The sequence below is a fragment of the Ovis canadensis genome, chromosome 7 (assembly GCF_042477335.2).
Source record: "Ovis canadensis isolate MfBH-ARS-UI-01 breed Bighorn chromosome 7, ARS-UI_OviCan_v2, whole genome shotgun sequence".
Taxonomy (NCBI): Eukaryota; Metazoa; Chordata; class Mammalia; order Artiodactyla; family Bovidae; genus Ovis; species Ovis canadensis.
The window spans coordinates 91,413,783-91,557,391 of NC_091251.1; the positions used below are offsets into that span (position 1 = coordinate 91,413,783).

General features: G+C 47.5%; 1 protein-coding gene and 1 long non-coding RNA gene across 4 annotated transcripts; both read left to right on the top strand.

The window, feature by feature from the left end:
• Window positions 1-10,993: 10,993 nt before the first annotated feature.
• GALNT16 (polypeptide N-acetylgalactosaminyltransferase 16) lies at window positions 10,994-120,328 on the top strand. 3 transcript variants are annotated; one of them, XM_069595132.1, is made up of 16 exons: window positions 10,994-11,178; window positions 11,860-12,150; window positions 85,786-85,943; window positions 88,484-88,582; window positions 89,545-89,612; window positions 90,353-90,418; window positions 91,770-91,891; window positions 94,668-94,755; window positions 96,225-96,309; window positions 96,602-96,705; window positions 103,521-103,647; window positions 104,848-104,940; window positions 106,242-106,325; window positions 114,270-114,411; window positions 115,189-115,311; window positions 118,198-120,328. In XM_069595132.1, the coding sequence occupies exons 2-16, from the start codon at window positions 11,974-11,976 to the stop codon at window positions 118,333-118,335; spliced, it is 1,674 nt and encodes a 557-aa protein (XP_069451233.1). In that variant the 5' UTR covers window positions 10,994-11,178; window positions 11,860-11,973; the 3' UTR covers window positions 118,336-120,328. The 3 variants fall into 3 exon arrangements, with proteins under 3 accessions (XP_069451233.1, XP_069451232.1, XP_069451234.1); XM_069595131.1 differs by having other exon boundaries at window positions 11,133-11,507; XM_069595133.1 differs by lacking the exon at window positions 10,994-11,178 and having other exon boundaries at window positions 11,571-12,150.
• Window positions 120,329-123,184: 2,856 nt separating this feature from the next.
• LOC138443179 (uncharacterized) lies at window positions 123,185-143,415 on the top strand. Its single transcript, XR_011258006.1, has 4 exons — window positions 123,185-124,130; window positions 124,294-124,432; window positions 128,860-128,927; window positions 143,213-143,415. It is a non-coding gene; the product is annotated as an uncharacterized lncRNA (long non-coding RNA).
• Window positions 143,416-143,609: the final 194 nt, after the last annotated feature.

The window sequence follows — 143,609 nt, forward strand, 5'->3', positions numbered from 1 at the left end:
AGCCTCAGTAGAATTAACCTATTTGTCTTACACTATGTAAAGTTCCTACTCTGGATCTGTCATCTGGCTCCAAAGTCCGTGTTTCTCATAGGGTTGGCCATGAATTGTTAAGTGTCTAGGCTGGGTTTTTTTACATTAGGCTTTCTACTTCTTTTAATATATATTTAAAATTTTCTGTAATAAATTTTTTTTAATGTCTTATTTCTTCAGCAGCAGCTCCTGCAACACACGTATCTACTTAGGTTTGGGGTTGGTTTTAAAGTCATGTTTCACTGCAACTTAAAAGGACACTGTAGATGGATCTCTAGGCAGTCCCCCTCACCCCATCCCCTCCCCTGCAACCACCATGACCACCCAAATCGACATTTAAAATTCCAGAGTTACAAACATGAACCAGGATGATTATTCACCTTCAAAAGCCATCCTTCTTTTTAAACATAGGGCTGACCTCAAATTTATTTTGAAAAGCCAACTCCTGTGGCAAGCAAAATTTGGTGTGATCTGCACACTAAGTTTCTCAAGAATGTAAATCTCATGCAGAGCAGAGGACTTATATTCAGCCTTGAAAAGTATTTTACACAATATAATGGGCTCAAGAGCCAGGGAAGGAAGAACCTCTCAGATCCACCCTCTCAGCAGGAGAGAAAACAAAGTCTGCATGGATGGCTTTCCTTGGCCACCACTCCTAGCCACTTCTAATTTTGTACCCCTCTGTGCCAGGTGGATGAGGAGTCAGGTCATCTCCAGGTCAGAGCTTTCCAAAAGATGCACAGATTTTTCCCATTCAAGTCCCATATGGTTTCCCTAGGGCCATTTTATCCTTGATGTCCTTTCACATTCTCTACTTTGTCTTGCTGTAATCCAATCCACCCCAGGCCCCTCCAGACATCATTAAGTATATTCCCAAGGGTCAGGGAGCTCTCTTGGAGCATCCCTTTAGAGCAGCTGTCACACTTGAGCAGCATCTGCTTTCCAACAAGCTTGAAGACAGAATGAAGGACGTGGTCGAGTCTTTGCTCGTGGGAAGCGGATGACACCGGTAACCTTCGGGACTGCCATCAGGATGCTGTGCGTTGAGTGGCCCCGCAACTCGCATGTGCAAGGGAAGGCGGGTGATTCCCAGAAAGGGCAAGCGGATCTTCAGCCCTGTGGCCCGTGCAGGGTCCTAAGGCTGGAACGGTTCCCTGAGCCTCTGGCTCCAGCCCTTTCTGGGCAGGGAAACAGACTGAGGCAAAATGCCTGGTGTGTTTTTAAATAGATTCAGCTCGCTGCAGCCAACAAGCCCGACAGCTCTGGGAGATGAGTGACCCTTCCTGAGAGATTTCTGTTGCGCCATTCCTCGGCCTCCATCTCCACCCCTCCTGCTTCTCCCTCTGACTTCACTCCCCTTCTCTCTGGACGGCTTCTCTTCAGGCTCTTCTGGTTTTTGTATTTATTACACTTTTGTTGGTTTTCGCTCTCTGCCTTTTCTTTCCCCGATGCTGCTCTTCCTCACGCCCTGTATCTCATCTCTCCCAGGAGTGCGTCTCCATCTGTGGCTCCTTGTTTGTCTCTGCGTTTCAATCTTCCTCCCTCCCTCACCCGGGCTTTACTGACCCTGGAAAGAATGGAGGCTTGGAGGAACCTACCTTGAGCAATCCCACGTGGTGGGGCAGGTAGCAGCCTTTGTCTCAGGAAACGGGCCTTAGCCATGGCAGCTGTTGCTGGGCAGAGCGGCAGTGCAGGAGGCAAGCCGGAGGAGGAGGAGGAGGAGGAGGAGATGGACAGGAGGGATGGAGGGCCCAGCACCCACTGAAGGGGACAGTCAGGAGAGGAGGTGAAGAGGAAGGCCGGGTGGATGCCATGAGAAGGAGCTGGGGTGTGGGGCTGGGAAACCAGGCACGTGGGACCGCAGCCCGGCTCTGCCCAGCAGAGGCGGGCAGCGTGGGGAGAAGACGGCGCCTTGGAGACCCTTTCTCGCCACTCAGCTCTGCCCCTTTTATGTTTCTGTCTTCATGTTATATTAGCAGCAGAAAACACCACACCACAAAAGGCCGTCTGTCTTTGAAGGGAATGGCCAGATCTGGTGGATTGAAGGCTGGATGCACTTCCCTCTCTGCTGAATTCGTAGGTCCCTCTGCCTCTGTCTGGCTGCTGGAGTCATCAGGGCTGGCCCTTGAATGGGGGTCCTGTACCAGCTCTGACAGCCCAGCCAGAGAGCCACCAGCAAGGGCAGCCGGAAGCACTGTGCGTCTGCAGGCCCCCTCCAGGCGCCGGGGGAGCTGGGCTCTTGGCCAGCAAGGGCTTGGGCTGAGGGGCAGCTTCCAGAGGCTGACGCCAGCCCCACCAGGGGCTCCTCCTCCCCGGCTAGGAGCTGAGCTGCAGAGGGGCCTGCGGTAGAAGAAACAGAAAGGAAAACACTCTTGCTTTAAAAAAGTTTTACACTGAAGAGGTGATGAGTGCATGTGGCAACCCAAAGGTATAAAATAATGAATATACAGTGAAATCTCCCGCTCCTGTTCACCTCAAGGTCCACTCCTCAGAGGTATCCCTGGATGTTACAATCTCTTGCACATTCTTCCAATATTTCCTTTTTAGGTCTCTGTATCCTAGAAATTTTCAGATTCTTCAGGCAATGGACCATCTGCAATTGTTTGGATACATATGTATATATGTAATATGTGCCAGGGGACCCAGTGATAATGAAGAAAATTGCATCTCAGTTCATTGCCAATAATTCTTGCTGGAGCACAGAATGGTTTTAAAAAATTAAAATAAGTAAACAGAATAATAAGATGCTAGCACTAGAAAGGACCTGCTGAGTCTTATTGTACCAAACCCCTCATTTTAAACATGAGAAAGACGTTCGGATAAGTTCGGACTTTTTCAGGATCACCAAGCTGGCTTATGGTACAACTAGGACTGAAACCCCAGCTCCTCACCTCCTAATCATTCCAAGTGTCCAAGAACATACTAGATGCTCTGTCTGTAGGTAAGGGCCTTTGGAAAGATAAGTGATGAAATGGAAAGAAAGGCAAATGCTTGGACGTGGGTTTAGAAATTTCCTTTGGACACAAATGTAGTGAAAGAAATCAGTAATTCCAGGAAAGATCTGAAGTTGAAGACCTGAAAAATAGCACGTGTGTGCACACACACACACGCAGAGGCACTGGCAGCAGACAGAAGATGAACACTTATAAAATGTCTATTGTCTGTCTCTCCTGCCAAGCCCAGCAGAGACTGTGAGAAGCGGCATGACCCTCTGCTCTGCTGAAGAATCTACACCCCTTGGATCCACTGTCGCTGGGCTGGAGGCAGAGGCAGGCATTTTTGGTTGGGCAGGAGGCAAAAATCACTTCAGACTGGAGTAAGAGGACAGTCTGTGCAGGAACCTGGGGTCAGGGATGCCAAGTGAGAGAGGAAGCTGGGCCTGGCCAGGCCATCCTGGAGCCCTGCCTCCACTGGCTCCATGAGTACTGGCAGCCCCAAAGGTTTTTACCACCTAGCAGGCCTAAGATTTATGTACTGACAAAATAGCATCATAAGTTAAAAAAATTCTCTCTGCTTTGACATCAGCTCCAGACACTGTGAACAATTTCAGTGTCCAAGCCAGATTGATGGGCCCTTTGATGGCTTCAGAGGGTGGCTTCAGTGAGCGGGGACATGTATGACTGTAAACATTGGCTGTAAAAACCCTCAATTGCTTTGAAATGGTAAATCTGCAGGCAGCGTGGATCTGATGTCATATGCCTCCTGCATTAACAGCTTTTTCTTCCTGTTCAATTATTTTGGCTGGTGAGGGAGTGGAAATTACACTTCAAAATATATCGATGGGTATTTTCAGCCTGCTGAAAGCTTCAAAATATATACCAATCCTGGGAACATTCCCTTAATTTCCACTTCCTAGTTCTCAAGGAAAATGGAGGTTTCGATTATAGGCACCATTAGATGGAAGGAAATGCAGGACTAAGGCCTCTTTTCAATTCAGATGCTCTCTGGTCTTATCACTGACCTGTTTTTGAGCCAAATTTTGTTCCAGACCTAGGTGGAAAGGTCTGTCCTAACATGTACCAAATGATGAGGTCCTCGACAAAAAGATGAGTATTTTTAAGAACCTGGGTCCAGAGCCTTGAAACAGGGCATCTGACAGGGGAGAAAGCTAATTCTGTCTCTCTGTCTTCACACGAGGGATCCAGAGGTCCTGATTTCTGGTGCACGCGCCATCACCCCCGTTCCCAGGTGCTGGGTACAGGTGGCCTCCCAGCTGTTTCTACCCCAGTTGTGTTATGGTTTTCTCTGCCTAACTGACCTCTTCCACCCTTCTCCTGAGCACCAGACCTGGATTTAAAACTCCCTTCCCTGGGTGGATCACAGAGAACTCAAGTTCAGTAGAACACGTCTCCGAAATCTGCTCCTCCTCCTGTGCTCTCTATTTCAGTTAGTGGTTACCTTAAACCAAAGCACTTGTCTCCTACCAAGAAATGGACATGTTATCCTCAAATAGTTTCTCTCACCTCCACCTCTAACTGGTCACCAAATCCTTTGAGTCTACCTTCCTTCTCTTCTGCTGCAGTGTTTCTGCCCTAATCCAGGCTCACAGCGTTGCTTGCTTGGACTATCACAGTGTCATTGTGATCCCCTGCCACTGGTCTTCAGCCTCGTCACTAAAACTAATAACTGATCATGTCATTCCCTATGAAAAAATCTTGGGTGGTTCTTCATGGCTCTCCAGAATAAGTCCAAACTACTTACAAAAGCACACAAGACGCCTGTTAACTGGCCCATCTCTAACCTGGTTACCATCACCACCCTCTCCCCCATACACACTAAACGACCGACCACTATCTTCACCACCTGCTTACCCTTTAAAAGACTCAGCTTACAGATGACTTCTTCCATATGACAAAGGCCCCTTTGTGCTTGTATAGAGTCTATTATACCATGTGGTGACCATTTGTGCCTATTGCCATATTATCGGTGACTGGGCTCCTCAGGAGCTGGAATCAGCTTTTGTTCATGCTTGTATTCCTGGAACCTAGAAGTGCTTGGCATGGTAGGTGTTCAAGAAGGAAAGGGAAGGGGCATCCCTGGTGATGCAGTGGCTAAAAAGACTCCATACTCCCAATGCAGGAGGCCTGGGTTCGATTCCCGGTCGGGAAACTAGATCCCACATGTTGCAACTAAGAATACGTATGCCACAACTAAAGACCTGGCACAGCCAAACAAATAAATACCATTTTAAAATTGAAAAAAAAAAAAAAAGAAAGAAAGACTGGAAATACCACCCTAGTGGGCAAACAGGCATTGGCTTACTATTATCTTCAACACCACAGTTCAAAAGCATCAATTCTTCAGTGCTCAGCTTTCTTCACAGTCCAACTCTCACATCCATACATGACCGCTGGAAAAATCATAGCCTTGACTAGACGGGCCTTTAGAGTGGTCTAGGTGACATTTTAATAGGACAGAATGAGGAGTAGCAGCAGATTGCCACCCTAGATATAAATTCATTCACTTACTCATGGCACAGATACTTAGTGAGAGCTGCCACGGTGCCCAACGCTGTGCTAGACACTGGAGATACACAAAAGAAGACTGCCAGGCCCTGCTCAGAGGAACGCTCATTCAAAGGCAAGAGACAGGCATGTAACAGGCAGTGGCCTGACATTTGGGGTCATCTGGTCCTCTCCGAGGACCTGTGCCGCTCAGATCCTCAGAGGCTGAGGCGGAGGGGACAGGGCAAAGGAGACGGGCAGTGAGATGGGGAGGTCACGGAGGGCTTGCAAAGGGCTTTGCCTCCGGGACCAATCCTGCTGACTAGCTAGCTTTATTTATGCACTTCTCCTTTGAAGGAATTCCTTGCTGTTAAGAAAAAGCATTTGACACATTTCTAATTAGCCCTCAGACTCTGCAGTTCTGTTATTGCCAAATGCAGCAGCTGGGTCACCTCATGATCAGTAATAATGTTTGTAGTTCCTGTAGTTCTTCACCAAATCAAGGTCATTCCTCCCCTGACTTCTGGTGGGACCATAGTGGATTTTCTCACCCCATTGTCTGGGGCAGCGGGGCTTAGTGCCTGGCCCTGTGGTTGGGGGGCAGACAGCTGCTGCTGCGGAAGCCCTGAGGGGAAGCCTGGGTTACTCACTACACCAGCCCACACTGACCCAGGTGGCTCATACCCTTTCTCTGGGCTCTCTAGTCCTGCACGGTCTCTCAGGCCCTCGATTTAACAGAGAAGCACCGAGTACCCCCCTACCCATCTTCTTCCCCCCTTTCTTCCACCAACAAATGCTCAACAAGCAGGCACTGCACACCGGCGACCGGGGAGACAGGTAAACAAAACATACAAGAACTCCTGCCCTCAGGGAGCTTACACTCCAGTGGCAGAAACTGATATAAAAAGCCATGTTCTCAGTCAAATAGAATGTGCCGTGTGCTCAGTCATGTCCAACTCTTTGCGACCCCATGGACTGAAGCCCACCAGGCTCCCCTGTCCATGGAATTCTCCAGGCAAGAATACTGGAGTGGGTTGCCATTTCCTTCTCCAGTCAAATAGAATGATCACCGATACAGAACTCTTCGAGAACCCCCTTGGTGGTCCAGTGGTTGAGGGTCCATCTGTCAAAGCAGGGGACACGGGTTTGATCCCTGGTCCGGGAAGATTCTACATTCCGCAGAGCATCTAGGCCCATGAGCTGCAACTACTGAAGCCGCCGCACCTAGAGCCCATGCTCCGCAACGAGAAGGGCCACCGCAACGAGAAGCGCACGCACCGAAACTAGAGCGTGGCCTCCGCTCCCTGCAACTAGAGAAAGCCCTGTGAAGCAGGGAAGACCCCGTGCAGCCCAAACTAAAAAAATAAAAATAATTGAGAAAAGCACTTCTAGTTCCTTCAAAGAGCCAGGTCCCCTCCTTGATCTATAATGGCTTGTAGAAGCCTAACTTGTAAATAACCTTTCCTCAGACAAGCTGGTATGTTAAGTGGGGACAGCAGGCAGTGGGTAGCATCTGTGCCGCCTGATGGCTGAGTGACCTACCGGCCTCAGTTTCTCCACCTGTGAGATGGAGAGTGTCGCGCCTTCCTCACAGGGTCATCGAGAGCATTCTGAGATCGTGTTATCAGCACAGTGCCTGTTTCACGGTAACATGCCTTCTGTTCACCATCCCTGCCTCCTCTTTACTGCTTAGAGCAGACATGGGAGTCTAGTCAGTTCCCCGATTCACCCACCTCCTGGGCCCCTGCTGCAGCTGCAGGCAGGGCAAGAGGCTTCTGAAGTGACCCAGTGTTTCTAGGGTAATGGCTGTGCTGGCAAGAATGGATGCCAATGGCTGTGCTGGCAAGAATGGACGCCTGCAGAGGCTGGGGACCCATGCTGCCTCTCTCCTCCCCTCCGCCCAGCCCGCTGAGCAGAGGGCCTTGGAAGAGGCAGCCACGTACCTATGGGGCAGGACAGTCATCCTTGTTGGGCCTTGAAGAGGCCTGCCTGGGATCTGTTCTTTGCAGCCCTAGTGAGCAGTCCCCTGCATGTGCCTGGCAGGCCCTTCCGGAGTCTCCTCACCCTGGCAGTCAGCAGCAGGGCCTGTGAGGATGGGCCTTCGGAGGACCAGTGGTTCCCAAGCACTGGGTGTTACCTGCTTCATCTCATCCGACCTTTTCCAACAATGCTACAAGTTAAGGGCTGTCACTGCCCCATTTTCCAGTTGAGGAAACCATGGCTAAGAGAAGGAGTAAGAATTTGCCCAAACCACTCTCACATGTGACGGGACCAGTGCTTGAATTCACGTTGTCGAACTCGAGCTAGGGCCTCACACTGACCTATATCCTTTCTGCCCTCTGTTACCGTCCCCACCTCTTCGCCACCCCCGCCACCTCAAATCCATGCATCAAATTCTCAGGGGCAGACAGTTCCCTGGGACCTCTTGGAATGCCAGGAGCATGCAGCACTTCGCCCAGCTTACATGAGTACTGGTTTCAGCACTTTTAAAGAGGAGGGGACTGTGTCCAAGAGGGATGTCACAAGAGAAACAATGCCCAAGGAACTGCAAGTCCAAAATGGCACAGCTGGAGTCCAGAATGGATGACCTGGAGGTCATCTCTCTACATCCCTTCTTTTCCAGAAAAGAAAATGGAGGCCCAGAGCGGGAAGTGAAGTCGCTGCACATAGAACTTCTGACCACTCTGCAGACTCCCCAGTGGCCTCAGAAGCTGGGCACTGGTGCCCAGACACTGGTATGAAAAATGGGACTGAACCCAGCCCCTCCACCCACCTGTTGTGTGACTCTCTGCAATTGAGAGCTTCCCTGAGCCACCTGCAAGTTTCAGGGCCTTTAGAGATAATGCGTGTGAGATCCCGGCCTGACAGCTGGCACCTGCTAGGAACTCAGCGAACTGTAGCTATTATTATAACCGTTGTTGGTTTCAAAGTTCACTGCTGCCGCTGCTGCTGCTACTGCTAGGCACCACGAAGTCTCTTAGGTGTTGCTTTGCTTCTACAGTTCTGCCGGAGTCATTCCTAGCTAGGCCCAGAGAGGAAACAATGCTCCCGGTCTGAACACTGAAATCCATCTCAGGGAGGGCTGAGCCTCAGTTCTGTGTCTATTTGGGATTGAATGACCATGCGCTGTAGCCACGGTGGCAGCTGCGCGTTCCCAACTCTTCCAGTGTGCCTGTGACTAACAACTCATCACTCAACCTCTGTCTATATCAAATTTCTGGGGGTCAAATGAGCGTGAAATCACTTGCCCCCTTAGCCCCAACCCCCCACCCCCAAGGGAAGTTTCCTGTGCTTATTTTTAAAGAGGGGCTGCCTGTGAAGTCTAACACCCCCCAGAGAGGCTACACTCCTGTGGTTTTTTTCTTTTTTGGTGAGGAGTGAGTGGGGACCAACCTAGACAGCATATTAAAAGCAGAGACATTACTTTGCCAACAAAGGTCTGTCTAGTCAAGGCTATGGTTTTCCTAGTAGTCATGTATGGATGTGAGAGTTGGACTACAAAGAAAGCTGAGTGCCGAAGAATTGATGTTTTTGAACTGTGGTGTTGGAGAAGACTCTTGAGAATCCCTTGGACTGCAAGGAGATCCAACCAGTCCATCCTAAAGGAGATCAGTCCTGAATATTCATTGGAAGGACTGATGCTGAAGCTGAAACTCCAATACTTTGGCTACCTGATGCGAAGAGCTGACTCATTTGAAAAGATCCTGATGCTGGGAAAGATTGAAGGGGGGAGGAGGAGACAACAGAGGATGAGATGGTTGGATGGCATCACTGACTCAATGGGCATGGGTTTGAGTAAGCTCCGGGAGTTGGTGATGGACAGGGAGGCCTGGCGTGCTGCAGTCCATGGTGTCACAAAGAGTCAAACATGACTGAGCAACTGAACTGAACTGACCTGAGTGGGGAAGTTTGTCTTTGGGACAGAGTTACCAGGCAGTGACAATTTGGGGCAGATGTATGGCATCCTCCCCACTGAGCCCTGGGGAATAAGGGGTGAGACTCACAGAAATCCTGACAAATTCCAGATCCTCCTTCCCTCCCTCCCCTCATGGAGCCCTCCTTCTGGAGCCATCAGAAACCCACCAGCCTGATTTTGGTTTGGCCTGATCCAGCTTCATCCCCCATGCTGAAGGGATGTCTTTGGATTCCACATCCTCTTACCCGGTTCTTCATGACCAAAGGCAACTAGACATGCAAAGACCAGGCTGATGGAGGGAGCAGCCTACAGCAACAGAGGGCCATTCTCCGAGTCTTCCCATCTGGCTGACCTGAGAGCCTGTATGGAGGTGGGGACACCAGGATGGCAGTTCCCTTACATTTTCTCCTTGTCTGGAGATGCCTGTGGGGCCTGATTCCTAAGGAGCAAGGTCTCCCTGGCTTCCCAGACAGAACATGACCCCTGGATCTGCCCCATGATTCATGCAGAAACCAGAGAGTGGCTGGACAGTGGTTTTCTTGGTCTGTGGAAATGAATCCTGGTCCCTGCTGCAGTCTAATTAAACTCTCCAGGCAAGGCAGACGGGGGACAGCAAGGCTGGCAGGAATCCCCGCACCTTCTCCTATTGCTCCTGTTACCATCTCCTCTTGCCTCAGATTCCCTGCTACTCTTACAGAGCTCTTGGTGAGATCCTTTTTTGTCCATGACCCTTCTTAGGGTCACATTCTTGCAAGGGTCATGTTTGGATTTGTCCTCGTGGTGAGACTTCAGAGTGAGGAAAGGATATTGCAGTTATAACGATGACTTTTCTGCAGCCAGAAAACCCACTCAGGTTTTCTTCCTTCAATTTACTTCACTCCAATGGAAATGTATGGAGCGTCTACTACATGCACATTTCAGTCCTGCTGCTGGAGAAACAGGGACGGAGGGGTGCTGATGGAGGTGGCAGGATAAAGCATGAGCTGTGACCTCACCATCTGCCAGCTTCATTTAGAGGCCAGGACCCGAGGTGGTCTTTCAGACCAGCCAGTGTCCAGGAGCACCAGGAGGACACAAACTCCTTGACAACCCTGCCTCTCACATGCAAGGGCCTCCTGGGTCCAGACTGCCTCAGCCTGGCCAACCTCAACTCCCACCAAGAACTTTCCAGATCCTGGTACCCAGCACCACCAGGTACCTCTCTTCTTTGAAAGCATCAAGTACTTTCATCCTCTGGACGTTTTCTCAGGCTGTTCATGGCGCTCACACCCTGCCCTGTCCTCCCCTTTCCTACCTCTTAAGACTTTATTCGAAGAATTTATCCACTTTCTTTGAGAAGCCTTTCCTTAAGACTGCCTTGCGGTACAGTATTTCTTCCTCTGTGACCTCTGCTTGGTTAGTTAAGTTAATATCTATTTAGTATCTAATATCTATTCCCTGAGTGTCTGTTTCATGCCTGATCCTGCGCTGGTCTCCTAGAACTAACTTAGCCCACCTTGCTGTCTGCTCGGAAGTGAGAGTAGTTCACACAGAGCCGGGGCAGAATCTCACTGGTTTCTGTGTCCGTGTTTTGAACTTTGCTTTAAGTGTCAGACGGAGAGGTAGTTTCTAGAATGGGCTCTGCCACTAATTAGTCGTGTGGCCTCGGGCGAATCTTCCAGCCTCTCTGGCCTCCTCCCTTCTTCCTGATGAAACGGTGACGACGATACCCCCGAGTTGTCCAGCGGACAACGAGGCGGGGTGGAGGGAAGCATCGTGAACGCTGGGAGCCCCAGGCCAACGGAAGAGGTGAGGTGGTTGTACCCACAATCTCCTTTCACTGGCTGCGAAGCCGCGTCTCTTCCCTTTCGCTCTCTTCGAATGTCAAGTGCACCGGCTTCCAATCCCTCCTCGGGGCGGGCCCTCTGGCGGCTCGGCATCCTAGGCTGCGGAGGATCCCGATGCAAACTCCAGACTCTCCTCGCACCCAGCTGCCCCTTCCCAAGGACTCGCCGAACACATCTTAAACCCTGTTCAGAGCGCAGCCCCAGAACTGCAGCTCCGCTGCGCGGGCCCCGGCCGGGGTCGCGCATCTCCAGCCGGTGACTCAGGGCCGCTCGGTCCGGGAGTGGGTGGAGGTAGGCGGGACAGACCCGGGCCGCGCGGGGGCAGGCGCCGGGAGCTCGGTCGCGGAGCAGTTGGAATCGAGACTGGCTCTGGCCCGTCGCCATTCCGCCACGGGCGTCTGCCTCGCCGGGCCTTCTTCTCGCGCCGCTTCGCATCCGCTGCGCTCCTTTCCCGGGGCGCAGCGGCCCGGCAACCCGCCGGGGCTGGAGCGCGGGGCCGGCTCTGCGAGCGAATGAATGGGCGCCCGGGGGAGGCGCGCGCCTGGGGCTGAAGGGCATTAGGACCGTGAGGATCGCTCCGCGCTCCTGTCTCTCCCTATCACCCCCCCCCACCCCCCACCTCTCTCCTTTTTCTGCTCTGCAGGACCGAGCAGCCCCGCGCGAGCGAAAACAAACAGCTGGGGCTGAGAGTGGCCCCCGCCCCGGCCCCGAGAGCACGCCGGCCCGGGCCCCTACTCCGGGCGTCCGCCCGCCCACCATGAGGAAGATCCGAGCCAATGCCATCGCCATTCTGACCGTAGCCTGGATCCTGGGCACTTTCTACTACTTATGGCAGGACAACCGAGCCCACGCAGCATCCTCCGGCGGCCGGGGCGCAAAGAGGGCGGGCGGGAGGCCAGAGCAGCTCCGAGAGGACCGCACCATCCCGCTCATTGTGAGTACGCGCTGCGCGCGGGGTGGGCGGCCGGGGAGCCGCGGCGCGCGTCCTAGCCCCGCGCGGCTGCAGAGGGCGCGGGGCCGGGCCGGGGGCTGCGTGCCCGCTGCGCTCCGCCGGCTTTGTATACGTTGGAGCATTCCTGTCCGTTGTTATGGCAACCTCTGTCGGGCTAGCGGGGCCAGGGCGCAGGGATGGAGGGAGGGTGACAGCGGGTGGGGGCTGGGAGAAAGTACTGCAAGTTTGGTGGGCCCGGCGTGCGCACACGACTGGGAACGTGGCGGCGCTCTCGGCACTGCGCCGCGGGGCCCGGGGCGCAGGGGCCGGGAGTTGGGGGTTAGGGGTTACCCCCGCCTCATGCGTCCGCGAAGGCAGCTGGACCTTGCGCACCGCGAGCGGGCAGTGAGAACCGCACGCTGCTAAGCGCGTGGGTGGCCGTGCTCTCCCCCTCTCCAGCCTCTTGGGGGCAAAAGACGTGGGGTGAGGACACTGGGTAAGGCACGGTCACTAGGGGCTGTGCTGGACTTCGAGCCCCCTTCTCAGACCCGGTCAACTTGAACCTGCTTGTGATGAGGACTCCCTACGACTACCCCCAGGGTTCTCTGGATCCAGGAAAGGTCTCGTCCTGAAGGCGTCCCTCGCCCCAACACCAGTCCACCACCACGGGTGAACTAGCAGTGTCTGGCCCCGCGACGTCAGTGCGAACGGCGGGGCATGGCTGGGGCTCGATGGAGGTGCAAGAGTGCCCTCCCGACGCTCTGGGGGCCTGGACTGGGGCGTGCCTGTCACCGCCTCCTCCAGGGCCCCGGGTGACAGCTGTGTGTGGCAGGGGCACCTGTTGAGACGGGAGGTTCCGGGGGACCCGCGGCAGGCGCGCTCGGGCGGGCCGCGTCCTTCGAATGGGGGCGGATGGTGGGCGAGACCCTTGGGCGACCCTCGGGTCTGGGCTAAGGGGCGGGGCCGCCTGGGGGAGCGGAGCGTGGGGCTGAGCGTGGCCATTCCGAAAGGCCTGGCCTTGAGGAGCCCCCCAGGGAGGCGCAGGGTCAGGAGGGCGAAGGCTTGTGTGGAGGAGAATCTGAGGTCTTCGTGCCAAGGCAGCCGAATCCCAGGAAAACGGAGTGTTGTCTGTAGGGAGGTTGTCGTTGTGTGGAAGGCTCTCGTGTTCCCATCCTGTCCCAGATTCCGTGTCTTGTTACCTACCAGGAAAGAAGTAGCTATCCCCTGCAAAAGAGCATTTCCAGGCTGTGCCTGAGGAGACTTTGGGGCCCCTGGGCTTTCCCCCAGCCCCACTCCCCCATGCCCATCTACCCCTCTGGTGGAGCTCTCTGGGACTGCGCCCTGATTAGGTGAAACGCTCTGCTCTGGGCTGACGGTGCCTACCACTAGCACAACGTTTTCAAAGCACTTGTGGACGTTTGGACAGACAGGCTGATGAGGCAAAAAGCCTCCGGGGTCAAGATCCTGGAGAGTTGGGATCTGGGTGGACAGATAGATCAGAGTCAGAACTGGGCAAACCAGGAGCGGCCCCTGACCGACCCCGGGGAGCTTCCACAGCAAGGACTCATCCAAGCTGCTGCGTTCCTGCTCTCCAAGAGGGCCAGCTCTGGCCCAGAGTAGGCGGGCCTGGAGTGGCAGGGGAGACTCAGACTGCCCAAATGCTCTGTCCTTTTCTGTGGTGACGTGATGGGAGGAGGGTCTGAGCTCGAGGAAGAGGGGGAGGGGATGAGGGGGAATGGAAGGGAAGGGCACAGAGAAGCTAACTGCTGCTCAGAGCTCCAGGCTGGTCTCATCACAGGTGCCTGCGCTTCAAAATCCGGGCCAGGCCACTCAGACTGAGAGCCCCGGAGGGTGCCGGGGGCTTGGGGGCCGCTGCTGAATGTGGGTGGCACTCATTTTGAGGGGGTAGCAATTGGAGGTCATGGGAGCTGCAGTGAACGTCCTCTCCTTGTTCCCTTGTGGTCGGACTTGCGGCAGATTAGAAGAGGACTGTGAACTGGAAGCTGGGTTTCAAGTATAAAGAAGAATCGGGGAGCCAGGAACGGAGGTGCAGGAAGAGAGGGAGAGTGGAAGTTCCCGGCAGTGAGCAGCAGAGCCTTCTCCGGCCACTCCAGGCATAGCCCGCTCCCTCGCTGTTCTTAGGCTTTAAGCCCAGGATGTCTGTTCCCTGGGCGTTGATCCCCAGTCACACCCTGCCTTTGACACAGCCTTGCATTCCCATATTCTGGGGTATTTCACTTCATTGGGATTCTCAGCTATCGGCCTGTCTCTTCATTGAGTGGCAGCTATCACTCAGGGACTGTGCAGGAAGCTTCATGCAACCCCACCTTGATGAGCACAGCAAGACTTAAGAAGTACTGTTAAATGAGTGAAGAACGATTTCTGCTCATCTCTGGGAGCCATCAATGATCCAAGTGTCATATCCCACTAATACTTTATTCCAGCTCCAGCCTGACTCTTAACTAGAGAGCTAGAGGAATGTATGTTCAGCTTCTCCAGGAGATAAACCCTTTGTTCAGCTTAAAAGGGGCAGGTGCAGCTGAAGATTTGCTTTCTGTCTGAAATCCATGGTTAACCTCTCACTGGTCTTCTTGCCATTTCAAAACATGTCCCTGTCTAGTTGGGCCAGAATGTGCCGCACGTGGATTTTCAGATTCTTAGGGAATGATGCAGCCAGCTCTGCTGACAGAGGCTAAGGAAATTCAGACAGGCGTCATCATCCCTCCCCTGAGGGATCAGAGAGCTGAGCTGAGAAAGGGAGGGTCTGCATAACAGCCTGGGCCAGGAGGCAGCTCTGGCTTCACAGTGTCTGGGTGATCCGAAGCCAGCCAAGTTGTTTCTGGACCTTGCAGACACTTGTTTGGCATTGTGGGGTGTCGGCATGGCAACCGGATGGCCCAGATTTCTCGGGGAGGTCCTGATTTTTAATATTCTGTCCTGCTGTCAGCCCATGTGTCATAAATTTTGATGTGCAAAACTGGTTATGGAATCTGTCAAACTAAAGAAGGAGAGATACTGACTTCATCAGTAAATGGCTGTTTGCGAGGTGGCAGGGTCTGTGATTTTCTCCATGCTGTGCTTTATGGGCAAGGCAGTGGATTTGAGGATATCTACTTGAATCTACACTGATGCTCGCTAGCTCTGGACAGCAGCCAAAGCAGGAGGTAGAGCAGACACAGCTGGCCTTCAGTCTTCGGGCCTCACAGCCGGGAAGAACATTTGTGATTGGTTTGGTTTTCCATATGTGAAGTCTCTATTAGGCATGGAGAGGGGGGCAGGATACTAAGGTGTTACACGGAATTTCACTTTACAGACATATTTTTAAAAGACTGTCCATTGTGGGTATTTTTAGGATAGGTGTACTCCTTTACAAGGTCTCCTATTTGAAACCATGGAAGTTTTAGGCAAGAGTGTTCCCAAGCTGGAGTTTTTTATCCTATCGGTGGGGTACTGCTCAGTGAGCATGGACAAAAACTTGTATCTCTGGACCTTAGTTATTTTGTGTGTTAAATTTGAGTGAGGGAATTCCCAGTGGTTTAAGATTTTGTGCTTTCCATACCAAGGGCATGGGTTTGATCCCTGGTCCAGGAACTAAGATCTCACAAGCCCTGCTATGTTTGGGATTTATTTAAATAAATAAATTTGGGTGAAATGATTTATAAGGTGTGTGGACCCTTGGGTACGTTGATGATAGTTTCATTTCTAGAAGCAGATAAATGGCTTTAAGGGAGTTCTTTTGAACAAAGTTGTAAGATTTATGGCTAATTGAGGGGCTACCCCTGTCTGGAGTAGTTCCCCTGGTAACCTTAGAGCCTGCACAGGGATCCCTGCTTACCTAGCAGAAGGGAATATAGATGATGACTTTTCCAGCACTGTTCCCTGAGAGTAGAGGCTTCAGTTCAGTCTGAATAGGTTTATATTTTATTTATAATGTGTGCATTTCAGAACTGTGGGAATTATGATTTGCCTAAATGACCGAAAATGATGTTATATTTAATTTGTGTAGGTACCACACAAGATAGAGGGTGGGGAGGGAGAATCCCCAATTCCTTTTGCCAAAATGTTTGAATTGAAAGGACGCAATTTCTTCTTATTGGACTCCCGGCCTGGATCCTGTTGAGACCTGTCTGTAGGACCTGGGGACCACACTGAGGCCACAGGACTGGTAAGGGCCCTCACAGCCCAAGAGTCCCTTTCCTGGGAGACCCGCGTGCCGAAGACACAGGATCCGTTTTAGGGTTCTGGTCGTCCTCCCGCTGCTGTCGTAGCAGCAGTTCCTGCACCAGCTGCTCTGAGGGTGTTGGGCCTGGCTTTCCTCTTTGGTGACTGTGTTTGTCATCTCTGTGGGCACAGGAAGCCCTGGGGTCTGGAAGTGCCATTGAAGTGGGCGTGCAAGGGCACTGATGGGCCTGGCTGGGCCCCAGGACTGTCTTGCTGTAATGGAAGAAACCCCCCTGGGCTCAGAGGGGAGCCTGGAGCTGAGCAGTTCATTACAGTTACAAGATTGCAGATTTATCCCTGTGCCTTCTTGAAGAGACCTGAAGCACCTCCCCCCAACCACGTGAACAGTGAGGCTAAACAGACAGGAGACTGAAGGGTTTCAGAAAGGAGCAGGGGGCAGAGTTGTGAGACTCAGGTCAGTGATGAGTCCATGAGGGCGGAAGTTCGGTTCACTGAGCCAGACAGCGTGCTTGGTGCCACCCCAGGCGGTGTGCAGCTTGCTTTGGAACCGGCCTCAGCTTCTCTTCCCTGAACTCTGTAATCTTTGACCTATGCCCGTTAGCCTCCGTAATCACTGCTGCCTCTGTGTTATGTTTCTGGTGGCGGCATTTGTGGGACACGTCAGTGCTGTGTTAGGTGTTTTACAGGCCTGAACCTCCTAGAATCCCTTCAGTAACCTAATGAGGTCAGCGCCATTATCATGCCCAGTTAACATGAGTAAACTGAAGCTCAGACAGAGCCGGTGACTTGCCTGTGATCTAGCACCGAGTTAAGTGCTGGATTTGAAGGTGTGTCTGCCTCTGAAGCCCATGCTCTTGTCTTTTCTCTGAAGCATCCTCAGGGTAAGATCCAAGTCTGATACATTAGCATGTCTTTCCTGGAGAGCACCTAGGTCAGCACCTTGTTTTTTTTTTTTTTTTTAATATTTAACATTTGCCTGGAACCAAACTTTAATAACCCATAAGCTCTGACCTAACTGAATATTCCTTCATATGAATTTTTATTTATTTATTTATTTTTTAATTTTTATTTTTACTTTATTTTACTTTACAATACTGTATTGGTTTTGCCATACATTGACATGAATCTGCTACGGGTGTACATGCGTTCCCAAACATGAACCCCCCTCCCACCTCCCTCCCCATAACATCTCTCTGGGTCATCACCGTGCACCAGCCCCAAGCATGCTGTATCCTGCATCAGACATAGACTGGCAATTCGATTCTTACATGATAGTATGCATGTTACAATGCCATTCTCCCAAATCATCCCACCCTCTCCCTCTCCCTCTGAGTCCAAAAGTCCGTTATACACATCTGTGTCTTTTTTGCTGTCTTGCATACAGGGTCGTCATTGCCATCTTTCTAAATTCCATATATATGTGTTAGTATACTGTATTGGTGTTTTTCTTTCTGGCTTACTTCACTCTGTATAATTGGCTCCAGTTTCATCCATCTCATCAGAACTGATTCAAATGTATTCTTTTTAACGGCTGAGTAATACTCCATTGTGTATATGTACCACAGCTTTCTTATCCATTCATCTGCTGATGGACATCTAGGTTGTTTCCATGTCCTGGCTATTATAAACAGCAGCACCTTGTTTTGAATTCACTCCATAAACATTTGTTGGGGGAAAAATGCAAAAGCCATATAGAACAAAATGTTGGCAGGAGGAAAAGTAGGATTATGGATAATCTTCCTGTCCAACTTTTGGCTTTCTCCAGCATTTTCTGTAATAAACATCTATTAACATTATAATGATAAAGCCAATCAAGATAATTATTTTAAAAATATTCAACGACTGAATAAAGTCACTCTTGACTCCTTGATTAAAGTGTAAACTTCTTAACCACGTCTCATGCTTCTGAGTCCCACATCAATGCTTAGCACTGAGCCAACAGAAAAGACTAGAGACTTATTTGAATTATTCTGTAGGCCTCCAAGGAATAGAACTGGGGTTAGTGGGTTCCCTGGTGGCTCAGACAGTAAAGAATCTGCCTGCAGTGCAGGCCTGGGTTCAACCCCTGGGTCAGGAAAATCCTCTGGAGAAGGAAATGGCAACCCACTCCAGTATTCTTACCTGGAGAATTCCATGGACAGAGGAGCCTGGTGGGCTACAGTCCATGGGGTTGCAAAGAGCTGGACATGACTGAGCAGCTAACACGCTAGTGGGTGAAAGTTGCAGAAAGAGAGAGATTTCTTTTTACCAGAAGGAACACTTTCTTGTTGAGCTGACCATCCCTGGAACAGTCTGAAGGCTGGCCAGGGTTTCTCTTCACACTCCCTGTTGTCAGGTCAGTGCTCGCTTCCAGCAGCAGTTGGAGGAGGAGAAAAAGGCTCGTGGTCCTGACTGTCTCCAAAGGTGTCAGGCAGCTCTGTAACTGAGTTGGAAATAGGGCCCAATTATTATACCACCAGAGACCTGGCACCCAGGGAATCAGGGCTGGCCAAACCCCCCAAGGCCAGGGAAGAGAGTGACGAAAAGAAAGCCATAACTGCCACTGTGCTGTCCCCTCCCTGTCCCTTTGGAGCTGCCAAGAAGGGAAGGAAAGGAGGCTGAGGCTGGTCAGAGGCAAGGCCACAGAGTCGGAAGTGCTGGTCTTCAGGATCTTTCCTGCTCCCCAGAACAAGGTCCACAGAGGTTTTCCACCCACCTGAGGCCTCTTGAATCTGATCTTCGCATATGCCGCTTCTGTTTCCCTCATCCCGCCTGGGGAGAGTTTCCAGATGGCCTCGGCTGTCCCCTGGGGGCCCTGACCATTGCTTTCCAGGGTGGTGCCGGCTGGCAGTGCCCTGAGCTGTGTTTATGGAGGAGGCCTGGCCCCCCTCACCATGAATTTCAGGCACACCCTTTGTCAGTATCTGGTTAGAGACAGGAAGGCCATCGGAGGACTTCTGTGAACATTTCAGAACAGGCGGGAGTGGCAGACCGGGGACATTTGGGGACAGTTAGGGGATCATTATACTCTGCAGGCAAGATAAGGCTCAGGCCTCGTCTGGGGAGATACGGAGGCAAGTCTGCCTCAGGTATAGCCTTTCCGCTTTTCTGGACCCATTAGGAAGAGCTCCAGGTTAGCTTAAAGGCACCAGTGCCACTTTCCTGCCAGTCCAGAAAGTGAGGTATAGCTCCATGCAGATCAGGGACAGCATCGTCTCAGAGCTCGGAGAGGAGGTGACATCTCTTAACATGCTCAGAATTGTGAGCCCTGCTGTTGTGGGATTTCCCCCGGGCCGTAGCTGGGTCAGGTCCAGGCAGAACAGGATGGCCCAGGATGGAAGCAGATGTTGGCTGCCAGGGATGAGAGGGTGAGGGGATGGAGAGAAGATGCAGAATAAAGGACAGATGACCTTCTCTCCTAGGCTCAGCTCTGCTCCCAGGGGGCTGTGTGTCCTTAGGTGAGTCACTTCCAATCTCTGGGCCCTTAGTTTCCTCATCTGTCAGATGAGACTTGAACTACGGGATCTCTGAGGTCGCTCTCAACTCAAACCATCTTTGACACTGTTGGTCGTTCCTGCTAGAGTGAGATGGCCCCAAGCCAGGACTCATGATCTGATGGTGCTGGCATTAAAAAGAATAAGGCCAGAGGGTGAGGCATACAAAAACCAGGCCACTTGTGTTCAGAAGAGTGTGAAACCAGTTCTCACAAGGAATAAACTGGACCAAACCCATTGTGTTCTCTTCTCTCAAAACACTGATGGGACGGCGCAGCTCGCCTTCTGCGAAGGAGAAGCCTATGTTATTCATGTGTGAGTCTGGGAGGCACACAGACACGTCTGCAGGAGTGTCTCTGGCTGGACTTCAGACTCTCAACAATGCGTAATGAGGCTGCAAAGACCCCCGAGCAAAGAATTCATAGCTTCAAGCTCTTGGACTTTATTCAGAAGACAGGCTTGGAATTTGGCCACAGCCTTAGAAACCCAGATTGTTTGTAAAAATCAGTTTAAGGAGTTCAGAAGGTTGTCTGTCTCTTGGTAACCTTCAGCTTTTCATAGGTTACATATAGAGCAGATTAGAGCAAGCAAGCTAGGGCCTTGTTAGGAGCTGCTGATACACTGAGAAGTGACAGCTGACAGCAAAGGACCAACCAGCTGTGTGAAGATGAAGCCATCCCCTTGCCCCTTCTGACCAGGTGCACACTGGTCAGAAACGCTGCAGGCATCATTTATTCCTTCACTGGACAATTATTTACTGGGCATGTACTGTGTGCCAGGACGGTTACAGGCTCTGGGAAAAGCAAAACAGGCAAGGTCCCTGCTCTAAAGGAGCTTACACCCTAGTGGAGGAGACAGACCACAAACAGATAAATATACTATGTGTTAAAGAAAGAACAGAAAGTGAAGTCATTCAGTCATGTCCGACTCTTTGCGACCCCATGAACAGTAGCCTGCACCGGCCTCCTCCGTCCATGGGGGATTTTCTAGGCAAGAGTACTGGAGTGGGTTGGGTTGCCATTTCCTTCTCCAGGGAATCTTCCCGACCCAGGTCTCCCGCATTGTAGACAGACGCTTTACTATCTGAGCCACCAGGGAAGTCCTTACTATGTGTTAGGTGATGGGAGATACTGTAACAAAATAAAGCGGCAAAGGGGACAGAAAGATGAGAGAAGGGTGGCCAGGAAAGGCCTGCTGGATAAGATGGTGTTTGAGCTATAGCTACAGCATGAATGGAAAGAGTAAGCCAGGCAGACATCTCAGGAGTGAGTGTTCCAGACAGCCAAAGCCCAGGGCAGTATGTCTGCAGGTAAGCGAGGGGGAAAGTGGCCCGAGGTGAAAGTCCAGCTCATTAGGCCCTCTAGACCATGGCAAAGATGGGCTCGGAAACATGTCTCTGAGTCATCAGGAAGTGATCAATTACATTCAGTGTACCGGCTTGGGATGTCAGGGAGCTTATGTCATTCAGTTCAGAAAAATTTCCAGCAGTGTGGTCAAATATATTAGTAAGTGTCAGTTCTTAAAGAGGTAAACCTAGGTTTTTTGAAAGATGTGCTGTGGCTGGAACACTTCGTTTCTCTACAAAGTGAGATCAGTGAGGTACTTATGTGTCCTGAGTGTGTGTGTGTGTGTGTGTGTGGGTGTGTGGGTGTGTGGGTGTATGTGTGCGTGGTGAGGCTGGTTGAGGGGAACAGAGGGTGCTAGTGCCTGAAGAGATTTAAAAAACAAAAGATAATGGGGCCCTTGTTGAAATATTGGCGTGGGGGAGGACAGGGTAGGGCTCTGGGGGAGAGTTTTGTGTGGGAAGGAGAATTCTGCTGTGAGGTGGTACCTGATCAGACACCACTTTGTTTTTTCGTCTGGTTCATCGTGTTCTCTTCAGGTGCATTGGGACTCTGGAGAGGATGTTTTCTGGCAATGCGGAAACTTGGAATTCTTGCATTTTCCTGCCCACTTCTGTACAAACAGATCCTGGAGGCTGAAGCATCCAGAGCTTTCCCTCAGACATGGAGGGTAGAGACCTGAGCCCTGGCAGAATCAACAAGCCTGCACAGCTGTTTTTTTTTTTTTTTTCCCAGGCAGGAGGTGGATGAAGGTGTTGCTTTCTGGAAGTGGGCTCTGCCTGGGCCTGGGGCTGCGTGCCCTGATTTCAGTGCCTCCCCAGTGCCCAGATATGATGTAGCTTCGTGTGCCCGGCAACCTGCAGGTGTTCTGTTTCTGTGGTCCAGGTCACCCACAGTCCGAGACCCCTGTCAGTCATGTCCATTTAGACACTGCTTTTCCGACTTCAGATTTCCATCCCTTTATCTTCTCACAGTGGCTCTGGCTTTTAGCTTCTTTAAACGAACTGTTGGGGAGAGCTTCTGACATTTCAAGGTCTTTCATTTCAAGGGAGTCTGGCCTTGATGCCACTGCCAGAGGGAACGCGTGTTGCCTTCCAAAGTTGCCAAGTCACTTCCAGGCCCTTAGCTTCTGGCACCTCACAAGTCTGTGACCAGATTCTTGGCTTGGAAGCCATCTTTTCCCCTTCCTGTGAAATCCTTTACTGGGTGCTTGGGGGAAGCTGGGAGGAGTATGGGAGGCTAGAGGCATCATGCCAGGGTTTGGGGTAGAGCCCAGCCTGAGACTCAGGGAGAAAGAACCTGTGATCGATTAGTGATGTCTGCTCTGGTGTTGGTGCCTTGAAGGGATAAAGTGATAGGACTGAACGACAGCCAAACAACCCGTGAGTCCAGAGGAAGGAAAGGAACCAAGGGACAGAGCACACATACTGCAGGGCCCAGGGAAGGCGATGGGCCTTTTGGATCATAAGCCAAGAGTGGTTCCAGGTAGAGAGCAGAGCTGCCTACAGTAAACCTTTAGTACAGGCTTGGTGCCACTTTATAGGAGCAGGCAAATGACAAGGGCCTTCTTCTAAAACACTGAGCAGAAATGAACTTGCCCCTGGATGTACCCCCACATTGCCCGCTCCTGGTTTTTTGCAAAGCAGAGAACACTTCATCACCTAGACAGCCCTTCCAGTCAAGCAGCGTCCCTGATCCACACCTGGGCCAGGGTTCAGAGCCAGGTTGGGGCCTGGGAGATCTGAAAGCCTGTATGGGGACAAAGCTGCTTGGCAAGCCAAGCAGAGAGAGTAATAAAGGGCCTGATCAGAAAATGAAACCTGTTGTGAGGCCCAGCCTGAGCAAGAGTGTTCAGAAGAGCCAGGCCAAGTTCCCTGAGTGTAGTCACAGGGGTGCTGATGGGAGATGACAGCGGCCCACAGGTAGGGAGAGCCCTGCAGGGTGCAGACCTGGGCTAACCATTAGAGTAGCCATGTGGCTACTGCATGCTCGAAATGTGGAAAAATTAGATTTTAAATGTTCTTTAATTTTAATTGATCTAAATATAAAAGCAGACACTCATGTCAGCTATTGGAAAATGTCTAAGAATGTTTAGAAGCATTTCAGTATAGGGAATCCACATTTTCGGCTGTAAATTGTATGAAATCTCAATATAGATAAAGTATTTCTGGTGAAAGTTTAGTATCTAAATTGAAACGTACTGTAAGTGTAACATACACACTGGATTTCAGAGACTTAGTACCAAAAAAGAAAAAAAAAAGAAAATACCTCACTCATATTTTTTGTATTATGTGTTGAAATGCTAATATTTGGATATAATGGGCTAAATAAAATATATTATTCAGATTAATTGTACCTGTTTCTTTTTACTTTATGGGCTTGTATTCTGTTTCTTTGGACCACGCTTCTCGTTACATGTGTTCATGACTCCTTACTGAAGTGCTAGGAGATTGTCAGCAGAAGGTTATGTGCCTAGTTTACCTTGACTTCAGGATGTGTCCCTTCTGGTCCAGCTGTTGCTGAGTCTTTAGTTCCTAATTCACCATCATCTGTGGGCACGGACACCTCCCAGCCTGGACCCTCGTCTTTATACCATCATTAAAACCAAGGTCAATGTTTCTTGCCGTGTCTTCTCTTTTTAAAAATCCCTTCTGAGCTCTCGCTGTGATGAAAATGGGTTTCGGAGGCGGGGTAAGAGCAGTGGAGGCAGGGAGCCTTTCACTCCTTCGGAAACCAGAGGGATTAGTTCCAGTCTGTTGCTTTTGGTGTTTCGTCTTTGTCCTGTTAGAGCCAGAATGACAAATAGGTCTCAGCTCTACTTGGCAACTCAGAACCTGTGGAAGTGGCATCCTGGAGCACTGTGGGGAGAAGGATTCTGAAGCTGCATCCAGACTGAGTAGGAAAGAGGCAGTTGATTAGCCATGTCTGTAAAGGGCAAGGAAGGGGACTGTAGAAATGTGCATTGTGTTAACTGATCCTACATCCACAAAGCTGGCTTCTTTGAACAGTTTTGCTCCACTTGAAAGATACGTGTTAAAAATATTGGCCACTTTGAAGAAGCAAGAATGAGGCTTGCATACTTGTGCAGAGGAGAAACTGGTCATCGCCAGGGGTTCAAACCCTAACTAAGAAGATGTGACAAGAACTTTAAAACACTGCGCAACGTTTTAGTAACATTTTTCACTTATTCAGTGGAGGTGAGTCAGACCATAGTAGTGGCAGCATTGGAGATGTTTAAAACCATCTTGGAGAAGGGTAAAACCTGGGGAGTCTGGGCGAAGAGAAGAGGGTTGCCTCTTTTCCTTTTCTCTTCTTCCTCTTCCCTGCTTTAAAGCAGGCTCTGTGAATCTTAGAACACTCCCAGCTGCTTGGTACCACAGTTCTGGTTACGGCTTTGTTTGGGATGCAGCGTGAGGCACAGCCACAGGAGCCACTGTCAAGCTGCATGTTCCAAGCCCTGCTGTTCCCTAGCAAGTTATTTAAGCTAAGTTCTGTGCCTTCATTTTCTTATCTGTAAAATGGGGATACTCGTAGTCTCCATTTCAGATGGTTGCTCTGAAATGTGCTATAAGTATAAAATATGCACTCAATTGCAGAGACGTAAAGTGTTTGGATTAGTGTCAAGCACATAGTAAGCACTGAGGTTAACAATGCAAGTTATTATAAGTTCATTTCTGTATTATTTACTTAAGGCTGCATGCATCACAAATCACCATAAAATGTAATGACTTAAGACAGCAACAGTCATTTATGTCTCTCACTGTCTCTGTGGGTCAGGTATTTGGAAGTGGCTTGGCCTGGGTGGTTCTAGCTTGGGGTTTTCCAGTGAGGTTACTACTGGCTGTTAGCAGGAGGCCTCAGTTTTTCCCCACGTGGGCCTCTCTATAGGGCTGCTTGAGAGTCTGCACGGGGTGGTGTCTGGCTTTCCCCAGAGCAAGCAAACCCGGAGCCCAAGGTGCATACTGCAAAGCCTTCTTGGCCTAACCCAGGGATTCACATAAGCAGCAGAGTGATGAGGTCTGACTTACATTTTGAGAGACCTCTGTGACTGCTGGTCTGAGAAGAGACACAAAAAGGGCGGAGACAGAAACCTTTTTTCTTCTGCCTGCAACGTGCCAGGAGCCTGCCAATTGTGCTTCATATATTTCCCCTCTTAGCAGGCTGATGAGCTGAATATTACTGTCCTCATTCTACAGACAAGGAACCTGACTTGGAGAGGGTGGGTTACCGGCCGACAGAGCCAGGATGTGGCCAGGTTAGCCTGGCAACACAAACCTGAGGAAACACTGACTTCTCAGAATGCCCACTGGCTGACGGCATGGCATTCAAGGGGAAAGCAGAATTTGTGAAGGATCTTAATTCCCTCATTTCTTGAAATCAGGATGGGGAACCTAAGAAGGCCAAGAGATACTCACAGATCAGACAGAGGAGTGGGGTGGGGCCTGGTGATCTTGGCATCTGTTGGAGCTGGAGAAAAGACGAGGGGCTGGGCGAGTTTGAAGGGTTTTATGGACTAGAAAGATGAGGGCTGGGGAGACTCCCTGTGACTGCCTTAGTCTCTCCAAATTAGCAGAACCTTTGAAGTCAGGGAAAGCCTTGGTATTACCTGTGCCCCAGAAAGTACCATGCCAAGGCATCAGACCCACCCAGCTTGGATGGACTGCTTATGGTAGTGAAATAAATGAACTTGATCACTACATATCAGCATGAAAGAGGCTTAAAAACATGATGTTAGAAGGGAAAAGAGAACCAGATTGCAGATGGCATAGTATGATACATTTATGCAAATTTGAGTAATATAAAACGATTCCGTCTATTGTTCCTGAAAGTGTGTGTGTATGTATGCCTGTATATCTCAAAGTATAACAATGGACCAAAGAAGATACGCAGCACATTCCCGGAGGAGACGGGGGAGGGGACCAACAGAGAGTTCTGACTATCTTTGTAGTGTTATTTCAGGTTTTAAAAATATTAATAGAAGAGAGAAGCTTAGATGATCTTATTTGCAAAGCAGAAATGGAGACAGAGATAGAGAACAAATAAATGGGCACCAAGGGGGAAAGAGTGGGTGGTGGGATGAGTTGGGAGATTGTTATTGACATATATACACTATTGATACCATGTATGAGACAGATAACTAGTGAGAACCTACTGTAGAGCATAGGAACTCTATTGAGTGCTCTGTGGTGACTGAAATGGGAAGGAAATCCAAAAAAGCTGGGATATATGTAAACATATAGCTGATTCATTTTGCTGTACAGCAGAAACCAACACAACATTGTAAAGCAACTATACTCCAATAAAAATTAACTTGAGAGAGAGAGAAGCTTAAAGCCAATCTGATAATATGTTGAGTTGTTAATTTGGGGGGCGGTGTAGGTGATTCTTAATCTTTGTATGTTTTGGAATTAAAAAAAACCCTCTTAATTCTAAAAACATTTTAAAAGGAAAAGGAAAAACTGGCACCTTAGGATTGCTGGGTCTCAACTGCATGAAGATGGATAAGGAGGGTGGTGGACGGCAAGACTTCCTCCTTGCCCCACACCACCAAAGCCTGTCACCCGCACAGCACTGTTTTCACTTGCCTTAGGGCGCAGCAAAGTGATTCTCCATTCTCTGTGATGGATGCTGTACCTGAAGACCAACCCCAAGACAGGCATGGGGATCTGGAAGGTGGGGGCTGGGGTCGGGGGTGCTGAATGGGAGACGGCGGTGGTAGAGAAAGCACTTTCTTCAGCAAGATCTAAGTTTTGGGGTGCAAGGGACTGGAGGGAAAGAAGGGTCAGCAAAGGATCAGATGCTAGAAACTGGGAGTCCCATCTGTGAAAGGACAGGAATAGTAACAAGGCATGTGTTGGACTTCCCTGGTGGCCTACGTAGCAGATAAGAATCCACCTGCCAATGCAGGAGGCGTGGGTTTGATCTCTGGTCTAGGAAGATTAGAGAAAGCCAGTGCAAAGCAACAAAGACCCAAAGCAGCCAAAATAAATATTAAATAAATAAATAATAAATAAATAAAAATGGATGTGCCTACCCCTCTCTCAGGGTGAGGGGATGACAAATTCTTTTGAGAGAAAAGTATGAGACCAAAGACCTTCCGATTATTTTTTATTGTTCTTTTTTCTCCCTTTGGACATGGTACATGTTTAATATACAAGAGATGGGAAATCAGAAAGGACATGGAAATCACCCCCAAACCCATCGTTCAGGCTTGCCACTATCAACATTTTGGTGAATAATCAATTCAGATCTTTTTTGGTGGCTTTTTCTTAGTGAAATCAAACATTTTTATCCTGTTTTGTACCTGGTTCTTTTCATATAACACTTTATCTTTCTCTGTCACCTTTCTATGTCATTGTCTTCTTCCAAATATTTTTAATGGCTGCCTAGAAATTCCAGAGGGTGAATGGTCCATAGATTATATAATCACAGTTCATAGATGATAGATACGTAGATTAGATTGAACAATATGAAATTGTTTTTCTTAGGTCCAAAATAACCAAATGTTGGCAGTCTCAAATGGTTCAACCAAATGTTCTCCTGTGTTTTATTTTCGTAAACAGCATGACAATGAATAATATCCTTGTAGGTAACTCTTTACACATAGCCTTGATGAATTCCTTAGATAAATACCTAGAAATGGAGTTGTTGAATAAAATATAGGAAAATAAAGACATAATCAGATAGGGCTGGGATTAGGGGTCGGAGAGTATTGTAAGTGCAAAGCTGCATCCCGTCTTTAAAATTTTGATATTTGAATTAAGAAAATGTTTCAGTAAAATATTATCTATGTTGATACCTAAGGTTTTTTTTTTTTTGGTGCCCTTTTACATTTTTGCACCTAGGCTGAGTGCCTCACTTCCCTCCCCTTAATCCCAGCCCTGGATAACAGTAGTGTTTGCCTTTTTGAGTTGTTATGAGTAACTGCATATAAACCTCTCAAACAACATTCACGGCAAGTGAGCTCAGTAGATGTTATGTCCAATTCCATTCAGAAAGCTAGAATCTAGGGTGCAGGAGTGAGTGAGCCCCACCTCCTGCCCTCCGGTTGCTTGGGCTTGGAAGGACAATGGTGAGGGTGGGGAAGGTTGTGGGTGCCATCACAAGGCATGCACTAAGCAGAGCAAAGTGTCTGCAGCCCTTGCTGAGGGTACGATGATGTGGCTAAGGCTTCATTCTTTCCACAAGACAATTTCAATGAAAAAAAATTTTTGTTACAAATATATACATTCTTTAAAAAATTTTTTTCCATTATGGTTTATCACAAGATATTGGGTAAAGATCTCCATGCTGTACAGTAGGACCTTGGACAGACAAGGTTTATCCATTCTGTGTATATTTATCCATTCCCTATGTAGTAGTTTGTGCCTGCTAATCCCAAACTCCCAGTCCATCTCTCCTCTACCCCCCTCCACCCTTGACAACCACAAGTCTGTGAGTCTCTTTCTGTTTAGTACATGGACTCACTTGTGTCACATTTTAGATTTCACGTCTAGGTGATATCATATGGTGTTCATCTTTTTCTTTCTGACTTACTTCACTTAGGGTGATAATAGGTCTATCCGTGTTGCTGCAAATACCATGATTTCATCCTTTTTATGGCTGGGTAGTACTCCATTGTATGTATACAGCCATCTTTACCCATTCATCTGTCCATGGACATTCAGGTTGTTTCCATGTCTTGGCTATTGTGAACAGTGCTGCTATGAACACAGGGGTGCACGTATCTATTTGAATTATAGTTTTGCCTGGATGTATGTTCCGGATTGCTGGGTCATACGGTAGTTCTATTTTGGATTTGTTTGACGAACCTCTGTACCGTTTTCCACAGTGGCTGCACCGGTTTACATTCTCACCAAGAGGCTGAGGGGCTCCCTTTTCTCTACACCCTTTCCAGCATTTGTTATTTGTAGACTTTTTAATGATGGCCATTCTGACTGGTGTGAGGTGATACCTTGTCGTAGTTTTGATCTGCCTCTCTCTAATAATTAGCTATGCTGAGCATCTTTTCAGGTGCCTATTGGCCATCTGTGTGTCTTTTGTGGGGAAATGTCTATTGAGGGCTTCTGGTGGCGGAGACTTGCAAGATGAGCATGTCTTGGCTGGACATGGAGAGAAAGGGGACATTAGACAGCAGGTGTGGCCTGAGCAAAGGCACAGCGTTTCTGTCCTTTTCTAAAGTTTTAGCCTGGAATGCGGGGGAGCAGGTCAAGAAGGAGATCGGATGGATGGGGGCAGACCCTGGGATTCCGCCCTGAGCCAAATATTGATTCTCTCCCCAAGCCATACTGACTGCAGGAGCGCCCAGCCTGGGATGGTCCACTGGTGCCTCCAGGGATGCCGCCTTCCCTAGGTAACAAATAATGGCAATACTGATGCTTTTATATTGACTTCTTATTTTCTTACGTTCAGTTGTAGTAAAATACACATAACATAAACTTCACCGTATAAGCCGTTTAAAAATGTACCCAGTGGCATTAAGTACATTCACGTTGTTGCGCAACTGTTGCTACCGTCCATCACCAGAACCTTTTCATCATCCTAAACTCAACACCATTAAATCCGAAATCTCCATTCCTTCCCCAGCCCTGGAAAACCACCATTCTACTTTCTGTGTCAATGAATGTGCCTATTCTTGATACCTCTTCATAGGTGGAATCTTACCATCTTTATCTTTTTGTGACTGCCTTATTTCACTTAAAATAGTTTCCTCAAGGTACCTCCATTTTATAGCATATGTCAGAATTTCTCTTCTTTTTGAAGCTGAATATTTTCTATTATATGCATATACCACATTTTGCTTTTCCATTCTTTTATTGACAGACGCTTGGGTTGTTCCCAGCTTTGGGCTATGGGGAATACGGAGATGCAGCTTTGAACGTGGGTGTGCAAATATCTCTTCAAGACCTTGCCCTCAGTTCTTCCATGCAAATACCCAGAAATGGAATTGCTGGATCATATGGTAATTCTATGTTTAATATTTTGAAGAACTGCCATCCTGTTCTCCTATTCTTACTATTTTCACCAGATAAGAGAGCTGAGGCCCCCAGTACATTGCCTACCTCTAGAGAAGCTCCTTGACTGAATGGGACTCACAGAGGTTGAGTGACTTGCCCCAAGCTCCACAACTGGAGGTGATGAGAGGGTGAGGTCAGAACAAATTCAAACCCAGAGGCCGAAGGCTCTTTATCTCCAGGCTATTCCTGCTCCTGAGAGGCCTGGCTCTTATCATTCTGGGAGGAGTCTCACCCTCTCTTCCCCCTTCCCTCCCTTTGGGGCAGAAGCAGAGGATATGGCCTTTATGGAGACCCCCAATCCTGTGCACCAATTATTTGCAAAGTTCCCAATGATAGTTGTGACTCTTAGGAAAAAAGGGCCTGGCAGGTCCGGCTTCCATCACCCGAGATCAGGAGAAAAACATCAGCTTGGGCTGAAAGTGAAAGTCGCTCAGTTGTGTCCAGCTCTTTATGACCCCGCAGACTATACAGTCCATGGAATTCTCAGGCCAGGATACTGGCGTGGGTAGCTGTTCCCTTCTCCAGGAGATCTTCCCAACCCAGGGATCGAACCCAGGTCTCCCGCATTGTAGGTGGATTCTTTACCAACTGAGCCATGAGGGAAGCTTCTCTGAAGGGTACTGACCTCACTATGCAAATTGAATTGTCTGCAAATGTAGAAGTCAGCTTGGGCTGCTTATGACTAATAAAAACTCAGAGCCTTTGTCCCATGCCCATGCCACTCCCCAAGTGCCCAGGGAACCTGCCACTGTGTCATCAACCCAGCCTAGCTAGAGACTGCTTCTTCTTAGCTGATCCTGCATGCCTGGGTGGACCGGGTTAGCATTTGTACCAGACCTCCATCGCACCTGCTTATGGTGAGCACTCTAAACCTACAGGGCCTCCTGGGTGCTGGGCCCAGGGTAAAGAACTTGACTCATGTTCTCTGACTTGACTCTGTGAGCTAGGGACTGTTAGCATCTCCATTTGACAGATGAAGAAGCTAGGCCCGGGGAGCGAGTGACCTGTTTGCTGTTCCAGCCAATCCTTTGTGATGCTGGGACTTGCAGCAGGCATCTGGGCTGCTCACGGTGGACTCATATAGGAAAGGGAAATCCTTTTCAGCTCCAGGCTTGTTAGGTTTGGGAGGTCTCACTTGAAGTCCCCACTTAAATCCCTACAGTAAGAGGGAGGAAAAGAGGGGCGATTCCAAAGCTGTTGGACCCCAGTTCCTTGCTGGTCTTCCCTCCCCACTGTGCAGGGTTCTGTGAGCTCTGGCAGTGGGAAAAGCTCTGTTGCAAACAGGGCTGTGTGGTCTTCACACCAACCTAGCTCTCCATCCTTCTGGGCTCCGCATGTTTGTGTGACACTGGCAGCTCAAGACACTGACATCCTTCTCTTCTCCTGGGATGCAGGCCTGTGGCATTTCTGAGACTTGATTTTTCACAGTCCTAGTGAGTGAAGTCGCTCAGTCGTGTCTGACTCTGCGACCCCGTGGACTGTAGCCTACCAGGCTTCTCCGTCCATGGGATTCTCCAGGCAAGAATACTGGAGTGGGTTACCATTTCCTTCTCCAGGGGATCTTCCCGACCCAGGGATCGAACCCGGGTCTCCCGCATTGGAGGCAGATGCTTTAACCTCCGAGCCACCAGGGAAGCCCTTCACAGTCCTAGGGAGCCGTCAACTCAGCCCCCCATCACTCTAGTCTTCTGTCCCAGCATACGGGTGTTGCTGCTGAGCCTGTCCCCAGGGCCCATCTAAACCCCAAGACACCAAGATAGTTATTAGAGAAAGGATATTCTTTCTGAAATCACTTCCTGCTGGTCTGGTGAGCACTTGCATACACAGTGTGTCAAAGACCAGGTGTTAGGACTGTTAATTTTCCATAAGTTACGTGGTGGGGATTTGCCCCAGAGGACCTCAGAGAGACATCAGAATTGACAAAGATGATGTTTTCACTTGCTAGCTGGGTTTTACTTCACGTGCAGAAAATTCAAGCTGCATAGTGAGGTCAGTACCCTCCACAGGGGCTTGGAACCTGGGACCACACTTGTCCTCTAAAGGTGATTCCTTGCATTGTTCCTCTGTATACCATCTGCTTGGACATGGTGAGTGTTGGAGCATGCCCCAGGCCTGCAGTCGGCCATGCCCAGGGCTGATCCTTCCACTTTACTGACCTCTTATTGTTGCCTCTGTTCACTGTGCCACAGCCATGCTGCCCTCCTGTCTTTGCACTAGCACATCAAGTTGCCTTGCTCCAGGTCCCCTGCACAGGTGGTCTCTTGGCCTAGAGCCCATATCCCCAGCCCAGAGCTGACCGTGACAGCTCCTCTCTCCAGGGTTTTTTACCTTGCCTTATTGCCTTCCCCACACTTATCACTCCTGGAAATGGGCTTGTTTATATGTTTTTTCCTGCTCTCCAGCTCATCCCCTTTACCTTTTATACCACCCCTTTACCTTTATACCATCCCCTTTACCTTTTATACCACCAGAGTATGGCCTGCCACGCAGCTACCTGTAAATATGTGTAGTTACCATGCGGGCAGGTGATTGGACCTCTCTAATTCTCTGTTTCTTGCACGGCAGCAAAGAGTAGCCCCCGCTGGCCACAACCAGAGAAAGCCCGAGCAAAGCATTATCTTACAATAAATTATTGATTATAAATAAGCACAACCAAGAATGAATAAATTTAAAAAACTTTTTAAAAAGAGCTATACTATACACACGTGGCAAAGCGCAGGCACATCACAAATGATGGATCACTAATAATTCTCTTGAGATCCTTGAGAGGAGAGAGCATGTCTGTGTCGTCATGCAAGAGAGTGCCTGGAACCTACCAGTAAACATTGACCGAATCAGCGGGAAGCTGACCATTATTGGTGAGGCTGCTGTTTCTTTGCTTACAGCTCGGCCCTTTGTGGGCTGTATCACCCATGTCTTGGCTGTTAGGAAATTGATGTGTCTGGGAGATTCACGCCAGGCCTCTTACAGGTCTTGATTCTTGGACTCAGGCAGTAAGAAGCTTGGTATAATACTCCAGGAAGCTTTTCCAGGATAGGATAGATGGGGTGATGGTCATCAAAGGAGTTAAGACCATGGACCCTGAAGTCTAACTGCCTTGGATTCAAATCTAGCTGTGCTGTGCTTGGTTGTTTAGTAGTGTCTGACTCTTTGCAACCCCATGGACTGTAGCCCGCCAGGCTCCTCTGTCCATGGGGATTCTCCAGGCAAGAATACGGGAGTGGGTTGCCATGCCTTCCTCAGGGGATCTGCCCAAGCCAGGGATCGAACCCAGGTCTCCCACATCACAGGAGGGTTATTTACTGTCTGAGCCACCAGGGAAGCCCATGAATACTGGAGTGGGTAGCCTATCCCTTCTCCAGGAGATCTTCCAGATCCAGAAATCAAGCTGAAGTCTCTTGGTAAAGAATTGCAGGTGAATTCTATACCAGCTGAGCTGTCAGGGAAGCCCTTAAATCTAGCTTCACTGCTCATTAGCTGTGTGATCTTGGGCAGGTTACTTAACCTGTTGTGCCTCAGTCCCTTTGTCACAGGCTGGTCATGAAGATCTGACTGTTTACTCTAAGTGGGGCTCTTAGAGTGGTGCCTGGCACTTAGTAAGTGCTATGTTAAGTCTGTTATCATCATTATCCCCCTGTTTTCTCTGCTTCACTGTGTTGTGTCTTCACTCACGTATGACATGTTCACTGAGCACCTACAATGCATTAAGAACTGTGCAGGGTACCAAGGAATCAAAGGTGAACCAGTATCCTGACCCCTGTCCTCAAGGTGCTTCCGGTCAGGCGGGAGAGTAGATGATGGCAGAGGCGTAGATAGATGCCAGGGGAGGATGGACCTAAGAAGAATGATTCGGCTCAGCTGTGCCCCGTCCTGTTGGGAAAAATAGATTCCTGTCTTGGGGCGCTCACACCTGCCCTGCTGAATATCTTTCTGACCCTCTCCTGGGGCTAGAATCATCCTGACTTCCCAGGGCTGGTAGGGGCTGTGGAGACCCATATCTCTTTCTTCTCCTGCCCAATCCCACTGCAGTTCCTTTAGGAAGGGCTGCCCCCTCTTCAGCCACAGGGAACACAGAGTCAGTTTCTTGATGCTGGTGGTGGGCCATCCTGCCCCCTTCCAGCCTCAAGAGTCCCCCAGGTTGTCACTGTCAGCAAGGACAGAAGACCGCAGCTGTCGGGGAGCAGGGTTGGATGGATGCTGCCACACAGATATGTATACCCAAGGAACCCCAAACCCTGGGTCAGCTCCTGGGCTACACTTCAGGTGATTCGCCCTGTCTGGCGTGTGCTGAGGAGGGGATGGTTGCGAGCTAGAGCAGGGAGGCTCTTTACACACCTGTGCACTCGTGACAAATGCTCCAGGGTGGAAAACTTGCCACCCAGCCTTGCACACAATGCAGGGGCCTCCTCTGAGCAGGCACGTGAACACACGCCGGGACCCCTGCTCTGTACCACAGCTCTGGTTCCTTGGTTGACCGTGACCTTGGGCAGATCACATCTCTGTCTCGCGGCTGTCTCCTCTACTGCAAAATGGGGAAAATGAAAGTAAAGTGCTTTCTTCACATAGGAGAAGACGGCTGTGGGGATCAGGTGAGATGATGCATTAGAACGTGCAGTATGGGCTCGGCTTTGTTATCACGTATTATGCAGGTGTCATTTACTATTGTCATCATTTTCCAGGGACATTTAGGTCATGACTACAGCCCATCCCACACAGAAGCAGGATCTCATGTAAGAAAGATCCTTTCATTTTCCTAACTGTCTGACACACCATTGTCTGCATTTCCATTCCTGGGGGGTTGTTGTAGTTGCGTTGAGGAGAGGCCCCCAAGTTCCACAGGCCCTGGACACCTGGAATTGCAGCTGCAACGGAAGGGAGCTAGGCAGTCTCTCTCCTCCTCCCTCAGGGACTAGGTTGTCCTCACACTGAGGCTTGTTCTCCTGGATACACACTTGTGTTCCTTGCTAGCCCTGGCTTCTCCGTACTTCTACGGGCATCTGGCCCAGGATCCTGCTTACCCAGCCTCAGATCTGCCTTGTGGCCTCCAGCTCAGTGTCTTTGCCCAACCAGTGTGGTCTCTCAGTGTTCCACGGTTCTCAGAGACAGCAGTGAGTGGTGGCTTGGAGCAGGATCTTAGTTCCCTGTCTAGGACCTGGGTTGCCTGGATGAGAGGGCTTCCCAGTTGCCACCTGCCAGTCCAGGAGACATAAGAGATATGGGTTCGATCCTTGGGTTGGGAAGATCCTCTGGAAGAGGGCATGGCAATCCACTCCAGTATTCTTTCCTAAAGAATCCCATGGACAGAGGAGCCTGGTGGGCTACAGTCCATGGGATCGCAAGCAGTCAGACACCACTGAAGTGACTTAGCACACACACACACCGCCTGGATGAAAACCAGGAGTCCTAGCTACTAGTTCACTAGGGGCTAGAAGTGAAAGTGAAAGTGTTAGTCACTCAATTGTGTCTGACTCTTTGTGACCCCATGGACCATAGCCCACCAGGCTCCTTACCGACTGAGCCACCAGAGGCTAGAAGCAAAATGGCCCTGACTCTTGCCCCCTGTTTGAAAGCAAAATGTTTCAAGGAGGCAAAAACTATAAAAACAGGTACACAGTTTGTTATTAGAGACACGGTAGAACAAGTGGGAGAGCACACAGAGAAGCAGTTTGCTTATTTAAAAGAGAAAGCAGAAGTACACACTGGGAGAGAAACGGTATGGGCGGCCTCTCTAATGAGGAGGACTGCAGTGAAGAGGTGATTTAAATCACTTACATACGACAGACTTTGCTGTCTTCATTGACTTTGGACAAGTACCTCATTTCTTTTTTTACACCTGACCTTCCCTAGGACCCTCCCCAATACATGCATGCAAATTTTTACTAAGATGGATCCCACCCCCGAGGCGGTGGGGGTATGTCCACACTTATTATGGGGTGGTGCCCCCTCCCATTTTGATCTCCAAGGAGCCTTCCTGCACATGTGCTGACAGGGAAGTTTTCCTTGACCTCAGGAGTGGTCATCTTACCTCTTCACTTTAGCAGAACCCCAGTTTGTCCTTGGGGTGTCTGGGGAAAAACAAAGCTTCAGTTTTACCCCACTTGACAAACACTAGTTGTCCAGCCCAACAGCCCATTTGTCTCCTACCTTACTACCTTCCGTGAGAGCCTCAAATTGACCCAGCTCATCCCCCTGAGCCTGACCACAGAGGTCAAAGGTCACTAGCTAGCACTTAGGTGGGCTGCCTTGGGCTCAGTGCCCACCCTAGACTGTGGCAAAGCACCCAGAGTCATGGGGCACAGGTTACATAGGTTAGGGCAGCAGGGGCTATGGGGATGAGGTGGGCAGTGGGTCTCTTAAAAACTAGGTGGACAAGGGCACTCTCTTGGAGTGGTATTGATGTTATATTTCTTGGTAAGGGATTTGAATGAACAGGTGTATGCATTTATCAAAATTTATCTAAGTTATGCCCAAGATTTGTGCATTTTTCATCTGCACCCAAAACCTTAAATATATTTTGAACTCTAGTTAATAATATGCATGCTGAAGTGAGAGGGTGGAGTAAACTGAGGTCTACAGCTTTGTTTGAAATATATCAAAAAGTTAAGGAGGATTGATTGACAAATGAAAGGATAGATGGAGGGCTAGACATAAACAACTATAGCAAAATGTTGTAGAATCGAGCTGAATGTTCACTATATAATTCCCTGAGTGTTATATAATTCCTTCAACTTCTCAGTATGTTTGAAAAATTTTACAATAAAATGCAAGTCTTAATAAAAAAAAGAAAGGGTATGTGAGCGGGCAGGCTCTGCCTGGCATAATTTTTTCTCTCCAGTCAGAGACACAGGAGACCAGTGCCCCGGGGCTGCTACAGAATGCTGAGCATCTCTTATCCAGCCCCTAACTCTTGTCAAAAGCTGAAATGAACTGATGAATAATTGAGAGTCTCCAGGATGTGTGAGTCGCTCACCACTCCTGGTTTTGAGATCAAGTCCCCTTATCAAGCCAGGTCCCCAGGAAGGGGCATACCTGGCCAGGATTTGTGATCTTGCTCACTGTTGATCTTTGTAGAATTACAACTGCGCCTGGTGGCTTAGTGGTAAAGAATCTGTCTGCTAGTGCAGGAGAAGCGGGTTTGATTGCTGGGTCCAGAAGATCCCCTGGAGAAGGAAGGGGCTACCCACTCCAGTATTCTTGCCTGGAGAATCCCATGGACAGAGGAGCCTGGCAGGCTACAATCCATGCGGTGGCAAGGAGTCGGACACGACTTAGCGACTAAACAGCAACAATCCCACCCTCACTTTTATAGAGCCCCTTTTGGCATCTTTGGTACCGTCAGCACTGGCATCATTGTTGTATTTCCACTGTGGGAGAATCCCCAAGGTAAAATCCCCACAGGTGTGCTTGCTCTTGTAGGCCCAGCTCAGTAGGCCTCTCCTGGCTGCTCAGTACATGTTTACTGGTTAAATGCAAGACTGAGTGAATTGCAGAATTCAGTGAAGGAGAGAAGTGTCTCCTGACTGATGGGTAAGCTTTCTTTAAGCAAACTGAGAATGAAGCAGTGCACAGTACTTCCCTTTCGTTTCGGCTAGAAATTTAGCATAGTAGTGACAACTGTTCCCGAACCAGGAGCATGAAAGTGACTTGCTTCCTCCCTTTTACAGCCCCTGAGTTTTTGTTTTCCTGTGTCTAGTGCTATAGGGAATACATAATAAATAAATGAATAAAATCAAGTCCAATTCTTTCATTTTGCTGTCAAGGGAAACAACTCAGAGAGGTGAAGTGACCTGTCTGAAGGCAAACAGCAATCTACTGGGTGGCAGAGCCGACACAGACCCAGCCTTTTCTGCTGCCACAGTTCTTTCTCTTGGATCACACTGCCTCTTGTGTTCGGACTGAGGCGAAACTATAGCTTGGAAATGATGCAACTCTAAGTGAGATATACTGACTGAAAATCCGAATTGTAGGGTCCAAATCCAGTAGAAAATTCTCCACTTGATCCTCTTCTGGGTTGTTGTTGTTCAGTCACCAAGTTGTGTCTGACTCTTTGCGACCCCATGGACTGTAGCATGCCAGGCCTCCCTGTCCGTCACCATCTCCGGGAGTTTGCCCAAGTTCATGACCATTGAATTGGTGATGCCATCCAACCATCTCATCCTCTGTCACCCTCTTCCCCTTCTGCCTTCAGCCTTTACCAGCATCAGGGTCTTTTCCAATGAGTCAGTTTTTCACATCAGGTGGTCAAAGTATTGGAGTTTCAGCTTTGGCATCAGTCCTTCCAGTGAATTTTCTGGGTTGATTTCCTTTAGGATTGACTGGTTTGATCTCCTTGCTACAAGGGACTCTCAAGAGTCTTCTCCAGCACCACTGTTTGAAAGCATCAATTCTTTGGCACTCAGCCTTCTTTATTGTCCAGCTCTCACATCTGTACATGACTACTGGAAAGACCATAGCTTTGACTATACTGACCTTTGTTGGCAAAGTGATGTCCTTGCTTTTTAATACACTGTCTAGGTTTGTCATAGCTTTCCTTCCAAGATAACTCTGAGGACTCACAGAAAAGCCTCCATAGCACCAGGAGCTCTGGACTGTACCTGAAGTCTCCTGTGTCCTGGGAGACTGTGGTGCTAAGACGCCAAAATGTTTCTTGGAATCAGTGACCCTGCACGTCTACAACAAACTAGCAAAAGTGCTACTGCCTTACTCGGGTCCCCACACCTGCTTTCCAGCCACACCTAGAAGAACAGCCAGTCAGATCTGAGGAAAGGACCTGGAAGGCCACCTGGTGCCCTGATTTACAGGGAGGAAGTGAAGGTTGGAGAGGGTGTCCCCTGATTAAAAGCCACACAGCTTGTTTGTGCAGACGAGGGCTGGGATGCAGGCTTCCAACCTCCTGGCCACAACTCTTCACCCTGCACCATGCTGCCTTTACCACGCTACCTTTACCACGCAACCTTTTCTCAAAGCCACAGGGCAGTTGTTCTGCATTAGGGTGAACCAGAAAGCAGTCTGAATGGGTTGACAGCCGGCTGTCAAGAACCCTCTGATGCAGTTGGTGGTAGGTAAGTTTAGTGGAGATGCTACTAAATTGCTCCTACACCATCATGTCAGGCCCCAGAGACCCCAGTGCTCCAGCCAGTAACCCCAGCACCAGTGCGTCCCCAAGGCCCAGAGTGGCCAGTGGCATTGCCTTTATTCCTGAGCTGAGTGAGCACCTAGCTGGCCTAGAGAACTGTGGCCCCAGACCTCACTAGTTTCCCACCTGGAATTACTTGGAGACGAGATTCATGGGCCTTTGGCAGGGGACATCCTCAAGGACCAGAAGGTTCCAGCAGGTTTCCATCAGCCCAGAACTCTGTGGGCTGGAAAATAGTTGGTCTTCACAGCCTCAGAAACTTAAAAACTCAACCCAAGGTCTAGAGAAGTCAGCACCTAGAGAAAGAGTACATGTGGTCCAGGCTCATGTTTGGGTCTGACAATGACATGGCTTTTTTTTGGCCAGTGGATAGAGGCCCTTAATTATCTTCCCTTTGGAGCGCCTGAGGGATGCTGAGGTGCTGGAGGCCTTGGAGAAGCTGAGTGGCTAAGCCCATGTGGAAGTCATCACTTTGATGGGATCTCCATTTTAGAGTTTCTGGTTGTTAGCATGGTGGACCTCAGTTGCAGGTGAATATACTGCTACGATGATACGTGAGAGGCTGGGAGCCAGCTGCTTCAGGTGATCAAAACCTCTGAAGGCTTTACTTTGCTAGAAGGCTCACCATCTACAACTTCCCTCATAGCTTAGGTGGTAAAGAATCCACCTGTGATGCAAGGGACCTGGGCTCGATCCCTGGATCAGGAAGATTTATCTGGAGAAGGGAATGGCAACCCACTCCAGTATTCTTGCCTGGAGAATTCCATGGACAGAGGAGCCTGGTGGGCTACAATTCATGGGATTGCAAAGTCAGATGCAACTAACACTTTCACTTTTTTTCCCCACCATTTATACTTCTCTGATGCTGGTCTCAAGCCTGAGGCCTGGAAAGGCCTTGTTGGCCCACTTAAGTTCCGTGGTTGCCCTTTTGTGGAAAGTGAGATGTCTCCAAAGAGGCCTGCAGGGACCCCTCTTGTCTCCATAGTGATGTTGGTGGGTCAGGGGAGACCCTTGGATAGTTTACCTTCCCAGTGAGGTTGCCTTCAGAGATAAGAGGCCATTCCCTAAGAGGAAACCAGAGTGATTCTCAGAAGGGGAAATGAATGCTGGGCTTACCAAAACAAAAGCTGTCTTCCATACCCGATGTAGAAATCGTTCTGAGCTATTTTTGTTAATTAATTTAATACGAGCATATGTTCTCTTGGTCATTGTCAGTGATGTAATGTGTAAGATTCTTAAAAGCAAGAGACAGTGCCACGGTGCTAGCTATTGCTACACACCCACATGTGCATCTTTGTCCTCAGAAGTCATATCTGTAGATACTCTCAAGTTTGCACTTCGACCCACATCATCCTGCTTGATCTTGGCAAGGTCCCTAAGAGGCAGTTTTACTGGATTCAGTGCTCCCAGGAGAAGGACCTTTGGCTTCAGGAAGCCAACATCTTGGATGGCCTTGCAGGCAAACAGGAAGGCGGGGGAAGAGAAAATTGTCTCAAGATAATGAGAATTGAACCCTGGCCACGTGCACTGGGAACAGCTCTGCAGGGGCGGGCTCCCAGAATCATCTGTCCTTGGTGCTTCCCCAGAGGAGCCCAGACATTGACATGGGCTTTACCCTCTGGTTTCACTGTTGATTTTAAACTGACAGAACCAAATGAAAAGATTATAAAAATAGTAAGGCTCTCATTGACCTCCAGATGCTGCAGCGGAGAGTGATTGAAAGATTCACTTTAAGAATGTGGCTCCCGCGAGCACCTGCCTTCAGGCAGACCTGCGGAGGGCAATTCCCAGTACACTTTCCCTCTGGGCCGGGAACAAAATTTCAACCCCAGCAGTGATGGTCTCAGAAAATGACCAGCCCTTGGAAATGATGATGGAGGATGAAAATGCTGTTTCAGCCCTATCTGGAAAAAATTAATTGCCCAAACCCTCCATCCCATTTCCATTATTTATTTTATTATTTATTCATTTATTTATGGCTGTACTAGGCTGAACTAGGCATGTGGGATCCTAGTTCCTGACCAGGGATCCAACCCCATGCCGTGGAAGTGTGGAGTCCTTTCCACTGGACCACCAGGGAACTCCCCCCACTTCTGTTACTGATGACAGTTAAACTGTGTTAGAGATGCAAGCATCAACTGGGAAGGCTCTGTGCAGCTCTTGGGGCCCATGTGATTCTCAGATGCAGATCTTGGGGCCCTCAAGATCCTCGCAGCTCTCAGGGCCCATGGATGCCTGTGATTCTCAGAGGAGGGGCTTGTGCCCACAGGGAGGGAGAGAGGGACTTCCAGACCCATGGGGCTCAGTGACCCTGTTTTCATATTTAAATTCTCAACTTCAGTGGTTAAAGGAAGGGTTGGTCTTTATTGTTGTTGTTTTTTTATAAGACTTAATATTTTGAAAATTTACATAGATCAGTACCTTGCAATAACTTATAATAGAAAGGAATCTGAAAAACAATATATATATGTATATATAAAACTGAATTACTTTGCTATACACTAGAAACTAACAACACTGTAAATCATATATACTTCAGTAAAAAAAATTATAGTCTCTGTAAATAGTTTAAAATACAGACGACATAAGGAAAATAAAAATCACCTAAAATTCTATCCAAAAAAAATTTTTTTTTCATAGAAATGTTTGAGGTTTGTTCCCCAAATTTCCTGAGAGGACTCAACTCCATTTCCCATGTCTCTACACTGGGTGATCCCAGGTGACTAGCTGTATGGACCACTGGCTTGGTGAGAAACAACCCAGTGAGACAGGGCCTGTCCCCACCTCTCCTGCTCTTGGTCAGGGCAGTGAGAGGGAACACCCCTCCCACAGACACACACCAAACCCTAACCTTGACCCTGGCCTCCAGGCCTGAGCTCACAGACCACTGGGTCCTAAAGCTCAGGCAGGAGAGGGAACATGTGCCAGGGCAGGACAAGCCCTCACCTCTGCCAGGAAGACCCAGAATGATATGGAACACAAGTTCAGTGCCCTGAGCTTCAGTCTCCCTTCACTGGCTGTGGAATCCGCCCACACCTTAAATCTCTCCAATTTTAATCTGTAGAATTGCAATTATAATATACATGGGCTTATCAGATGAGACAGTGTATATGAAACGGCTTCAACAACTGGCCAAGTGCTGTAAAAGCATAAAGAACCAGAGTCAGCACTGTGGTGGGTTTGGTGGGTGGAAACCCACAGGCACTGCAGACTTGGGAAGGGGTTTGGATGCTCTCCCGGGCAGGGCCCAGATGGTATACTGCCGGCTTCCTCTTTAAGACAGGGAAGGGGACCCATGATTGCCTTTGTCTCAGCCTCAACACTAGCTTAATAACAGAGCTATTTGTGGAGCAGTAACCCTGTGCCCAGCACCGGCCTGAGCATTTTACACACATGATCTCCTTTTCTTCTCCCAGCATCTCTGTGGGATAGGTATTATGCTTACAGAGAGGTTAGGGCTTCCCTGGTGGCTCGGTGGTAAAGAGTCCGGCAGCCAAAGCAGGAGTTTGATTCCTGGGTTGGGAAGATCCCCTGGAAAAAGAAATGGCAACCCACCCCAGTATTCTTGCCTGGGAAATCCCATGGACAGAGAAGCCTGATGGACTGAGTCCATGGGTCTCAAAGAGTTGGACACAACTGAGCAACTAAACAACAAAAGAGAAATTAAGTAACTTGCCCAAGGCTGCACAGCTTAGTCAGTGGCAGAGCTGGGGTTCCCACACAGCTTATCTCATTCTTAAGTTAGTGCTCTTAGCCCATTGGCTAGAGCACCTCTGTGATTCCCATTATGATCTGTGTCCTAAGACAGAGGGAAGAAGTGGGTCAGCTTCTTGATGGTACTGCCCATGCCTCTGCTCCTCCTTGGAGAAGGGCCTGGCAACCCACTCCAGTATTCTTGCCTGGAGAATCCCACAGACAGAGGAGCCTGGCGGGCTACAGTCCATGGGGTCGTAAGAGTTGGACACGACTTAGCACCTAAACCACCACCACTGCTCCTCCTGGGAGGGAAGATGGAAACCGAAGCAGGCAGGGCAGAGAGTGGGAGCACCATTCCAGGGCCCAGGGGAGAGTATTTTCCCCTCAGCTGTCCCCTGTCCCCTGAAGACACCAAGCAGAGCTCCTTCCACACCCTTCACTGGTTTTAAGGTCACAGGAAGTCCTTCTTTGTGCCTAACTTGGCCAGCCTCTTGGCCCAGCCTAGACCCAGCTGCTCTGTCTCTGCTCTCTGGGGAGATGGAGAATTATTCTGTCCTAATCATGATAATCTTCCTTCTGCCAAATTCACAGGCCTACTTAAAGCCACTCCTCCTTCGATCTTTAGAGGGGTTGGCTTCCCATCACCCATCTGGTTTGCAGGCCCTATGGAGAGACTGGCAGACCCCTCCTGGGGACTGGCTGCAGTTCCTGGCTCCCCTGCAGGTTAAGGACAGGGCTGGCCTATGGAGCAGCCTTGTCCCAATGAAGAGGGTCAGATCACAGTGCTAGGAGCACAAGACGTTTGGTCAGTCTTCCTTTATAGCATCACCAACTCAGTGGGCATGAATTTGAGCAAACCCTGGAAGGTAGCAAAGAATGGAGCATGGTGTGCTACAGTCCATGAGGTTGCAAAGACTCAGACACGATTAGTGACCAAACAACAAGTGCGATGCTTCCTTAATGATATACAATGAGAAATATACCTGTAGGTGATAAGAAAGTTAGGTGGAAGACAAGCACTTTCATTTATTAAGTACCAAGTATATGTCGTGAACTTGGGCTGATCCCTTTATACATGTTACAGTATGTAATCCTCACATCCCCCAAGCTGGACGTTTTTTTTTTAAAACCTGTTTTACAGATGAGGAAGATGAGACATAATAGAAGTTAAATATCTTGTCACTGGATGGCCAAATTTGTTGAGGAGCTGAGGTCAAACTGGTTCTGTTTTGCCCCAAAGACTGGGCTCCAAACTCCTCAGCACACTGTCCCATTGCCTTGCAAGAAACTCAAGCACTTAAATACACGTTAGGAATAGCACTGGCTTCTCTCTACTCTCTCCATCCGTTAATATCTAAACCAAATAGAAAACAGATTTCTTTATGGCTACTCTGTAGGGTTTAGCACTTTCCTTTCAGACTACTTCTTAAACAGGGTTGGCTTTTTATTATCTGAACATTTCAAAATACAGCTGGACAAACCCATACCATTTGAGTCAATTAGATGGTGGTTTCTTCCCTGGCTAGCATTTACTGAGCACTTAATTTAGGTCAAGCACTTTGTATTAATTATTTTTATTTACTTCTCATAAGAACCTGAGTTAGGCAGTGTCATTGTGAGGTAGTGCAATCAGGTGGTTAAAGCACTTGATTCTTAAAATCAGGTTACCTGCTCTTCTGCTGGTTAGCTGTGTGACTGGGCAGGCTAGTCACTTAACCCCTCTGTGCCCAGTTTCCTCACTTGTAAAATGATTTAAATGATCACCGAGGGAGAGTTGTAAGGCTTATTAGTGGGAAAAACATATGTAAAGTATTTGGAATAATGCCTGGCATTAATAATAAGCATTAGTTACTACAGACCCACTCTATGGTATGGACACTGGAAGGAGGTAGCTTGCCCAGCTGAACTGGGAGAGCTGATATTTTAACCCAGTGAATCGAATGCCAGGACCCTTTCTTCTAACCACTACCACCCCTTAGTAGCCCCAGTCCCTTCACTTTTTAAAGCTGCTTAAATGAGGTATAATTTATACACCATGAAATTCATTCAATGACTTTTCCTAAACGTATAGAGTTGCACAGATCACCACAATCAAGTTTAGAATATCTCTATTATCACAGAAAGATCCCTTCTGCCCATTTGCATTTATTTCCCTTTCCACTCTTTGCAACCCTGTGGACTGTATAATCCATGGAATTCTCCAGGCCAGAATACTGGAGTGGGTGGCCTTTCCCTTCTCCAGGGGATCTTCCAAACCCAGGGATCGAACCCAGGTCTCCCTCATTGAAGGCAGACTCTTTACCAGCTGGGCCACAAGGGAAGCCCAAGAATACTGTAGTTCCCTTGTGGCTCAGCGGGTGAAAAATCTGCTGGGTTCGATCCCAGAGTTGGGAAGATCCTCTGGAGAAGGGAACAGCTACCCAGTCCAGTATTCTGGCCTGGAGAATTTCATGGACTATTCCATGGGATTGCAAAGAGTCTGAGCAACTTTCACTTTTACCTTCTCACTCCCAGCCCCAGGCAACCACTCATCTGCTCTCTGTCTCTATGGATTTGCCCTTTGGGGACATTTCATAGAAATGGAATCATACTTTACATTATACAGTAGATATACTATACTATATATATATAGTATACACATACTATATGTGGTCATGTGTCTGGCTTCTTTCCCTTTGTGTGATGTTTTTGAGGTTCATCCAGTTTGCAATTTGCTTACCAGTTGATCGTTGCATTTTGATAATGATTAGCATTCCATTGTATGGATAGACCACATTTTGTTTACCTATTTACTAGCTAAGAAACATTTAGATTGTTTCCAGCATTTGGCTATTATGAATATCTTTTACATTTTTGATAATTCACTGTGAAAAATTCTCAAACACAGTGAAATGCCACAGAGCCATCAATCAGCTTCAACATTTAGTGTTAACATTTATCACCATTGTTTCATCTAGACCTCTCCCAGAAAACGTCATTGCCTTCTTTAACTTCTTCCTTTAATCATATGAAGTTTTACTCAATTTTAATAAGTTATATATTCATAAGATTCTAAGATCAAAGAGAATGAAAAGATATACAGTAAAACGTTTCATTCTGGAAAGTTCTATTCCCCATCTGTTCAGCTGTGCCCTCCAGCTTCTGTTATTTTCATGTATTCTTCTAGAATGCATATGTAAGAAAATAGGAATATGTAGTCTTTGCCTACGTTTTCTATAAATGGTAGCATGTTTAATACTATTTTGTACTTTGGTGGTTTTAACTTAATATAGCTTCAAAATCTTTTCATATCAGAATATAGATAGTTTCCTTATTATTGTGTCTTTATTTTTATAGCTTCATACTATTCCATTGTATGGCTGTACCATAGCTTAGACAAACAGCCACCTACTGGTAGACATTTGGGCTGTTTCCAGTTTTTTACCTTCAAAGACAATGCCATGGCCTGTAAACTTGTATATCCATCATTTCTGACTTACACAGAATATCTATAGATTTCTGAAACTGAATTGCTGGACCAGACAGTGTATTACATTTGTAGCATTTGTAATTTTCATTGATTTGTCCTGTTTGACAGTTGTACCATTTCACAACTACCAGCAATCTATGCAACTATTTCAACCCCATTGCCTCACCAACAGCACGTTACCCACTTTTTAACCTTTTACCTAATAGTTGCTTATAAGCTGTTGCTTCATTTTCTTCCTTTCTTGTCTTTCTTGTTTTCTTTAGTTTATACGTTTTTTGTTAAGAATTTTTAAATTATATTTTATTTTTAAATTTTTTTTACTTTACAATATTGTATTGGTTTTGCCATACATCAACATGAATCCACCACGGGTATACACGTGTTCCTCATCCTGAACCCCCCTCCCACCTCCTTCCCCATACCATCCCTATGGGTCATCCCAGTGCACCAGCCCCAAGCATCCTGTATCATGCATCGAACCTGGACTGGCGATTCGTTTCATATGATATTATACATGTTTCAGTGCCATTCTCCCAAATCATCCCACCCTCTCCCTCTCCCACAGAGTCCAAAAGACTGTTCTTTACATCTGTGTCTCTTTTGCTGTCTTGCATATAGGGTTATCATTACCATCTTTCTAAATTCCATATATATGCATTAGTATACTGTATTGGTGTTTCTCTTTCTGGCTTACTTCACTCTGTCTAATAGGCTCCAGTTTCACCCACTTCATTAGAACTGATTCAAATGCATTCTTTTTTATGGCTGAGTGGAAGGAATGATGCTAAAGCTGAAACTCCAGTACTTTGGCCACCTCATGAGAAGAGTTGACTCACTGGAAAAGACTGATGGTGGGAGGGATTGGGGGCAGGAGGAGAAGGGGACGACAGAGGATGAGATGGCTGGATGGCATCACTGACTCGATGGATGTGAGTCTGAGTGAACTCTGGGAATTGGTGATGGATAGGGAGGCCTGGCGTGCTGCAATTCATGGGGTCGCAAAGAGTCGGACACGACTGAGCGACTGAACTGAACTGAACTGAATACTCCATTGTGTATATGTACCACAGTTTTCTTATCCATTCATCTGCTGATGGACATCTAGGTTGCTTCCATGTCCTGGCTATTATAAACAGTGCTGCAGTGAACATTGGAGTACACGTGTCTGTTTCAATTCTGGTTTCCTTGGTGTGTATGCCGAACAGTGGGATTGCTAGGTCATAAGGCAGTTCTATTTCCAGTTTTTTAAGGAATCTCCACCCTGTTCTCCATAGTGGCTGTACTAGTTTGCATTCCCACCAACAGTTTAAGAGGATTCCCTTTTCTCCACACCCTCTCCAGCATTTATTGCTTGTAGACCTTTTGATAGCAGCCATTCTGACTGGCATGAGATGGTACCTCATTGTGGTTTTGACTTGCATTTCTCTGATAATGAGTGATGTTGAACATCTTTTCATGTGTTTGTTAGCCATCTGCATGTCTTCTTTGGAGAAATGTCTGTTAGTTTTTTGATTGGGTCGTTTATTTTTCTGGAACCGAGCTTCTGGAGTTGCTTGTATATTTTTGAGATTAGTTCTTTGTCAGTTTCTTCATTTGCTATTATTTTCTCCCATTCAGAAGGCTGTCTTTTCACCTTGCTTATCGTTTCCTTTGTTGTGAAGAAGCTTTTAACTTTAATTAGGTCCCATTTGTTTATTTTTGCTTTTATTTCCAATATTCTGGGAGGTGGGTCATAGAGGATCCTGATGTGATTTATGTTGGAGAGTGTTGTGCATATGTTCTCCTCTAGGAGTTTTATAGTTTCTGGTCTTAAATGTTTAGATCTTTAATCCATTTTGAATTTATTTTTGTGTATGGTGTTAGAAAGAGTTCTAATTTCATTCTTTTACAAGTGGTTGACCAGTTTTCCCAGCACCACTTGTTAAAAAGATTGTCTTTTCTCCATTGCATATTCTTGCCTCCTTTGTCAAAGATAAGGTGTCCATAGGTGCGTGGATTTATCTCTGGGCTTTCTATTTTGTTCCATTGATCTATATTTCTGTCTTTGTGCCAGTACCATACTGTCTTGATGACTGTGGCTTTGTAGTAGAGCCTGAATTCAGGCAGGTTTATTCCTCCAGTTCCATTCTTCTTTCTCAAGATTGCTTTGGCTATTCGAGGTTTTTTTGTATTTCCATACAAATTGTGAAATTATTTGTTCTAGCTCTGTGAAAAATACCGTTGGTAGCTTGATAGGGATTGCATTGAATGTATAGATTGCTTTGGGTAGTATACTCATTTTCACTATATTGATTCTTCCAATCCATGAACATGGTATATTTCTCCATCTATTAGTGTCCTCTTTGATTTCTTTCACCAGTATTTTATAGTTTTCTATAAATAGGTCTTTTGTTTCTTTAGGTAGATATATTTCTAAGAATTTTTAAATGAATTATTTCTTGCCTAGCTTGTATCATTTTTAAGACATTTTTGGGGCAACAGTTCTTTGAAATATAATTCACACATTGTATAATTCATCCATTTAAAGTATATTCTTCAATGGTTTTTAGCCTGTAGCTCATTTTTAATGTTTATCTCTAACCTTTTAAAAAAAAAGCATTTTTTTCTAGTTACAGAAGTAATACCTGTTCTGTTCAGAAAACTTGAAAAGACAAAAATCAAAGGAAAAAAGAAAGCATAGTGCCATCACCTGAAGATATCCACTGTTACCATTTTAAAATAAATTATTGAAGTATAGTTGATTTACAATGCTGTGTTTAATTTCTGTACAGCAAAGTGACTTGGTTATATGTATATATGTATATATATATGAGAGTTGGGATATATAATGGGAGAAATATATATATATATATTCTTTCTCATATTCTTTTCCCCTATGTTTATTACAAGATATTGAACATAGTTCTATGTGCTATATAGTAGGACCTTGTTGTTTATCCATTTGATATATAATAGTTTACATCTGCTAACACCAAAGTCCTAATCTATCCCTCTGCTTCATCCTTGGCAACCACAAGTCTTTGTTCTTTATATCTGCGAATGTGCTTCCCTGATAGCTCAGTTGGTAAAGAATCCGCCTGCAATGCAGGAGACCCTGATTCTCCTTTTGTTTCATAGATATGTTCATTTGTGTTATATTTTAGATTCCACAGATAAGTGATATCATGTGTTGTCTTTTGCTTAGTATGATAATCTTTAGGTCCATTCATGTTGCTGCAAATGGCATTATTTCATTCTTTTTAATGATTGAGCAATATTCCATTATACATATGTATATTTTATAGATATGTATATGCTATGCTGTGCTTAGTCACTTAGTTGCATCCGACTCTTTGTGACTCCATGGATGGTAGCCCAGCAGGCTCTTCTGTCCTTGGGGATTCTCCAGGCAAGAATACTGGAGTGGAGAGTAATTGGAAATAAAAGCAAAAACAAACAAATGGGACCTAATTAAACTTAAAAGCTTTTTCACGATGAAGGAAACAATAAGCAAAGTGAAAAAACAGCCTTCAGGATGGGAGAAAATAATAGCAAATGAAGAAACTGACAAAGAACTAATCTCAAAAATATACAAGCAACTCCAGAAGCTCGGTTCCAGAAAAAAAACGACCCAATCAAAAAATGGGCCAAAGAACTAAACAGACATTTCTCCAAAGAAGACATACAGATGGCTAACAAACACATGAAAAGATGTTCAGCATCACTCATTATCAGAGAAATGCAAGTCAAAACCACAATGAGGTACCATCTCATGCCAGTCAGAATGGCTGCTATCAAAAGGTCTACAAGCAATAAATACTGGAGAGGGTGTGGAGAAAAGGGAATCCTCTTAAACTGTTGGTGGGAATGCAAACTAGTACAGCCACTATGGAGAACAGGATGGAGATTCCTTAAAAAACTGGAAAAAGAACTGGCGTACAACCCAGCAATCCCACTGCTGGGCATACACACCAAGGAAACCAGAACTGAAACAGACACATGTGCCCCAATGTTCATCACAGAACTGTTTGTAATAGCCAGGACATGGAAGCAACCTAGATGTCCATCAGCAGACGAATGGATAAGAAATCTGTGATACATATACACAATGGAGTATTACTCAACCATTAAAAAGAATGCATTTGAATCAGTTCTAATGAGGTGGATGAAACTGGAGCCTATTATACAGAGCAAAGTAAGCCAGAAAGAAAAACACCAATACAGTATACTAACACATATGTATGGAATTTAGAAAGATGGTAATGATGGCCCTGTATGCGAGACAGCAAAAGAGACACAGATGTAAAGAACAGTCTTTTGGACTCTGTGGGAGAAGGTGAGGGTGGGATGATCTGAGAGAATAGCATTGAATCATGTGTATTATCATATGTGAAACAGATCACCAGTTCAGGTTCAATGCATGAGACAGAGTGCTCAGGGCTGGTGCACTGGGATGACCCAGAGGGATGGGATAGGGAGGGAGGTGTGAGGGAAGTTCAAGGTGGGGAGCACATGTACACCCATGGCTGATTCATATCAATGTATGGCAAAAACCACTACAGTATTATAAAGTAATTAGCCTCCAATTTTAAAAAATGAATTAATTTTTTTAAAAAAAGAATACTGGAGTGGGTTGCTATCCCCTCCTCTGGGGGATCTTCCCAACTCAGGGATAGAACTCAATTATCCCACATTGCAGGCAGATTCTTTACTGTCTGAGCCACCAGGGAAAAGCCCAAGAATAATGGAGTGGGTAGCCTATCCTTTCTCCAGGGGATCTTCCTGACCCAGGAATTGAACCAGGGTCTCCTGAATTGCAGGTGGATTCTTCACCAGCTGAGCTACCAGGGAAGCCCATGTATGTATGTATGTATGTATGTATGTATGTATGTATGTATGTATGTATATATGTGTGTGTATATATATATATATATCTCACATCTTTTTTTTCCCCGTTCATCTGTCAGTGGACATTTAAATTGTTTTCTTGTCTTGGCTATTGTAATAGTACTGCTATGTATGTAGGGATGCATGTATCTTTTCAAATTATAGTTTTATCTGGGTGGGAGTGGGATTTCTGGATCTTATGGCAACTCAGTTTTTTGAGGAACCTCCATATTATTTTCCATTGTTAACATTTTTAAAAAATAAAAATGATGCCCAATATATATACTGTGCTGGGATTTGCTTTTATCATTCTCAGTTCTTTTATTTTTTTAATATAAATTTATTTACTTTAATTGGAGGTTAATTACTTTACAATATTGTATTGGTTTTGCCATACATCAACATGAATCCACCACGAGTATACACATGTTCCCCATCCTGAACCCCCCTCCCCTCAGTTCTTTTAAGTCTCTCAATTATGTCTTCAATATTCTAGGTCTGTTAATCAATGTAATTATCATTGATGATGCTAACAATAGCAGTAATAAACACAGTACTCTTCGCTTACTCTGAGATTGCTGTGTGCCAGGCACTTGTGTATTGCATACTTTATGGGCTCAACCTCAATTAACTCTGGAAATAATTTGGTGACCTTGGTACAATGCTTGCGTTTTACAGCTGAAAAACCGAAGGTTCAGAGAGGTTAAGTAATTTGCCTAAGGTTAAACAGGTAGCAAGTGAAGGAGCTGAGGCTTGAACTCCTATCTGTATACTGCAAAGTTCCTGGTCACTATACTATACTTCAGATTAAAGATGCTCAGGACTAATCCCTGTTTGGGAAACTAAGATTACACATGCTGCAGGGCAGCTAAGCCCATGGGCTGCAAGGAATATTCCAAATGCTGCAACTAAGACTCAAAGCAACCAAAAGTAAAATAAATAAATAGATATTTAAATAAATAAATAAATAATATCTGTGATAGGTTTTTTTTTTTTTTTAAAAGAAAGACATTCAGGACTGGTTCAAACAGCTTCTCTTGGGACCAGTCAGGAGGACCCAGGGGTTCCAACGTCGCAAGAACAGCCTTGGGGCCCACAAGCACACTCTGTTCAGGGCAGGGTTGTCCCAGCCTCAGTGCCTTCACCTTCCTTTGCAGGATTTTTCTCCTGCCTCTGTGTGATCGATCCCCTCTCAGCCCCTGGAGGGCCCTTCCTTCCTTGAGCTTTCAGAAAGAGAGTGGAGGGTGTAGCAAGCGTTGCTGGAGAAATGGCTACATCATAAGAAATCTGGGGATCCTGCTGGCACAAGTTATTTCCAGCTCCCCCAGCCTCAGCCTGTTGGTGAAAAATTATAGGGCTTCCCAGGTGGCTCAGTGGGCAAAGAATCTACCTGCAATGCAGGAGATACAGGTTTGATCCCTGGGTCAGGAAGATCCCCTGGGGGAGGGCATAACCCACTCCAGTATTCCTACCTGAAGAATTCCATGGACAGAGGAGCCATGGGACAGAGGAGGGCTACAGTCCATAGGGTCACAAAGAGTCGGACACAACTGAGGCAACGGAGCACGAGGAACAGTTATAAAAGCACCGAGTTCAGCACCTCATAAACCCCTTTGCGTCCTCCTTTTTCACTTCCCATGTCCCCCCACCGTGCTCCAGCCTCTCAGACACTTTTGGGGTATCTTCCCCTGGGTTCACCGAGCCAAATAGCCCGCAGGAGGCTTGTAACTGTTAGCTTGAACAGCAGGCTGGCTGCTTGGTTGCCATGGCAACAGTTGTTGTGAGTAAGTGGTCTTTGTGGCAGAAGATTTAATTTAATAAACTAAATTTGGGGGCCCAGTGGGAAGATCTGGTACAGGCTTTATCAGGTATCTTCTGTGGCGCTTGGCTGCGGCAGGGGGTATGCCGGAAAAGGGCTGGAAGCTTTTGTGCTGCAGAGGTAGGCCCGGGGATGAGAGCTACATCCTGTGTCCTCAGACACCCTGAGACTCCACTCTCCGCATCACCTAGGAGTGTGTCTGGCCAAGGTCTTGCACTACTGCTTCCAGCTAGGAGGTATTGAAACAGCCTTCCCTTGGGGAACAACCGGAAAATCTGGACGAAGCATGCAGGACTTCTGTGCGAGGTTGAGACCGAGGTGGACAGGGCGGGTGTCCACCCCAGGGACCCATCTCAGTGTGGGCAGCAACCCTGGGGAAGCATGCTGTTTCTGTGCTACTATTGAAATAACAAAACTGGAAAGAGTTGTCTGTGCTTCCATTCTTTCTTGATCCACTTCAGTCAGGTTTTTGTTCCTACTTTCCTCCGAAACGCTCTTGTCAAGGTCACCGAGGACCTCCATGTGACTAGTGTTAGTTGCTCAGTCGTGTCAGATTCCTTTCTGTGACCCCATGGACGGTAGCCCCTCCAGGTTCCTCTGTCTGTAGGAGTCTGCAGGCAAGAATACTGGAGTGGGCTGCCATTCCTTTCTCCAGGGGATCTTCCCGATCCAGGGATTGGACCCCGGTCTCCTCCATTGCAGGCAGATTCTTTACCGTCTGAGCTACCAGGGAAGCCCCCCATGTGACTAGATCGTATCGTTAATGCCCAGTCCTCATCCTTCTTTTCTGTGAGCTGCTTTTGACACTGTCAGTCACTCTCTTTACCTTGTCACCCGGCCTCTGAGAGACCACACTCCACAGGCCATTCCCTCCCCTCTCTGTGCTGCGGCTTCCTCCTCCCTGACCCTTAAACTTTGGAGGGCCAGGGCTCAGGGCTTGGTCCTCTTGTTTATTCTGTCTTCTCTGGCTCTCTAAGGGATCTCGCCTAGACTCCTAGGTTCCCGGGAAACTGGCTCTGCGCCAGAGATTTGCATGCTGGGATTGCCTGGGGACCAACACCTGTGAGGGAGTGAGGGATGCTGGGAGCACAGAGAGAGAAGTTGAACCGTGATGCTCTTGCAGCAAAGGCTTGAGCTAACAGGGGCTGGGATCCAGGGAGTATCAGGTACTGTGCTTTGCAGAAATTATCTCAGGGAATTCTCATAAAGCCGTCATGTAGCAGATTCTGTCATTGTCCCCATTCTGCAGGTACAGAGGTTGAGGCTGGGTGAAGTTATCCAGAGTGCCCACTACGAGGATCTGGGACTCAGCTCCAGGTTGGCTGCCTCCCAGAACCCTACATAGAGCCTCTAAAGAAAAAAGCATATTGAATACTCTTGAGCCAGGTCCTTGGTGGCCCTGCCAGAGCCCACAGCCTTGCCACTTACTCCCTTCACCACTGACATCCTAGGATGCACCCCTGCAGGGCTCCCAGGGCTTGTCCCCAGAACCTGTCACCTTTCTGAAAAGGGATACATCCCTCTGGGGGTCTGGGGCAATACTTGAGGCCCGCAAAGCTGTGGGAGTCTCCTGCTTCATTTGCAGATGTGAAGCTGGTTTTAGAAAAGGCAGAGGAAGCAGAGATCAAATTGCCAACATCCGCTAGATCATGGAAAAAGCAAGAGAGTTCCAGAAAAACATCTATTTCTGCTTTATTGACTATGCCAAAGCCTTTGACTGTGTGGATCACAAGAAACTGTGGAAAATTATGATAGAGATGGGAATACCAGACCACCTGACCTGCCTCTTGAGAAACCTATATGCAGGTCAGGAAGCAACAGTTAGAACTGGACATGGAACAACAGGCTGGTTCCAAATAAGAAAAGGAGTATGTCAAGGCTGTATATTGTCACCCTGCTTATTTAACTTCTATGCAGAGTATGTCAGGAGAAACGCTGGGCTGGAAGAAGCACAAGTTGGAATCAAGATTGCCGGGAGAAATATCAATAACCTCAGATATGCAGATGACACCACCCTTATGGCAGAAAGTGAAGAGGAACTAAAAAGCCTCTTGATGAAAGTGAAAGAGGAGAGTGAAAAAGTTGGCTTAAAGCTCAACATTCAGAAAACTAAGACCATGGCATCTGGTCCCATCACTTCATGTGAAATAGATGGTGAAACAGTGGAAACAGTGTCAGACTTTATTTTTTTTGGGCTCCAAAATCACTGCAGATGGTGATTGCAGCCATGAAATTAAAGGACACTTACTCCGTGGAAGAAAAGTTATGACCAACCTAGATAACATATTCAAAAGCAGAGACATTACTTTGCCAAAAAATGTCCGTCTAGTCAAGGCTATGGTTTTTCCAGTAGTCATGTATGGATGTGAGAGTTGGACTGTGAAGAAAGCTGAGCACCAAAGAACTGATGCTTTTGAACTGTGGTGTTGGAGAAGACTCTTGAGGGTCCCTTGGACTGCAAGGAGATCCAACCAGTCCATCCTAAAGGAGATCGGTCCTGGGTGTTCTTTGGAAGGACTGATGCTAAAGCTGAAACTCCAATACTTTGGCCACCTCATGTGAAGAGTTGACTCATTGGAAAAGACTCTGATGCTGGGAGGGATTGGGGGCAGGAGAAGGGGACAACAGAGGATGAGATGGCTGGATGGCATCACTGACTCGATGGACATGAGTTTGAGTGAACTCCGGGAGTTGGTGATGGACAGGGAGGCCTGGCGTGCTGCAGTTCATGGGGTCGCAAAGAGTTGGATATGACTGAGCGACTGAACTGAACTGAGAAGTTTGTGCCTACTTCCTGTATTATAAAAAATAATGTCCTAGCTCCTAAATCTTTGAATGAATGGAAGATGCTATGTGACTATTTCATATCTTTGTGTGTCCTTGGCTGGACTACCTCATATTCTTGAGGTTCACGAGTCCTCCTTTGATAGGCATAGACCTCCCTCTTTACTTAGTAGATGCGGGCTCTGAGAATGAGGGCAGGTGGGCAGATTTTCCCTTCCCCCTAGCTAGTCCTGGAGCAAGTAAACCCCTCCTTCCATTCTTCTTTCCTTTCTTCCCTTATCTCCAGGCACTGTTCCTCCCTCTGCCCTGGGCTGGCTGCTGAGAACCTCTAGCTTTTTGGTGTGGCTGTCAGGTTGGGGATAGAGGTGGCAGAGGATGGTGCCGGAGGGGCCTCCCCTGGATTCTGTCCCTAAGACACCAAGGTGGCTGTGTTTCAGGATCTGTTGGAGGAGTTCTTGATTGATGAAAGAATTCAGGCAGCCCCAGAAGCAAAATGAAGGGATGAAGACCCAGGTGGTAGCTTTCAGCACATATGTGTGCAGACTTCAGGGAGGGAAGTTAGGGTGCGACCATGTATCACAAACGGTTCAGAAATTTACCCACAAAAAAAGTCCATGCCAAAATAAGCAAATCTCTAACCTTTGGGTTGAACCTCTTCACCTGCTTAAAGAGCTTTTATGTTTAAAGTAGACACGCATGTGCCACACATAAGCAAGCACGCCTGTGTATGCACACATACATACATGTAAGTCCTGATACACGCAAACATGCCCACATCCTCACAACAGCTTGAGCCCATGCATATACATAGGGGCATCTGTGCCACCCAGCAGTATACCTGAGCACACAGACTCCTGCTCAAGCTCAGCTGTGTCTGACTCTTTGCGACCCCATCCACTGTAGCCTGGGCTTCCCCTGTAGGTTAGTCGGTAAAGAATCTGCCTGCAATGCAGGAGACCCAGGTTCGATTCCTCAGTTGGGAAGATTCCCTGGAGAAGGAAATGGCAATCCTCTCCAGTATTCTTGCCTGGAGAATCCCATGGACAGAGGAGCCTGGCGGGCTACAGTCCATGGGGTCGCAAGAGTTGGACACGACTTAGCGACTAAACCACCACCACCACAACCACTGTAGCCTGCCAGGCTCCTCTATCCATGGGATTCTCCAGGCAAGAATACTGGAGAGGATTGCCATTTCCTTCTCTAGGTGATCTTCCCAACCCAGGAATCAAACCCACATCTCCGGTTTTGGCAGGTGGATTCTTTACCACTGAGCCACCTGGAGAGCCGGTACACAGACATATGCACCCAGGTACTCATACAAACGTATAGACTCGGAATGGAAACTCTGCCTAGAGTAAAGCCATTCTCTCCTTTGCTATCTATGGAGTCACTAGGGATTGAAGTGACATTCTCTGATCTCTCAGAAAGCTATTCTTGCCTTTGCCCACTCAGAGTCCAGGGTGACGTTTGAAGTCTGAAGGAGAAGCTTGGCATGTGGATGTGGGGATGGTCATAGAGCACCTGTGGACTGTTCAGAGCATCCGCTGTGGGGCTGGAGGGAGGGAGGGTGGGCTGCCTCCAGAGGCCATCTCCTGGGTTTCACTGGCTTCTGAAGTCCTGGGTGTCAGTTTGGGGTCCATGGGAGGAGGGCTGAGGACTAGGCTCTTGGTGGGTGGGGAAAGCTGGAAGTGGAGGAGGTGGCTGGTACTCTGGAGACCCTGGGGTGGTGTCTTTCCCAGACAGGGGAAGGAAGGAGTGACTGCTCAGTAGCAGAGGCCGAGGGCATTGGGAGGCTCAACCTGAGAAAGCCAATTATCAGTGCTTGGTTTTAGGGCTGTGGGCTGTGCCCCAAACCTTGGTCCAACTGGAGGATACAGGAAGGACTGGAGCTTGGTGTGTGTGTGTGTGTGTGTGTGTGTGCGCGCACGCGCGCACAGTAGTTCAGTTCTGTTCAACTCTTTGTGACCCCATGGACTGTAGCCCGTCAGGTTCCTCTGTCCGTGGGATTTTCCAGGCAAGCATATTGGAGTGGGTTACCATTTCATTCTCCAGGGGATCTTCCCAACCTAGGGATCGAACTCAAGTCTCCTGCATTTGCTGACAGATTCTTTATCATTGTGCCACTGGGGAAGCCCCCAGAGCTTGGTAGAGCCTCCAAAAGAATAAGAGCGGCTTCCCCCAGTGGCTTCCCTGGGGGAAGGGGGTCCCACCTGAGAGCTGGGGAACTCCGACAGCCCTATTTCCACTCCCTCATTCATAGCCTCAGATGAAGTACCTCTGTTTGCTGGGCTTTGTTTTCCTCTGTTGGTCTCTAGGGCAGCAATTTGCTCACATGACTTCATTTAATCCTCCCGGGAGCTGGAGGAGAGTCAGGAACTGTGCCTATTTTATGGCAAGAATGTCAGGTCAGACAGCTCATGAGGGGCAGAATCAAGAATTGAAACCCATATTATTTCTTCTTTAGAAAGGATTATTGATTTTTAAGTCACAAAAGCAACATACACCTGTTTTAGCAAGTGCAATGAGAGCTATCTAAAGAAAAAGTTAAAATTCTCTCTTCCTGCCCTTTCTCCCTACGCTACTCCAATCCCATCTCCCTGAGCCTACATGGAGTTTCCTATTCTTTTCTCTATGGTCATAGAAATGCATATACACGTAGATAGCAAGTTTTCTCTCCCTTGCTCTCTCTTTACACAGAAACTGAAATCTTCCCTTATATGTGATTCCTCAATTTGCTTTTCCCTGTAAAATATTGGGACCATCTCTTCAGGACAGTGTGCTTAGATCTACCTCTCCTTTGGAGTGGCCCTAACAGAAGTTTACCCATTCCCCACTAATAGGCATTTAGGGTGTTTTAAATCTTTGCCAGTATACACAATGCTATAATAAATACTCTTATACATAGGACTTCACACACTCATACTTTTATTTCTGTTGCATGAAGTTCCGAAACTGGGATCACTGGTAAAAGTTTTGTATATTTTGAATTTAAACACACCTTGCCAAATCATTTTCTGCCACCTGGTAGACATGAACACTTCTGCTAGTTGTGTTTCCTGCATCCAGTTATCAGGTCTGGATGTTATTATTCTTTTTGATTTTTGTCCATCTGATAGATGAAAATGACATGTTATTTTATTTTTATTTTTTCCCCGTCAGTTGTTTCATATGTTCATTGGCAATTTGTATTTCCTCTTTGATGAATTGTCCATATCTTTTGCATAGTTATTATTTGGGTTGTCTTTTTCATATTTTCAGAGAATAACTTTTATCTGGTAAGTGTGGAATAAATAGTGAGTTATTAAATCATAGGATATTATTTGTCTTCTGAACTTAATAGTATCTCTGCCATAGGAAAATTCTTCATTTTTATAAAAGCCAATCTATTTACTTTATCCTTAATGACTTAAGGAAGGCTTCCTGCCTTCCAAAAGAATCATCCTCAATGTTCAGTTATTCTAATTTTATTATGTTTTTATTGTTTTTTAACTATTTATATGTAAAAGTCATCTGGAATTAATTGTAGTATCTGTGTTGAAGTGAGGTCTTAATTTTGTTTTCTTCCATGTGAATAGGCAGTTGTGTCAACACTATCCATGCCAAACTATCTTCCTCACTGAATTAGAATGTTGATATGTCATATACTGAGCTCTCATATATATTATTTCTAGATTATATTCTGTTCCACTGATCTGCTTGTCTTCTCCTCAGCCAGTGCCATATTGCTTTGATTACAGTGGCTTTAGAGTTAGTTTTAATAACTGGCAAGGCAGACCTGTTCCATTGTTGTTTGTTTTCTTTTGGGGGTCTGGGTGTGGAGACTGGTCTGTTCTAGAGAGGTCAGGGCTCTTTTCAGATGTTTAATCTTTCAAATGAACTTTTAGATCTTTTTGTCAAGATAAAAGCAAAGAGAAAAAAGCACCTGGTGTTCCGACTGGAAGGACATGCATTTTAGTCTCACATGAGTTTCCAAGCCCATGCCTGCCACAGTATAGGGCTGTTGTAGGCACTTACTGATCTTGTGATCCTGTGAGTACATAGAAATGAGGTGAAAAAATGAGGCAGCTTTAACCTGAGCTTGGAACTTTCCCTGTGCAGAATATTGTTGTGTTGTTCCCTTGGAAAAGAAACATAAATTCATATTACGTTCATAGCGTTTGGTGATTATGTTTTTGTTTAAAATGTATAATGGATCAGAGATAACTGTGTTGGGTGCCTTGCTTGAAAACAATACCCTGTCCATGCCTCCTTGGGTAGCTGGTTAAGTTGTTTTTTTCTTTTTTTAAGAGATGCCAAGATGTAGAGTTTTGAGATAGGGCAGTTTGCACATTCAACATTCCAATAGCTATTGCCAAATTACCCTTCATGGGGCTGTCCTCCCAGGCTCCCAGCCCTCTCCCTAGACCTTGTCAATTGCCCCCTGCTCCCCCGCCCCCATGCTTGGTTTTCAGGGCCATAAAAGAGGTTGGTTCATGTTATTTAAATAGCTGCTTAAGAGCTATTAAAAGGAGTGGGCGGCAAACTTGGAGTTGACACAATACTCTGTACTCCGCTCCCACACCCTCTCCCTGCCCCTTTCATCCATGCCAGGGTCACAGATCATACAAAGCAAGAGATACCAACTCTGGATCTCCCTTCCTGGGTTCTTCTTCCTGTCTGAGGAATTCCCTCAACTCGAATGCTTTTCAGCAGCACCCAGGATGCAAGAAACTCTTCTACATCCCCCTCTCTCTCTCTCACATACGCACACACACTCACACACAGTGCTTTAGCAGTGCTTGCTGTGTGGCGGGGCCCTGGGAGTGCTGAGCTACATTCTATCCCTGGCTCTGTCCCTTTTTTCAAAGTCTATATTTAACCAGTTTGGTCCTAAAGGGAATTAGCCAAGTCAGGGCTCCAGTAGTGCCAGAAGCTTGCGATTATGCCAGAGGTTCTGACCTGGAGTCTGAGAATGGACCTCAGGGAGTGTGTGAGCCTCAGAAACCACCTGCAGCGGTGGCATTTGTGTTCATGTGTTTGTTTGTTTGTTTGTTTTAATTCCACAGCTTCAAGTAGGATCTCAGAGCAGGTATGAGACCACTGCCCCAGAAAGTTGAAGAGCGACTGCCACAGGGACAAAGTAGCTTTGTGAGGAGGTAGGGTAAAGGAATGGCAATCTAGAGGCTAAAGGAGGGATTCTTAACAAGCAAAGATGCAGCAGGGGGTTGTATGTGGAATTTTCTGTGAGACCTCCTAAGACTAGGATGGAGAGATTTCATTAACTCCCAGAGTTCCTGACTCCAAAATTGAAGAATCACAGATACAGAGGCTTAATAATGTAACATACAAACATCATCTGAGAGGATAGATATTTCTAATAGTAATTTTTTCAAAATGAATGCATTTACTTCAGCATAGAAAACTGAAAAAATCTTCTAGAAATCTAAAAATCACCTATAATCCCAATAGCCAGAGATACTAACTTTTTTTTAAGGATTTTTCCAGTGTCTGGATCTTTCTCTCATGCTCTCTCATCCTCTCTCTTCACATAAGTGCCTGTGTATATGCAAACCTGGGTTTGCCACGTGGCTCAAAGGATCCACCTGCCAGTGTAGGAGATGGAGGTTCGATCCCTGGGTCGAGAAGATCCCCTGGAGAAGGAAATGGCAACCCACTCCAGTATGCTTGCCTGGAAAATCCCATGGACAGAGGAGCCTAGTGGGCTACAGTCACTGGGGTTGCAAAGAGTCTGACACGAGTCAGCATGAATACATATGCAAGCCTAGAATCATACTGATTTTTAACATGAATTTTTCTACTTATTATTTTAAACCACCATCTCCCATTGTTAAATAGTTTTCTAAAACAGTGTTTTTCAACCTCATTTTGGTAATAGAACCCTTATTTTCAAACCAAATCTTATACAGAAGCCTAAAATATAAAATAAATAAAAGATGAGATGTTCTAGCTAAAGCATAGGGAAAGAAGAAACACAATTTGAAAGCCACTGCTCTAAAAATTACAAGTTTTAATGGCTATGTAGTATTTTATTATATGAATGTGTTAGGGTGGCTAGATTTAGGAAATAAAAATATAAGATATCCAGGTAAATTGGAATTTCAGATAAAAATGAATCATTTTTTATATAACTATTTTTATTGGTCTGGGCAACCTGCATCTTACATGGCAACCTTATCACATCCCATTGTTGGACATTTGTATTATTTCCAATGTTTTACTAGTATGAAATATATTGAGCGGTATATCTGTGTACCCATATCTTCATATACTTATTATTTTATATCACCCTAGGATCAGAATTGCTAGACCAAAGATTGAAAATGTTTTAAAGGCTTTCAATATGTTTGCCAAGTTGTTTTCCCCAAAGGAATGGACTCTGGAGAGCTGTGTATGCAAGCATCATGTTTCAGGAGGTGTTAAACGTGTCCGTCCATTTCCAGTGGTGTATATTAGGTGGTCATTCTGCCCCCGCAAGATCCTGAGACAGTAAGGTTCAGAGCTGGCAAGTTTGATCCATGGGGTCTAAAATAAGCCAAAACAGGCTGGTTAGCTCAGTAGCATCTGGGTGCTTGGGGTCAGGGGTCAGGTCTGAGAAGCAGTAGGGTAGAGATGTGCAGGGTTAAAAAAGAAGGACTCTCCATGACAGACTTCACCCAGCAGAAGTAAGGGAAGCTGCCAAGAGCTAGGCCCATTCTAAGGCATTATTTTTAGTAAGCAGCCTTGCGTTCCCTAAAGACAACCATTCTAAGCAGGGGAGAGGCTAGAGGAAAAAGTCTTGAAGTTTTTTTTCTCCATTTGAAAAAGAAAAATTACATAAACATAGTATTAACCAAAAGGATGGAAAATCACCCATAATCTCCCTATCCTAACAAATAGCTGTTTTTATTTTTCAATATGCCTTTCTTGTCAAGCTCCATAATTTTTACATCACTGCAATCACGGAATATACAATTTTTATCCTGCTCTTTCCTCCCATTATTGTACAAGTAATATTCTGTGCTGCTACACAGCTTTCATAGCTAATAGTGCTAATGGTATTTTTTCTTGATTTCACAGGTAATAATTATTCATTAAGACACATTAGAACATCTAGATAAACAAAAATGGAATCAATGCACATATTAATTTGTGGCCTGCTTTTTTCACATAATTGTGTATAGTGAACGCCTATCCATGTTACAAAAATACATTTCCACAACTTTTAAGATAATTGCAATGTGTTTTATTGAAGGGGTATACCAAAGTTTATTTAACCAATTCCCTATTACTAGAAATTTATGGGATTTTCCTCCGCAATTTTGCTATTATAAATGGGATCCTTTCTTAATCATTTCCTTAGGATGGATTTCTAAAATTGAATCATATGTACACATTTTTTTCAGATTTTTGATACATACTGATACGTTTATCTCTAGAAGATTGTACCAGTTTATATGCCCTCTGTTAACATGTAAGAGTATATTTATCTCCCATAGCCTATGACAATTATTATAAATGGTTACCAAATATTCTTTTTAGTTAATAGAACATAATTGACAATCTTTCCCCTGAAAATTTGGACTATATTCATACTTTCATTCTTATAAATGACTGTCATGAACATCTTTATCTCAGTATTTGTCTATAATTAATAATATGATTGGGGCTTCCCAGGTGGCATTAGTGGTAAAGAACCTGCCTGCCAATGCAGGGGACAGAAGAGACACAGGTTCCATCCCTGGGCTGGGAAGGTACCCTGGACAAACACATGGCAACCCACTTTAGTATTCTTGCCTGGAGAATCCCATGGACAAAAAGGCTTGACGGGTTACACTCCATAGGGTCACAAAGAATTGAACATGACTAGAGCGACTTTGGCATAGTCAATAAAGCAGAAATAGATGTTTTTTGGAACTCTCTTGCTTTTTACATTCTCCACTGGATGTTGGCAATATGATCTCTGGTTCCTCTGCCTTTTCTAAAACCAGCTTGAACATCAGGAAGTTCATCGTTCACGTATTGCTGAAGCCTGGCTTGGAGAATTTTGAGCATTACTTTACCAGCATGTGAGATGAGTGCAATTGTGCGGTAGTTTGAGCATTCTTTGGCATTGCCTTTCTTTGGGATTGGAATGAAAACTTCCACTCCTGTGGCCACTGCTGAGTTTTCCCAATTTGCTGGCATATTGAGTGCAGCACTTTCACAGCATCATCTTTCAGGATTTGAAACAGCTCAACTGGAATTCCATCACCTGCACTAGCTTTGTTCGTAGTGATGCTTTCCAAGGCCCACTTGACTTCACGTTCCAAGATGTCTGGCTCTAGATTAGTGATCACATCATCATGATTATCTGGGTCGTGAAGATCTTTTTTGTACAGTTCTTCTGTGTATTCTTGCCACCTCTTCTTAATATCTTCTGCTTCTGTTAGGTCCAGACCATTTCTGTCCTTTATCGAGCCCATCTTTGCATGAAATGTTCCCTTGGTATCTCTAATTTTCTTGAAGAGATCTCTAGTCTTTCCCATTCTGTTGTTTTCCTCTATTTCTTTGCATTGATCGCTGAAGAAGGCTTTCTTATCTCTTCTTGCTATTCTCTGGAACTCTGCATTCAGATGCTTATATCTTTCCTTTTCTCCTTTGCTTTTTGCCTCTCTTCTTTTCGCAGCTATTTGTAAGGCCTCCCGAGACAGCCATTTTGCTTTTTTGCATTTCTTTTCCTTGGGGATGGTCTTGATCCCTGTCTCCCGTACAATGTCATGAACCTCATTCCATAGTTCATCAGGCACTCTATCTATCAGATCTAGGCCCTTAAATCTATTTCTCACTTCCACTGTATAATCATAAGGGATCTGATTTAGGTCATACCTGAATGGTCTAGCGGTTTTCCTACTTTCTTCAATTTGAGTCTGAATTTGGTAATAAAGAGTTCATGATCTGAGCCACAGTCAGCTCCCAGTCTTGTTTTTTTGACTGTATAGAGCTTCTTCATCTTTGGCTGCAAAGAATATAATCAATCTGATTTCGGTGTTGACCATCTGGTGATGTCCATGTGTAGAGTCTTCTCTTGTGTTGTTGGAAGAGGGTGTTTGCTATGACCAGTGCATTTTCTTGGCAAAACTCGATTAGTCTTTGCCCTACTTCATTCCACATTCCAAGGCCAAATTTGCCTGTTACTCCAGATGTTTCTTGACTTCCTACTTTTGCATTCCAGTCCCCTATAATGAAAAGGACATCTTTTTGGGGCGTTAGTTCTAAAAGGTCTTGTAGGTCTTCATAAAACCGTTCAACTTCAGCTTCTTCAGCATTGCTGGTTGGGGCATAGACTTGGATAACTGTGATATTGAATGGTTTTCCTTGGAGACGAACAGAGATCATTCTGTCATTTTTGAGATTGCATCCAAGTACTGCATTTCGGACTCTTTTGTTGACCATGATGGCTACTCCATTTCTTCTGAGGATTCCTGCCTGCAGTAGTAGATATAATGGTCATCTGAGTTAAATTCACGCATTCCAGTCCATTTTAGTTCGCTGATTCCTAGAACATCGATGTTCACTCTTGCTATCTCTTGTTTGACCACTTCCAATTTGCCTTGATTCACGGACCTGACATTCCAGGTTCCTATGCAATATTGCTCTTTATGGCATCGGACCTTGCTTCTATCACCAGTCACATCCACAGTGGGTATTGTTTTTGCTTTGGCTCCATCCCTTCATTCTTTCTGGAGTTATTTCTCCACTGATCTCCAGTAGCATATTTTACTGACTATGCCAAAGCCTTTGACTGTGTGGATCACAATCAACTGTGGAAAATTCTGAAAGAGATGGGAATACCAGACCACCTGACCTGCCTCTTGAGAAATCTGTATGCAGGTCAGGAAGCAGCAGTTAGAACTGGACATGGAACAACAGACTGGTTCCAAATAGGAAAAGGAGTACGTCAAGACTATATATTGTCACCCTGCTTATTTAACTTCTATGCAGAGTACATGATGAGAAACGCTGGACTGGAAGAAACACAAGCTGGAATCAAGATTGCCGGGAGAAATATCAATAACCTCAGATATGCAGATGACACCATCCTTATGGCAGAAAGTGAAGATGAGCTAAAAAGCCTCTTGATGAAAGTGAAAGAGGAGAGTGAAAAAGTTGGCCTAAAGCTCAACATTCAGAAAATGAAGATCATGGCATCTGGTCCCATCACTTCATGGCAAATAGATGGGTAAACAGTGGAAACAGTGGCTGACTTTACTTTTCTCGGCTCCCAAATCACTGCAGATGGTGATTGCAGCCATGAAATTAAAAGACACTTACTCTTTGGAAGAAAAGTTATGACCAACCTAGATATTATATTCAAAAGCAGAGACATTACTTTGCCAACTAAGGTCTGTCTAGTCAAGGCTATGGTTTTTCCTGTGGTCATGTATGGATGTGAGAATTGGGCTGTGAAGAAAGCTGAGCACCAAAGAACTGATGCTTTTGAACTGTGGTGTTGGAGAAGACTCTTGAGGGTCCCTTGGACTGCAAGGAGGTCCAACCAGTCCATTCTAAAGGAGATCAGCCCTGGGATTTCTTTGGAAGGAATGATGCTAAAGCTGAAGCTCCAGTATTTTGGCCACCTCATGCGAAGAGGTGACTCATTGGAAAAGACTCTGATGCTGGAGGGATTGGGGGCAGGAGGAGAAGGGGACGACAGAGGATGAGATGGCTGGATGGCAACACTGACTCAATGGACGTGAGTCTGAGTGAACTCCGGGATTTGGTGATGGACAGGGAGGCCTGGCGTGCTGCGATTCATGGGGTCACAAAGAGTCGGACACGACTGAGCGACTGAACTGAACTGAACTGAGAGTGACTTAGCACACACTCATGCAATTATATGATTAAAATAGGAAAATGAGACGAGAAGGCATATTTATACATCACTCCCTTCTTCCAAAGGTTAAATTTAAATATTCTGAATATATGGGAGATTTGGAGCCCATTTGGTACCCTGCCATGACTAGTGGAAGATAATGGACAGAATAAAATAGAAAAGGCCATGTGCCAAGAGATATAGCACTAGAAATGTACTGCTGGACTGTTTTCCAAAAGGGTGCTAATTTAATAACTTTCAGGGAACTTAAAAACAATTTAATATGAGTCAAAGATATTAGTCAAAGAAGAAAAGCACTATCCGTCATAAACCCACCATAATGTCATTTTCCACAAATGACTCTCAAACCACAATAAAACACACATTTCTGTTCCTCTTGGACCCAAACTAGGCCCATCTGCCTAGTCCATGCACTTGGCAGAAGTTACCAGTGGTGGTCTCAGGTTAACTTGCTTCCTGCAGCTTCTCATTCTAGATAGCCTTTGTATTCTTACCTCCTGTCCAAACTCAAGGCCCCAGGAGGAGCAAGGACAATTTTGGTGACAATCAGAGTTGCTGGTCATTCCTTCAGCTCCCACAGAACTGGGGTCTCTGGGACACAATGTACACCTTCCTCATGTGACAAACACCCCCTGAGCACCTACTGTGTATCAAGGTCACATAAGAAGACGCTCTTGGCTATTTAAAGGTTCTCTACAATCTGCAATAAATATGTCTTGAAGAATGATGAGGTGAATGGATATAGTTATAGTTCGTTTAATGTTCAAGGTGGAAGATGCCTCAGGGTCCATCTTGATCAACCCCCCTTGTTTTATACAATCATTTAGTGAGGGCCTCCCATGGCCCGGATGTGATGATTGTATATAACACACTTGATACTTCTGGGTGGTAAGTATCATCACCTTCTTTCTGCAGCTATGGAAACTGCTGTACTCAGAGGTTAACCCAGGCTCTGCAGAGTGGCTTGTGAGCTAGCCTGAGACACTCAACCAACAGCTCTTCACAGTCCTCCTTGGCCTGCCTGCCCCTTTCAACCAAGTTGCTAAGTTAAGCACTCAACACCAGACACTTTTTTTAATGTCTGTGCTGGGTCTTCATTGCTGCCCACGAGCTTTCTCTAGTTGTGGCCAAGCAGGGTATTCTCTCGAGTTGCAGTGCAGGGGCTTCTCATTTGTTGGCTTTTGTGGTGGAGAATGAGCTGTAGAGCTTGGCCTCAGTAGCTGTGACGCATGGCCTTAGTTGCCCCATGGTATGTGGGGATCTGCCCAAACCAGGGGTTGAAACCATGTCTCCTGCATTGTAGGCAGATTCTTTACCGCTGAGCCATCTGGGGAGCCCTTTAAAAGGCTAAAAATGCATAAAATGAACAGAATGAACAAAAAGGAAATGACACCAGTCGCCCATGAGCCTGAGGACCAGTCTCTTCAGAGTGTACTTTCAGGGTTGGTTCCTCAAGTACAGTTGACGTTAATGGCCTTGACCAGAGATTGGCTTCTTAGCGTTTTCCCCACATCCCATTTTTAGTTGTTAGAGTCTCACGTTGGGGAGAAACCAAGCTGGGTCTCAAGCATCATCTGAATGCTGAATTCACCTGCAACAGCCACCCATTCCCTCACCGTTTGTATTGTCTCCATCTGGCTATTGATTTGTTTCCTTCAATATCCTTTGTAATAAACTGGTAATCTAATGAATTTGGTGAGCTGCTCTAGCAAATTAATTGAACCCAGTGAGGGGGCTGTAGGAACTTGTGGTTTTTAGCCAGTAGGTCAGAAGCACAAGTAACAGTCTGGGCTTGCAGTTGTGTCTGAAGTGGAAGGCAGTCTTGGGCTGAGCCCTGAGCCTGTGGAATCTGATACCACCTCTAGGAAGATGGTGTCAGGATTGAGTTGAATGGTAGGACACCCAGCTGGTGTCCAAGAATTGCTCATTGGTGGTTTGGGGAAAACCCCCTACACCTTGCAATTGGGTCCCAGAATCCTTCATCTCTCTTTTATATCAAGGGTCTCAGCTAAGATCTCAGAAGGATAGAAGAAAATTACTTTTCCTCCCTTAAACTTCCCTTCTCCTCCTCTCCATCTGAAACTTCTGCCCCAAACTGTTATAGCTGAGGAAGAGCTTACTTTTCATCAATTCATTTATTCTGAAATTCACCCTGAAAATGTTTATGTTGATGATGACAGTAATCAGCTTAACTCTTTTAGGTAGAGAATTAAGGTTCATCTGGCTTTTAAGGGAACATTTCATGCAAAGATGGGCTTGATAAAGGACAGAAATGGTATGGACCTAACAGAAGCAGAAGATATTGAGAAGAGGTGGCAAGAATACACAGAACTGTACAGAAAAGATCTTCATGACCCAGATAATCACAATGGTGTGATCACTCACCTAGAGCCAGACATCCTGGAATGTGAAGTCAAGTGGGCCTTAGAAAGCATCACTATGAACAAAGCTAGTGGAGGTGATGGAATTCCAGTCGAGCTGTTTCAAATCCTAAAAGATGATGCTGTGAAAGTGCTGCACTCAATATGCCAGCAAATTTGGAAAACTCAGCAGTGGCCAAGGGCTAGAAAAGGTCAGTTTTCATTCCAATCCCAAAGAAAGGTAATGCCAAAGAATGCTCAAACTACCGCACAATTGCACTCATCTCACACGCTAGTGAAGTAATGCTCAAAATTCTCCAAGCCAGGCTTCAGCAGTGTGTAAACCGTGAACTTCCTGATGTTCAAACTGGTTTTAGAAAAGGCAGAGGAACCAGAGATCAAATTGCCAACATCCGCTGGATCATGGGGAAAGCAAGAGAGTCCCAGAAAAACATCTATTTCTGCTTTATTGACTATGCCAAAGCCTTTGACTGTGTGGATCACAAGAAACTGCGGAAAATTCTGAAAGAGATGGGAATACCAGACCACCTGACCTGCCTCTTGAGAAACCTATATGCAGGTCAGGAAGCAACAGTTAGAACTGGACATGGAACAACAGACTGGTTCCAAATAGGAAAAGGAGTACATCAAGGCTGTATGTTGTCACCCTGCTTATTTAACTTCTATGCAGAGTACATCATGAGAAACACTGGGCTAGAAGAAGCACAAGCTGGAATCAAGATTGCCGGGAGAAATATCAATAACCTCAGATATGCAGATGACACCACCCTTATGGCAGAAAGTGAAGGGGAACTCAAAAGCCTCTTGATGAAAGTGAAAGAGGAGGGTGAAAATGTTGGCTTAAAGCTCAACATTCAGAAAACTGAGATCATGGCATCTGGTCCCATCACTTCATAGGAAATAGATGGGGAAACAGTGGAAACAGTGTCAGACTTTATTTCTGGGGGCTCCCAAGTCACTGCAGATGGTGATTGCAGCCATGAAATTAAAAGACACTTCCTCCTTGGAAGGAAAGTTGTCACCAACCTAGATAGCATATTCAAAAGCAGAGACATTACTTTGCCAACAAATGTCCGTCTAGTCAAGGCTATGGTTTTTCCTGTGGTCATGTATGGATGTGAGAGTTGGACTGTGAAGAAAGCTGAGCACCAAAGAATTGATGCGTTTGAACTGTGGTGTTGGAGAAGACTCTTGAGAGTCCCTTGGACTGCAAGGAGATCCAACCAGTCCATCCTAAAGGAGATCAGTCCTGGGTGTTCTTTGGAAGGACTGATGCTGAAGCTGAAATTCCAATACTTTGGCCCCCTCATGTGACGAGGTGACTCATTGGAAAAGACCCTGATGCTGGGAGGGATTGGGGGCAGGAGGAGAAGGGGACAACAGAGGATGAGATGGCTGGATGGCATTACCGACTCAATGGACATGAGTTTGAGTGAACTCTGGGAGTTGGTGATGGACATAGAGGCCTGGTGTGCTGTGATTCATGGGTTGCAAAGAGTCGGACATGACTGAGTGACGGAACTGAATTGAGCTGAAAAGAATAAATACCTTTGCGTTTATTTGTATAAAGGAAAAGGTAAAATTCCTTCATTTTCCGGCCCCCTCTTGGAAGTGCCACTTGCTGGAATGACCACTATTTAGCACTCTACCATGGTGGTAGTTTAGTCTCTAAGCTGTGTCCGACCTTTGCCATCCCATGGTCTGTAGCCTGCCAGGCTCCTCTGTTGATGGGATTTTCCAGGTGAGAATACTGGAGTGGGTTGCCATTTCCTTCTCCGGGTGATCTTCCTGACCCAGGAATCGAACCCAGGTCTCCTGTGTTGCAGGCAGATTCTTTTCCAACTGAGCTATGAGGAAAGCCCGACACTCTACTATATATTTTTGAAAATAAATCTATGCATTTACATATGCATATGTTTATGAACTCTTTGTACAAAATGAATCACAATATTCATACCTGACTTACTCCTCCTAACATTTGTTTAGAATTCTATGGTAAGAATAAACTATAATTTATTTAATCAGTCCTCTACTGATGGGCATTTAAATTGTTTCCAGTATTTTAAATAAATGCTACTGTAATTAAGGTACTTGTACATTTCAAATACTCATGTGAGTTTAATTATAGAGTTAATATCTAGAAATGTAAGATGATCATATAATCTGTTGCATAAACTAAGACAAATTCTAAATCAGAGGGGGTCCTGAGAGTACACTCAGGAAATATACTGGGACTGTCTCAGGAAAATCAGGTATATGTTTATATAAATTTGAAACTTCTACTGAGTCAAATGGCATTAACAGCATTTAAAATGCTGGTGTTGGAACTTCCCTGGTAGTCCAGTGGTTAAGAATTCACCTTGCCATGCAAGGGATGTGGGTTGAATCCCTGGTCGGGAAACTAAGATCCCACATGCCATGGGGCAACTAAGACCTTGAACCACAACTGCTGAGCTTGTGTGCTCTGGAGCCTGTGCACCACAATGGAAAGCCTGAGTGCTGCAACTAAAACCTGACCCCGCCAAATAAGTAAATATTTTTTTTAAATGCTGGTGTCAGCCTTGGTCATACCGGTTGATAATCCACCAACATATAAGGGCTCCTATTTCTTCAAGCTTTCAAAATACATTATAGTAATAATTATCTTTGAATTTACTAAATTTCCACAAACTGGAATCAAGATTGCTGGGAGAAATATCAATAACCTCAGATATGCAGATGACACCACTCTTATGGCAGAAAGCAAAAAAGAACTTAAGAGCCTCTTGATGAAAGTGAAAGAGGAGAGTGAAAAAGCTGAGTTAAATCTCAGCACTCAAAAAACTAAGATCATGGCATCCAGTCCCATCATTTTATGGCAAATAGATGGGGAAACAATAGAAACAGTGAGAGACTTTATTTTGGGGGGCTCCAAAATCACTGCAGATGGTGACTGCAGCCATGAAATTAAAAGATGCTCCTTGGAAGAAAAGCTATGACCAACCTAGACAGCATATTAAAAAGCAGAGACATTGCTTTGCTGACAAAGGTCTGTCTAATCAAAGCCATGGTTTTTCTCGTAGTCATGTATGGATGTGAGAGTTGGACTATAAAGAAAGCTGAGTGCCAAAGAACTGATGCTTTTGAACTGTGGTGTTGGAGAAGACTCTTGAGAGTCCCTTGGACTGCAAGGAGATCCAACCAGTCCATCCTAAAGGAGATCAGTCCTGAATATTCATTGGAAGGACTGATGCTGAAGCTGAAATCCCAAAGCTTTGGCCTTGTGATGTGAAGAGCTGACTCATTGGAAAAGACCCTGATACTGGGAAAGATTGAGGGTGGGAGGAGAGGGGACTACAGAGGATGAGATGGTTGGGTGGCATCACCGATGTGATTCATGAGTTTGAGCAAGCTTCAGGAGTTGGAATGGACAGGGAAGCCTGGTGTGTGCAGTCCTTGGGGTCACAAAGAGTCAGACACAAGTGAGCGACTGAACTGACTTACTAAATTAGCAATAAGTTGTATCTTGTTTTAACTTATTTTTATTTAATAATCAGTAACACTGAACATCTATCATTGATTGTTGATCATTTGTATGTCATATTTCTGCAAACAACTTGTTGACACCTTTTATGTCTGTTGTTGTTCAGTTGTGAGTCACGTCTGACTCTGTGACCACGTGGACTGCAGCATGCCAGGTTTCCCTGCCATTCAGTGTCTTCCAGGGTTTGCTCAAATTCATGTCCGTTGAGTTGGTGATATCATTTAATCATCTCATCCTCTGCCACCCCCTTCTCCTTTTGCCTTCAGTCTTTCTCAGCATCAGGGTCTTTTCCAATGTGTCAGCTCTTCACATCAGGTGGCTAAAGTATTGGAGCTTCAGCTTCAACATCAGTTCTTTCAATGAATAATCAGGGTTGATTTCCGTTAGAACTGACTGGTTTGATCTCTTTGCAGTCCAAGGGACTCTCAAGAGTCTTCTCCAGTACCACAATTTGAAGGCATAATTCATCATTCATCCTTCTTTATGGTCCAACTCTCACATCCATACATGACTACTGGAAAAACCATAGCTTTGACTGTATGTACCTCTGTTGGCAAAGTGGTGTCTCTGCTTTTTAATATACTGTCTAGTTTTGTCATAGCTTTGCTTCCAAGGAGCAGGCATCTTTTAATTTCATGGTGTAGTTACCATGATTTTGGAGCCTAAGAAAATAAAGTCTGTCACTGCTTCCATTTTTTCCCCTTCTATTTGGCATGAAGTGATGGGACCAGATGCCTTGATCTTAGTTTTCTGGGTGTTGAGTGTTAAGCCAGCTTTTTCTCTCTCCTCTTTCACCCTCATCAAGAGGCTCTTTAGTTCCCCTTCACTTTCTGCCATTAGAGTGGTGTCATCTGCATATCTGAAATTCTTGAAATTTCTCCTGGCAATCTTAATTCCAGCTTGTGATTCATCCAGCCCAGCATTTCACATGATGTACATATAAGTTAAATAAGCAGGGTGGGAATTTACAGCCACGTATACAACATTTTATGTCCACGTTTCTTTTTTTTTTTAATTTTTAAGAAATTGAGGCCTGGTAATTAGGTGGCGTCTTTTAAAAACTTATTTATTTATGACTGCTTTGAGTCTTCACTGCTGTGCACAGGCTTTTTCTGGTTGCAGTGATCAGGGGCTGCTTTCTAGTTGTGGTCACAGGCTCCTCAGTGCAGTGGCTTCTCTTGCCTCAGAGCACGGGCTCTAGGGTGCGGGCTCAGTTGTGGTGCCCAGGCTTCGTTGCCCCGTGGCACGTGGGATCTTACTTCCCGTACCAAGGATTGAACCCGTGTCCTCTGCATCGGCAGGTAGACTCTCAACCGCTGAACCGCCAGGCAAGTCCCTATATTCTTTTAAGTATTCTTTTCCATTATAGTTTTTCCCAGGACGTCGACAGTAGTTCCCTGTGCTTTACTGTAGGACCTGGTTGTGCATCCATCCTGTGTAACAGTTTCCCTCTGCTAACCCCAAACTCTTAGTTCACCCCTCCCCGACTCAGCCCGCCTTGGCCACCACAGGTCTGTTTTCTACATCTGTGTGTGTATCTGTTTCGTAGATAGCTTCGTTTGTGTCATAGTTTCCATTCCACATGTAGGTGAGATTGTATGGTGTTTGTCTCTCTCTGACTTACTATGATAATCTCTAGAGCTGTCATGTTGCTGCAAATCGTGTCAGTTCGTTCCTTTTCGTGTCTGAATAATACTCCATTGTGTCTATGCGCCACATCTTATCCAGTCATCTGTCCATGGATATTTAGGTTGCTTCCATGTCTTGGCCATTGTGAATAGTGCTGCTATGAGCACAGTGGTGCATGCATCTTTTTGAGTTATGGTTTTATCTGGACATTTGCCTAGGAGAGGGATTGCTGGGTCATATGGTATTCATAGTTTTATTTTCAGTTCTTTTGAGATACCTCCTGAGAGACTATCCCTCACTCAGTCACTCCACACTGGTTTCCATAGTGACTGCACCAACTTACTGTCCCACCAGCAGTGTGGGAGGGTTCCCTTTTCTCTACACCCTCGCCACCATTTGTAGTTTGTAGTATGTCTACATTTCTTGTGAATTGTTGGCTCTTTGATTCATAAGAGCTCTTTGTATATTGAAGAAGTTAGTTCTTTGTTTGGCCTCTATTTGGCTAATATACTTTTTTTCCCCAGTGTGATATTTGTATCTTGACTTTCTGGTATTTCTAGTTTTAAAAGTCTTTATGTAGTTTTAAAAATAACATTTGAATTTTATATTCAAGATTGCCAAAAAATAGAATAAAAAGTAAGCAATTTTCTCTTTATACTTCTCAGTTTCTTTTTTAAATTAAAAATTTTTGAGCCACCTAGAATTAATTTTGGTTTTAGAAATGCATTCAGCTTTGTTTCTGTGTTGTCTAGCTGCATTGCTAACATCATCCTTCCCCTTCCCCCTGCCATTTGAAATGCAACTGTATCTTATGACAACCCTTCATATTTACTTGGATCTATTTCTGATCTCTCCATTTTCTTTTACTGATCTGTTTGGTATTATGCCAGTAGTATCTTGCCATACAAAATCTACAGTCTTTGATATGTCTTAATATCTGATAGGCCTATTTCTCTATCTTTAATTTTTTTCAGATTTTCACTGCTTGTTCACTCATATTTATACTCTCCTAGCTGAATCCTTACCGCCCCCCCCCCACCCCCCACACAGTTGTTATTTGCTGTTTAGTCGGATTGCCCTGAGTTTGTAGATTAAGTCAGGGAAAATTTGTATCTTAATATCACTGAAGCTTTTTCAAGAATGAACTGCATTTTCTCTTTAAGGTTCTGTTTAGCCACAGGGTGGACATCTAGGAAAACAAGGATGAGCATATATAGTAAGTGGCTTATTTAGATTGCATGAAATGGTTGTTCATTGTTGCTCATTAACAGCGCATGGTTCGGTGCACCATGGAGAACTGCAATGAATACGGTACAGAAGCCCACGTCGCCCTGGACCCCAACACAGGCATCTGTGATCAGATGATCGGTGTCTCTGATTTCTCACTGAATAAAACCGCATCTTTGGCGTATCCCAGAAGTCATCAAAATGTCTCTGTTCATTAAAAAATATTACTATTATCCCCGTTTACAGACTTTACAGCCACTTAGTATATTGTACTTAGATAAAATGCTGGGCTGCAGGGGAGGGCCAGTCCTGGGGCATGGTCCTGCTGAGAGGACAAGTTGTACTCATCCCAGCAGTGGCTCTTTAAGAAAGTCTCCCAGGAGGCAGGCTGCTTTTTCCAGTTCCCCTTCCCTGCCTCCTTTTTCTTTTTGTTTAACCTGATTTAAAAAGTCTGTCTCTGTCCTGCTTTCTCCTACTGATGGGTCTAACCTAATTGTTTAATCACATTAGTCATGAACAACAGGTAATGTATTTTTGAACTTGACCCACAATGCCAATCATGTACTGCCTCAGCCACGATTGGCTCTAATTTGGCTCTCTGTGCTGAAAAGTGTCTCAAACTAAGGTGCCCACCCCATGATCAGGGTATGCTGAGTCTAATGAGTAGAATTTGATCCTGGCCCAGCTGGTCCCAATCTCAGTGGAGGCTATCGTCACCCTCAAAATTGTCATATCGATGTGTTCTATTTGTGACCCCATGGACTGTAGCCCACCAGGCTCCTCTATCCATGTGATTTCCCAGGCAAAAATACTGCAGTGGGTTGCCATTTCCTTCTCCGGGGAACTTCCCAACCCAGGGATGGAACCGGAGTCTCCTGCATTGCAGGCAGATTCTTTATCACCTGAGCCACCAAGGAAGCCCCGTTACATGACCCATTATTGCTTTTATTTTTCCGATTAATATCTGACAAGTTAAAGTTCAATAGATTCAGAGTATAAAACACCGGAAGTGCAATAACTTACAAACAGTGACACACTACACTTGCATTACTGGAGCAGAACGAGGTGGGGACCTATACCGCATGTCAGTGGGGAGGGTATGTGTTGGGCCTGGGGAGCCCTGAGAGCCGTCACAGCAGTTCTCTTTGCTGGCTTCCTTGCTCTCAGCCACAGAGCGTGGCAGTGTTGTTTGGAGGATTGATACAATCCAGCAGACAAGAATTTGACTGGAAATCAGTTTTGTCCCCCTTGAACTGTGACTGCAGCTGAAGTCCATCAAGACCCTGAGGGTGTCCCTGGCTGGAAAGACCAAGGAGAGCCTGAGCTGACCTGGGGAAATCTGGTTATGTGCTATTTAGGTCTGAGTAATACAAGCTCTTCTACTTCTCATTTTTTCCGTGTTCTTTCTAGCCCTAAGCAAAGAAATATTTCCATCCTCATGTCAGGCCAAGAGATGACAGCACTGGGCAGGTCTCCATTAGAGTCATGAACTGATGCTCTGAACCCTGAGCCCAGGAGGGAGGCCACCCCTATCCTGCACTTGTCAGGGCCTGTTTGTGGTCCAGGCACTGAAGGCCAGCTTGCTTGGGAGCTGAGGGACTCAGAGTCGGAAGGCAGGTGCCAAGCTCATCTGGCCCTGGAGTAGTGTGAAGGAAGCTTCGTCCTTAGGCTTTGCAGCCAGACAGCCTCAATTCTAGTCCCAGCCCAGCCACTCAGAAGCTGTGTGACCTTGGGCTGGTCATTTTACCTCTCTGGGCTTCAGTTTCCACCTCTGTAAAATAAGGATTAAAAAAACACCTATTTGGCAAGACTACTTGAAGATAGCATCCAGGTCATCGTAGACCCTCAGTGGGCAGACAGTATCAGATGAGAAGAGGCCTAATCTTTCCTCATACTCTACAGCCGTTGTGGCTGGGAGGGTCAGCCAGAGTTCTGGTACCCCTTACAGACCCAGGAATGCTCTCCTCAACTTGGGTAAGCTGATAAGCAGGTGGAAACTGAGCTTTCACACCACACATTGCTAGCATGGACCACCCTCAGAATCCCTCCATCCCTAGATGGCCTCTGGGCTGAGCAGAGGAAATGAGACCCAGAGAGCTTGATTGGGACTGGCATCTTCCTGGATCTGAGCAGAGGTGGTCTGGAACAGTGGACCTGGTGCCCTGTACCATCCTTGAATGGAGGACCCTAATTGGGAATGGGTGCCCCTTTCCCAATGAGTGTCTCTTTCTTGATGAGACCACTGATGTCATAAAGCTCTGAAGTTATCAGCACCCTGGAGAAGTCAGGCCATGGTGGGAAATCTAACTGGAAGTTCAAGGTGGGCTTCCCAGGCAGCCCCTACCTTGAGCTCCTTGGTATGTAATTGAACTAGAACCTCCCAGGCCTGGAAGCATAAGTGTTACAAGGTGGCATTTCTAGAGTAAACTTGGAGGCTCTAGCTGAGCTGCATTTGGCTCTGCTGATAGTGAAACTCTGGGTCAGTACAAATAGAGGCCAGAAAACCAGACTCACAGTGCTGCTCCTGGGAGGAGGTCAGGGGAGATGGCTTAGGTCCCTCCTGACTCTTGGTCCTGTCATTTCAGTAGCTTGTGACTAGTAGTCACTCACCTCCCTGCACCCTCTGGAAGCAGCAGCTCAGCCTTGGTTGCACATTGGAACATCTGGAGAGCCTTAAGAACCCCTGATGCTTGCCACTCACCTCCAGAGATTTTGATGTAGTTAGTCCTTGGTAGGACCTAGATGTCAGGATGTTAAAAGTCTTCCCAGATGATTCTAATGTTCAGCCAGGGTTGAGAGCCACTGCTAAAAAGGCAGGCGAGCTAATAATTAATATATAATCTATGTGCCAGTTACTGTGCTAAACCCATCATCTACATCATCTCCTTGAATCCTCACTGTAATCCCCATTTTCCTGATAAAGAAGCACACTCAGAAAGGCTAGGTGACTTTCCAAGGCCAGAGAGCAGTAAGCACTTGGCATTCTATCCCAGAGCCATCAGATTTCAAAGCCCAGGCTGGCAACCTTATAATAAAGGACTGCTTTTGAAAAGGACATCCTAGGTAGCCCTAGTGGTTAAGAACTTGCCTGCGAATGCAAGAGATGTAAGAGACATGGGGTCAGTCCCTGGGTCAGGAAGATCCTCTGGATACGGAAATGTCAACCCACTCCAGTATTCTTGCCTGGAGAATCCCATAGACAGAGGAGCCTGGTGGGCTACAGTCCTCAGGGTCACACAGAGTCGGACACGACTTGGTATACATGCAATTTGAAAAGGAAGATGGGGACATGTCTGGGGCAGGTGCTCAGTAACCCAGGCAAGTTTCCCCTGTGCCCAAGCTGAGATTGCCAGCCTGGTGCCGCCCTCAGCATCCTGTCTGGTTGAGCAGGAACCCTGGCAGTCCAAGCGGAGTTGGCTGCCTCCCCAGAACCCAGCAGCGTGCGGAGACACTCAGGGGGCCCGCCTTTTCATTTGGGAGAGGTGGAACCCGAGACAGTGTTCTCAGAGATGGTGACTCATGCACTGTTCCCCAGCTCTCCTAATGAATGGCAGTCTTTTAATGTGAGACACAGCATCAGATGAGATTTTTGTTCCCAGGGCAGTCGGGAGTGGTTGGGAATTATATTTTGTTCACCAGGTGTTTGGGCTTTAAAGCAGCCTCAGGAAAAAAAAAAAAAAAAGTCAAGAGTCATCCATTAAAAAGGACCAGAGTCTTTTTATTTGCAGTTCCAGTGAATTTAGTGAAAGGCAAACCCAGCAGGTACCTGTTTTACTGGTCATAAAAGGAAATTGGGCAGCAGTTATTCCAAAGGAGTTAGAGTTGTTTAAATCTAAAATTTAGGGATACGTGTATGTTTTAAAGGAAAATTTACAAGGCTTGGAGATTTGGGTTGAACTGTTTTTGATGAAAATGACTTGGAAAATATTTTCCTTTCTTATTTTAAAACTTCCCCTTGGCTGTTTGTTTCCTAAATTTAGCAGTCAAAAAGAAATAAGCAAATCTAGGTGGAAAAAAGGAACAAACTGATGCAAGTCAGGCAGGTTTTCAAAGTTTAATTGAAGTAAGGGACTGAAAATAAAAAGTCTCCAAAAATGAGAAATAGTTCTCCCCAGTTTATAGAGCAGAGTCGTTCTTTCAGCATAAACAATTTCAAGATATGATTGACCTTATTGGACATGGAAGTGCTGGATTATCCACTTCCTGAAAACACAGACTAGCGGGGAGGCTGTTGCTTAAACAGCACCAAGAATGCTCAGCAGGAGGCTGGAGGGCTGTGGGAGGCTCATGAGGCTGTCACTCACTAATCTCCTCGACACGTGTTCCTTTCTGCGGCAGCTCAAGGGCCTCTTCAGTCACAGTCCAGGTGGGAACTCCCCCACCCCCCACCCTTCCTGAAGTCTGACCACAGCCCTGCCTCCTCCACAAGGCAACTAATGCCTCACCCAGCTCTGGGCTCAAGTCCCTGGGCCAGATTGCAGAGACTAGCTTGAAAATCTTGAAATGGATGGCTTTCACCCAAACTGTCATTGCCACTGGTAGCCCATTTGTTGGTTTTTGTTTTTGACTTTTGTTTCTTACTTTTGGAGAGTGGTTTTCTTTTCACTGAAAGGACCAAAGGACTGATATCTCTGAAGGTTTGTTTATGAGTGAATAGCCAACTCAAACTGGTTCAAAAAAAAAAAGATAGGTAGGTAGACAGATATAGAAAGATTAAAAAAAAAAATCAAACTGAATTTGGATCAGAAATAATTGGCTTCAGGGACCCCAAAGAATATCACTGGAGCTCTTACTTTCCATGTCTTGGGTCTGATTGATTTTTCTTGGTTTTATTCTCCAGATAAGATTTCTGTGGGCAGGAAGACTCCCACTTTCCAGGCTTAGCAGTGCTAACGAAAAGAGTTCATTGTATAGAAAAGTCTCAGGGTGGATTCTGATTGTTGTTATTCAGTTGCTAAGTCATGTCCAAATCTTTGCAACCCCATGGGCTTCAGCATGCCAGTCTTCCCTGTCCTTCATTATCTTCCGGAGTTTGCTCAAACTCAAGTCCATCGAGTCAGTGATGCCATCCAACCATCTCATCCTCTGCCGCCCCCTTCTCCTCCTGCCTTCCATCTTTCCCAGCATTCAGAGTCTTTTCCAATAAGTTGCCTTTTCGCATATGTGGCCAAAGTCTTATAGTTTAAGCTTCAACATCCGTCCTTCCAATGAGTATTCAGGGTTGATTTCCTTTAGAATTGACTGGTTTGATCTTCTCGCAGCCCGAGGAACTCTCAAGAGTCTTCTCTAGCACCGCAGTTCGAAAGCATCAATTCTTCAGCACTCAGTCTTCATTCTGATCGGCCCAGATTAAGTCAAATGACTGTTCTGAACCAGTCCCCTGTGTCTGGGAGTGCAGTGACAAGGTCAGCTTAGCCTGCGTCTTGTGCCCACCTCATGGTGGTGACTGAGGTATTGATCGGGTGGGAGGGAAGTGATTAGCGGCCCTGCCAGAAGCATGTGAGTGAGGAGATCCCTAAAATGGGCAAAAGCTACCCTGCCACCGTCTCGGTCCGTTACATTTCCAAGTGTTGTGTTAGCCGAGTGTGGGGAGTGTGGTGTGGGGGCAGGAGATGCTTGCAGTCGTGACAGCTCATCCCTCCATCACTCACATATTCATTAGCCATTGCCTTCGAGCCCCGCTGGGTACTGTTCTGGGCTTCAGGATCCAGCATTAGATGAAACAGACAATCCCTGCCCTGCGGAAGGTTTTATTTTTGTGGGAAGAAGCAGTCAACAATATAACATGGATAAGCAAAATGCACGTAGAACGTCCGATGGTGCTAAGCACTATAAGGAGAAACAGCAGGTGGACGGATGGAAGGCAAGTGTGGGGCTAGGGTTTTACAGATGGTGGTTGGGGAACGCTCACCAAGGAGGTGAGGTTTGAGCAGAGCCCTGCAGGGGGTGAAGGTGCAAGCTGTGCAGACATCTGGGAGAAGAGCCTTCTGGAAAGAAGGTAGAATGAGCAAAGGGGCGGAAGGGAAGGCTACCGGCAGACTCAGGGAACATCAGGAGGCCAGTGTGACTGGAGCAGAGCCAGAGAGGGGCAACAGTAGAAGCTGAGGCCAACAAGGGGACAGGGCATTGGCTCCCAGAGTCTCCTGGGCCACTGTGAGCTCTGGGGCTCGTCCTCAGGGAGGGCGAGAGCCACTGGAGGCCCTGTGCTATGTCAGAGGATCCCATCGGTTCACTGTGGTTTTCTCCCCAGATGATTTTAAGTAAGGTGAGAGCAGGGACACTGTCTAGGTATCTATTTACTCATTCATTCATTTACTCACTCATTCATCCTTTTATTCAGTAAACATCTGCTTAATACCTACTGTGTGCCAGGTGCTAGGAGCTCACAACTTAATGCAAAAGAGACATAAAGCAAGATGTCAGTGCCTTGTGGCATAAGAATTCCACAGACAGCCCCTGTGCCCTCATCCAGAAAGGGCAGCAGTGCCAGTCCCATCCAGTGCCTCCTGTTGGCTCTGAGTCCAGCATCTCGGGTCCCTCAGGCCGATCGAGATATAGCTCCTTATGGTTTAGCAGCCTAGAGCCAAAGGATGCTTTGCTCCTAGCCAGTGTGCTTTGTAGGCAGTGTGGCTGGGAGAACGGGAGACCACAGCGCACTGCTCACCAGGGCCTGGTGTCTGTGCCATTGCAGGACTCTTGCCTCAGCCGAGGTAGGCTGGGTGAGGACCCATGGCCAGTTCTCCAGCTACCCATGATCTAACTTTGAGGGTGGAGGCTTCTTCATGATCCTGCGTGGCCATGCCCTGTGTGGGATGGGAGAGAAGCGGGTAATCTGGATCCCTAGATTTCTCTTCTGGGAGCTGTCCTTTTGATTTCCATCCTCCCAGCTTCTTGCACAGTGTTAACACAATCTAGACTCTCAGTGAATAACCTGTTGCTTTAACACTAGTGGGATGTGCTTCAGCCACTGCCTGTGGGACCCAGGGCTGGGGTCTGCATCACGGTGGAGCCTGGGGGCAGGAGGGTACCAGGGGTGACCCCTGGACTTATCACCTGGAGGACTCAGAGGGTGGGACTGCCCATGTCCGCCTCAGGCAGCACAGCAGAAGCAGCTGCTCTGGGGACTGATGAAGAATTCATTTTGAGGCATAGAGTTAGAGGTGGTCATGGCCTGGAAGTCTCAGGATCAAAGGCCAGGGCCAGAGGGAGAGGAGAGTTCAAGAGCTAGAGGGAAATGAGCCGTGGGGTGTGTGTGTGTACTGCTTAGATACCCAGTAGAAGAGCTCCGGGTGGTGACTGGGCTGAGACAGGGAGGGGCTGGATGGAGAGTTCCCATCTTACCCTTCCCCAGTCTCCCCAACACTCAGCTGACTCAGGGCCACTGATGTTTCAGCTCCAGACCCCGTGGATGCTGGGCCAATGGGAAAGCAGAGCTGAGACCTCTGGAAGGAGCAGGCCTGTGTTTCCTTGGCCCCCTTCTTCACAAAGGTGTGTCACGGGTGAAGAGTCCAACCTCAGAGGAGGGTTGGACCATCAGAGGTAATGGTCTGAGGAAGGGAGCAGTAGATGCATCTTTGAGGACGTGTAGCTCAGTTTTGGAGAAGGAAATGGCAACCCACTCCAGCATTCTTGCTGGGAGAATCCTGTGCACAGAGGAGCCTGTTGGGCTGCTGCTGTCCATAGGGTCACACAGAGTCGGACACAACTGAAGCAACTTAGCATGCATGCATGCATTGGAGAAGGAAATGGCAACCCACTCCAGTATTCTTGCCTGGAGAATCCTGTGGACAGAGGAGCCTGGTGGGCTGCCATCTGTGGGGTCACAATGAGTCGGACACGACTGAAGCGACTTAGCAGCAGTAGCAGCTCAGTTTTGAGGCCCCGAGAGGAACTTCCCTAGAGATGCTCTTCTCCAACGTTCTCTGAGGCCCCAAGGAAGCTTTGAATGAGGCGAGGAAGGCAGCAGAGGACAGTGTCAGAAGCAGCCCTTCTTCTTCCTGGCACAAAGAGGTGCTCAGTGGAGCTTTTCTGAATAAATGGGTGGGTGGATGAAGGAGTGCGCGGATTCAAGCATCCATATAATCAATGAATGATCAGGTGATGTTTGGAGCTTCTAGAAGTGTGTTCCAGTGCCCGGTAGGTGGGTGGCTTTTGATCAATATTTTTTGGGTGATGGGTGAGTGTGGGATGAGGGCTTGGGGGTTTCCTGAGCCCACAGAGTGGCCACAAGTCCTAAATAAATAAGCATGGCACGGTTATTTCTCTCAGTTGACTTGTAGGATAATTCAGTAACATGCTCTCCCCATGGGAGCTTCTGCAATTTTGTTTTTCTTATTTTAGCTCCTCCACCATCAGCTGGAGGCTGATTTCCATTTCCCTGACCCCCAGGCTGAGAGGAAGTTGGGGGCAGAGTTGGCACCCATTCTTTCCCCGGGTGGGAAGGACACAAAAGAACCCTCATTCTCACTCTCACAGTTGACAGCTTGGGTCCTTCTGGCAATTCAAGCTTCAAGCCAGAACCTTCTCCCCCTCTCTCCTTCCCTCTTCCTCCCTCCTTCCCTCCTTCTCTCTTTCCTGAAATGGATTTCGAGTCCATGAGGACTCCACCCCATCTGCCCAGCCCCTGGTATGGCGCCAAATCAGAACACCACGGTGCAGCTGCTACGGCCGTCGTCACCATCTGAAGCATGTGTGTGGCATGAGGCTGGGCCCACTGGACCCGAGGAAATCTCCCTCACTGGCTCTGACCTCAGGGAGCTCAGGACTGGCTCCTAGGAGGCAGGAACACTACAGAGAGGCAGCCCTAAAAGAGGCAGGCACTCCCTGGAGCTCTAGGTTCTCAGGGGAACGTGGAGGCCCTGGGCTGCTGGTGGAAGCCCCCCAGCATCACCTAACACATTGGTCTTCTCTCAGCAGGCCAAGCTGCCTTCCTGGGACCATCCCTCTAGAGACTAGGCCTGTGGCGGGATTCTCATATAGGGGTTCTATCCCTGGACAGCTCTCACCTACCTTCCTGCTGCCCCTGCGGGCCCACAGCTCCTGTCTGGTAGAGTCGAGGTACACTCACAGCTGATATTTCCAGGCACTCTAGGGGCTATCAGCCAGCAGTGTGGCTCAAATAATGAGATGTCAGGATCCATCTACCCATCCGTTCATCTCAGAAGTGTCTTTCCCCAGTGTCTTTCATGGGGGGGACTTTGGGAGCACAGAGCAGGGTGTGGCTAAGAGGAGGGGGCAACCGCCATCCATCACTTCCCAGCACTTAGCGCCCGGGCCCCCGGAGATCTGATGTGGACCATTTCAGCAGCAAGCATGAATCCCAGAGAAGAGGCTTCCTCTGGGCAGAACCTTGTCCAAGCCCTGGGTGTTTCACTGATCAGGCACCTCCTACATGCCTAGCCCCAGTGCCAGGCCCAAATTCATACCTAGGAGACTGTCCATCTGACGGTTGCTTGGTGACCTCCAGCCTGGTTGGTGGTCCCCTCAGGTGGTCCCCTTATCTTGGGGGATCTGGTGCCCTCCAAAGTGTCACCATCTCCACATCCAGCAAAGAGCATTGGCCAAGAGTGTGGGCTTCCGAGTCAGAATGACCAGTTTGACTCTGGAAACCTAGGACTTACTAGCTCTGACCTTGAGCTTTTTTATTAATAGGGTTTTTAATTTTTATTTTTAATGTTGGCTTATTTACTATTTTTGGTTGCCCTGGGTCTCCGTTGCTGCACGTGGGCTTTCTCTAATTGCGGCAAGGGGAGGCTACGCTTCCTCGCAGTGCCGGGGCTTCTCATTGTGGTGGCTTCCCTTGTTGCTAGCGTGGGCTCTAGGCGCCCGAGCTTCAGTAACTGCAGCACATGGACTCAGAAGTTGTGGTGCACGGGCTTAGTTGATGCACAGCATGTGGGATCCTCCTGGACCAGGGATCAAACCCGTGTCCCCTGCACTGGCAGGCATGCTCTTAACTACTGGATCACCAGGGAAGTCCAGTAGGCTTTACTTTCTAAGAGCAGTTTTAGGTACACAAAAGTGAGTGGAAAGTTCAGACAGTCCCAGATACTCCCTGCCCCCACATGTGGGGGTACTATCTCGAGCCTCAGTTTCCTCATCTGTACACTGGGGGAATAATAATCTCCTGCTCAGGTACCAATGAGGTGATGCTTGGCTCCCGCCTTGTCAGAAGTACTTGCCACTCAGTGGCTCCTTTGTCCTCTTGCCTGTGGCCCTTCTGATGCTGACCTTTGTCTCAGGTGACAGGAACACCCTCCAGAGGCTTTGACGAGAAGGCGTACCTGGCAGCCAAGCAGCTGAAGCCTGGAGAGGACCCCTACAGGCAGCACGCCTTCAACCAGCTGGAGAGCGACAAGCTGAGCCCCGACCGGCCCATCCGGGACACCCGCCATTACAGGTGTGGCCTCTGTTGCGCTGGTGGAGAAAGGTGGAGGGAAGGGCCGACCCCAGCTGGCTTTTCTTTCAGTCACATGGGTTTAAGAAATGAGGAAAATTTCCTCAGACTCAGTCCAGCTCCTGAGACATACAACCCCTTCCTATCTGTTGTTTTCCTGGCTCCTCTTAGTTTCACTGACCTCCTGAGGGTCTGAGAGGCCCAAGGAGACCTCCCAGCCAGGCCACAGAGGCCCCTCAGTACCTCAGTCTGGAGTCCAAGCGAGAGTGGCGGGCCAGGAGACCAGGGGAGGTCCCCAGCGGGCGGGTGAGCCTGGCGTTCCTGGTGCCTGGCTGGTGGTGCCTGCGGGGCCAGCCCTGCCTGCCCTGTGCAAACAGTGGAGTGCTATGCACCGCCCCCACGGGCATCCCTTTCCTTGCCCTCTGCCTGCCCCACTGCCTCCCACCCTTCCTCAGCAACTCCCAGAAATGCTTCCCGGTCTTGCTGTTTGTTCTCCCGGCGTGGTAGGTGGGAGAGGCCCTAGACCAGGACTCCAGGGCCTGGAGGCTCTGTTGACCCATATCTGGGCACTGAGGGGTTGGCCTGGATCCCCTCTGCCCTTCCCCCACCCTCCCCCACTCTGAGCTTTCTCAGGTGTTCACCAGGAAACTTAAAGGCGGAATTCCTCTTGGGGCTACACACATTTTAAAACGAGACTCCTCAAATCCAGGCCTATGGTGGTTGGTGAGGAAGGCCTTTCCTCTTGCCCCAGTGCTTCTGCCCAGCCTTCTCAGAAGCCTGAGATGGATCAGGGGGTGCATGCGTGTGTGTGTGTGCGTGTGTGTGTGTTTGCACACGCATATCTGTAGGGTCAACAAAGAAGGTGTTGGCGGTGGTGGGCAGGGCCTCCCCTGGCGGAGCCTGGGGTGTGGGGTGAGCCACGCTCTTCCGCTTCCAGGCCGCAGCTCCTGTTGGACCCCAGATTGTCAGGCCGGGTCCTGATGCAGCCCTGAATCCAGGGAGCCCCCATGAGGGAGGTCTTCCAACGACAGCTAAACTGTGTGAGACAGACCTACCAGCATCACAGAGAAGACCCCACCAGCCCCAAACTCAAAGCCCAGATGTGAGACAAAGCTTTTCAGAGGCTCCTGGTCCCTAGGAGCCATAAATTCCTATCATTACAGATACAAATCCCAGAGAAATGCAGGATGGAGAGGGCTGAAGGGGGCGGGTGGGAGAAGGTCAAGTCCACTGTCCAGATGGGGTGTGGGCAGGTTGGCCACCTTCAGGTGGAGAATGGACATCATTGTCCACATTCCCTTCCTGGGCACTTAGGATTCAGAGATACAGAACTGGGGCCCTAGAGGTCAGTGCAAGGGGCTGACCCCTTCTTCCAGGGCTCCCCATCTCAGCAGACCAAGCCCCTTCCAGCCCCCAAATCCACAAGCCTCTGGGAGGAGAGGCGCTTGGAACGCCTGGCTTCCTGGGCAGAGGTGAACTTCTCCACCCCTCCTCCTCCCCCACATCCCCTCTCGAGGAGAATTATTTTAAGGCCTCTCACGACTTCTCCTGTGGGGGTCCCAGGCTAGTGGAACTCCTGCCTGTCTGACCCTGTCTGCTCTGCTGGACAGGAAATGGGCCTGGGAATTTGGCCGTAAGCCGCTGTCAGTGGAATGAATGCCGTAATGAAAAAATAGTCGTGGCTGGAATAGTCAGGGAGCAATTGTAATAAAGAAGATTGCTATGAAAACCAGCTCTGCGGCTGCCTTCCCGCCGGCCCCAGGAGCATGAGTAAATGCATTCACAGAAGCATTCTCAGAAATGACAGCGTTGAAGGCTGGCGAGGATGGATCGTTTTAATTCCCTTTCCAGAAGACAGGGGAGCCAGGGGGCCCAAAATGTGGTGTCTGGAGAAGGTGGGAGCACAGAGCTGCTAGGGGAGGGAGTGGGCTGGGGGGAACTGCCTTTGGTGTCTCCTCAGAGACTTCAGTTTACCCCCTAGGTGCCCCAGGGCCCATGGGGAGAGCGAGGGCACCCTACCTGCTCTCGCCAGCCTGGCTGTTCACGTTGGCAGTGAGAGGGAGAGATTCACGGGCGGGCAGGATGGGGGCAGTTCCTCCCTAGGTCCCACCAGATGTCAGGAGATGGGCGACGAGAAGGAGATGGGCTACAGAGAAAGGCCCTTTTCCCTCTTCTCTTCTCCCCTCTGCCATTTTTTCTGTCTTGGCTGCTGCATTGGGCAGGGAGTCCTGTCGGTTGGTCCAGGTTGGTTCTGTCTGTGTGCCTACACACGTCAGAGCCTCCCTTAGCACTTCAGTGACCATGGGGCTCTGAGTGATCCTAGGACTGGGGTGAAGAGCCCCTGGGCCTGGGAAGTTCCCCCAGCCTGTGCTGTTCCTCCGGGGACTCCAGGCTGGGCAGCCTGAGTGGGGTGGGCATGGGTTTGGGGGAGCAGGGCCTGCGCCCAGCCTCAGCGGCAGCAGACTGGACAGAAAGAAGCCTCAAGCCTGGATGCCCTGAGGATGTCCCACAGCTGCCCTCTGTGCTCTCTGCTCTCTTCTCAGTTGTCCGTCCATGTCCTACTCCTCAGACCTGCCGGCCACCAGCGTCATCATCACCTTCCACAACGAAGCCCGCTCTACACTCCTGCGCACAGTAAAGAGGTAAGCCCTGCCTCATCCCTCATCTCAGTGGTGCTGCTCCCGCAGGCCTCGGGGATCTGCTGGGCCCTGGCAAGGGAGGACACTGAGACTGAGCACTGTGGCCAGACAGCATGAAGACCGGTGGGCAGTTGGGAGGGGGTTTCTGCCCTTCTGAGAAGCTGGGGTTAGTGAATCAGGGTCAGGACCCAACAAGTCCAGCTGTTAGTGAGATGCATGAACACAAGGGCGGGTCCCCAGGACATGGGCAGAAACACAGGGGCCAGGAGCCAATGGAGGCAAGGACGGAAGTGAGACCTCAGGTGGATGGGTGCCGGCCCAGTAGGCACCTGAGAGCAATTCAGAGAGAGATACCCCTTCTGTCCTCCTAAGGTTGGCCCTGTGGTCAAGTTTGACTTCTAATCACCTTGTTTCTTTAATGAACATAGATAAGAACAGGATTCAGAATGGAGTACCCAGTGATATTCCAAGGATTAAAGAAGCTTGGGCTTTCTTCATGGGGAGTGAAGGAAGAGGAGGGATGTCGGGAGGGAAAAGCTGGGATGGGGGTGCTTTCTGAGAACACCCATCCTGACCCATCAGGTCAGAAGGAGCCTCGCCAGCTTTCCAAGCAGGCAGCATCCAGGCCAACAGGGGTTGCTCTCTGGCCTTGTTGCCATTGTTAAGCCCAGGCAGCTAGAGCAGCTATGGATCCTGCCTCAGCTAAACTAGGACAGTCCCCACCCACCACCTGGGGTGAATCTCAAGTGCCCGAGGGTCCAGGCAGCAGGGTCAGCAGGTGCTTGGAGGAGCCTGAGGAACATCCTGCCCCTCAGTCACTGACCAGGGCAAGAAGGGTTTGCTAGCAGCTGCCCATGGCCAGTGTGCTGGCCCCTGAGGTGGGGGGTAAGGGAGTTGATGGTAAGAAGAAGGAAGTAGAAGGTGGCCCCTAAACCTGGACTCATCTATCTTGGTCACCACTTCAGCGTCCTGAACCGAACTCCTGCCAGCCTGATCCAGGAGATCATTCTAGTGGATGACTTCAGTTCAGATCGTAAGTATCCATCTTCTTTTTTTGCACCATTTCACACCCCGTCTCTCCAGAATGCTGAGGGAGGCACTCTTGAAATAGTCCTGGCCACCACAGGCTGACGTCTGCCCGTTACTAGGATCTTCAGTCTTTACTAAGTGCCTTTCCTGGCTCTGCTCCTTGGCGCCAAAGGAGTGGTGTTGCTTTGATGGGACACCAGTGAGATGACATTTTAAAAAATAAAACATCCGCAGCATCCTTCATTATCCAGCTGCCGTGTGCAGAATATTGTCCCCACAAAATGGGCTTCCCAGGTGGTGTTGGTGGTGAAGAACCCACCTGCCAATGCAGGAGACGCAAGAGAAGTGGGTTTGATCCCTGGGTTGGGAAGATCCCCTGGAGGAGAGCATGGCAAACCATTCCAGTATTCTTGCCTGGAGAATCCCACGGACAGAGGAGCCTGGTGGAACTCGGTTCATAGAGTTGCAAAGAGTCCGACACGAGTGAAGCAACTTAACACATAATCTAGCTCAGAGGGTGTTGGACTGGAGAGGTTGTTGGTACTCTGTGGCACCCCCTGGGGGTTATGCCACAAGTACAGGCATTCCTCCGTCTGTCCTGGGGGCAGGGGATGGGGAGATGACCTGTCCCCCAGTGGAGAGGACCACACCTCGCCTTCCCAGCCCTTTCCCTGGGCCTGGTCAAACTATATGTGGTCTGACGTCCATATCTAAACAATCTTGCTTCCTTCTCTCCACCCTCAGCCGAAGACTGTCTGCTGCTAACCAGGATCCCCAAGGTCAAGTGCCTACGCAATGACCGGAGGGAAGGTATGTCCTTGAATCCTGTGTGTACTGTAGACCCATTTTGGTCTAGACTTCTGCTCCCTTTTGATGCCATGTTATACCAACCAAATGTAGTCTCGCTGCATTCCTAGTGGCAAGACCAAGGTCTGGGGAAAGACCCTCCTGCTGTCTTGGAGCAGCCCTTATCCCAGCATGACTGTAGGCAAGTAGCTCTGCTTCTGGCTGCCTTAGTTATCTCTTCTGAGAAATGGGACTAATAATATTCCCTTTCTGCCCTGCACAGTTATTGTAAGGATTAAATGCTTTCAGAAAAGTACAGGGCAATATAGAGCAGATGTACTTGGAGCATCAACTATGGCATAGGATTATATATGACTCTCTAGGGAACACAAAAGAAGTTTACATGTGGTCCCTGCCCTCAGAGAGCTTATGATGGATTCCAAGGCTGGTGTAATTATGTGGGGGTGGGGAGCTAAAGGAGAAGGCAGTGATCTGGGAGGGAGCCTGGATTGGGTGAGAGAGTTGAGAGACAGATGAATGGGGAGCAAGAGAGAGCATTCTAGGCCCAGAGACTCTGAGCAAAGGCATCAGTCAGGCCTGGGTACATGTAGTACTACCAGCCTCTTCCTGCCTTTCCTACCTTCTCATCTCTGCTCACATTCTCACACTCAGTCCTCATAACAGCCCTTCATCCTGTTTTACAGATAAAGGAACTAGGGTGTAAGAAGGTTCAGTAATTTGCCTGGAGTGATGAACCGAGGAGCCAGGATTCCACCCCCAGCCAGGGGGCCCACACTCACAGCCCAGCCTCTTAACCTTCCTTTTCTTAGTCTCTCGTCCTGGGAGAATCAGACCTGGTCAGCACAGGGAATAAGTGGGGTGAGGACAGATGATGGAGGGCCTCGAAGCCAGAGGAGGGCATTTAGATTTGATAGAGCAGAGAGCACTGACTCCAGCCTGTCTCGGTCTGGAAGACTCTCTGCAGGTCATACAGCATAGTGCAGCCAAGGGGGAGCATACTGAGTTTCCTCCATGTTGAAGGGGAAAGGGTTTTGGTTCTAGTTCCCCTTAGGTACCAAACCACACTTTACTGCCACTTTTGTTCACTAAACTCTTGACTGTTCATCAGTGTGTCCCCAGAGCCCAGTGTCTGGCCTCTACATGGGGGCAGAGGGTGGCATTCAGAAGTTGATGGATGGGTGGATAAGAGAAAGGAAGAAAGAGGGAAGAAATCAGCAAATACAAAGAGAAGTTAAATCACAGTAACTCAGAGGAAACCTGAGCCCTAAGGGGCAGAGAGCCCTGAGCCTTTGAGGGGACGGCTGAGCAAACTGGCTGAGTCCCACCCAGCACCACTGTGTCCCTCCCACTTCAGGGCTGATCCGCTCCCGAGTTCGTGGGGCAGACGTGGCGGCAGCTGCCGTCCTCACTTTTCTGGACAGCCACTGCGAAGTGAACACGGAGTGGCTGCAGCCCATGCTGCAGCGAGTGAAGGAGGTAAGTCTCTCTGTCCCTGGGGAAGCTCTGTCCCTCAGGACACGCCCACCATGTTCTTGGCACTGTGGGTGGGGAGGGTATGAACTGTCTCTGAGAGCTGGACAGGCAGAGTTAGAAACTAAGTGATCTGCTCCCTCCTGAGTGACTTCATTTGTGGGTGAGCCATGGAGCTCCTTCTGCAGACGGGTGGTGTTGTTTTCCTCCTGGGTGAGTGATGAGGAGCGGAGGGTGGGGGGGTCAGACTGGGAAGCCTGCGGAGGAGGGAGGAGAGGACATTGTTCTCAAGCAGAGGGCCTTCCCATGCGCCCACTGCTCTTTGGAATGGGGAGGATTTGGACACATGGAACCAAGGATGAAGTGATTATAGCTCAACCGTCAAAGACAGAGAACCCAAATTAAAAACGGGCAAAGGATTTGAATGGATGTTTCTTCAAGGAAGATAGACAGAGGGTCAACAAGCACATGAAGAGATGCTCAACGTTAAGTCATTAGGGAAATGCGAGTTAAAACCACCATGAGATACTACTTGATACCTCCTAGGAGGGCTCATCAAAGGATGGATAGTACAACTGCTGGTGAGGATTTGGATAAATAGGAGCCTTTGTGCATTGCTGGTGGGAATGTCAAATGGCAGCCACTTTGAAAAACAGACTGACAGTTCCTCAAAAGTTTAAACATAGAGTTACCTTATGACCCCGCAATTCCTCTCTTAGATATGTACTCAAGAGAAATGAAAACATGCCCCATACACAAACTTGAATCCAAGTGTTCAGAACAGTGTTATTCCAAATAGGCAAAACATGAAACAAATTAATGTCTATCGACTCATGAATGGCTAAACAGAATGTGATATAGCCATACAGTGGAATACTATTCAGCCATAGGAAAGGAATAAAGTACTGATACGTGTTATAGTATGGATGAACTTTGAAAACTATGCTCAGTGAAAGAAGCCAGTCACAGAAGGCTATAAACTATACGATTCTATTTGTATGAGATGTCCAGAGTAAACAAGTCTGAGGAAATACCAAGTGGATTCGTGGTTGTCAGGAGCTGGAGGGAGGGGAATGGGGGAGTAACTGCTAGTGGGTACAGGGTTTCTTACTGGGGTGATTAAAGTATTCTGGATTTAGATAGTGGTGATGGTGAAGGAAAGTTATGACCAACCTAGATAGCATATTCAAAAGCAGAGACATTACTTTGCCAACAAAAGTCCGTCTAGTCAAGGCTATGGTTTTTCCAGTGGTCATGTATGGATGTGAGAGTTGGACTGTGAAGAAAGCTGAGTGCCAAAGAATTGATGCTTTTGAACTGTGGTGTTGGAGAAGACTCTTGAGAATCCCTTGGACTTCAAGGAGATCCAACCAGTCCATTCTAAAGATCAGTCCTGGGTGTTCTTTGGAAGTAATGATGCTAAAGCTGAAACTCCAATACTTTGGCCACCTCATGCAAAGAGCTGACTCATTGAAAAAGACTCTGATGCTGGGAGGGATTGGGGGCAGGAGGAGAAGGGGATGACAGAGGATGAGATGGCCGGATGGCATCACCAACTCGATGGACGTGAGTTTGAGTGAACTCTGGGAGCTGGTGATGGACAGGGAGGCCTGGTGTGCTGCAATTCATGAGGTCACAAAGAGTCAGACACAACTGAGCGACTGAACTGAACAGAACTGATGGTGACATGACCCTGTGAATACAGTACAAACCACAGAACTGTACACTTTCAAATGGTGAATTTTATAGTATATCAATTATATCTAATAAAATTATTATATGGTGTGAATTATATCTCAATACAAAAACAAGTCTATACAAGGATAAAGTGAGGCTCCCATGGAACACTGTGAGACCATGGATGGTCTCCTCTGATCTGCCACGTCCCACATTTTTGTCATCCTAAGACGGGGTGTGAACTGAGGGACAGAGCTAGATTCAAAGTTGCAGACAAGGGCATTTTGAGGGTTAGTGCAGACAGAGAAGAAAGAAGAGGCTCTGTTCCTTGTCCCTCCATGGAGGGAGAAAAGAAGAGAGCAGACATCCTGCTGATGAAGGGCGATTAAGTTTTGCACGTGGTATATGATAAAAATCCACCACCACCACTCTCTCCACATCCCCCACCTCAGGAAAAAACCCTTTAGTAAAATTGGCATTACCCACCAATATTTTGGAAGTGGATTTGTGTCTAGGAGGTGATGGAGGGAGTATGAGTCTGACCTTGAAGTGGAGGTGGCATGAGAGGTGTGCCACCCAGGTTCCCCAGGGACTGCAACAGGGTCACTACCCTCAGGCTGCTGGAGGTCCAGATGGGAAGACTCAACCCCATCATGTGCAAAGGTGGATGACAGTTAGTAAAACAACAGTTCAAACCAGCAATACAAAAGCCACCTCAAAAAAAAAAAAAAAAAGAAAGGCCACCTCAGGCAACATCTGATTCGTTGTCCCAGGAATTGTCGGGACTATAATTATGAGAGTAGCTTAAAAAGAGGAAGAAATCCTCTGCCTGCAGCAATCAGGGAGGGCTTCACTGAGGAGGTGAGATCCCAGCAGGGCTCAACATGGTGTTAGAGGAAGAGGCTGGGAGAGCGTTGTGCCCGTGAGACCCAAGTGGGACCTTCTGTGAGCCTGGTGTGGTGATGCAGGACAGCTCCTGGGAGCCTGACATGTCCTTCAGGAGGTGCTGAGAACCTCATGCCTTGAGAGAACTTCACCAAACAGGCAGTTGGGGCTTTTTTCACAGAGTCCCTGACCTCACACCACCTCATGTGTCCTCCCCTAGGACCACACCCGCGTGGTGAGCCCCATCATTGATGTCATCAGTCTGGATAATTTCGCCTACCTTGCTGCATCTGCTGACCTTCGCGGAGGTAGGTCCAGAGCATCTCCAGAAAATGAGACGGCATCTCCCTGCCCTTACCTCCAGAAAATGGAAGGAGATTGTATAGAGCTGTGGAGTTGGGGATGCAGGACCAGAGCTGGCAGCTGGAGGCTCCTGGCATGATGCGGGCAGAGTCAAGCTAGTCTCCACACTTTCCCTGCCCCCAAACTTTGACACATCCTTCTCAAAAACAGCTGGCCCAGAGAGGATGGGCACGAGTCCTGGGCACAAGAACATGATATGACAGCTATCTTGGGAGTGGGGAAGGGGGGACCCTCAACTTTGCGTGGATTCCTGACTTGTACACCCCAAAATGGTGTAGACCTGGCTGAATACAGTAGCTATTAACCACAGTTAGCTATTGAGCTCTTGAAATGTGACTCCATTTTCAGTGTGAATTCAGATACATGGTAAGATAAAATACACACCAGGTTTTGAAGACTTAGTTTGAAAGAATGTAAAAAAATCTCATTAGTAATTTTTTGTATTCATTATGAATATGATCATCAGTTTGAAATGATAGTATTTTGGATGATCTTGCATTAAAAATACATTATTCAAATTAATTTCATATGTCCTTACTTTTAGATATGGCTGCTAGAAAAATTTAAATTGCATATGTGGCTTGCATCTCCAGCTTGCAAAGTATTTCTTTTGGACAGCTCTGATCTAGGCTTTAGAGCCATGCTATACAATACAGTAGACAGTAGCCACTTTGGGCTAGGTACATTTAAGTTAATTAAAATTAAGTAAAATTCAAAACTCAGTTCCTAAGTTGCTCCAGCAGCACATTAAGTGCTCAGTAACCACATGTGACTTGGGTCCACCCTGTTGGACAGGGCAGATGTAGGACACATCCATCAATGCAGCAAGTTCTACTGGGCAAGCAGCTCCAGAGAATCTGTGGCCAGGAGCTAATGAGCAGAGTTGAGTTCCTCTCTGGGGCTCAGATTTCAAATGGACACAGTCATTAGTTAGATGTTGAGGATGAATGGGAGGGAGCCAGGCATTTCTCCTTTGGGAAATCACCTCAGGACCTTGGCACTTACTGTTCTCCCTCCTAGAATCCCCTTTTCCCATCAGTCTGCATGGATCAGTCCTTCATTCAGGTTTCTACTCAAATGTCACCTCGTCAGAGAGTCTTTGCTGGGCGCCCTTATTAGAGCAGCATGCACGTGTCTCCTGTCTTTCCTTTCTTTCTTTTTTTTTTTTTTTTTTTTAGCACTCCCACGCCAACTGACAGATTATCCATTTATTGATTTATCTTTGTAAGTCTTTGTCTTACCCATTAGATTGAAACTCCATGAGGACAGGGATCTGTCTCATTCTGAATGAAGGAATGATAATACCAGTCGCCCAGGGCCCTTTGCAAGTAGGGTTCTGATCAAGAGACTCTCAGGGGGCAGAATGAGGGGACAGGAGCCCTAGGCCCCATCCTCACCCCACTCTGACCCTTAGGATTCGACTGGAGCCTGCATTTCAAGTGGGAACAGATCCCCCTGGAGCAGAAGATTGCCCGGACAGACCCCACCAAGCCCATAAGGTCAGACCTGCTGTGGGTTCTGGGGAGACCTGTCCCTTCCCTGAGTCAGAGGCTTTGGAGGCTTCCAGGGGTCGGTTCAGTCACCAGGGCTCCTAGAGGTGCACAGTCTAAGGGCTGACTCTGTTCTGAGCCCTGGGGAGAGAGATCATAGACCAAAGGACAGGCCAGACATCCAGCCCCAGGGACTCTGCAAGTGGGTGATTGTAGGGTAAATGGCCTGAGCCCTGGGGCCATCTAGAGGGGCTCAGATTCTCTAGCTAATGTATTACCTCTTTTGTCTCCTTGCTCCCAGGACGCCTGTCATAGCTGGAGGAATCTTCGTGATTGACAAGTCCTGGTTTAACCACTTGGGAAAGTATGATGCTCAGATGGACATCTGGGGGGGAGAAAATTTCGGTAAGTTGGGAATAACCACAATAACAATAGTAGGCAAACCCAGATTGAATGTTTTCATGTGTAAGGCCCTAGGGACTTTATACGCATTGACTACTTAAATTCTCACAACGAATCTCTGAAGTACCATTCTACTGGTAAACTGAGGCACAGAGAGGTTAAGTAATTTGTCCAGAGCCACGTATCTAGTGAACAGAGATGGGGTGGTCAGGGAGAACCCGTGGCCACTTGGCTAGGCCTATGTGGAGGAACCACATGGCTGCTTCCCTACCAGAAACGCTGAAGGAGAGGTGGTGTGCAGTAGACAGTGATGGCTCAGCATAAGTAATAGAGTCAGGCCCTGTTACTGGGTGCAAACCCTGGCCCTACCACCTACAAGCTGTTTGGCTTTTGGTAAGTGAAAGCCTCTCCGAGCCTCAGTTTCCCCAAGAGACTGTCATGAGCACTAAGAAAGAGGCTGGATGAAGATCCTGGTGGCCATTATTATTACTTATGAAACCATAGGGCTTCCCAGGTGGCTCAGTGGTGAAGAATCTGCCTGCAATCAGGAGATGCTAAGAAACTAAGGTTTGATCCCTGTGTTGGGAAGATCCCCTGGAGCAGGAAATAGCAACCTACTCCCTTCTTGCCTGGAGAATCCCGTGGACAGAAGAGCCTGGTGGGTTACAGTTCATGGAGTCGCGAAGAGTTGGACATGACTAAGTGCGCGCGTGCACACACACACACACACACACACGTATACGATACCATAGGAACCCTTTAGCCCCACAGGGAAAGAGAAGAGCCAATGAACCTCAAGGGTTGCTGGTGAGGTTCATGAAACAAAGGCTGGATACACTTGATGTAGGGGTTTATGAAAGGGGCTGTTTGCATGGTGTGGACAAGTTATAGGGAACCACGAGGGACAGGGTAGGGCTCGGTGCATGACTTCTGGGAGGTGCAACCACCCCTAGGTCTGAAAGATGGGGACAGAGCACTCCCCAGTACAAGCTATGGTCTTGAGGTGCCTGCAGTCAGCCCACGCACCAGGTGGAAGTTGTCAGGGGATGAATATCCACCCTCACTCTCCCCCTGACTGCAGGCTGAATCTATCCTGACTCAGGAAGGAAGCCAAGGGGAGTGGCCCACACAGTAGCCTCCCAGATGAAGAGCAGGGTGGAATAGGGCAGAGAACAAACAATCCCAGAGGTTCTCCAGGAGCTGGGGGAGAGATACCAAGAAGCCCATAAAAGACAAAGGCCCGTCCTTGCTGTTCCTGGACCCACTCAGTCCTTTGCAGAGCCTTTCCCACTGCTTCCCTTTTCATCCTGACCCAGTTTCTTAAGAAGTAAACAGGCCAGTATCTCACCCATCTGACAGGTGGGGAAACAGGTGGACGCCACCTTCCAGATCTCAGTCAGGAAACTCCACATCTGACAGGTGTAGGATAAGCATCTTTACTGGAGGGATCACTTCAGTGTGGTGAGGTGTGATCCAAGTCACGGTCTGTGCTTCTGGGCTGGGAGGACCAGGTCTTTCTTCCCTCTTGGACTGGGACAGTGGGGCAGATGGGCACTGGGGCTTTGACTCAGAACCAGCTGGAGTGGAAACAGGCATGGATTTTTTTCCCCTTTGTAACTTACTCTTGGAAATGGTTTCTAGGCAGGCATTCGGAGGAGTCAATGATGGGAACTGGGGTGCAGTGACCCTTCCATTCTGACCTCCTTTCATGTATTTTGGGCCAAAGTGACCTCTTTTGTGTCCTCCATCTCAGCCAGAAGGGAGCTTTGGCAAAGCCAGTTTCCTGTCTCAGAGAGCTGCAAAACTAAGGATCTCTGCTGCGTCCAGAGGCCTTTTTCTTTTTCCCTTCCTTCTTTTTTTTTTTTTTTAAAGGCTGGGGCCTGATAGAGAAACAAGTCAACGATCAAATAGCTAACTTTAAACTCTGCCTGAGGCCAGGGCTCAGTGGTTGGGGGAACTTGAAAGGTGAACCACACAGTGGTTCTAGGGAAGGTTTTGTTTCTTCGAAGAAATTCAAAGAAATTCCCAGGCTAGCCCTGTAGCTCAGACATTCAACTGCTGGGACCAGTTTTGAGCCAGGAGACTCCACCGCTGGTGGGTTTGGGCCTTTTGTTCTGTTCCTTTGTGGAAGGATGGGAGGTGCCTAAACGGAGACTCCTTCCTGTTTCCCCTGAGAGAGCCAAATGCAGGCAGGCGCTCAGAGGCCGCCCTGAGCGGGGGTGGCAAATGTGAAAACCTTGGGATTCTCATTAGGCATCCTTTTAAAGTTGCATCAGATCATGTTACTCTGCTGCTCAAGACCCCACAAGGGCTCCCATGTCACTCAGAACAAAACCCAAAGTCCTCAGACCATCTACCCTTCTGTTGCAGGAAGGCAGACCCCTTCCAGGGCCTGAAACTGGGCTCTTGTCTAACGCTCGGAAATGAATTGTCCGAGGAGACATGTGCTGACAAAGAAAGAGACTTTATTGGGAAAGGGCACCTGGGTAGAGAGCAGTAGGGTAAGGGAACCTAGGAGAACTGCTCTGCGTGGCTCACAGTCTCGGGTTTTATGGTGATGGGATTAGTTTCTGGGTGGTCTTTGGCCAATCATTCTAATTCAGAGTCTTTCCTGGTGGTGCACACATTGCTCAGCCAAGATGGATGCTAGCGAGAGGGATTCTGGTAAGTGGACGGACACGCGGTGTCTCCTTTAGACCTTTCCTAAACTCTTCCGGTTGGTGGTGGCTTATTAGTTCTGTATTCCTTATCAGGATCTCCCGTCATAAAACAATTCATGCAGATGGTTACTTTGGTGTCTGGCCGGGCGGTTTCAATCAGTGCGCTTCCCTAACACTTCCCCCACAAGACACCCCACCAACCTCTCCCCCACTCACTCACCTCTAGATCTGTGCCCTTGCTGGTCCCTCTGCCTGCAGTGCTTATCCCCAAGAGCCCTGTGACTCTTCCTCCCCTCCTCAGGCCTCAACTCAGCTGTCTCCTCTCACGGAAAACATCCCTAATCAGCCTCACTAAAATTGTGGCCCCACCCCCAACTCCACTCATTGTCCTCAGTTTTCCTGCCTGCTCTGTCCTCTTCATTGCGCTTATTACCATCGGACAGATATTATGGGCTCGGTGGTAAAGAATCTGCCAGTGCAAGAGACACACAGGAGCCAGTGTTTGATCCCTGGGTCAGGAAGATCCCCTGGAGGAGGAAATGGCAACCCATTCCAGTATTCTTGCCTGGGAAATCCCATGGACAGAAGAGCCTGGAGGGTTATAGTCCATGGGGCTGCAAAGAGTCGGACACAGTTAGACCATGTATTCTACTCATTTTCTTATCTACCTGCATTTTTGTTTCTTTCTTTACTGAGTTCTTGTCTGCTCTCACTAGAGTGTGAGCACTTCTAGAACAGTATCTGACAGGTCATAAATAGGTCTTTGGTAAAAATCTGCTGAATATACTAAAGAATCTGGTTCAAATAATGGGACTTGCTGAACAAAGTATGGACTTTACATTAGGGTTCTGCAGCTGAGTGTGGGGGTGACCTTGGAGAGGTTATTTAACATCTTTGAGCTTCATCAGTTCAGTTCAGTTGCTCAGTCGTGTCCAACTCTTTGCGACCCCATGAATCACAGCACGCCAGACCTCCCTGTTATTAAAAACACAAGGATCATAACACCAATGTCATATGGTAGCTGTGAGAATTAGACATCAGCCATAAACAGCCCAAAGTGCTCAGTAAATGCACGATGGTTAACTGCTTTTGTTGTTGCCATTGTTGCTAGTAATGACAATAAGTAAGTAATAATATGACAGTATGGGGTATGTGGGATAAAAGTGAAAGTCGCTCAGTCATGTCCGACTCTTTGCAACCCCATGGACTATACAGTTCATGGAATTCTCTAGACCAGAATACTGGAGTGGGTAGCCTTTCCCTTCTCCAGGGGATCTTCCCAATCCAGGATCGAACCCAGGTCTCCCGCACTGCAGGTGGATTCTTTACCAGCTGAGCCACAAGGGAAGCCCAAGAATATTGGAGTGGGTAACCCATCCCTTCTCCAGCGGATCTTCCCTATCCAGGAATTGAACCAGAGTCTCCTGCATTGCAGGCAGATTCTTTACCGACCGAGCTATCAAGGAAACCCTAACTATTAATAGCATAACAAAGTTAGCCTGGCAGAAATGGGACTAGAATGCAGATCTTCTGTCCCCAGTTCTGAATCTCAGTTGCTGAACCAGTTGCAGAGCTCTGACCAGGAGAAGAGAGAGAGAGGCCTGGCAGTTAGCAAGTAGACCTAGAGAAGCCCATTAATATAGCCAACCCTGAAGGCAGTCCAGATATGCCAAATGTCCAGTCCTGGTCCCAGGACCACATCGGGAAGTTGCCTGGTGCACACAGGCTGGCCAGGAAGTAGTCCTGAGTCCTCTGCTCCCTGCTTTGCTAGTCACTGGGAGGGCTCCAAGCAGCTGTGCCAGGTGAGAGGCCCCAGACCTGACCAGGGACCGCGACTGTCCTTACAGCTACCTGGGGAGTAGGAAGAGGGACCAAGGCTGCAAGTCATGCAAAGTGGTCTTTCCTTTTTCAAAAAATTAAAAACAAAAAAACAATGCTGTGGATATTCTGGGACAAGAGAGAGGTGTTTTAATGTCACAGGATGTCCAACTGTAGGGTTAAAATGAAAGAGAGGAAGAAATCAGAGAAGATTATGCGAGGTCCAGCCGGCTACCAAGGTGGATCCTTGCCAGAAGTTGACAGAAGGACTGTTGAGTGGAGAACGGAGTGAGAAACTTGAGACATCCCCTTCTGGGAGGCAGGATGACCACCGCTAGCATCTCCTAGCTCCACTAGGGACCAGTCGTCATCTGTGAGAGCTCCTTCAGCATCACCACCACCACCAACAGGAAGTGTGTCTCACCAGGGCCAGTGCCTGCGCGTGGGTGTGCTAAGTCGCTTCAGTCGTGTCTGACTTTTCGTGACACTAGGGACTGTAGCCCACCAGGCTCCTCTGTCCCTGGGATTCTCCAGGCAAGAATACTGGAATGGGTTGCCATGCCCTCCTCCAGGGGACCTTCCCAACCCAGGGATCAAACCTGTGTCTCTTGTGTCTCCTTCATTGGCAGGCAGGTTCTTTACCACTAGGACCACCTGGGAAGTCCCCAGTAGGGCCAGTGGTAGCTGTAAATGGAGACCATGAGGGCCAAGAGGGCAGTCTGGGCCAGCCAGAAAAATGCCAACTGGAGCAGCCTTTCATTTGCTTGGTGTTGGTTTTCTAGCCTCTCAGTTCTGACAAGCAGATGTGTTCATCCTTAGCTCATGTCTGGATAGGACTTTCTATGCAGAGGCTGGAAATAATTGATGCTGCCCTTTGATTCAGTTTTCCTTCTATTCATGATCTTAGTGTTCCTTCAAAACTTTTCCTGCTGCTCTGCCAGGGCTTAGATGTGGGGAATGTGTGTGGTGTGTGTGGAGGCGGTCTGTATGTGGGATGTGTGTACGGAGAGTACGTGTGGTGTGTATGTATGATGTATACGTGGAGAGTATGTGTGTGGAGGGGGTATGTGTGTGGAGGGGATGTGTGGTATGTGTGTGTAGTATCTGTGGAGAGTGTGTGTGTGGAGGGAGTGTGTGCAATGTGTGTGGAATGTATGTGCATAGAGGGTATGTGTGTGTGAAGGGTATGTGTATGGTATGTGTGTGGAGGGTATATGTGTGTGACAGGTCTGTGTATATGGAGGATATGTGTGTGTGCGGAGGGTATGTGTGTGGAGGGTATGTGTATGATGGGTCTGTGTGTGTGGAGGGTATGTGTGTGGTATATGTGGAGGGTATGTGTGTGGTGTGTGTGTGGAGGGTATGTGTGTGGAGGGTATGTGTGTGATGGGTCTGTGTATATGGAGGGTGTGTGTGTGGAGGGTATGTGTGTGTGGAGGGTGTGTGTATGTGGAGGGTGTGTGCGTGTGGAGGGTGTGTGTGTGGAGGGTATGTGTGTGTGGAGGGTGTGTGTATGTGGAGGGTGTGTGCGTGTGGAGGGTGTGTGTGTGGAGGGTATGTGTGTGGTGTGCGTGTGTGGAGGGTATGTGTGTGGAGGGTATGTGTGTGATGGGTCTGTGTATATGGAGGGTATGTGTGTGTGGAGGGTATGTGTGTGGTATATGTGGAGGGTATGTGTGTGGTGTGTGTGTGGAGGGTATGTGTGTGGAGGGTATGTGTGTGATGGGTCTGTGTATATGGAGGGTATATGTGTGTGGAGGGTGTGTGTGTGGAGGGTATGTGTGTGGTATGTGTGTGGAGGGTATGTGTGTGTGTGGAGGGGGTTCGTGGGATGTGTGTGTGCGCATTTATGGAGGGAGCAATCAGGAACACATGCAAGGAGTGGGTGCACCCCAGGAGCTCCAACCCTAGCATGTGCCCCCAAGAGGACCCCAAAGGCAAGGGAAGGCAGCTCCTTCCCACACACACATACCCTCCACACACACACACCCTTCATACACACACACCCTCCATACACACATACCCTCCACACACACACACCCTCCACACACACATACCCTCCACACACACACACCCTCCACACACACATACCCTCCACACACACATACCCTCCACACACACATACCCTCCATATACACAGACTCATCACACACATATACCCTCCACACACATATCACACACATACCCTCCACATACACATACCCTCCACACACAGACCCATCACACACATACCCTCCACACACATACCACACACATACCCTCTACACACACACACACCCTTCACTCTGTGGGGACTTGCCAAGGGGCCCCAGCCCCGCCTGATGGCTGCTGTCTCTGCAGAGCTGTCCTTCCGGGTGTGGATGTGCGGCGGGAGCTTAGAGATCGTGCCCTGCAGCCGGGTGGGCCACGTCTTCAGGAAACGGCACCCGTACAACTTCCCCGAGGGCAATGCCCTCACCTACATCAGGTAGGTCACAGTGCAGAGAGCATCACACCAGGAGCCAGGCACGTAGACCCCAGCCCTGTCAGTGACTCCTGTGGCTTTGAGCAACTACCCCAGTCTTAGTCTCCCCATTTGTCCCTTCCGTTCTGGGATCCTGGTACTTTCAGAGCTGGAAAGATGAAGTCGGAGGCGTCTTCTCCAGGCCTGTCTTGTCTTGACTGTCTTTGTTCATGAAGGTCTTGGAAAGCTGGTGAAACAACCAGCTGGGAGCTGCCCTCCACACACTGGGTCCCAAGTCCCGGTCATGGATGTTGCTTCCTCACTCTGACTGGGTCAGCGTCTGCCCATCTGTGTTCCCAGCCACAGTGTGCACTTCATCTTGAAGGGGAGTGGGCAGGTCCTGGAAGACCACCCCCTCGCCCGCTCTCCTGATGGCGGAGGCAAGGGGAGGTGGGAAGCGTGCCAGGAGCACTCTCCTCTTCCGAGGACGAGTCTTTATCTTGTCAGACTTGCTTGTTGGCAGCGGGGCCTCCTCAAGTCTAGCTTGTCAAATGGCCTTTTGTTTTGCTTCCCTTATTCCATTTTACTGTTTTTATAATTATGAAAGTAATACATGGTCACTAAAACTTCAAGCTGTATCCATGTATATTGTGTCTATCTATATATATATATATATACCTGTACATATACTGTACATTATAGTTTTTACTTTTCATATAACATAGAGAGAAAAAAGTGAAAGTCCCTTTCACCGAGTCTTACACCTATCCACTTATTCTCTCCAAAAGAAACTACTGTTAAAAAAAAAAAAAAAGAAAGAAACTACTGTTAACAGATTTCAAGCCTATCATTCAGGTCTTTTTCAAGGCTGCCTAGTACTCTGCCATGTGGCTGTAGTTCATTATTCTCCTATTGATGGCCATTTAGGGTTGTCACCAATGTTTATGACACAAATATTCTTGTATATGTCCGTTTGCCCAGGTGTTTCAGTAGAATAGGTTCCTCTAAGTGGAGTGTCAGAGAGTATCCATTCCCACAGATTTGATGGATGCTGACAGATTATCCTCCAAAAAGACTGTTCTTATGGATACTCCCACATCAGTGCCATTTTGCACACACTCCTGAGTGTCTCCTCGCCTGGTACTGCACAGAACTGATCTGGATCCCAACGGTAACTCTGTTCCCAACCTGGTGACCTTATTTTGCTTCTTCCTCTCCTTTTAGGAATACCAAGCGTACCGCAGAGGTGTGGATGGATGAGTACAAGCAGTATTACTATGAGGCCCGGCCATCGGCCATCGGGAAGGCCTTCGGCAGGTGGGCCCCTTCCCTAGCCTTGTGCCTTTGCTCACAACCTTAGTGAAATACTAAATCATGTGTACTTCATAGAAGCGTTCAGGGTGTCCTGAGAAACTGAACCCCGCACTCCTGGGCTCTTTGGAGACTGTAGGGTATACGAGACAGAGACAAGGTTCTGGTCCTAGAAGAAGCAGCAGCTTCATGGGGAGAAATAACCAGAGAGGGCTTGCTTATGCAAGCACTGCCCATCCACCAGCTGCCTGCAGGATGGATATCTGTGGAAGTGCTGAAGGATGGCTGTCTGCAGAAAACACCGGGGGTTTTGGCTTCCTTGCTGTTTCAATCTGACGGTGATTTGTTAGCTTGTTTTTCTGCCCTGGACTGTTACGACTACAGTCTAATTAAGCATTTTCAACAATCAGTTGAGTATGATGTGACCAGTATTTTTTTTTAAGTGACAAAGAACTAGAACATTTCAGATTAGAACAGAAAATAACAGTTGATTGCAGTTGAGGATAGATACTGTTTTGTGAAACTCTTATTTTAGCTGTATGTCCATATATGCCCATGGGCATACTGGGTCACAATGTAAGATGTATATATTTCTTACTTAATGTTATGGTCAGAAATGTTTGAAAACATTATTAGTGATCTTCAATGAATTTTCCTCTATTTATTTGTATCTATCCCTTAAAGAAAAAAAGTTATGTCACTCTTTGTTTTAGTGTGGAAGTAACATTTGCTGAGGGCATACCCTGTGCTAGGCACTTATGTCTATTCATTTGACTCTCATAAAAACCTTTGGAGGTGGATGGTTGTACCCCAACTTTACTGAGAACAAACAGGCTCAGAGGGTGGTGCTGGTCTTCTGTCAGTGGCCATTATGATCCCTGGAGCTGAGCAAGATGTCCGTGGACACATCAGACGGTTCTTATTTGCTCAATATTTGGAAGAATGTTAGAAACATGGTTTCCTTGTCAGTAGACGCTTTCTACTCAGCTGGAATGCAGGAAAGGAAAACTACTAGTACATTAAGGCTCTGCTCTCTCTGTGAAAACAAGCACCAGGCCATGGTATGCTCACTGAGGTCTCGAGGAGGAAGAAGCCAAGATTAAAGCTTGGCTCCAATTTGAGGAGAGAAATAAGGCATGGCCAGGAGCCCTGGGGAGAGCTTGTGGGTCAGAGAATGAAGTAAGGCTGGCAGACAGACTTGGATAGCTAGCTCCGGGAAAAGGGACCTTCCCCCCGGGGAGGTGGAGAGAGGGGGCTGACCTCCCAGGCTTCTTCCCACTGCTAAGCCTTTCCTCCTCCTTCTCCAGCGTGGCCACGCGGATCGAGCAGAGGAAGAAGATGAACTGCAAGTCCTTCCGCTGGTACCTGGATAACGTCTACCCAGAGCTCACGTGAGTGCCACCTGCAGTTCCTGCATCTGGCCTGGGTGGGGGCCAGCAGCGTGGGGACCCTTGACCCTGATGTCTCCCCAGCCCAGGCAGTCTGGCTCTTTCTAGCTGTTGGTGTTTGTCCTCATGTGATGGGTCTGGAAGAACCTGGAGGACGTTACCAGGAGTGAAGAGTGAGGTGTGGTAGGAGCGAAGAGTTAAACAGACTGGGCCTTAAAAGTGGGCATTGTCGGGACTTTCCTGACCGGTGGTTAACTCTGCACTTCCACTGCAGGGGGCGCGGAAACTAGGAGCCCACCCACAGCCAAAATTAATTAATTAAAATAATCTTGAAAAAAAGAAATGAGCATTGTCCCCTTAGGAAAGCAACAGCACATTATGTAGCAAAGGCTGCAGAAACACTCACTTCCTTTGACTCTCTTCTCTCCTTTCTGGGAGTTTATCCCAAGGAAATAAAGCAAACGAGCAAAAAAACTGTTGACAAATAAATGACCACTGTAGGCTTCTTTGCTGTGAAAAAAAAATAGAGACACAACTAACAATAGGGGCTGGGTTTAGTGAATCATGATCCGTTGACCTAAACAAATATTATGTGTCAATTAATATTATAATCATAAACTGTGAGTAAAACATGGGGAAATGTTTGCTTCAGCAAATGAGGAAAGAAAGTGAACGTGAAGTCGCTCAGTTGTGTCTGACTCTTTGCGAATGCATGGACTGTAGCCCACCAGGCTCCTCCGTCCATGGGATTTTCCAGGGAAAAGTACTGGAGTGGGTTGCCATTTCCTTCTCCAAGAGATCTTCACGACCCAGGGTAAAATGAGCAAATGAGGAGCCAACATGCAAATGGTATATGTATGTGGGCTATAGGACAGTAAGCTGTAATGACTGGGGGGCCTGAGGGTGGGCAGAGTTGATTCTTTTTATTTCAGAATCCTTCTCGGCATCTTGCCTATGTCATTCCTCACCTCCTCCAGGTCTTGAGTCATCTGTCCCGCCTTCAGGAGACGCCCCTGAGCTCTGCCTTTGCAGACTGACCCTTCCTCAGCACTCTCTGCTTCTTTTCCTCGTCACCTTTATTGTCATGGAGCTTCTATGTGGGCAGTTAATGTTATTGTCATCTTCCCACATTTGACAGTAAGCTCCACGAGGCGAGAGGAATTTATCAGTCTTGTTCACTGCCTTATCTCCAGCCCCTAGAACAATGCCTGTCACAGAATGGGCACTCAATAAATAGCTTTATTTGATTTGATTTTGGTGTGCCAGATCCTGTTTTGGTGCCCAGGTTTCTTGCTAGTTGCGGTTCCAGGGCTTAGTTGCCCCATGGCATGTGGGATCCTAGTTCCTTGCCTAGGGATGGAACCCGTGTCCCCTGCGTTAGAAGGCAGATTGCTAACCACTGGACCACCAGGGACATCTCTAATATTTTTTTCTAAATAAATTGCATAGTCAATAAGGCTCAGTAATAACTTTGAAATTAGCATTCTCCCTTCTAGAACTGTCATCTCAGGAACAGCTGTCTCCCAAAGGATGCTGTCATGATTTTCCAGAAGATTCCACTGCTCAGAGCCTCCGTATCCCCAAAGGAAGCAAATCTTTGAGGGAAGATTTGATTTTGGGAAAACAGCCACGGTTAGGTTATAACCAAGTCCAGTGAATAACTTAGTTGATTAACCCAGATATTACAGTCCTGGGTCCCAAACACAGGGTGACAAGATGGAAACAAGTAACAAGAATAAACTGACTCTGTGAGCAATGTTCAAGGAATTCCAAAACAATTTGAGGGGCAGCAGCATCCTTGGAGAAAGTTGGCGGCCTGGATAACCCCAACTCCCTAGACGATGGCTGTGAAGGGAAGAACATTAGTTTATGAAAGTATAATAAATGAACAGCTTCCTCAAGTGGCCACTTTTATTTTTTTATTTTTTAAATTTTTAGTTTTTTATTTTTTAAATTTTAAAATCTTTAATTCTTACATGCATTCCCAAACATGAACCCCCCTCCCACCTCCCTCCCCATAACATCTTACTGGGTCATCCCCATGCACCAGCCCCAAGCATGCTGCATCCTGCGTCAGACATAGACTGGCGATTCAATTCACATGATAGTATACATGTTAGAATGTCATTCTCCCAAATCATCCCACCCTCTCCCTCTCCCTCTGAGTCCAAAAGTCCGTTATACACATCTGTGTCTCTTTCCCTGTCTTGCATACAGGGTCGTCATTGCCATCTTCCTAAATTCCATATATATGTGTTAGTATACTGTATTGGTGTTTTTCTTTCTGGCTTACTTCACTCTGTATAATCGGCTCCAGATTCATCCATCTCATCAGAACTGATTCAAATGAATTCTTTTTAACTGCTGAGTAATACTCCATTGTGTATATGTACCACAGCTTTCTTATCCATTCATCTGCTGATGGACATCTAGGTTGTTTCCATGTCCTGGCTATTATAAACAGTGCTGCGATGAACATTGGGGTACATGTGTCTCTTTCAATTCTGGTTTCCTCGGTGTGTATGCCCAGCAGTGGGATTGCTGGGTCATAAGGTAGTTCTATTTGCAATTTTTTAAGGAATCTCCACACTGTTCTCCATAGTGGCTGTACTAGTTTGCATTCCCACCAACAGTGTAGGAGGGTTCCCTTTTCTCCACACCCTCTCCAGCATTGATTGCTTGCAGATTTTTGGATCGCAGCCATTCTGACTGGTGTGAAGTGGTACCTCATTGTGGTTTTGATTTGCATTTCTCTAATAATGAGTGATGTTGAGCATCTTTTCATGTGTTTGTTAGCCATCCGTATGTCTTCTTTGGAGAAATGTCTATTTAGTTCTTTGGCCCATTTTTTGATAGGGTCGTTTATTTTTCTGGAGTTGAGCTGCAGAAGTTGCTTGTATATTTTTGAGATTAGTTGTTTGTCAGTTGCTTCATTTGCTATTATTTTCTCCCATTCAGAAGGCTGTCTTTTCACCTTGCTTATATTTTCCTTTGTTGTGCAGAAGCTTTTAATTTTAATTAGATCCCATTTGTTTATTTTTGCTTTTATTTCCAGCATTCTGGGAGGTGGATCATAGAGGATCCTGCTGTGATTTATGTCTGAGAGTGTTTTGCCTATGTTCTCCTCTAGGAGTTTTATAGTTTCTGATCTTACATTTAGATCTTTAATCCATTTTGAGTTTATTTTTGTGTGCGGTGTTAGAAAGTGATCTAGTTTCATTCTTTTACAAGTGGTTGACCAGTTTTCCCAGCACCACTTGTTAAAGAGATTGTCTTTACTCCATTGTATATTCTTGCCTCCTTTGTCAAAGATAAGGTGTCCATATGTGTGTGGATTTATCTCTGGGCTTTCTATTTTGTTCCATTGATCTGTATGTCTGTCTTTGTGCCAGTACCATACTGTCTTGATGACTGTGGCTTTGTAGTAGAGCCTGAAGTCAGGCAAGTTGATTCCTCCAGTTCCATTCTTCTTTCTCAAGATTGCTTTGGCTATTCGAGGTTTTTTGTATTTCCATACAAATCTTGAAATTATTTGTTCTAGTTCTGTGAAGAATGTGGCTGGTAGCTTGATAGGGATTGCATTGAATTTGTAAATTGCTTTGGGTAGTATACTCATTTTCACTATATTGATTCTTCCAATCCATGAACATGGTATATTTCTCCATCTATTAGTGTCCTCTTTGATTTCTTTCATCAGTGTTTTATAGTTTTCTATATATAGGTCTTTAGTTTCTTTAGGTAGATATAGTCCTAAGTATTTTATTCTTTTTGTTGCAATGGTGAATGGAATTGTTTCCTTAATTTCTTTTTCTACTTTCTCATTATTCGTGTATAGGAATGCAAGGGATTTCTGTGTGTTGATTTTATATCCTGCAACTTTACTGTATTCATTGATTAAAGTGGCCACTTTTAAAAGGATAGTTTTATTCAGACGTGCCATTTCTGAGCGAAACAAGCATAGTCAGGTCTTTATGTTCTGTCAGCGTTCATATTATCTGGTTGGAGCCAAGGACTCCGGGCCTCAGGCAGGAGCTGGGGAGCCATGGAAGGGGATTGAGGATGTACGTCTCCTCCCACACCCCAGTCCCCATACAGTGCCCCACATCATCCCCTGAGGACCGAGAGGAAGAAGTATTGATAGTTTATAACTAGCATCAGTCTGGATCCATCACAAGACAGGAGAGTGGATGAAACCAGCCATGCTAAATGAGGAGCATAAGTCATCTTCCATTTGTTTTTTCACCATGTGGAAGCTTAAAAAAAATGAATTTTTGCTGTTAAGGTTGAAACTGCAGTTCATTTATCCAGGTTACTCATCGTCAGTCTGTTCCTTCATGTTCTGCCTCGGTTCTCAGGGGCCTGGAGTGGATCAGATTATTAGATAGAAAGGAGTTCTACAGGCCCAAATGATACCGAGTTTCCTCCACAGGGGATCCCAGTAGTTGGGCCACACTTGAATGTGGTCAGTGGGGAGACTGAGGAGGCTGAAGGGAGAGGCCTGTGCTTTTCTAGGCCTGCCAGCAGTCCTGCTGTGGCTCGGCCGCTTTTCCAGATCAGAGTTCTGCGGCTGGCTTCAGCAACTGCTTATCTATACTTTTATTAGGATGGTCAGGAACAGTTGTGCAGGCTGTTCATTGCACAAACACCACATCTGAAGGGTGCTAGTCACATAGTATTGTACCTTTATTACAACAATTCCTGGCAAATGATGGTAAAAGTCTTCTAACAAAATCAGTATATTATGATGGTTTTCTAACATAAGTAAAGTGTCTTGAAAAAAGGATGCCTATTTCTGTTTCTAGAAAGGCGTCATAAGGGCTAATGGGAGCCCTGGCAGCCCAGCTTCGAGGTGGTCCACAGAGAGGAAGGCAGATACAGACTTAAGAGGGCTGCCAGCAAACAGGAGAGCTTGGCCTGGCTCTGCCAGGAGGCAGGGGAAGGGTGGGGATGGCCATCCCAGCTGCTCCAGGGCTGCTCCCACATCAGACACCTCGGGAGCTGCATCTGGCTGGTCTTTATTTATTTAATTTATTTGGCTGCACCAGGCCTTCGTTGTGGCATGTGGGATCTTTAGCTGGCACATGCAAACCCTTAGTTGTGGCCTGTGGGATCTCATTCCCTGACGGAGCAAACCCAGGTCCCCTGCATTGGGAGCACAGTCTTAGCCACTAGATCACCGGGGAAGCCCCTGCATCTGGTCTTGAGATTGCTGCCTGAGCCCCAGGTCTCCTCCATAAGCATCAGTGGGCAAGCTTTGGTGTCAGTGACCATCGCCACACTTGGACAGTGCCCACCGCATCTCTGCAAGCTGATCGTCTTGCACATCTTCCTAAGCAACAGCAGGTAGGGAGGGGAAGAGGAGAGAAAGGTCTGGAACAACCTTGGCCTCTCAAAGAGGGCCCCGCAGGACCTTGTCTCTGTGTAGAGGGGAAATACAGTCCATTGCCCCTGGATGAAGCAGCAGGGGTGGAGCTTTGCCTCTCAACAGTCTTGCACCTAGCAGGTTGCAAAACTTAAATCCTACAGTGATCACACAGGTAATGTAAATAAGTCAAGTGAGTGGGGACGCAATAGGGAGTGGAGGGGACTGTGGCAAACTGAAATGGGCAAGCCCCACCCATAGGATGGACAGCTGCTGCTCATGACAGTGTGTTAGTGCTTAACCAGAATGCAAGTTTGATGTGGCCTGACTTTCCTATATTTTTGAGAGAAGCTGGGTTTTTCTGTGTAATGTTGAAATACTGCCAACGAATTAAAAGCACCAAAGACCACACTGTGCAGGTCAGACAAAACCTGTCCAGGGCCTGATTTAGCCTGGGGGCCAACAGGTTGCAGCCTCTGTTCTCGACCTGCATATGACCTCTTGCAAGAGACAGGGGAGCGGTTCTGAAGGGGCGCTGCTGTCAGGAATATGGAGAGAAACTGGAACATTCTCCACGAGCCTCCAGGGGAGCTGGTTGGTTCTGGAGCTCCAGGGGCTTCCTGTCAGCCCTGAGAAAGGGAGACCTGGTTTGGTTGATGTCCACATCAGGGACTGCCAACGATGTTCTGATCTGCACCCCCAGCAGGTTCTCTTCTCAACAGACGTGATAGAGGCAGATAAATTAGGCTTGTGGTCAGACTATAAGCCCGCCTGATTTCCCATCACCTGACCTGTGGGTCCATAATCCAAGCGCATACATAACCTTCTAAACCCAGGAATACAAGCCCGTGTCAGCTAGGGCCAGCATCCCGTTTGGGTTTATTACCCATGGGGTAAGACAGTGTGTCTCATATTTGAGCTTGTGTGTGTGTGTGTATGCGTATATATGTGTTTAAATATACTTTCCTGTGCACATAAAATGTTCTAATAACACACTCTTTTCAAAACCTACCTGTTTTACTTAACAGTATCTTATAAACACTTCCCCATATTACCAGATAGTCTTTCTCAGAGTCCTTTTTAATAATGGCTGAAGGGATTTCGACAGATGAATCGGAATTTACTTAGTCCTGTGCTTATTGTTGGATATCTAGGAATTTCCAGTGTTTTCAGTAAAACCAGTCACTCTGAATGAGCATCATTTAAACTAAATCTCTGCACCCATCTATAATTATTGCCCTAGAATAGTAAGTTTCGGGAAGTGGGGTCATTAGGTCAAAAGTATGCACACCTTTAAGGCCTTTGATACATAATACCACACTGTCCTCTAGAAAAGTGGGCCAGTTTATGCTCCCATCTGTGGGGCACGAAAGGATCCAATCCCACAGCCGCTGCCGACACTAGGTAGTAATATCTGACATATATGGATATATGCATATATACACAGATATACACACATACACTTAAATATATAATTTGTATATTAGTTATATATTATACGGTCTTCCCTGGTGACTCAGATGGTAAACAATCTGCCTGCAGTGCGAGAGACCCAGGTTCAATCCCTGGGTCAGGAAGATCCCTTGGAGAAGGAAATGGTAACCCACTCCAGTTTTCTTGCTTGGGAAATCCCATGGACAGAGGAGCCTCATGGGCTACAGTCCATGGGGTCACAAAAATCGGACACAACTGAACAACTAACACTTTCACTTATATATATATATATATATATATATATACACACATACATATACTTAAATATATATACACCATTATATATATATATATATATATATATATATATATATACACTTAAATATTTTATGTATATAAATATATAGAAATTTCCCTGGTGGTCCAGTGGCTGACTCCATGCTCCCAATGCAGGGGGCCTGGGTTCGATCTCTAGTCAGGGAACTACATTCTACAAACTGCAAATAAGAGACTGCATGCCGCAACTGAAGATCCTGCAGGCCACAACAAAGCTCAAAGATCCTGCAGGCTGCAACCAGGACTCAGCACGGCCAAATACATAAATATTTTTAAAATAAATAAATATACATATATGGCAAACAAACAATGGTAACTCTTTAATACATATTTCCTTATTAGTGAGACTGAACACATCTTTATATTTGTACATTTTACATTTGCCTCTTCAAAACAACTCCTTCCTGTCCTCTCGAGATTGCCCACTGAGCTCACATCTGAGTCTCAGCCTTTCCTCTTTCAGGACTGGGGAGCTCCAGCTTCTGGTTTGAGCTCTCTCCCACCAGCTCCTCTCAGGCCTGGTCTGAAGGGCAGTCCCTGGGGCTCCCAGAGCTGCCCAGAACCCAGGGTGGGGCAAGGCCCAGTCTTCCCAGGGGGACCCCTGCTCCCTCACCATCCCCTGCTCACCTTCCCCTGCTGCCAGGCCTGCCCCTCAGTGTCCCTCCCCATGGAGACCTGGGTGCCCTGGGATTGCCTGGGCCCTGCTCTCTGGGTAAGCATGGGTCACCTCGGGGTGGGGGGTCTTGCTTTCTGAGTAAGCACGGGTCACCCCGGGAAGGGCAGAGGCCAAGCCTGATCGCTGCCTTTTCTTTCAGTGTCCCCGTGAAGGAAGTGCTCCCGGGCATCATTAAGCAGGGGACTAATTGTTTAGAATCCCAGGGCCAGGACACAGCTGGTAACTTCCAGCTCGGAATGGGGATCTGCAGAGGGTCTGCCAAGAACCCCCCAGCGGCCCAGGTACGTTGCTTGGGACCTCCGGATCAGGCCCAGGAGAGGGGTTAGGGGCCTCCATCTGCACAGTCTCATCCTCTCTCTTGTCTACACCCTCCACAAACCCACTTTTCCAAGGACCCTGCCAGCTGCCCCTCACACTCTGCTCCTTGGGTCTGCTCCTGCCACACTCCACCCACGTTGTGGCCTGTCACACAGTTGCCGCCTGAGCACCACCTGCTTTCTGCTTGCAGGGGCAGAAATGCCACCCAAACAGAACTCAGTACTCTCCTCGGATGCAGCTGTGGGCAGCCTGCATAGACAGGCATCAGAGTGTCCAACATATGAGAGTTGCTGCACCCACGTCAAACTAGAACAGGTTGTGGAGACCCCGGCATGGACCTGACCCCAGCTGTCCTGCTCCCATGTCCTGTCTTTCTTCCCATCCCTTGAGCATCCTTTCATACATCCTCTGGCTGGCTCCAGCTAAGCTTCTCGATCCCAATATTTTATGATGAAAAAGTTCAAACATATAGAAAAGTTGAAACAATTGTACAGTGATTAGCCATCCACCCATCCCTAGTATTTATAGAAAATTCTACCAAAATACACAGTGTATTTGCTTTATCATCTGTCTACCTATCTATCCATTCATTGCTGTATTTTTTGGCTCAGGCAACCCACTCCAGTATTCTTGCCTAGAGAATCCCATGGACAGAGGAGCCTGGTAGGCCACAGTCCACGGGGTTGCAAAGAGTCGGACACAGCTTCACCTTCTTTCACTTTCTGCTCCTTATCTTGCAGGCGTGGCTCTTCACTGACCATCTCATCCAGCAGCAGGGGAAGTGCCTCGCTGCCACCTCCACCTCCGTCTCCCCAGGGTCCCTGGTCGTACTGCAGGCGTGCAACCCAAGAGAAGGCAGGCAGGTAAGGTAACCTTGCCCCCACGCACAGGTTGACCAGCAGCCCAGGGGAACATAGTGAAGATGTGACATATAGACTCAAATAAGCCCTCCAGAGTGAGGACTGGGGATGCCTAAGCCTGTATCCAGGCAAGTCCGTTGTTTTCCTCATGACGAAGTACTTTGGGTAAACAGTTGTTAAATGTCCATCCCGCATCCTGTGAGCTCCATGCGGGCTCACTATTTTTATCTTGTCAACACCGTATCCCTAGTCCCTGACAACCAGTACAGCCAAAACAAATGTGAGGTTTTAACGAGAACCCGTGCCAGGGGTTTTACGTAGATCATCTCATCTAATCCTCCCAGCAGCCCAGCAACCTGGGCCTTAGTGTGTGCATGCGGGCATGCTAAGTCGCTTCAGTCATGTCTGATTCTTTGCGACCCCATGGACTGTAGCCCGCCAGGTTCCTCTGTCCATGGGATTCTCCAGGCAAGAATACTGGAGTGGGTTGCCATGCCCTCCTCCCGGGAATCTCTCCAACCCAGAGATCAAACCTGCATCTCTTATGTCTCCCGCATTGGCAGGCAAGTTCTTTACCTCTAGCACCACCTGGGAAGCCCCAGGCCCTAGTCCTAACCCCATTTTAAAAGTGATAAACTGAAGCTCCTTGAGTTTAAGAAATGTATCAGATCACACCGCTGTGAAGGGGTGGAGCTGAGATTCAAACCCAGTGTGACTCCTAAGGCCACAATCCTGCCCCAGCACATAGTAGGTGTTCAGTAATATCTCCTGTCTGATGGCTGGTTGGGGAAACTGAGACCCAGCCAGGGTGCTTTCCAAGCTGGCATGCCGGTCTCATGTGAACACTGCCTTCTCCACTTGTCAAGCTTTCACTTGCCCTGTTTTCACTAATCCTGGCAGACAGGTCAGGCTTGCCTGTTGAGGAAGAAACAGATGCTCAGAGAGAGCAGTCACTTGCTCAGGACACACAGAGTCAGCCCCGCTCCATTCCTGGCTGAGAGGGCTGCTCATCTGCCCGGGAATGGACCAGAAGGCCAGAGTTCTGCTTCAGCCCCTCCTCTGCCCGCCCCTTCTCGGTAGTCCCCACTGTGCCTGACCCTGGCCAGTTCCCTGGCCAGCTTGCAGGGCAGTGGAGGGGCAGGAGGGCGCCTGGCCTCTCCTTCAGCCGCCAGGGCTTTCTTGCCTCCCCCTTTCCTGTTGCCTGGGTCAGCTCTTTGTTCAGGGATGACTAGCAGATTGCTATTTCATTCTGGAAAAGCAACCAGATCCTTCCTCTCCCTCCAGCCTCCGCTATGTATGTGCGTGTGAGTGTATGAGAGAGAGAGAGGCTTGAGTGCCATAGTCTGCTCGCTGGCTGGGACTCTGCAGCACGACCTGCCAGCCCCTACCTTCACTGCCCCTGCAGGGATGCGTGTCTCCAGGCTCCCCTTCACCCGGGGTGCTGGCTTCTATGAGAGTCAAGCCTTGAGCCCACTCCCACCCACTCCTCGGTGAGGCCAAAGTCAAGGCAGTAGCTCCCAGGGCAGCCACCCCTCTCTGTGTTCCCCTTCATGCTGACCCAGGACTCCTAGGAATCTCTTTGGCCACATTCCTTCTGCCCTGCAGGTCCTACAGGGCCCCCAACAGCGGAGCCCCTCTTCCAGAAGGACAAGGGTGAGCACTGTCCCACTACCAATGACTTCTCAAGTCTGGGCCTCCGTTCCTAGTCCTCTGTTGACCCCATTTCTGAGGCCACCTGGGTATCAGTTGTGGGAGAGATACCTGTGCAGAGCGGTGTCACCCTCTTCACCTCTCTGAGCCTCCATCTCCTCACTTATAAAATGAAGGGCTCCCTCCCTGCTCTCCCTTGGAAGGAATCTACAAGAACTGAGACTGTGGCAATGGAAGGGCCCCGTGAGATGGTATTTTTTCTCTGGCCAAGCTAGAACCTAGTGACCAGGAGACTCTGGGGGAGGGACCCCAAGACTGTGTCTGATGGCACCAACAGGAAATGAGAATCCCATGATTTGGGGAGCACTTCCTCATGACTGATCGATTCAGTCTTTACATTCATTCTTCATAGAACAAAACTAGATGAAAGATGGATGAAAGAATGGCATGGCCCAGCAATGCCCAGCCGGGGAACATGGCCAGCCCCTCCCAGGGGGTCAGAGACTAGAAGACCACAGGCAGTAGGATGCTGTGAGTTCCAGAGGGACCAAAGGCTCTGTCCTGCCCACTGCCCAGGACCTTTAAGCCAGGAATCCCTCTCTGCTGGGACCGCATGGGCAAGAAAGCCTGGTTCTCAGCCATCTGTATCCCCCAGCCCGCACTCCTCAGGGAAATCCAGACCCTGCAGCACCGCCCCCACACCTTCCACCTTGTTTCCACCTCCCAGATGGTTCCCTTCTCTGCCCACGCCGTCTCCCCCTGCAACTGAGGCTGCTCATCTCCCTTCTAACAGTGGCTCCAGCAAGTACATGGCCCCTCCCACCCAGAAACTAGGACCCCACCTGCAGCAGATCTTCAGCTGCAACCAAAGAGACTGTGCCTCTGTCTAAAGGGAAGCTGGAAATGCAGATTTCTATGTGACGACTAAGCCAAACTTTAGATAAGCGCTGTGCAGGCCAAACAAAATCCACCTCTGGGTTACATGCAGCCCGTGGACCTCTGATCTAGACAGTAACTTCATGCCAACCTATGGAAGCAAGAACACATCAGGAGGGCCGGGTTTAAAGCTTGTATGTGGGGTGCAGTGCCTCTTGTCCTTAGTGCAAAGGACACAGACTATTTAAACGGGACTGTGTCCTAGGGCCACTTACCCTCGTGTAATGCGGGTACGGATGTTATTATTATTATTATTAATCCTTGTTTTTCTCTCCCCCACCCCTTTTCTGCCTCTCCCCTCAGAGATGGAGGAGAAAAGCCTCTTTCATCCAGCATTCAGTCAGCGGCCTCTGCCTGGAGGCCAAGCCCGCCCAGCTGGTGACCAGCAAGTGCCAGGCTGACGTCCCAGCCCAGCAGTGGCAGCTGTTGCCGCACACATGACCGTAGCCCCCGGCCTCCTGTACCTTTTGCATGAGACTTTGGGACCAGAAGGGGGTTGGGGTGGGGAAGTGTAAAGCAGGCCGTCTCCATCTCGTCACATTTCTGCCGGAATCATCAGCCAACACCGCTGCCACAACACACGATGCTCCAAAGCTTGGATGGGGAGGACGCAGGGGGAATGCCCTGCTTGCTGTCCTGGCCACCACCCGGCCTTGCCTGGGGATAACTGGACTGCGACTGGGCAGCCTGGCCCTTTGTTACTGCCCTTCACCCTCCCAAGGCCTGGACAATGGTTTGGGGCCTCTCCTCGTGGGCTGGGAAAAGGAGGACAGCAGTTCCCCTGAGTCTTGCTGGGCCCTGGGGGCCTGCCTGTGGGGTCGGGCACAAGAGGAGAGCGTGGGCAGCCGTGGACAGGAGGCAGGTGGAAGGCAGAGGGAGGGGCAGCCTGTGGGCAGGTGGGGAACAGGAAGAAGTGAGCCGCTCAGGGGTCTGTCCCGGGCAGGTGCTGGGTTGGGGGCGGGAGGGATGGGAGCCAGGGCCAAGGATGGGTGAGCCGCAGAAAGACGGGAACAGAAAAGCTGCAAAGCACGGGAAAGAATTGGTCTCGCCCAGGGACCTAGTTCCTCCCAGGGTGCAGTGCCTCCAGGCCCGCGCTCTGCTTCCCACGTTCTCAGCAAGGCGCTGCAGGGGCACCTCCAGGGGCAGCCTCGGGACCCAGTTCATTAAACAGATCCCACTTCTGTTTGGATATGTGTCAAGATCAGACCTCTCCCTTGGGCCTTAAAGACCAGCAGGTTCCCTGAGCGCTGCTTGGGTGCACCGGGTGGACCCCCGTAAGGGCAGGCGCCACTGAGCAGCTCCGTCCTCCCTGCTAGTGTTTGACTCCTGCCTTCTCTAAAGCCCTTGCCTCTGTAAATACAGCATCATTACAGGGTCAGGGCACAGGGCGGTAAGAACGGGGAGCATCGGTAAGCCATGGGGACCGTCATCCAGGCTGGACTCCCCCACTGCCGGAAGGAGGCCCTCGGGGCTCGCCTACTGCAGCGGCCAGCAGGCTGGCTGGCGGCCCCAGTTTGTACAGAGTTCCGAGTTCCTTCTCACACCCACTGGGCCTCTCTCCCCCTCCCCCAGGGCCTGGTCTTGGAACTGCTTCTGCTATTAATATTTCCAACATTCCTCTTCCCCTGCCCCACTGGCTTAGGCCCAGTGATCTTAGGCAAAAGTCGGGTGATACCAGGATTCCTGCGGGGGTGGGGGGGTTGGGGGGGAGGGGTTGTCTCCCACCCAAAGCAAATCAGCCTGGAATGCCTAAGGAGTTCATAGATTCTGGAGGGCCCAAGAATCTCCTGAAATGGTCCCCCAAATAGTGCATGTGTGTGCATATATGCACTGTCCTGGGGAGAGGATCCATGGATTGTCCCAGGTTCATGCAGAGGCCTCTGGTCCCCAGAGGGTCTGGCCTTTTCTGGATTGGAGCTGCTGCGCCCCTCCCCCTCCCTAGCGTGCCTCAACTGCGTTGGTCGTGCTCCCTCTGCACAGCCTTGGGGCTGTGGCCCGCCACACCCACCCTGGAGGGCTCTCAGTGGTTTCCTTCCACTTCCTGGCTCTCCGCAGTGCTCCTGGGCCTCAGCCTGCACCCTCTGCGCTCACAGCAAGGAGCCCTTGGCCCCCAGAGCCACACTTTTCCCATCCTCTGTGAGATGTTTATCCACCGCCATCTCCCTTGTGTGTGTGTCTGCCCCGGAGGGTAGCGTGGCCTTTGGGACAGGAATCTCGGGCATCTCTTACTGAAAGTAAGAGGACTGCCATTCAGCCTTTCAGAGGGCCCCCTCCTTCCCTGTGATTGGGGCCTCAGCACTTGTCAGCCTCCTTTGGGACTCAGCCCTGTTCTGTTTTTGCTTTTCCTCTTCTTGACCAAAGCATGTGCCACTCGCTGTCCCTGAGGACCTCGTCTTTATGAAAAACACCTGGAATAAAACCACTTCTCACATGGGCACGTGCACCAGCGCCTTCCTTTTGATTCCAGAGCCAAGGCCTTCAGCACCTCCCTCCCTCCCTCTATTCCAGAAAACCGAGCACGCTCAACTCTCACCTCCTCCTGCACTTGGTAGCTTGCTCCTCCACCTATGTCCCCCTCCGTGGAACCTCAGGGACTCCTGGACAACAGGCTGGCTGCCCTGGGGGACGCCATGAGAGGGGGCAACTGGGACAGGCGCCCAGGCTCTTGTGACCTCATCATGGGACCCTACTTTGGGGCTTCGAAGTGGAAACCAAGGGGCTTCTCTGAATGCTTGTCTTTCGGTTTCGCCAGCCCTCTCTCCTTCCCTAGGTGCCAGCTGGTCCCTCTGAACTGCCCTTCCTCTCCCCTGCCACACAAGAAGGCAGCGGTAAAAATGCAGGTGGGGCAATTTTCCTAAGTAAAGTCAGCGAAGTCATTCCAGCATGAGTCTTACCACCCTAGCCTTGTTTGCTCGGGTAGCAGATGCTCTGTCTAATGTTTCCATAGAAACCAATGGAAAGCCCCACCGTTTCTGTGATCAGAAACTGAACCTACTCAGGTAAAAATAAGCACGGCCTCGGCACACAGATGAACTGTAGTGGGCAGGCCAGCATGTGACTAAGCCTTCCCAGACACAGCCATTCCTGCCCCCACCCCGACCTGGTCTCAGGGTGGCTCATTTGGGATTCTCCAGAACTGACCACCAGGCCCGATGGTGATGGTTCCGAGCACACGACATGGCTACAGAGTCCATCTGTCCGTCATCCTCTCAAGGACCTCAGCCCACTGCCTTCTTGGGCCACCCTCCCAGACTGGCTGAGTCAGCGTTCCTTCCACTTGGGTCTAGCTTCACTCCCACCCTTGAAGGGCTCTGGTGCTGGCTTCTCCTGAGTCATGCTCTCTCTTGCCCTCCTCTAAGCCTCTCCAGAGGCCTGTTCTCTCTCTCACCCCTCTCTTTTTTCCCCCTGGGAACTAAGGCTATCTGCTGTTAACCAGCCCCTGGAGGATTCAATAAAGCCCCAGGGCTGGCCATTAATCACGAAAAGCCTTGGGCCTTATGTAACCGGAACCCATCAGAAAAGAGGAGTCTTCCAGAGTGCCCAGGGAGGGGAGGCGGGGCGGGGAGTCTGCGTGGAGCCAGCAGCAAGGGGTCCTCTGTCCCTCGCCTCTGTGACTTGCCTTCACAAAGGCTTCTCCTGGAGAGACTCCTGCCTTCCCCGGGATGGGTATCTCCGCTCACAGCTAGGAGAATATCACCCAGCAGTCCTCCCAGCAGTCTGGCGCCCCCAGGCCTGCGGAGGATGGTTTCCAGTGGGGCATGGTCCTCTTCCCACCAAAGAAACAGGAAAGGAGGCCTGGAGAGGAAGGGCAGGAGTTCACGGTGTCCACAGCTTTATCCTGGTGAATGTTCGCAGTGTCTGTGGTATTTCTGAGTCCCCTGCGACGGTCTGTTTCCTCCAGAACAGGAAGAGGAGGACCCAGGCAGCTTCTCTCACCTTAAAAGTTCTTCACAGTCAGGCTCTTAGCAAAGACCTTGTGGTGGAGCAGGGAGGGGCCACTCTGTTCTGACCTGGCAGCTGGGCTGTGGGCAGCTGAGCTGGATGGAGGCTTTGGAGAGCTGGGAAGGGTGTAGCAGGAGTGGGGACCCAGAGACTCCCATCAGCCTGGAGCCATCCCAGTCTGCCACTAGCTAGCTGAAAAGTTACTTCATCTCCCAGCCTTGGTTTCCTCACCTGTGAAATGGGTTCACTTATAGCTCTCGAGGGTTTTTGTGAGGACTGGTTTATTTAATGACCGCAAAGCACCCAGCCCTTTCTACTGCTTAGTAAGTGTGTGTTATTGCTGCTATTAACAAGCATTTTCTGAGTGCCTGCTGCATGTTGGGCACTTTGTCAGAGGTGAGGACACAAATGTAAACAAGACAGAAACGTTCTAGAACTGTTGTTCTAGCAGAGGAGATGGACAGATACAGGCATGCGTGCGTGCTGTCTCTTCAGTCGTGTCTGACTCTGCGACCCTATGGACTGTAGCCTGCCAGGCATCTCTGTCCGTGGAATCCTCCAGGCAAGAATATTGGAGTGGGTTGCATTTCCTTCTCCAGGGGATCTTCCCAACCCAGGCATCGAACCCAGGTTTCCTGCATTGCAGGCAGATTCTTTACCACCTGAGCCACCAGGGAAGCCCGGACAGATACATAGGCACTAGATGATAAAACCACAGGGGAGGTGGCAGCTATGGGAGCATCACGGAGGGGCCTGGGAGCCAGGGAGTCATAATGCTTCCTGATTAGCTGGGCTCTACATTGACAAGACCTTCTGGGTTTTACCTGTCTCGGGCCAGGTAAAGCGTGGGCTGGGTGAGTCCCGATGAAGCCAGCTGGCCATACTAGCCCAGCTAGTGGACCAGGCTGTAATCAGAGAAGAATTCTAGATAGAACTACGGCAGCCGTTTAAACCCAAACAGATGTGTCGTCGTCTTCTTGAGCCAGTGACTATTCCTCCAGGGCTCAGTTTTCTTGGTCTGGGGAGGGCCAAGGAAACGGTGGGAAGAGATGGCCTGGAAAATGCAGTGATCCTTATGTGGACAGAATGAGTACAAATGACCGGGGAGGTGTTCAGAAAGACTCGGCTTCTTCTTGCTCTCTTGATCCCTGGTTCCGGCTATCTCTGAGCTCTCAAGCAATCTGAAAATCAGACATGTCTTTCAACAATTCTTCTTTCAAATAAGCTGAGTGTCAAGGTACATCCAGATAACCTGCTGGAATCACCTGTGCTTGTTGGTGTGCTTGTGTCCAGGCTCCCACCTGGATCTGCTGACTCCCAGTTTCATCTGTGTGATGACGGGTGCCCCGGGCGACACTATGCTCATCACGTTTGCACTGCTCTGAAGCAGGGGGAGTGTGGAGGGGGGAAGCTGTGCCGGGGAGAGTCGGGCCAGCTGGCTGCAGACTGTGCACGCTGAATACACTGGGCCCCCGACCTCACTGCGAGAGGAAGAAGCCAAGGGGGAGGCATGCAGCCCCTTGGGCTCCCTGGGAGCCAGATGAATGTGGAGACCAGGTTTGAGGGCCAGAGCAGAGCCAGAACCGGCTCCCCCTTAAGGATAAATGCCCCCAGCTGGGAGGGAGAGCCCAGAACCAGGAGAGGAGTCAAGGGGCCTCACTGGGGCCTCTGCCACCATCTGGGTGAGAAGCGGCTGTCAGCAAGCCAGGAGGCTCTCTGAGGCCCATGTGGCTTGAAGCCCCCCAGCCCTCTAGGGCAGCTGCAGAGCTCCAGGCTCCTCTGCTTCCAGTCAAGGATGGCTCTAGCCCCGATGGACGCTGCTCTCCAGAGCCTGTTCTCCCTAGGGGTGGGAGTGTCAGCGGTTGTTAAGGTGCAAGCAGGTCACAGTGAGAAAATGGGAGCTCCCACCCTCTGCCCCTCACCCTGCAATCCAGCCAAACTGCCCTGCATCCTGTTTCAGGAAGCTGTAGCTTGTCTTCTTTTGTTTATACCTTTGTGTTTCATCTACCCTCTTCTTATCCCCGTGGATCGAATGCTACCCATTTTCCAGACAAATGCTGCTTCCATAAGGAAACCTGCCCTACCTTCCACCTGCCTGAAACCATCTCTCTGGCCTGTTTCTTCAGTATCTTGAATATTCCTCTCTGGCTGCAGTGAGCACCTTCTTCCTTACGCCTCCTTATACCGGTGGACTTGTCTTCTCTCTTCTATTGAAACGGGACTATAGGACCTGTGTCCGCTTCAGCCTTGTACTTCCCACAGCAGGATCACAGAGCCTGGTTCTCAGACTCCCGGTAAATGCTGGCTTGTCCAATGAATGAAATGAAAGATTGTAGCTGGGTTTTGCTTGTTTTGTTGCGAGTGATAAGGTGTTTTTGCATTTAGGAATCAGAACATTGCATTCAGAAAGCACTCAATCTGTATTTGTTCATTTTCTCTCTCACTTTTCTTTAAAAGCTTGGCATCTTCACGGCTCCACTCTTCCTGCTTATTAGTCTCTGAGCCCCAAAATGAAACACGGAGGACGCCGGGGGCTCCCACGATCAAGCATTTCCTGGGATCCCAGAACAGAATAGGGCTACCACGCTTCCGTGAGGTAGGTTCTGGTGTGACCACTTTAGGGATGAGGCAGTGGGGGCTCAGTCAGGAGAAGAAACTTGCCCAAGGACAAATAGCAAGTTTAAAACTGAGTCCCACAGAAGTGCAGGTGGTCCCACAGACAAGCAGCATCCGCAACGTGTGGGAACTTACTAGAAATGCAGACTCTTGAACTCCACCCAGACCTGTTAAGTCAGAAATCCTGGGAGTGGTGTTCAGCCATCTAAGTTTAACAAGCCCCTGGGGCATTCTCATGCACACTGGGGTTTGAGAGCCACTGGTTTGATGACTGAGATGGTTCCTGGTCTCCTCCTGGAAGGCATGGGTTACCACCTGGCATCGAGGGTCAGAGAGCTGACACTGTGTGCAGTAAGCACGGCCTCTGCTAAGCAGGCTGCAGAACTCTGGGCTGTGATGGATGACTCTGGGGCAGAGGTTGGGTGGGCACGAGCCTGGGCCATGGCTTGCCGCTGAGCCAGATGCCGCATGCCAGCCTTGCCCTGTGTGATTTATGAGTCTCTTCCCCAGTACCAACCACAGATGGCTGACTTGGTTACAGAAGAGTTTCTACTCTAGAAGATTCATTAATCAGGAAATCAGTGCTACACCTCCCAAGCCTACAGGATGGGCATACGTTTTACCATGAGTTGTACAATTAAGCCCTTTTTATGGATCAGCCAACTGATGACATTCATAGCCAGTGTGTGTGTGTGTGCGCGCGCGCGTGCGTGCGTGTGTGTGTTAGTCACTCAATCATGTCTGACTCTTTGAAACCCCATGGACGGTAGCTCTCCAGGCTCTTCTGTTCAAGGAATTCTCCAGGCAAGAATACTGGAGTGGGTTGCCATTCCCTTCTCCAAGGGATCTTCCCAAACCAGGGACTGAGCCCAGGTCTCCCACATAACAGGCAGATTCTTTACCATCTGAGCCACGAGCGAAGCCCCTCCATAGCCGATACTATCACTTATCCACCAGTGACTGAGTCACACATTTCAGCTTCTTTAATCCTAACAACAACTCTATTGGGTAGGTGTTTTATTATCACCCCATTTACAAACTAGGAAATGAAAGCCCAGAGAGGTTAACATACCTGCCCAAGATTACCCAGCTAAGTCAGAGGTAGAGCCAGAATTTGAACTCATGAGGTCTGACCCAGGGTCCAGGCTTCTTCCTGCCCTTCATTGCCTTTCACATTTTAGTTTGCATCCTTGTACCAACTTCTGTATTTTTGTTTCCCCATCTTGCAGTTAAGGAAAATAAGCTCCCTTGTAAAGCTCTCAGTCTTATCCCGGATCCCAAATTTTGTTCCCCTATACCCACATCCTTCCATGACTAATTCTTAGATACCAGAGAGGTAGGGCGGGCTGGGGTTGGCTCTACTATCATCTTCTACAAAAGTAGACACAGGTTGAGAGGCTGAGATACCCAGAGTCATGAGGTAGGAAACTAGGAGCCTCAGGAGACCTGAGAACACAACGTTCCGTGACGCAGTGATGGGCAATTGCTGACGGCTCTGCCTGGTGCCAAGTGTCAGGAAGGTGAGACCCCCTGCAAGACCTAGCCCCCCAGGCCAGGGCTCTTTGCTACATACACTGTCTGCTGTCTCCCTGCATCCTGACCAGGACTACCTCCACGTGCTTTCCTGGCCTTAAGGTTCTTTGTTCTGCATTATTGATCCTTAGACGCTAGTCTTGTGCCTGGTCAGGCGGCACCTCCTTTTGCACACCAGACTCTGTGGCTTCGTCTAGCTGGGCTGAGGACTTGGTTCTTTGCAGAGCCCAGTAGGTTCATCCACAGTTTTCACCAGGCACCTGGGTCTTTGTATGCTCATTAAGCAGCTGGGCTTATTTTAAGTTTATAACCAAGTGTGTCCATCCCAGCTATTTCTTGGCTGCTATACAGTGTGGCAGCAGGGGTGGAGAGGAGCGTCCCAGCCTGGCAGGAAGAGAACGGCCACTCCAGCTCTGGCTCAGCCCTTTATGAGCCAGGTAATCTCCAGCAAGCAGCTTAGGCTTCCTGAGCTTCAGGGTCCTCAACTGAAAAACGGGGGTGATGTGGGTGAAGGTCAAATGAGAAGATGTCTGTGGTCAGGCCCCAGACTAGAAAGCAAGTACAGCCATCCAGGAATGATCAGAGAGTGGTTTTTTCTGACCCTGGGGCAGGTCAGAATGGCCAGACACCAAGGCTGTGGATTTCCTAGCTGCTAAGGACATTTTCTAGCCATCAGAACAAGACCTGGCAGCTTATCTGCTGGGGCACGTGGGAGAGGGAAGCTGACCAGGAAAAGAGGAGAAGCAGAATCCCAGCATCTACTTTGTTCCTGGCTGGACCTTTCTGATATGGTTCCAAAACCTTTCTCGTGGCACTTGCTTTTACCTTTGAGATGTAGAGAAAGCCAATTCAGCAGCAGACTTGATGTTTCAACAAGGATTTGAGAAGCTTCAGACTGGTGGGGAGGGCAGGATGGGAAACCTGAGGGAGGGTTATGAAGCAGAAGCGGGGTTCCACCTGGGGTCCTCAGAGCAGAGCTGCCCCTCTCATCGGCATCCCCTGGCTGACATGCACCAGGGCTCGCGGGGTATGCCGCTTAGAGCAGAGGAGATGGGGGCTGCAATGACTGCCCTTGGCCAGGGTCCTCTGTCTGCGGAAGCCACACAGGGCACGGCCTCGCCACTCTCAGCAGACCTGAGGGAGAGTAACAGGGCCACCCCTTGAGAAGGCCCCACAGATCCTAACTGATGACACAGAGAAAGCCCCCGTGTCACTGTTGGGAGGCCGCTTCCCAGCCCAGGGTCCGCTCTGCCCAGTGAGGCAGCACGCTGAGAGCTGCGGCCTGGCTGTTCCTCTAGCTAGCTGGGCAACCTGCCCCAAGTCACCTCACCTCTCTGAACTGCAGTCCCCTGCCTGGTAAAACAGTGATGAAACTACCTGCTTCTGAGGGATGTAGTGAGAGCTGAACAAGGTGACATTTGTGAGTGGACCGGAATAAACAAAGAAAACGGGGCATGGTGTTTACAGGGGCGTCCAAAGCCTGTGAGGGAAGAAGTGTTAGTCTTGTTTGCAGTTGGACCCCCAGAGTCTGACGTAGAGGATGTGATCAATAAGTGTTTATAAATGAATGAATGAATGAGTGCAGCTCTGTGTGAGGCAAACAAGTCTCCCCAGGAAGCCCTTGATTCCATCCTCAGCCCCAGCCCTGGACCAGGTTTCCCAGGACTCCAAAAGGGCACATGCGTTCAAGATAGGTATGTGTCAGAATTGCACACTTTGCAGGCAGAGGAGTCTGGGCAGGCACTGATCTGAGAGATGGACAAAGGATGTAATTCATGGGCAAGAATGCTGGGAACTTCCCTGAGATTCTCCACCTCCATCCCTAGCCGCTGGGGGAGGATCCTTCCTAAAGGTTCCTGAGGGTCCATATTTCCTCCTCTTACTTTGAATCAGGGTTGTATTCGAGTCGCCTGACTTCCTTACATTCCCACTAGAATGCAAACTGCATGAAGATAAAGACAGCGCCTAGCACAGCACCTAGCACATGGTAGATGCTCAAGAAATGCTTGTTGAATGAAAGAACAAGAGCGAGAAGGCTGCTGTTCTCTCTATTCTGAGAGACTAGTCTCAGCAGGGTTTGGGGGTGGGGCATGTCAATTGTTCTCAGCTTTCTTATATCATATGGTTATTGATTTGGGTTTTCAAGGAATCAGGCGAGGTTTGACCAGTGAAAACACTTTTTCAGCAGGCACAGGGAGACCCAGTATTTTCAACTTAATGCCAAATCAGTGCTTGATTAAACAGACAATGAATGTGAGAACAAGGATAATACAGCAGAGATAATGCAGCAAATTCAGATGGGGATCACCTACCTTGTTAGAAAACTGCCTTACATACTAATGAATTCATTAAAGGCTAAGTCAGTGAAAACTGCAGCTTCGGGATTAAGGTTTTAGTTTAAACTGCCAGCAGAGAGAAACTGACAAAGGCTTCTCTGTGGTCAAAGTCCTGGTCTTCTTGAAGATTTTGCCCAGGGCCATGTCTCAGCTCCTGGTGTTGGAGTCCTTAGTTTATTTGCATACAAATTGCAAACATCTACAAAGTCTTTGCTCAAGCAATTTTTAAGTAAAATATTATTGCTTCCCTGAAGGATATAATTCCATGGTTTTTCTCCTCAATATTCATCTCACTTAGAAGTCACTCACATTGACCCAGATTTTCCACCCCGGGAGTGTACAGGAGTGGGAGAAGCCAAAGGAAGATGGAGCAAAGAAAGGCGTGGCTGGTCGGGCCATGGAACCTGCTTTATAGAACATGCAGGACGGGACTTCAGTGGTTCTTTTTTTAAAAGATTTTTAATGTGGATCATTTTCAAATCTTTACTGAATTTGTTAACATTATTGCTTCTGTTTTTTATGTTTTTTGGTTTTTCAGCCTTGAGGCAGGGAATGAATCCATACCCACTGCACTGGAAGGAAGAGTCTTAACTACTGAACCGCGAGGTAAGTCCCCAGACCTAAGTGTTTTAAGTATTATTTCATTTGATTCTCAAGCCAACTCTTTGGGAGTTGACCTTATCATTATCTCCATTTGTAAGGAGGAAATCAAGTTTAGGAGATGTTATGTGAGTCGTGCTCAAGGTCACAGAGCTAGGAAACAGCAGGACCGGGACTCCAAGAATGACTGGCTCCAGAATGATATCTTTGAATCATACTATCTCTGTAAATCACTTACCCTTTACAGAGCTCTAAATGTACTAGGCAGTCACCTAATGCATAAACTGTTAAGAATCTCAAAAACAGTGACAGCAGTGTGGGGTCTTTCTAAGCATAGCTCCCTGAACAACTGCACACACCGCACACCCATAAAGCTGGCCCTGAGTCAGGGCTCTAGGTGGAAACATGTCTGTTTTGTCTTGGAATCGGGCATTAAGTCTGGCGCATGACATTTAGACTGTTGGCTAACTGAACGAAGCAATGCAATAAATATTCATTACTAATACATACCAAGCCATGCTCTACGCACAGGGAATATAGCAGTGAGCAATACTTACAAGGTCCCTGACCCGCCATAGAGGGAGAGAACAACAAGTAACCCACAAGATGTATCAGATTATTCAGAGATGCTGATAGGTGTTACACATAAGTAAATAGGGCCTATGTGATTGAGTTACTAGGAGGGTTCAGTTCAGTTCAGTCGCTCAGTCGTGTCTGATAGGTGTTACACATAAGTAAATAGGGCCTATGTGATTGAGTTACTAAGAGGGTAAAGGCTTCTATTAAATAGGACAGGAGTTGGCACTGATGCAAGACGTGAGTGCTAGGAGGCAGCCAGAGGAAGAGCGTTCTGGCAAAGGGAGTAGTGAGTGCAAGGCCTTTCACTTGGCCAGAATGAAAGGACCACGTAACTAGGGGGACGCACCTGTACCGCGGTTTCCTGTGTGATGAGCTAGAGTCTTGAGCTCTGCCTGCTGCCCTCCTGTCTGTCTCATTTTGTTCTGCTCCCCCTTTCCAGTCACTTTGCCCATCTTTACTCCACTGTGGTTTTTTTTGGACTGTGCTGGGTCTTCGTTGCTGTGAGGTTCCCTCTAGTTATGGTGTGCAGTGGCTACTCTCTGGCTGTGGTGGTGGGTTCATTGCAGTCTCTGTTGCTGTGGAGCATGAGGTCCAGGATGCGCAGGCTTCTGTAGTTGCGGCATGTGGGCTGAATGCGTGCAGTTCAAGGACTTTTAGAGCGCAAGCTCAATAGTTGTGGCACATGGGTTTAGCTGTTCCTCGGCATGTGGGATATTCCCGGATCAGGGATCAAACCCACGTCTCCTGCCTTGGCAGGTGGATTCCTTACCACCAACCCATCAGGGAGGCCCACCAGTCTTCTCTGAATCCCTCAAATGCACTGAACTTTTCCCTGCTTAGGGCCTTTGCACTGCAGATCCTCTGCCTGTTACCTACTTCCCTCACTCTGACTGGCTGGCTCCTTCTCATTTTTCAGATCACAGCTTAATGTCAAGCATTAAAGGAGAGTCTCTGCCTCTGCAAGCTCAAGTAACTTGAGCTTGAAATATTATTCTCTCTCAAAAACCTCGATGATTTCCTTCATAGTAATAGCCACATTGGCTTTTAGTTTTGACTGTAAGCACCATGAAGGTATCATGGATTGGGGTCATGTCTGCTTCATTCATTTATGAACTTCATTTGAGGTAATAAAATGGGAATTGACCTCCGAGCCCCACATTACTTTATAATGAAACCAGATTAATAGGTAAGTGCAGGTGAGAGTAACTCTTTGAAACTATAATTCAATTAATTAGTTAATTGAGTAACTAATGAGTTGACAAACATGTTGAGACTCTATTATTTAGAAGGCATTAGGGATTCCAATATGAAAGACTGGGTTTCTTCTTCAAAGAGCAGAGCTTATTGAGGGAGCTGGACAATCACACCAACAATGCCACACAGTGTGATTAAGAGTCATGACAGAGAGTGCTACTAGAGCTTAGAAGATAGAGGAGTGAGTGGAGGGATCAGGTGATCGGGGAGGTCTTCCTGGAGGTGGTGATACTGAGTTGAGCCTTAACCTATGATCAGGGGTAAGAGTGTGTGGGCCTTGCAGAACTAGACTGCTCATAAAAGGAAGGGCCTGTGCAAAGGCAAGCAAGAGCTCATATGGTGTACTCAAGGGACTGACAGTCAGAAGTGTGATGGGAGCAGGGAGGGGAAGGGTGGGCGCTAAGTTTGACAGGTGCTAATCATAAAGAGCCTCAGGGATCAAGCTACAAACTTGGATTTTTATTTTAAGAGTAATAGAGAGCTTTAAGAATACTAAGCAGGAAACTGACATGATCAGACTTTTATTATAGGAAAAAATCTCTGCTGCACAGCAAGAGAGAGGGTGGACTAGGAAAGAATAGTGGTGGAACCTGTTTTTTTATCAACAGGACAGTCCCCTCCTTTTCCAGGGAAATGTTCCTTCTCTTGTGGTTTGAATAGAAGCTTCCATTTTGCTAGATGTATTAGTTCTCTTTCACCAAGTAACAAATTACCTCAAATTTAGTGACTGCAAACAACTAATATTTGTTATCTCATAGTTTCTGTGGGTCTGGGATCCAGTAATGGATTAGCTGGATGGTTCTGGCTCAGGGATGTCACGAGGTTGCTGTCAGTGTCAGCCAGGGCTGCAGTCATTTCAAAGCTCAACCAAACCCAGAGAATTCACTCCCAAAGCTCGCTCACATGACTTCTGGCAGGCCTCTGATAATCTGCCTCCAAGCCTGCTCACCAGGGTTTCTCTACTGGGCTGTCTTACAACATGACAACTGGTTGGCCCCCAAGTGAATAATCCAAGAGAGAGTGTGCCTAAGATGGCAGCCACAGCCTTCTTGTAACGTAACATAGGAAGTGAGAGTCCATCATTTCAGCCGTATCTTTTTATTAGAAGAGCAGCATCAATAAGTCCTCACATGAGAGCAGGCCTTTACTCAAGGGCATAGCTACCAGGAGGACCATCATGGGGGACCATCCCAGGGACTGTCTATCACACCGCTGAATTATTCATTAGGCCAGCTGACCCAAGCTGGGCCAACTAGAACATTTCCTTGGGATCTGTACACTCAGTCAGAAAGAAGAAATCTTTCTAAAGTAGTGAAGCTTGGACTTCCCTGGTGGTCCAGTGGTTAAGAATCCTCCTGCCAATGTAAGGGACATGCCCTGGGGTCCATGCTCTGTAGCAAGTGAAGCCACTGCAATGATAAGCCCAAGTGCCACAAACAGAGAGTAGCCCCTGCTCACCGCAACTAGAGAAAGCCCACATGTGGCAACAAAGGCCCAGCACAGCCAAAAATATGTATATATACATAATTTTAAAAATAAAATAAATTTAAAATATGTGTATATATATATATATATATATATATATATATATATATATATAAACAAAATAATAAAGTGGTGAAGCTTGAAGACTATGGATAGTCGTGTTCTCCATCAAGTGGAAGAAGCTGGTTCATGGGAAGAATGAAGCTGACACTGAAAGGGAAGCAGAAACCAGAAATAGTAGACTTTCCCAATTGCAGTAGCGGGCTTTCCACGTTTCTGGTTGCATTTGATCCTAAGCCCCACTTGTGCTCTGGCCATTCCTGTAGTTTGGTTATATGCATCAATAAACAACACCTCCTCTAGCTTTGCTAAGGTAATTCAGATGGGTTTTTGTCATTTGTAACAAGAAAAATGACAGCTGACTCACTGATGCAGTCACACGGGGAGGCAGGCGAGTCAGTTAGGAAATGGAGTAAATCTGGTGGGAGCTGATGAGGGGCTGATCTGGGATGCTGGGAAGGGTGATCAGGGTCTAAACAGGAGAACAGATAAGCACTGATGGTAGGGACCGTATAGGACTATCTTATTCATCATTGTACCCCCAGAGGTTAACCCTGTGTCTGGCACAAAGTAGCTGAAATGAATGCATGAAGGCAGGAAGACATAGAAAAAGCAGGACTTGCTGACTGACAGGACATGGAAAATGAGAAAGAGGGAGAAGTAAATGGTACTCAGGTCTCAGGCTTGAATGACTGGCTAGCTGGCAGCCCTATTCAAGACAGGAAATGCTGCCTTGGAGGGAGTCAAGCGGAAGGGTGATGAGTTTGGTCTTGAATTACTGGCAAGTGTTTTCAGGAGGAGTGGCTAGTCTTAGGGAACAAAGATGTTAACCTGTTTACATGAGGATGTCTCTGTCACTGTCTGCCTTAGCTCTGGCCATGTAACTGAGGGATACAGCTACACATACTCAAAGTCTTATTTATGGGGCTAAAGAAAGACCTAATTTGGCAAATAGACAGTGACCACAACGGCCTTGTGGGAGCTGGTGGCCCTTGATTAGGAATGGTCTGAAATTAGCATGACAAAAATTAGTGGTCCAGTGCCAGCCTAATGAGTCCATCTGACTCCCAGCACAGTTCTTCATGGTCCCTGTATGACAGTCTACTCCCAACCAGCTTGGGAGAGATTATGGAATGGGCTGAGAAGTTTGAAATTGGGTATTCAGAAAACACATTTGCTTTGCTCTAACGGGAACAATGTGTCAACACAAATACCCACACTCAGGCTGGGTGTACTTGGCAGCTCTTTAAAAACTGGCATTGGAAAGCTGTCAGGGGTGGGAAATGCCCCTTCTTAGATTGATACTATGTCCAGCCAGAAGCAGTCTAGGGAGATAGTTTAAGTAAAGGTTATTAAATTCCACCAGAATTTAGTTGGAAGTGCTGACTCTGTTTACACCCCTGAGCGAAGCTCATTAGCATGTGTCAGAAATACAGCTTCAGTGGCTCCAAACATCCCAAGCTGCTCTTGGTTTTTCGAGAATGCCAGCCTGACACAGTACAGCTAGCTAGGCTTCCCAGTAAGCTCCTCCTGCTCCAGTGGCCCCAAGGTACTGAGCAAAGTCTTCCTCTGTGATCCAAATGTGTCCTGCTTTGAGGATGCCAATGCACTGGCTTGCCCTCTTGGGAGCTCAGGTTGCAGGGAGGGAGCTGGGCAGGTGGAATGCAAGAATAAACGGCCAGGCTCTACAGAGGGGTGAGGAGAGAGTGCTGGATGCCAGCACCACAAATGATCAGCCTTACAGCTACCTCTACCCACAAGAGCAGTAGTCAGGACAGGATTGTAACTGCGTTATCAATTTTCTTTTAAACTTACCATTATGGGAAACTTCAGGCACATATGAAAGCCAAGAGCAACTTCCCTGGTGGTTAAGAATATGCCTGCCAATGCAGGGGACATGGGTTTGATTCCTGGTCCAGGAAGATCCCACAAGCCTCAGGGCGATTAAACCCATGTGCCCCAAAAACTGAAGCCTGTGTGCCCTAGAGCCCATGCATCACAAATAGAGAAAGTTTGGACATAGAACAAAGACCCATTGCCGCCAAAAAGAAATTAAAAAAAAAAAGGCAGAGAGATTAATGCCCATCTCCTAGTCTCAACAATTATTAGATTATGACTAACTTTATTTCTTCTTCCTGGGCTTCCCTGGTGGCTTAGAGGGTAAAGCACCTGCCTGCAATGCGGGAGACCTGGGTTCAATCCCTGAGTTGGGAAGATCCCCTGGAGAAGAAAATGGCAACCCACTCCAGTATTCTTGCTTGGAAAATCCCATGGACGGAGGAGCCTGGGAGGCTGCAGTCCATGGGGTCGCAAAGAGTCGGACACGACTGAGCGACTTCACTTAACTTTATTTCTTCTACATCCTTCCATTGGATTATTTTGGAACAAATCATAGATATTTCATCACTTTATCTGTAAATACTTCCTATATGCTCTAAAAGATAACAACTTTAAGAAAAAAAGCATAATGCCATTATCATACCTAAGGAAGTTCATAACAATTCCTTAACTCTGATGGAATTGTATGTGCCACGCCAGGCTAAGTTGTTTCAGTCCTGTCCAACTCTCTGCAACCCCAGGGATGGTCGCCCACCAGGTTCCTCTGTCCATGGGGATTCTCCAGGCAAAAATACTGGAGTAGGTTGCCATTTCCTCCTCCAGGGGATCTTCCTGACCCAGGGATCAAACTCGTGTCTCCTGTGACTCCTGCATTGCAGGCAGCTTCTTTAACACCGAGCCACCAGGGAAGTCCGTGGAATTATACACTAGTGAGCAAAGGAGGCTCCCGCGCTCCCATCTCCTTTACTCTTCATCCCTCAAGCAAGGTGTCAAATTCACAGAAACAAAAGAGGCAGAGATCAAAGTCAGGTAAAACTGTGCCCACACTAAGCTCATCCCCAATGTCTCAGCAACTCTAGTATTTTAAAACATTTCTTGAGATAGGCTAAAACAGAAATTAAAAACAGCAGCCCTCACATTTGTATCAGACCTTTCAGCATTTCTCAGAGCTACAAGGACAGCCCGTAAGAGAACCAAGAAGTGCTGGAAGATTAACCAGATTCCTTGATCCGCAGGTGGTCGGGCTGCCTCAGGGTCCAAAGTGAAAGTGAAAGTGAAGTCGCTCAGTCGTGCCCGACTCTTTGTGACCCCATGGACTATAGCCCACCAGGCTCCTCCCACAGGATTCTCCAGGCAAGAGTACTGGAGTGGGTTGCCATTTCCTTCTCCAGGGGATCTTCCTGACCCAGGGATCAAACCTGGGTCTCCTGCATTCCAGAAAGACGCTTTAACCTCTGAGCCACAGGGAAGCCCGGGTGCCACAGGGTCCAAAGCCTCCACTAAGGTACAGGGATACTTCCTAGACTTCTTTTAGGAAGTATTGTTTTAATAACAGTATTCAATATTTCTGGGGAATACATTTTATTAAAGCATAACCTATATGTATAGAAAAGTTCACAAAACTCTAGGAGTTCGTTTTGTAAAAAGTTATTACTTATCAAGCTCTACATTTGTCTTGAGGATTAAGTTAAACACTAAAAATGGGACATAAACAGCTGGACAGCTACTAGGGCAGCCAGTCATATAAATGTTTACCATGTGAACTCATCTTTGCAGGATGAGACGGCATCTCCATGGGTGGACTAGGGTAGGAATCAGAGCTAAGTAGGAGATGTCTGTGCAGAAGGTAGCCAGGTAGGGGCTGTCAGAGCCCCGTGAGGTAAAGAACCTGTCCACCTGAGTGATCCTCCTAGCTATGGGCTCACAGGACAGCATGCTCAAATGCTCTGTTGTTTGAGGAGTGACCACCAGCCTTTTATATGAAGGAAAGACACCAATTTCTCAGTCCAAGTACTTTAATAACCCCAGAGGGCCTGGCTCAGAGAAATACTGAGAAATACCCAAAAATACTCAGAGAAATATCCACAAAATACTGGGGTATCAAGGCTTTCTATCTCAGATTCCTTAGGGATGTATCAAGACTTCATGCTAAAGAGCATTTGCCCTCATTAGTGTCTGTATCATCAGATCCTTTTATGAGACTCCTCTGAAGGGAATATGAGTCTAACTCCACTTTGTCACTACAACTGCCACTTCCCATTGGAATTTGCTTAATAATTGGAAAGAATATTATGGCAGTCCTTTCTGGAATTGCTTCATAGGTAGAAGGAAGTGGATCACCATGCTTCTCACAGGCTTTGGGGCTCAAGGCTAATGTCAAGGACAAAGTAGACTCTGGAATGGACAGGCCTTTGGACAGAAGGGGCCTAGCGTGATCCGGTGCCCATCACACTGTTCACCCTGGAGCAGTACTAAAAGACTCAAACATACTCCTTCCCTTAAAGACTAGAGGGCAATACAGTTGGCCAAGCCTTGGGAGTCTTGGAACAGAGCAGATACTCCACAACACATGCCAGTAAGTGAAGGTAGGAGTTAGCATTACCATGGCAACCCCTCCAATCTCACGCTTCCCAGGAAGAAACCATGATCTATCCCATTTCTCTTAAACTATAGTCCAGAGACCTTAAATTCAAACATCTGTTGACAAGGGGTCTGTCTCAGTTAAGTGATGCAATCAGTCCTCATTAGCCTTCTCCCCACTCTCTTGAAAAGCATAAAGAAAATTACCTTTAGCACAGAAGAGGCTTTTAAGCCAAGCTCTTCAGCAGTATACCTTAAACTGAATAGCCCACTGAAGCACTGAATTACAAAACAGAAAGGAGAGAGCTAGAGAAGCTGACCCAGGATCTCTAAATGTAGCTGAAATAAACTATCTTCTTAGCTCAGGCTTACAAGTCAAACTACGTAGTGGAGAAGAAAGGAAAGTGAGTAACAAGAAATTATCATCCTCTAAGGTTTCTTTCACTGAAATTCCCTTCAGACCATCAACTAGCTTCTTCCAACTTCTCCATCTCCCAACTGTCCTCTTGATTTCAGTCTCTCGGCCCCTCCTAATTTCTTAGTCCATCATTCACTTGCCTTTTGTCTGGTCCAGAGCTTGGGTAGCCTTCTGATATTATGCTTGTGACGTATGGTTGTCACCTAAACTCTCTCCTCTCCCATCCTTGTATTCCCTCCTGTAACAATTAGATAGTGTTTCTTGTACTAAAGTTGTACTTTTATCTACCTTCTATTAGATGGTGGGATTTATACTGCCTAAGATGATTCTTGTTCATTTTGAGATCAATTATGTACTTTGCAATGCTTAGTCAGATTTGCTATTTACTGTACATCTAATTCACACCAGGCACTTTTCTATGTTCAGTTCAGTTCAGTCAGTCAATCGTGTCCGACTCTTTGTGACCCCATACACTGCAGCACGCCAGGCTTCCATGTCCATCACCAACTCCCGGAACTTGCTCAAACTCATCTCCATTGAGTCAGCGATACCATCCAACCATCTCATCCTCTGTCGTCCCCTTCTCCTCCAGACTTCAATCTTTCCCAGCATCAGCATCTTTTCCAATGAGTCAGTTCTTCACATCAGGTGGCCAAAGCACTGGAGTTTCAGCTTCAGCATCAGTCCTTCCAATGAGTATTCAGGACTGATTTCCTTTAGGATTGACTGGTTGGATCTCCTCGCAGTCCAAGGGACTCTCGAGTCTTCTCCAGCACCACAGTTCAAAAGCATCAACTCTTCGGCGCTCAGCTTTCTTTACAGTCCAGCTCTCACATCCATACATGACTATTGGAAAAACCATAGCTTTGACTAGACAGACCTTTGTCGGCAAAGTAATGTCTCTGCTTTTTAATATGCTATCTAGGTTTATCATAGCTTTTATTCCAAGGAGCAAGCAGCGTCTTTTAATTTCATGGCTGCAGTTACCATCTGTAATGATTTTGGAGCCCAAGAAAATAAAGTCTGTCACTGCTTCCACTTTTTCCCCATCTACTTGCCTTGAAGTGATGGGACCAGATGCCATGATTTTAGTTTTTTGAAGGTTGAACTTTAAGCCAGTTTTTTCACTCTCCTCTTTCACATTCATCAAGAGGCTCTACAGTTCCTCTTCACTTTCTGCCATAAGGGTGGTGTCATCTGCCTATGTGAGGTTATTGATATTTCTCCCAGCAATCTTGACTCCAGCTTGTGCTTCATCCAGCCCAGCATTTCACATGATGTACTCTGAATATAAGTTAAATAAACAAGGTGACATTTACAGTCTGACGTACTCCTTTTCCGATCTGGAAACAGTCTGTTGTTCCGTGTCTGGTTCTAACTGTTGCTTCTTAACCTGCATACAGATTTCTCAGGAGGCAGGTAAGGCGGTCTGGTACTCCCATCTATTTAAGAATTTTCCAGTTTCCACGCAGTCAAAGGCTTTGGTATAGTCAATAAAGTAGTAGATTTTTTTCTTGAACTCCCTTGCTTTTTCTATAATACAATGGATGCTGGTAATTTGATCTCTGCCTTTTCTAAATCCAGCTTGAACATATGGAAGTTCTTGGTTCAGGTACTGTTGAAGCCTAGTTTGGAGAATTTTGAGCATTACTTTGTTGGCATGTGAAATGAGTGCAATTGTGTAGTAGTTTGAACATTCATTGGCCTTTCTTTGGGACTGGAATGAAAACTGACCTTTTCCAGTCCTGTGCCCACTGCTGAATTTTCCAAATTTGCTGGCATATTGAGTGAAGCACTTTAACAGCAGGACCTGAAATAACTCAACTGGAATTCTATCACCTCCACTAGCGTTGTTCATCGTTGATGCCTCCTAAGGCTCACTTGACTTCACATTCCAGGATGTCTGGCTCTAGGTGAGTGATCACCTGGACCAGTGATCTGGTCGTTTTTGTATAGTTCTTCTGTGTATTCTTGCCACCTCTTCTTAATATCTTCTGCTTCTGTTAGGTCCATACCATTTCTGTCCTTTATTGTGCCCATCTTTGCATGAAATGTTCCCTTGGTACCTCTAACTTTCTTGAAGAGATCTCTAATTTTTCCCATTCTATTGTTTTTCTCTATTTCTTTGGATTGATCACTGAGGAAGGCTTTCTTATCTCTCTCTCCTTGTTCTTTGGAACTCTGCATTCAGATGGGTATATCTTTTGTTTTCTCCTTTGCCTTTTGCTTCTCTTATTTTCTCGTATTTGTAAAGCCTCCTCAGACAACCATGTTGCCTTTTTGCATTTCTTTTTCTTGGGGATGGTCTTGATCACTGCCTGCTGTACAATGTCATGAACCTCTGTCCACAGTTCTTCAGGCACTCTATCAGATCTAATCCCTTGAATCTATTTGTCACTTCCACTGTATAATTGTAAGGGATTTGATTTAGGTCATACCTGAATGGTCTAATGGTTTTCTCCACTTTCTTCAATTTAAATCTGAATTTTGCAATAAGGAGTTCATAATCTGAGCCACAATCAGATCCCTGTCTTATTTTTGCTGACTGTATAGAGCTTCTCCATCTTCAGCTGCAAAGCATATAATCAATCTGATCACAGTATTGACCATATGATGAAATCCATGTGGAGAGTCGTCTCTTGTGTTGTTGGAAGAGGGTGTTTGCTATGACAAGTGCATTCTCTTGCAAAACTCTTAGCCTTTGCTCTGCTTCATTTTGTACTCCAAGGCCAAATTAGCCTGTTACTCCAGGTATCTCTTCCTACTTTTGCATTCCAGTCCCCTATAATGAACATTTTTTTTTTGGTGTTGGCTCTAGAAGGTCTTGTAGCTTATCACAGAACCATTCAACTTCAGCTTCATTAGTGGTTGGGGCAGACTTGGATTGCTGTGATTTTGAATGGTTTGCCTTGGAAATGGTTTGCCTTCTGTCGTTTTTGAGATTGCCTCCAACTACTGCATTTCAGCCTCTTTTGTTGACTAGGAGGGCTACTCCATTTCTTAAGGGATTCCTGCCCACAGTAGTAGATATAATGTCCATCTGAATTAAATTCGCCCATTCCAGTCCATTTTAGTTCACTGATTCCTAAAATGTCCATGTTTACTCTTGCCATCTCCTGTTTGACCACTTCCAATTTGCTTTGATTCGTGGACCTAACATTCCAGGTTCCTATGCACTATTTCTCTTTAAAGCATCGGAGTTTACTTCCATCATGTCACGTCGACAACAAGGTGGTGTTTTCACTTCGGCTCTGTCTCTTCATTCTTTCTGGAGTGATTCCTCCACCGAACTCCAGTAGCATATTGGGCACTTACTGAGCTGGGGAGTTCGTCTTTCAGTGTCATATCTTTTTGCCTTTTCATACCGTTCCTACGTTATCTCATGGAAAACAGTGTGGTATAGGATATTTTGCCCCTCAACATGTAGGCACATGGAAGTTTGTTAAAAATGTGCAATGTGAAAGTCCACTTCAGACCCAAATCTGCACTTTAGCTGTGCATTTAGGTGCAAGAGCTCAGGTGTGCAACATTCAGAACGAGTGCCAACACATCAGGATCTCCCAAAAAACTATCTCATATTTTTCAGTTGTTATTAAGTGCTTGTTTAAGATTATGTCTCTCGGTAAATTTACCCTTTTATAATTATAAAAACGGTCCTCTTGTGCCTGGTAACATTCCTCATTATGATGCTTGCTTTGTCTGATACTGTATCTATGTCAGTTTCTTATGCTTAGTGTTTGCATGGAATATCTTTCCCCATCTTTTAAACTTATCTGTGTTCACACACACACATATATTTGTTTGTTTTGGCTACACTACATGGCTTGCAGGGTCTTAGCTTCTTGATCAGGGACTGAACTGGGCCTCCAGCAGTGGTAGTGCAGAGTCCTAACCATTGGACCACCAGGGAATTCCTGTTTTAAACTGGGTTGAACATGTAGTTTTGTCTTGCTTTACTGATCCAGTCTTTTAACTGAAACATTAAGACTATTTACATTTAATGTAATTAACAGTAGGATGGGGGTCTAAATCTACCATTTTGCTATTTGTTATGTTTGACCACCTGTTCTTTGTTCTGGGGGTCCTGGAACAGACTAGATATTCTATAACAAATGCCTGTGGGTGAGGGAATTACTGGGCAGGGGGAAAGCACTCAATATCTCTTTCCTTTTTCTCATTGGTTGAATGGTTTTGGTGAAAGTCACAAAATGTGCTGATTCGTTCTACTAAAAATATGTTAACCTCCCCACACCTCCCATAGCTGTTACAAACTTTTCCCGCCATCTTCAGTGCCCTTGTATCGACTCTTCCCTTTCCCCAAGATGATAACCAATTTTACCTATTTAATGGATTGAGATCGTCTAACACAAACTCTCTGCACTTTCTATCTTTTTCTGAGTTTAACCATTCTACCAGCACAACTAAACATATATTTCAACTGGCACTGATCTTTCATCAATTATTTAATTACTATATATATAATCTTAGACTTTTCCTTTACTTATATACAGGAACAAATTGCCTTTTAAAGCGTCCTTCCAACTGATCATTACACATTGCCACCCTTTTTCTTTCAAGTTTCCAATGAACCTTGCCTTCTCTGCTTATATTTCACTATTTCCCTTACTCTTTACCTGCAAATTTGGCTTTTGTCTTCATATTAAAACCAGTGAAAAGGCTTTCTAAACTCCAAATCCTAAGACTTCTTACTAATATAATTACTTTACCTGCTTACTGAAAAATTCTCGACTTGGCTTCTGAGACATTATATTCTCTGGCTTTCTAATCTGGTCTACACAGAAGAGTGAATTTAATTCTCATGTTGCAAAGACTTGACAGGTTATGCTTTAAAAACCTTTAGACTATCCACAGCCTTTGAAATAAACTCTGTAGCTTCAAGTTCAAGGAACTCCAATACCAACCTTCCTGGCCTTTATGCCATATACCATCTCTCCAAAACTTACTGTACTCCAGCCACAATGGCTTACTTGTTGACTGCAGCCATGAAATTAAGATACTTGCTCCTTGGAAGAAAAGCTATGACAAACCTAGACAGCATATTAAAAAGCAGAGACATCACTTTGTCAACAAAGGTCTGTCTAGTCAAAGCTATGGTGTTTCCAGTAGTCATGTATGGATGTGAGAATTGGACCATTAAGAAGGCTGAGCACCGAACAACAGATGCTTTTGAACTGTGGTGTTGAAGACTCTTGAGAGTCCCTTGGACTGCAAGATCAAGCCTGAATATTCACTGGAAGGACTGATGCTAAAGCTCCAATACTTTGGCCACCTGACGTGAAGAGCTGACTCAGTGGAAAAGACCCTGATGCTGGGAAAGATTGAGGGCAGGAGGAGAAGGGGACGACAGAGGATGAGATGGTTGGACGGCATCACCAACTCAACACGAGTTTGAACAAGCTCCAGGAGTTGGTGATGGACAGGGAAGCCTGGAGTACTGTAATCCATGGGGTCGCAAAGAACAGACACGACTTAGCGACTTTCTAGCTCTGTTCCTAAGGAAAAATAACGGTGGAATGTATTACTAGGCAAAACTGCTAAAGGTAAAAATGACCTCTAATTGGTAATTTATGCCTCCGCTGGTGGTAAGACACGGGTTTGTTTTTCTAAATGCAGTGATTCTTGTAACAGAGACACATCTCTTACAGCGACCTACAAGCACTGTCTATGGACAGTGGCTCCTGCTGTATACAAGGCTTCTAAGCCAAGGTAGTCCTTGCACTTACCTGTCTTGTCTCTTGCACCTGACCTACCACTTGTCTGTATGTGCAGAGGCTAATTCTTAGATGGCTGTGTGAACTGCCGGGAGGGCTACTGCCTCCCGTGGAAGAGGAACACTTGATGATGCTGAGTCAGCAGGCTGTTTTCTGTCCTGTGTTTTCAAGTAAACTGGTGATATATGGGACCTACTCAGGTCTTATGAATCCAAATATTTCTATCTTTAAAGTTCCTTTGATAGTCACCAGAGATTCATTATCTAGTTATTTTGGGAGGGCCTCATATTCCCTTCAAGATCTTTGAGGTTAAGACCATGTCTTTTTCTTTTCAATTAATGTAGGTTGTGCTGTGCAGCATGTGGGATGATTCCAGGACTAGGGATCAAACCTGGGCCTCCACAGGAAAAACATCAAATCCTAACTACTCGGGTCACCAGGGAACTCCCAAGACTGTATGTCTTTTTCACCTAGCAAAGTGATCTGAGTCAATGTGAACCTATTTTTTTTCACTATTAATAAAGGAATAATTATGTCTTATCTCAAAGGGTTGCTATGATGATTAAATAAGATATATATAAAAATGTTTCCCAAGCAGTAAATGCTATGCCTAAATGGTGATCATACTAACACATATATAGTCCCTATTCTAAAAGTATCCCTATTAATGTAGTAATGTTTATTAAACACTTCATGTATTAACTCTGATTTTCATTCCAATCTTAAAAAATTAATAAAAAC

Bases quoted from the DNA above. Each gene is read 5' to 3' on its own strand.
- GALNT16 (XM_069595132.1), top strand. From the start codon at position 11,974: ATGAGGAAGATCCGAGCCAATGCCATCGCCATTCTGACCGTAGCCTGG. The intron at 12,151-85,785 runs GTGAGTACGCGC...CCTTTGTCTCAG, and splicing joins ACCGCACCATCCCGCTCATT to GTGACAGGAACACCCTCCAG. The intron at 89,613-90,352 runs GTAAGTATCCAT...CTCCACCCTCAG, and splicing joins GGATGACTTCAGTTCAGATC to CCGAAGACTGTCTGCTGCTA.